The sequence below is a fragment of the Equus caballus genome, chromosome 23 (assembly GCF_041296265.1).
Source record: "Equus caballus isolate H_3958 breed thoroughbred chromosome 23, TB-T2T, whole genome shotgun sequence".
NCBI lineage: Eukaryota > Metazoa > Chordata > Mammalia > Perissodactyla > Equidae > Equus > Equus caballus.
Genome location: NC_091706.1, coordinates 34,071,953 through 34,179,752, shown reverse-complemented (window position 1 = coordinate 34,179,752; position 107,800 = coordinate 34,071,953). Strand labels below are relative to the sequence as shown.

At 36.8% G+C, this 107,800-nt stretch overlaps 1 protein-coding gene and 1 long non-coding RNA gene across 6 annotated transcripts; one reads left to right on the top strand and one right to left on the bottom strand.

The window, feature by feature from the left end:
- Positions 1-17,036: 17,036 nt before the first annotated feature.
- PTAR1 (protein prenyltransferase alpha subunit repeat containing 1) lies at positions 17,037-67,039 on the bottom strand. 2 transcript variants are annotated; one of them, XM_023627236.2, is made up of 7 exons: positions 66,825-67,039; positions 57,857-58,026; positions 48,046-48,112; positions 38,423-38,527; positions 36,359-36,572; positions 28,579-28,883; positions 17,037-26,223 (listed from the first exon to the last, which is right to left on the bottom strand). In XM_023627236.2, the coding sequence occupies exons 1-7, from the start codon at positions 66,908-66,910 to the stop codon at positions 25,881-25,883; spliced, it is 1,290 nt and encodes a 429-aa protein (XP_023483004.2). In that variant the 5' UTR covers positions 66,911-67,039; the 3' UTR covers positions 17,037-25,880. The 2 variants fall into 2 exon arrangements, with proteins under 2 accessions (XP_023483004.2, XP_070104742.1); XM_070248641.1 differs by lacking the exons at positions 17,037-26,223; positions 28,579-28,883 and adding an exon at positions 35,599-35,754.
- LOC106782493 (uncharacterized) lies at positions 67,030-86,925 on the top strand. Of its 4 annotated transcripts, none has more exons than XR_011431552.1 (4): positions 67,030-67,135; positions 68,002-68,168; positions 71,700-71,804; positions 86,827-86,925. It is a non-coding gene; the product is annotated as an uncharacterized lncRNA (long non-coding RNA). The 4 variants fall into 4 exon arrangements; XR_002803203.2 differs by having other exon boundaries at positions 67,042-67,195; XR_002803206.2 differs by having other exon boundaries at positions 67,058-67,348.
- The last annotated feature ends 20,875 nt before the right edge of the window (positions 86,926-107,800 follow it).

Genomic DNA, 107,800 nt, shown 5'->3' with positions numbered 1-107,800 from the left:
TTTCCCTATGGTCTAGAGATGTTCAATCCAGAACAGTAGTAGTTTGTTTTTCTACTAAGAAGATAATTACTGAAAAGTAAATCGCCACTTTCTGGCTCAGGAGCAAAGGTAAATGGATCCCAGAAAGGCATCAGGTATTTATGAGAATTTGGTGCGTCATAAATGTGGCATTTCAAATTAGTGAGGAAAAGACGGACTTTTTAGTAAGTGGCATCAGACCAACTGACTGGCCGTTTGTGACAAAATAAATTGGATCTTCATGTCACCTTTACGTCAAAGTAAATTCCAGGGGTTTCAAAAATAAAAATGTAAAATAACGGAAATGTAAAAATACTTGAAGAAAACACAAGTGAATATTATTTATAATCTTGGAATGGAGAAGGGCTTTCTAAGCATGACACAAACCCAGAATTAGAAAATACTGATAAATATAACTACATGAAACTTAAAGAATTTCTATACCAAAAAATTAAGAACAAAGAGTCAAGAAGAAACCCTAGAAAGTTATCCATATAATGTAATAAAGGGCTACATTGCCTGATATAAAAAGAGATCACAAATCAGCAAGAAAAGATAAGCAAATAGAAATACAGACAAAGGACAATAATGGCCAATTCCTAGAAGGAAAACAAATGACCAACAGATCTGTCAAAAGATGCTCAACCTCTCTGATGAGAAATACAAAGGAAAACAATGACAATATTTTGCACCTATTAGATTGGCCAAAACAAAAGAAAGCTTGATAATATACTACATTGTTGAAGATGTAAGAAAATAGGCATTTTCATTATACAGTAGTTGTAAGTATAAATAATTTTTGGAAAGGCCTGCTTAGCAATAATCTTTGACCTAGAAATTCCATTTCTAGGAATATATCATACAGAAATACTCAAGAGTGATGGGTGTTTATTGGAAAATAGTCAAGCATTCCAAACATTTTTGTGTTGCACAAGTACACAGAGACGTATATATATGCAGAGCAGCATTGTTGATAATAATGAGTTGGTAACCAAAATGACTATCAATAGGGAATTGGTTAAATAAATTATAGAATACCAAAAAGGAATATTATGAATCATTAAAACAAATGAGGGGGCCCATGTGTTATTAGAAAGGAAATTGTCTGCAATATACTATTAACTGAACATTCAAGTTACATACAGTATGTTTAGAATGATCCCATTATTATTTTTAAAATGCTAAATATTCATCCAAAAATTTTGGAGTAATATTTACCAAACTATAATAGTGATAGTTTACTCTCTCCATCGTAAATAGCTATAATACTTGACCTTTTATAACAAGCACTTGTTATTCTTGTACTCAGAAAAAGGTAGTTTAAAAAAAGAGCAAACAACAATTACCATTAAGAAATTTTAGTTGATTTGTATTTTTTCTAAAAATGCTTTTTCCTCCTCAGGCTCAACTAATCATTAGATATCTTATGGCACTGAAATGCCTAGCAAGAGAATTTGTGATTGGTCAACCTTTTCCCATATACCCGACCTCTGTATGGCTGCTAGTGCCAGATGGAATTGGAAATATTGTCACCATCAGCTTAAAAGTTCATATAGAATTCCTTTATTAAATTCAGAAACCTGGAATCTATGATGAGCACAAACCATGAGATTTCCCTGCTGCTCCAGACACATCAGTGATTGTTTATGAGTCATATTATATATTATAAAAATATAAACTACTATATTCTCCTTGTAGGAAATTTGGTAAATATAAAAGAGTTGAAAGAACAAAATTACTCATAGCTCCTCCACTCAAAGCAACTACGGTTAGCGTGTACTTTTAAAAATTCTTTTTTCCCTACTTCTTCATTTTTACAAATATGTGATCATATCGTATAAACAATTTTTCATCTTGCCTCTTCACTTAGCATATTGTATCACATTATTTAAAAAATTCCTCCGTAAACATCATTTTAATGGTGATATGATATTTTATAATTTACTGAATAATTACTGCATAGCTTGACATGTAAATTTTTTCCCAATTTTCATTGATGTAAATAATGCTCAGTGAACATCTTATGCATAAAGTCTTCTCTTTTTTTCAGGATTTTCCCTTTAGAGTGATTCCTGGGAGCGGGATTACTATATTGAAGAATGTCAAGACTCTTATACAAATGACTAAATTGCTTATTCTTATTTACACTCCCACCAGTAATGAGAGAGGGTGCCTATTTTACTATACTTTTGCAAATATTTTATATTATTATTAAAAACAAACAAAACCGAAAACAATTTGGTAGGTATCAATTGAAGTCTTATTTTAGTCCGCATTTCCTTGCTACAAAGACTGAATAGTTTTTCTGCTGGGTCTGTTAACCACCTTTTTTCCTTTTGTGAGTGTGTGTTTGTATGCTTGTGGGTGTGTGTGCTGTCTGTCTATATCCTTTACCTATTCATCTACCGGTGTCTTAGTGTCTTTCTTATCAAGTTGCAAGAATTCTTCATATATCAAGAGTATTTGTAAACATTTTTTATTTTGAAATAATCCTAAACTTGTAGAAAATTTACAAGTACAGTATAAAGAACAGCAACGTTCATTTTTTTATCGGTGCCATTCCTGCAAGTTTGCCTCCAGTTTGTCGTTTCCCTCTTCACTGTTAGAATTTAGTTTTAATTTTAGACTTAAAATTTGAGTTTACTGGGCATTTTTATCTGAATTGTTTACTCTTTTCTAAGATAATTTTCCCCATTTGAGATATTCAATATTTACTTCCATTTTTGTCAAATTCTTTTAAAATGGTTTGACTTATTTTACACTTATCCTTTTAGTCCATCCAAAAGTATGAGTATCTGAATTGATTTTTCTCAAAATGTTTAATGAGTGTTTCCCAAACAATTTATCAAATAATCTTTCTTTTGTTGTTGGTTTGCAAAGCCCCATTGATCACATATTAAATTTTTATACACAGTAGAGTGTGTTTGGTACATGTGTCTGCCTACTCCTATGTCTATGCTATATGGCTAAAATTATTATAGCTTTAGATAAGTTTGTTCCTCATTGATATAGTCACTTATTTATTTTTCAAACTTTATAATCATTTTGTAAAGAAGATTGTGACTTTAATTGGCATTGAGTTATATGTATAAAATATAATAAACAAATTTATAAAATTTGTTCTCTCCATCGAAGAATGTGACCTCTCTCCTTTTCTATCTTTCAGCAGTTTTGTGGTTTTCTTCACATAGGTCCTTTACATTTCTTAAGATATTAAAATACATTGTGAATAAAATCTTTTTCCATTTTATTTTATTAAGTTTTGTAACTGATTACTGCTGCTATATTAAGAACAAGCAAAAATGTACTCCTCTAATAACAAAGAGCCAATTGTACATTTATTTTATGTCTAGCACCTTATTGGGCTTTAATTCATTCTAGGAATTTCATTTTATTATCATGGCTTTTCTAGTATATAATATCATTCATAAGTAATGATAATTGTTTCCTCTTTTCCAAAATTTAGATCTCATTTCTGTGCCATGTATTATTTGCATTGGCCAGAATTCTAACTCAATGTTAAATAATAATGGTGAAAGTTACACACCTGATTTTGTTTCTAATTTTTTTCTTTTGAGGAAGATTAGCCCTGAGCTAACATCTGCCGCCAATCCTTTTCTTTTTGCTGAGGAAGCCTGGCCTGAGCTAACATCCATGCCCATCTTCCTCTACCTTTTTATATGTGGGATGCCTACCACAGCATGGCATGCCAAGCGGTGCCATGTCTGCACCCGGGATCCGAACCGGTGAACCCCAGGCCACTGAAGGAACGTGTGCACTTTACTGCTGCGCCACCAGGCCAGCCCATGTTTCCAACTTTAATGAATATGTTTCTGTGAAAAATTATGTGGCTATTGGTTTCAGATAGATTTTTTTATATTGAGAATATAGCCTTTTAATTCTAGGTTATTAAAAGGTTTTTTTTAAAAAATATCATGGATAGTCTTGATTTTATTTTATGCCTTTTCAGCAGCTGCTGAAAAGACCTAGGGATTTTTTTCCTTCTTCTTCCTTTGTTGGGCTACTGATGTGATATGTTAATATAATTGAAAATATTAAGCCATCTGTAAGTCCCTAAGATACATTAAACTTCCCTTCTATATTATAATGTATTATCAATTAAATTATCTCTTTGTTTACTTATCTGTAGAAATAATTTCCCCCACTTTATCTCAGTAGATTGACAGCTACTTATAAAGATACATAACATAGAATAGGATGGCAAAAATTCAAGATAGGAAATGATGCGTAGAGTACGCCAGGCGAGGTTAAGGGACTTGCCCAAGTTTACACAACTAGTTAAGTGATAAGGCCAAGTTCAAACTCAGAGCGTGAGCTCTTCACCACCACTCTTGCTCTAGGAGAACCGGCCGTTCTAGATCTTCTAGCTTGATGCTGGGGTAGAGTTCTATTTGAAGGAATGCATGTATCTTTCTATCCTTCTGACGTTCTCCATCAATACTGGGCTTCTCAGCTGAGATTTTATCAAAGTTGGGCAACAATGAGTTTGCATTCCATGATGAGTACCCAGAGTCCGGTTATTTTATATGGCCAGCTACACAGAAGTACATCTGCCTTAACAGACAATTCACCTGGGCGTATGGAAATGAAGGAGATGCAAAACGTCTGGTGCCCAAAATAAAATCCCCCTGTGACAGAAAGGAGAAAGGGAAGAGTCCTAGAGGGAGGGCCAATTTTTCCTACAAAGAGCTTTGGACCTCCTCTAACACAGGTATCAAAGCGTGACCTTTGGTGCCAGGTTTTGTTCCTTATATCACGGGTATAATATTTTTAGTCTGAAATTATTAAGGCAGTAAAACCAGATGCCTGCTCTAGTCATGAAAAAAACATAAAAAAATCATCGATCCTTTAAAATATGCAGAGAGAACACTTAGCTTTAAGCTGTATTAGTTCTGGGCGCACTATTCAAGGTCAAACGTGTATAAGATACCTCTAGGCAACTGAATGAGTTAACTTAGGCAGGATTATTATTTAAAATTTGTTAAGTGTTGGAAGGACGTCCATAATTATTACCTTTGTTCCAGAATAATTCATCTGTAGTACTTCTGTTGTGGTAGTAATCAGGGAGCAGGATCAGTTATCTTTCAAGTCAGTCTCCGATTGAGATAAAAATCAGAATCGTAGTGTCTACACATAGAAGAATGCTTGTCTTGCTTTTATCTGTTACATTCAGCTCATCCCAAAATGTCAGACTCATTAAAAATGAGTTAACAAGCAACTTTGTTTTTATCCTGTTGAAAAACTCAGCCATCTGCGAAGAGGCCATCTCTTCTGAGTGTGACTTTTGTACTTGTACAACACAGGGTAGATTCTCATTGGGCTTAAGCTCTATGAGCGTAGAACCAGTAGAACCATACAACCAATTCCCATCCGTGGAATCATAAGCCAGGGCGTGGGAATAAATGACATAGTCTAATATTGTCCCTGGAGGTTTATTCTCAATGTAGTAAAGAGCATAACAAATATTTAAGGTGGAATAGTTGTACCTAAAGCTATCTGGTTCCTAGAAGAACTATCATATACACCTGGAAAAGCCAGATTTATAGTTCTGAAAGGTGGCCAGTGGGAGAAAAAATAAAATTTTCATTTCTTCAAATATTTGCCAAAGTTACAATCTGTGCTGAATGAACTCTGTTAAGAAGTAAATTCACTGGAAAAATAATTAAGTATCAACCTCAATGAAAGAAATGTATTAACTCTTTGATCCTTTTGTCCTGTTAGATGAAACTTTACCAAATGTGTTAGCCAATTGAATTTTTAGAAATCTTAAAAACGTTCCAGGCAAATTTCAGAATTAAAATAGATATTCGTTTTGCCAGTTTTATAAGATTTTAAGGTTTTAAAAAATATTTTAAAATTTCTCGTTGATTGGTTTTCAAATTTTCCACATCTTCCCTTTGAGATCCAACATTTCTACTATTTATGCAGATTATATTATATGGACAAATTAGTGTGATGTAATGTTAGATGAAAAAAAAGTCAGATCCAACATTTTGTTGCTATTCTTATTTTTATATGTAAGATGTATTTTAGAACGATTGTTAGGATTGTGGCAACTCAAGTAATGTTTTTCTTTTCTGTTTTTCAAACTTACAAATGTCATGTTGCTTCTATAATTAAATACATGTGACGTTTACATATTACACCACTGATTTAATTTTAAAACTACCGTTCTAGATAAAATAATATTCTCATAATCTTCTACTGTACCTATACGTTCAACATAATTCAAATTAAGGCAATATGATTGAATAAGCCTTATGCAATATGATCAAAAAGCCACATTAAAATACTTTTGGTTTTATAGCATTGCCAATTATAACTTGTTCTGTTCAGCAAAGTTGACATACTCTAAATTTGACATGCAACAATTCCAGTTTACTACATAATCACAAGTACCATGTCTGTCAAATGTTTATTAAACTAATAAACCAAAGGATGTTGCCCTCTATTTTTAGCCTTTGGATGGTTTGCTTCCCAATGAAGCTACTACGCTCTTGAACAGGGGTTACAAATTGGTAGCGGTATGCTGTCTCTACGAGGCCAGGGAGGCAGTTGGCTGTTTTGCTATCTGTCCACAATGTTTTAAAAGACAGTGTAACTAAGTAAAAATACAAGGAGCTCAGCATGTAGTTTTACATCCAGCCAGCTTTACACGTTTACTCTACTTATAGTCATTTGAGATTATAACGTTGCTCAAGGTTAGGCTAATGCACAAGCCAGAAAAGTGGTTTTAGTACTTTGATTTAGAATTTTTCCCTCTGGTCCTTTATTTCAGTTTTGATACATATTTATACTCCTTTACTTTGGTACAGACTTAAAGAAACTCAATAAATCCCAAAGTGCCTTTATTCCTATTTAGTTACATTTTTAATGTGTAATATGCTTCCCCTGTCTGGCTGCAAGTCTCATCCTTCTCCCTCATGTCTGATTTGGATATATGATGGCTATTTGAATATCTTATTTGGAGAAATAACCCTATCCATGTGCTCTTCCAGTGGACATATAATCTCAGCTTTTGATTGGCATATTGCTGGGTTTTATTTTTTTAATCCATCAGCCACTCTGTGTCTTTTGATTGGTGAATTCAATCCATTTACCTTCAGAGTAATTATTGCTATATGAGGGCTTGATACTGCACTTTTATCTTTTGTTTTCTGCTTGTTCTATATTTCCACTGTTTCTTTTTCCTTGCATTTCTCTCTGCCATTTCAGTTTGGTGGTTTCCTGTGATGCGTTTCTCAGTTTTCCCTTTCTTTATGCTTTGTGACTCTGCTCTGATTTTTTTGTCTTGTGATAGATGAGATGGTCCTTTTTCTGATAGTGTCTTATCCCCATTAGTCCTTTTCCTCTTCCCCTTCTATTTTTTGTTGTCAGAAATTATTCTTTTTTGTCTTGTGAGTTTGTGACCAAACTGAAGTGTTTATAGTTATTTTTGATGCTTTGTTTCCCTTTAGCCTTTATATTATAGTCATCTACTAACCTACTCTGGTATAGATTTGCTGAATTCTCTGATTCTGTCTATTTATCACCCTGCTCAAAGCTGTGTAAACCTTTGCCTTTTTGTTTCAGGTAGGAGGGCTCCCTTCAACATTTCTTGTAGGGCAGGTCTAGTGACGGTGAACTCCCTCAGCTGTTTGTCTGGGAAAGCTTTTATTTCTCCTTCATATCTGAAGGGTAATTTTTCAGGATAGAGTATTCTTGGCTGATAGTTTTTGTCTTTCAGTATTTTGAATATATCCTTCCACTCTCTCCTAGCCTGTAGGGTTTCTGTTGAGAAATCCCCTGAGAGCCTGATGGGGGTTCCTTCTTAGGCTATTTTCTTCTCTCCACCTATCTTTAATGTTCTTTTTTTGTCATTGAGTTTTGACAGTTGTAATATTACGTGCCTTGGAGCAGGGCTTTTTGCATTGAGATAATTACATATTCTATTATTTTCATGCCTTATCTATCTAGATCCTTCCCCAGGTTTGGGAAGTTCTTAGCTATTATTGCTTTGAATAAGCTCTCTGCTCCTTTCTCCCTCTCTTCTCCTTCTGGGATACCTATTATCCTTATGTTACTTTTCCTAATTGAATTGGACATTTCTCTTATAATTTCTTCATTTAAAAAAAAAATCTTAGATCTCTTTCCTCCTTCACTTGAATCATTTCTATCTCCAGGCCCACTAATTCTTTCTTCCATGTGGTCTGCTCTATTTTTAATGCTTTCTACTTTATTTTTCATTTCATTGATTGTGATCTTCAGCTCCAGAATTTCTGTTTGGTTTTTTTTTAGAGTTTCAATCTCTTTGGTGAAGTACTCCTTCTGTTCATTAATTTTATTCCTGAGCTCATTGAACTGTCTTTCTGAGTTTTCTTGTAACTCATTGAGTTTCTTCATGACAGCTATTTTGAATTCTCTGTTAGGCTGTAATCTTCTGTGACTTCAAGTTTGGTTTCTGGAGAGTTGTCATTTTCTTTCTGTTCTGCTGTCTTGCTGCACTTCTTCATGGTACTTGATGAGTTGATCCTCTGCTGGCACATTTGTTCTTGTAACACCCTTCTTATTTGGGTAAGGCTTTGGTTACTTGATTCTGAGCTGCTTCTGTTTGTATTCGAGAATCTGCACTTTCCACCCTCCATTGCCTCTGCTAGAGGTGTCATCAGTGCTCTCCTTGTGCTGCTTGTGCCTCTGAGGTTTCTGGTGCCTTGCTGTTTACGATGTCTTCATAGTCTCAGGTTTCACCACCAGGGTCACCAGGCTGCAAGCACTTCTGCTGCTTCCAAGGTTGCCTGAGTCTCATGTTCCCCCACTGGCTTTCTGCAGGCTCTCCCTTGGCTTGGATGCTGCTGCTCTGTGCACCACCTGTGCTGCTGATCCCAGGTTGTCTGGGGGTGCTGGGTTCACAGGTGTTGCTGTTGCTGCCAGGGGCCTGGGGACCCAGGACTTGTATGCAGCCCCCACTGCTGGTAAAGCCAGTGTTGGGGGTGTTGCCAGTGGGGGCTGGGTCACCAGTTTGGCTGCGGTTCTTGAAGCCTGTGGTTGCAAGTTCCACTGCCACTGCTGGGGGCAAGGGGCAGGGGCTAAACAGGGAGAGATTGTCATGGCTGCTTGCTTGTGCAGCCTCTGGTCTCTGGTGCAAGCCAATGTGTTTTGAAAACTAAGGTCTGGGTGCCCCAGCCAAGACAATCTGAGTTTTGTATACTCTCCCCACTGTTGGAAAGACTGGGCTACTGCTGGGGGAAGGGGAGAGGACTGGGTCACTAGCTCTGCTGTGTGTCTTGAATTCTCAGGGCATGTGTACCACCCACTAGTGCTAGGGGGTGAGGGGGGGCAGATTAGGGACCAAGCTACACCTGCCATCTCTGTCCCTGTAGCCTGTATTCACAGGCATGCACACCAGTGTGAGAATCCATGCCTTGGATCATTGCAGGTGGGGAAAGGAGTGGGGGCTGCTCCCCTAGTTCCACTGCCTCCTAGAAGTACAGTCCACCCACCTTCAGATGTATGGATGCATGGATCCCTTAGGTATCCTGTTGTGCTGTGTAGGGAGTCCTTTGTTGGTCAATGGATGTCCTATTGGTTGTAACTTAGAGGGGAGAGACAGTGGGAATAACAGTCTGCCATGATGCTGACCCCCAACATCTGACATCTTCCTTTTTAAAATGTAGGCATTTACAACTATAAATTTCCCTCTGAGCACTGTTTTTGATGTATTCCCTAAGTTTTGATATGTTGTTTTTCTTTTCACTTGTCTCAAAGTTTTTCCTATATTCCCTTGTGATTTTGTCTTTGACCCACTGTTTATTTATGAGTGTGTTGTTTAATTTCCATGTATTTGTGAGTTTCCCAAATTTTCTCCTTTTGTTGATTTCTAAATTATCCCATGGTAGTCAGAGAACATATTTTGTGTGATTTGAACCTTTTAAATCTATTCAGATTTGTTTTATGGCTTACAACATGGTCCATTCTGGAAAACGTTCCGTGTGTACTTGAGAAGACTATGCATTTTGCTGTTGTTGAGTGAAGTCTTCTATAGATGTTTGTTAGGTCTCGTTGGTTGAGAGTGTTGCTAAAGACGTCCATTTCCTTGCTGATACCCTGTTGAGTTGTTCTGTCCAGTATTGAAAGTGGGGTATTTTGGTCTCCAACTATTACTGTTGAATTGTGTCTTTCCCTTCAATTCTGTCAGCTTTGTTTCATATATTTTGGGGCTGTTATTAGATGTATATGTGTTTATAATTGGTATATATTCTTGATGGATTGAACCTTTTATCATTAGAAACTATCCTTCTTTGTCTCTTAACAGATTTTGTCTTGAAGTCTGTGTTTTGTCTGATATTAGCATAACCACTGCAGCTCTCTTTTGATTACGGTTTACACGGTATATTTTCTTCTATCCTTTTACTTTCAACTTATTTATATCTGTGTTTGAATCTAAAGCATGTTTCTTGTAGACAGCATATAGTTGGACCATGTCTTTTTTGTTTTAACAGGAATACATAAATATTTATATGTCCAAATATAATTCAGAAATATCAATACACATTCTTGAAAATCACATTTAAAAATTAAGGAATGTTAAATATCACGAGACTTGTTTCCAAATTTTCATGCCTTCAATAAAAAATTCAAAATATTAAAGTTACATTGCCACTGAGACTTACCTTTTTTTAATAGACTTTATTTTTTAGAGCACTTTGAGGTTCACGGAAAAATTGAGTGGACAGTACAAAGATTTACCATATACTCCCTACTCTACACATACATAGCCTTCCTCATTATCAACATCAACCAACAGAATAGTATATTTCTCACAATTGAACCTACACTGATGCATCATTATCACCCAAAGTCCTTAGTTTATATTAAGGTTCACTCTTGGTGGTGTGCATTCTGTGGGTTTTGACAAATGCATAACAACATGTATCAATCACTATAGCATCATAAAGAATAGTTTCACTGTCCTAAAAATTCCTTGTGCTCTGCTTGTTCATCCCCTCCTCCTCCCTAACTCCTGGTAACCACTAATCTTTTTACTATCCCTGTAGTTTTGCCTTTTCCAGAAGGTCATATAGTTGAAAGGCTACAGTATGTTGCCTTTTCAGATAGGCTTCTTTCACTTAGTAGTGTGAATTTATGGTTCTTCCATGCTTTTTCATGGCTTGATAGCTCATTTCTTTTTGTCCAATATTCCATTGTCTGAATTTACCACAGTTTATTTATCCATTCACCTGCTGAAGGACATTTTGATTGCTTCCAAATTTTGGCAGTTATGAAGAGGGCTACTATAAAAATCTGTGTGCAGATTTTTGTGGGTACATAAGTTTTGGACTCCTTTGGGCAAATAGCAAGGAGCTTAATTGCTGGATTGTATGGTAAAAATATGCTTAGTTTTGTAAGAAACTGCGGAACTGTCTTCCAAAGTGGTTGTACCATCTTGCATTCCCATGAGCAATGAGTGAGAGTGCTTATTGCTCCACATTATTAGCAGTGTTTTGTGTTATCAGTATTCTGGATCTTGTTCTTTCTAATAGGTGTGTAGTGTTATCTTGTTTTAATTTGCATTTCCCTAATGACACATGATGTAGAGCATCTTTTTCATATGCTCATTTTCCATCTGCGTATCTTCTTTGTTGATGTATCTGTTAAGTCTTGGGCCAAGTTTTTAATCAGGTTGTTCATTTTCTTATTGAGTTTTAAGAGTTCTTCGTATATTTTGGATAAGTCCTTTTTCAGCTATGTCTTTTGTAAATATTATCTCCCAGTCTGTGACTTATCTTCTCATTCTCTTGAGACCATGTTTTTAAAAATCCATTCTTCCAATTTCTCCCTTTTAGTTTGAGAGTTTAATCTATTTATGTTTAATGTAAGTACTGATACGGTAGGATTTATGTCTGTCACTTTGTTATTTGTTTTCCCTTTTTTTGTCCTCAAGTATTCCACAGTTGCTTTCTTTTTTTGTTATATATTTTCTAGCGTATGATTTTAATTTCCTTGTTTCTTTTATACATATTTTGAGGTTTTTTTTAGTGGTTGCCCCAGGGAATACCATTAGCATCTTAATTTATATCAATCTAGTTTGGACCAATGCCAACTTAGTTTCAGTAGGATAAAAAACTTGTATACTATACAGCTCTATTCACCCTTTTTATGCTATTTTGTCACAGCCTACTTTTTTATACATTGTTGTCTCATTGACATACATTTATAATTATTGCAACATGCAGTTTTCTTTTAAATCAGACCAAGGGGAAAAGGAGCTAAAAAGAATGCATGTATACTACTTTTACTGGCTCTTTTAGTTTTTTCATGTGGAAAGGTCTAGTGTCCTTTCATTTCAGCCTTAAGGAGTCTCTTTAGTATTTCTTTCTAGGGCAGGTCTGCTAGTGACAAACTCTCAGTTTTTGTTTATCTGGGAATGTTTTAATTTCTCTTTTATTTTTGAAGGATAATTTTACCAGATATAAAATTCTTGGTTGACAGTTTTATCCTTTCAGGACTTTGAACATTCATGTCAATGCCTTCTGGCTTCCATGGTTTCTTTTTCTTTCTTTTTTTTTTTTTTTTTGGTGAGGAAGATTGGCCCTGAGCTAACATGTGTGCCAGTCCTCCGCCACTTTATACATAGGATGCTGCCACAGCATGGCTTGATGAGTGCCGTGTAGGTCCACACCCAAGATCTGAACCTGTGAACACCAGGCCACCAAAGCAGAGCACACGAACTTAACCACTATGCCACTCGGCTGGCCTCTCTATGGTTTCTAATGAGCAATCACATGTTAATCTTATTGAGGACCCCCTGTATGTGAAAGTCTCTCCTCTCTTGCTGCTTTCAAGATTTTCTATTTGTTCTTGGCTTTTGACAATTTGATTATAATGTGTCTTCATGTGGGTCTCTTTGAGTATATCCTACCTATAGTTCATTGATCTTTTCGGATTTGTAGATTCATGTGTCTCATCAAATTTGGATGTTTTTACCCATTATTTCTTCAAATATTCTTTCTATCCTTTTCTCTTTTCCTTCTGGGACACCCACAATGCATATGTTGGTCAGCTTGATGGTGTCCCACAGATCCCTTAGGCTCTGTGTATGTTTATTCTTTTTTCTCTCTGTTCCTCAGACTAGATATTGTCAATTGACCTGTCTTCAAGTTCATTGATCCTTTCATCTTCTTAGTCAAATCTGCTGGTGAATCTCTCTAGCTTTTTAGTACAATAACTGTAAAATTATTCAATACAACTTTTAAGAATTTCTATTTTGTTATTTTGAAGTATATCTTTCTTGATATTTGGTAAGGTATATTTCTCATTTTCCTTTAGTTATTTAAGTATAATTCTTTTAGCCCTTTCAACATATTAAAAATAGCTGATTTAGAGTCTTTGTCTAGTAAGTCTAATGTGTGTTCCTTCTCGTGGGCAGTTTCTATTGATTGCTTTTTTTCCCCTGAGTGTGAGCCATACTTTCTTGTTTCTTTCCATTTGTTATGACATTTTTGTTGAAAATTGAACATTTTGAATAATGTAATACATCAACTCTGGGACTCAGATCTTCTCTCATCTTCAGGGTTTACTCTTAATGCTTGTTGTTTAGTGACTTTTATGAACTAACTTTGTAAAGTCCATATTCTTTATGGTGTGTAGCCACTGATGTCTCTACTTAGTGGCCTAGTGGTGAGCTAATGATTGGACAGGGATTTCCTTGAATCAGATCTCCCAGTTATTGCTGAGACATGCTATCCACATTCATCCAGGCAGCTTATCACTGTCTTAGACTTCCCTTCCTGCTTGTGCAGTGAGAGGTGACAGCTTACAGCCTTCTCAGGTCTTTCCTCAGTATACACACCCCCCTACACATTTGTATGGCCTTCTAGATTCACATCTTTTACTGATCATGTCCTTATGATTAGGGCTTTTTTGTGTTCTGTCCAATAAAATCTGTCTACCTCAAGGTTGCAAAAATATTCTGTTTTCTAGTAGTTTTTTATGGGCTCTTCGTTTTATGTCCTCTTCTATGACCCATTTTTAATTAATTTTTGTATATTATGAGAGGTAAGGGTTGAGGCTCATTTTTTCCATATAGATATCTATATGTTTTCCATATAGATATCCATATCTGTATGTTACAGTTTATTAGATTTTCCCATTGAAATGACTTCAGTCGCTTGGCCAAAAGTCAATTGTCTGTAATTGAGTAGGTCTTTCTCTGGGCTCTATTCTGTTCCGTTGATTTGTCTATTCTTATGCCAAAACCACAGTCTTGATTATTATAGTTTTATAGTAAGCCATCTTTTCAAGATTGTTTTGGTTATTTTAAATACTTCTCATTTCCTTATAAATTTTAAAGTAGTTTATCAATTTCACTGAAAAACCCCAATGGAATTTTGATCGATTATTTTGAATCTATAGATCAATTTGGGAGGAATGTTTTATATGCTGTCTGGTCCATAAATATGGTACCTTAATTTAAAAATAAGTCTGTACTCTAATTTTAAAAATGTGTTTCTTCTTTTATTGTGAATATAACAATGAGAAAAGTGCATAAAATACGTAAGTAGCATATGTACCCCTTAGCACAGTTCAAGAAACAGAACATTGCCAGCATTCCAGAAGTTTCCCATCTGGATCCCATCCTTGATCATGATTCCATTCTTCCCCAACTAGATGCAACCACTATCTTCTGGACCTTTACAATAATAATCTTCCTCATAGATGTTACCATCTATTTTTGAAATTTTACATGAATGGAATCATATATATATATGATTTTATTATATACGTATATATGTATTTTACCCTCATTCCTCAAAGTTTTTTTTGTATGTAGAATTCTATAATGGCAGTTCCATAATTTCAGCATACTGAATTTATCATTCACACTGTCTTGACTTTGTTGCTGATGAGAAGTCATTTATTGGTTTAATGTCTTTTATCTTCAGTTACTTTAAACTTTCTTTTTCTATTGGTATTCTGCAGTTTCAGCATGATGTGGATTTCTTTTTATGTATCCTGGTTTGAAGAAAATTTTTAATATTTTTCCCAACATCTTTAGTTGTGTTTAGTAGGACTATTGGTCCTGCCATTATTGGAAATGAGAATTTTAATTTTAAAAATAAACTTAAAATCTTACTTTACATACTTTAACTTTTAAAAATTTTTATGAGATTTTTTTTCCCCATGTAATTATATATTCTATTTTTATGGGTGCATATTATACCATTGTACAAAAATATCAATTTACTCAATCTCCTATTGTGCATTCGAGTTGTTTATAATTTTTTACTATGATAAATGCTACACAAAATGCTTTAAAGTTTTCTTCACATGGAATAACTAACATTAAGACTCATGAGATCAATGTCACAAATCAGATGTGTCCCCACTTAGTTACAGACAAGAGAGAACTGGTGATATTTTTGCTCCGGGAGACCTTAGGAAATGGTAAGACTGCAAAATTTCCTTGAAAACAAAACAAATGGGGTGACTGATGCTGCATCAATACCATTTATTCACCCACCTTCCAGTATTCTCTCAACAATGTGTCTAGGGAGATCACTAGCAATTAAAGAAATATGACAACACAAAAATACTATCATGGCGGGGCATGTCAGCCCATGGTTAGCTCTCCTACATAGAAAGCAGAGCTTTCATCAATCATGCTGTAATTACTGTGAGAAGTATATGAGGAGTCTAATACAAGAGATTTATATATCTTCAGAGGATTCTGATACTAAAAGTATAAATTCAAAACTATTATCTTTCTTTTGTTCATATAATTAAGGAGTGGTAAGGGAATTCTTACTGGCACCCAGGATTAATCTAAGAATCTTTCGATGAAAGAAAAGATACTATAGAAATTATTGCTTCTATTTTCAACTTCTGCTGTAACAGAGGACATGTGATATTGTACTTCTGAAGAAAAGGGCATACTGTAACTTGTTATTTTAAATAAAGTTGATGCCCAATCTAGCCATTTAGGAGTGGACGGAGAAGACAGGAGCCATGCCATTAAAATTTTTTTTTTTTTTTAAATACCGCTTCTTCTCCTTTAAAAAAAGGGCAAATATTTGAGCTTCCAACATGAGGAAAGTGGTACTGCTCAAGACAGACAAATGATGAAAGGTTTAACATATTTAAAAATTATAATTGGCTAGTGTATCATCCTGCCTCTGTTAATACTGTTAATCTTTCATTTCAAGAAACATCCTATTAAGCAAACTAATTTCCCAGGGAAGGACTTTGATAATATTAATTGTCATCAAACTTTTCATATAATCTGCTTACTAATTCAAATCAAGACTGTCTTTAGTAAGCTATTTCCCTTCCCTAGCATATCAAAGCAAAACAATGCTGTGGTTTTAAACATTGTTTGTGGTACTTTGTACGATGCAAAGTAAATTCTATATCCTGTTTCCTACCAAAAATAGACATAGATAGATAACAGTAATGCATTATTTAAAATATAACCCTACTCATGGGACAAAGTAGTAAAGGCCTTTGCCACAAAACATCCTTTTGAAATATTTAAAATCTGAGAAAAAACAGTGTCCACTTCATCAAATACTTTTCAGAGTCTATTTATGTGTAACACTGTTTAAGTAACTCCAAATGTTCTATCTGGCTTATAACATATAGAAGTGAGACTCAAGATTAAGAAAACATGGGCTGTAACACTGAAATAACCACGTTTTTCCTTGCTCTATACCTTCATTTGAAATATAGGGGAATAGGCATTATCTAGTCACAATGACTTTCATAAGTCAGTTAGTCATTGTTAATGTCACTGAGATGACTGTGACAATTTCTCTATTTTTGACATTTTTTTAATGTCCTAGACACAAGTGACATTTCATATTCTTTCTACAAATGTAGGTAATCAAATCACTGGTTTCACACTTAGATAACAGCTCATAATTCCACCCCCCCACCACCATCAGAGCAGTTAACAAGACAGCTTGGCAGACTGCAGCTGAGTTTAAAACACCACAAGTAAAAATAAAATCACACAACACTCATTTTAGGAGATGAAAAGTTTACTTAGAAATTGCAAACATTTAGCCAAGATAAGACATAAACACTCTATTCCATATTCTACAGAAATACAATGATTTATAGCTGGGTTGGTACATGATCACATGATAAAAACAAAGCTAATGGAAGGAAGAATGGTTCATTCTACTTTTCTGCCACTTATCACAATTTACTAAGTGTAGCAGTAAGTACTGGAAGACAGCTGCGCAGGAAGACAAGAATCCCAGGGCTGTTTGTTAATACATATTATTGTATTATAAGAATAATATAAAAACAAAATAGGTACAGATACACAAGTAACATGCAATTTAAGCTATTATTTTGAAGAAACAGGACAGAATTTAGTGAACACATCGAAAAATGTGTTGTTAATAATGCATTGTTACAATTAGCATATTATGGTATTTTACATAGCAAGGAGTTTCTTCCTCCTTAAATAACAGTTGGCAAATTGGAACAGGTTGAGCCTACTTCTAGAGCAAATTTAAAATACAAAGGAAAATGAGTGGATAATCCTATTAGCTACTTTTCTTAAGTATACTAAGTAATTTTTAAAGTACCATAATTTCATGTCTACCTCACCATCTCCCAATTTAAAATAAAGTCATACTTTGTACCCTATGAAATCTGCACTAATATAGCCCTCCTTAGCCACACGTGGCTATTTGAGCACTTGAAAGGTAGCTAGTCAGAAGTGAGATGCACCGTGAGTGCAAAATACACTTTGAATTCTGAAGACAGTATGGGGAAAAAAAGAAGGTAAATCATCTCAATAATTTTGTATATTGACTACACACTGAAATGATACTATTTTTAATATATTGGGTTAACTAAATTATTAAAGTTAACTGCACCTGTTTCTTTTTTTAACGTGGCTACTAGAAAATTAAAAATTATCTACGTGGCTCACACTTACTTCTACCAGACAGTGCTGATACAGATACTCTATAGTCATTATTGTGGCCTTAGCATTCAGCATCACACTTGAAGCTCTCTGGAGCACTAATTCCCAGAACACCATAAACACACTCTGCACATCCCTTATTGCAAAATTTGTTTTTATTCCTCTGCAAAGTATACATCCTAAGTGTAAAAAGAATTCACTAATCCTTAAAAAATGTCAATTAGTATACGGTGAGAACTAAAGGAACTTCAATGTAGACTGATATATTGGGGGGAAAATTTTAAGGAAACAGCAGTGCAATCAGAATGAAGACAATTAGTATCTTTAGTAAAATAAGTCAGCCAAACTTATCTTTAATGCCCAAGATCTGAGCTTGTAACACAGATTATATTTGTAACTTGTCCATTTGACCATAACTTACAAGAAAATCTTAAAACAACATTGACTGCAACTTACTTAAATACTCCATTTTAGGGAAACTCTTCAAGCAATGCAAAATTAACACACACGGTGGATTCTAAGAGCAGAATACAGTATCTGAGAACAATCCCTCAAACTCCCTCAGTGTTAAAGTAAAAAACTCTAGTGTCTGAGACCCAAATTAAAAAACTTTTTTAGAAGCTATTAAAAAAACATTATTGACCTTTTATCATTTTCTTCCTTTTTTTAGTTTTTGTAGTGCTGAGTGTATAAATATTTGGCATATTTAATATACCTCATATTTTATTTTGTCCAACTCAAGAACAAGTTGATCTAGCACACATTCTGCTATTTCTCCTAGGAACCACACACACCAAAACACAATCCAGACAGCGGTCCCCTCAGTCAGAAGCCAGCATCACGGTCACGCACCAAGAACCCCATCACGAAGCAACGCCCAATGACACTTGTACCATACACTCTGCTCCTTACAGCTCAGGTTGGAATGTTTGTTTTTTAACTGTTTAAACGTGTGGACATTAGGTAAATTCTGTCAAAAATGCTCTAAGAGCCACAAATTAACAGATTCTGAAACTACTATATCATTCATAAAATTTTCTCCCTCATTTTAAAGATGTTCTGAGAAAACATGTAAGTAGAAGTTAATATAACTTCATGTTTAGCATTACTGCTTTTAAGACAATGGAAAGCAACCAAGATTTAGGGAGAAATAAACAGAACCTAAACCAGATGATACTGGCTATACCAACATAGAAACTGATTGCAGAAGACTACAGTAGTTCTCTCTAGAGGTCAGCAGTCTCTTAAGACATTTAATCACATTTATTAATGTGCCTTGCACAAAAAGATACTAAACTTTCTGCATCTCCTATCTTCAGACCATGTTCTACATAAACAATATTTTTATTGTTACTAACTCCAGCCTAAATAAGCCTAATATTCATGTCAAATGATATAATTTTTCAGTTTCAAACATATATTACTCTACAAATATACTCCTCAGTGAAGAGATGACAACAGCCTCCTTTCTGCAAGCTCACTGTTAGTGTGACGTTAGGTCAATAAGCGGCTAAGGTTTCTGGAGCACCTCCTGTGACTGCACTCAGTCTACACTCATTCTTCAACGGAAAGGAAAAATACCTGCTCCCGTGCAAGCTGACATTTCTGAGGGAGGATAACACAGGAGCATTTCTAATAGGAGGCTGTGTTGAATCAACTTCTGGACACGTGAGACTGTTCATCCCTATGACGTTTAAAAACCTCAAATTTATTACTGATCACTTTTATAAAGATAAACAAACACCTGAAGTATGCTGCATAGTACTTTGAGGGAAATGACTGCCATACACAAAATTAAGACTGATTTCTTTAAGGTATGGAAGACAAGCCAGAATGTCATGGTTCATAAGCCACCGAAGACTTAACATAAACAGTTTACACAAATGTCTGGTTAATTCAGGCAAATGGGCACTTGTGTTAAGGTTCCAAGTTTTCTTGAGGGAGTTGGTCTAATAAAGAAAACTGCCTTTAAATACGAGCACTTTAAGCAAATATGAAAATAAAAATCCTTTGGATAAAATTCTTTGTAAAACCGCTATATAAATTCAAGTTCCAAATCTCATTTAAATGTATATACATAACGTGTATACACAGACATGCACATATATATGCCTTAAAAGTATCTAAATTTCACTTACAATCTTTGCCTTGTATGTTTGAACCTGATTATGTATCTTATGCACAATACTGCATTTCTTCTGAAGCTAAGAATGTGGACAAGGAGAGTAAGACAGAGATAAGCTGGTTTTAACTTTCTGGCCTTTAACAATTCCGACCTGTTCAGTTCCTACAAGGTGCGAGGCATTCTGCAACGTATCAAACAGGTCCAGGGTCTGCACACAAAACATTCTTCCAGGGAAACTGAAGTTTTAAGCAGCAAAATAGTTGTCAGTTTGACAACCAACAGTAATCATTTTCCTCAATAGGATTTCCAAGAATTGAGAATGATGTCAACTAAAACACCCTCACCTCTGCCAAACATGGAAAATAACACAAAACAGAAATCCTTTCCATTGGAGACACACACAAGAGAACATTCATAATAGAGCCATAGGGACTGAAGCAGCAAGATGGACAATGAGGCAGTCACGGAGTGTCTATGAGCTACTGCACTGGTAGTGGTTTATAAAAAATACTATCTATACTACAATTCTAAGAGCTAATAATATATTTAGCATATTTTTTGCCTTTTTTGCCACTGGATATAAAATTTTGTCCTGAATTTAATAAATATTCTACACCCTGAGGAACATTGTAAGAGACTAATAAAAGAAATGCCAGGGTTAGCTTGTGGACTACTTTATTGTCCAGAAAGCACAGACTGTACGTAGCTCATATTCTTGGAAGCACAAGGTTTCATCAGCAGACAAAACTACTGCTCTTCTTTTTTAAGCAGAGTTTGGTTTTAAGTATTAACACTGTGTGGTGAGAATACAGGAATGAAGGTTGGGAGCCTGAGGTCCCTGCACCCTAGACCCACAACTGACACAATGGTTTTCTGTCTGAACTACGAACACGACATACTGCTGCCCTTGAGGAATATATTATTTGACAGTTCTCTGAAAAGCACTTTGGAATCTTTAACTATATATTTTTATGAAATTACAATTAAAAATTATTTGCTATCTTGAAATATGGAACTCCTATCCCTCCTCTCTGCATACTCAAATACATAAAATGCCACATTTTAAACTTCACCTCAGTATTTACTTTTTCTCCTCCAAAATTTGAAAGCATAAAGGCCTCATTTTTTTCTCCCCTTTCAACTATCTTACATAGGCCTGAATTTGGGAGGGAATTCTTAAAGTCCTTAAAGTGAGGCAAAGGATTAATTTAGGACCCATATGGCCTTTCTTTTAGGGTAGAGAGCCACTGCTTCCCTTTGAACCTGGGCTGTACAGGTTCCAGGCTGATTTTTAAGTATGCATGTGCCAGCCACTAAATGTGATACCTACAACTCCCTAAAAGTTAGTTGTCACAGAGAAAGAACTTATTCTTGGCAGGGTGCTTAAAAATGATAACTAATCAAACGCAAACCAAAGCATCCTATCTGCTCATCCCAGCATCTCCTTAAAGGATAAAAGACTCCATGGGACCATGCCTGACAAATGGAGTAAATAAAATAATGAGTCAGAATCAACTGTTTGATAAAACTTCCGTCCTCTGTTTTCCACCTAAAAATTAGACTTAAATATAATCTTGCTCCCCAAAAAAGTAAGAAAGGCACTCGAATTAACACAGTATGTATAGTTATTTTTTAAAAGACACTGTGTGATGGTTAAGCAGAATTCTCAGAGTTGACTTTTCCTGCTCACTGCCTTCGCGACACTGAATCTGCCTAAGCTTTGGAGCTCCACACACTTCTCCAACAGGAGCGTGTTACAGAGTAGACCAGGCATAGGGGGTGGCAGCACAGAAAGTGCTAGGGTTTGCACAGTTCTATTTGGGAAATTTATTCAGAAGACAAAAGGTTGTTACAATGCTGTTCAAATTTTCTAGCATCCTTTAAATATTTTAAAGTTTTAAAATATAATTTTCTAGTAACAAAGTAAGTTTACAAAAACTTTTTGAAAAAAAAAGTTTGTGTGTTACTTTCTTTGATAACTAAATCTTTAGCATTTTCTGTAATTCAGGGGAACTAAGGTAGAGATTAGACTGTATGGCAAGTGGTAGTTGCACAACTAAATTGTATTTAGCCCATGTCTGATATCATCTTGTGCTATATAAGAGAAAAATCACTAGACCAACAATTTATTGTCAACAATATTAAAAGTTCTCTTTATACACACACACGGAAGTGTGTGTCTTAGCAAGCATGAACAGACATGACCTGAATATATCTAAATGACACAAACTCTACCAACATATATGCTTTCTTACGAACTGCCACATAAAAACCCAAGAACTTCTGTTTCCACATCTTGTGTCACATAAGCCCTTATCTAAAGATTTAAGTGGCTTTTAGCAACAATCTGCATACCTTTAATCCTATTAATAATGAAGCCTTTAATTTAAACTAGAATTGTGCCATTAGGAATAAGAAATATGACTGAAATTCTGGGCCCAGAGTTTCCAAAGAGGTAATAAAATGCTAAAACCCAGAAAAGAAAAAGGAACAGGTATCAATCCTTAAATTTAAAAAATGACTCACACAGGTTTAAGAAGCTATCTAAAAGGTCCACAGTTTAAGTTGGGGAGGGGAAAAGGAGAAGCACAAAATGACTGTCCAAGCACAGGTACAGATCAACAAGTCTCTGAAATCAAAGAATTTCTTCGGGTGTCCCAAAGTGGCTCTGGCTGTGTGGGCAAGATCTATGCTCCAACATCATCAATGAACATTAAGTAGTGTTCTTAATGCAAATAGGCTTCATTAGTCCTATGAATTTGAATATATATTAAAGTACAGTTAATTGCTAATTATAGAGCTAGCTACATTTCTTGGCTGGGATCTACAAGTTTAAACAAGGTAGTTAAGTGAAGAAAAAAAATCTAAGTTAACTTATTCTACATGTAGTAGCTCCCCCAAAGTGTCATGAAGCTAGAATACATCATTTATTCACAATTCATTGCTCTAATCCATCAATTTCTCAATCATAACTTACCCTATCCATCACTCATGATCAATATTTCCCTTCTTCAGTTAATCATTCATTTATTTAATAAATATTTAATGAGTCCTCACAATGTGCAAGGCACACAGTAGAATCTTGGAACACCATATTACCAAAATAGGTACTAAAAAAAAGGTGGGGAGGGGGATGGTGGTGCAGATATTTACAGCTCTTATTGCTTTTGGCTTGTCAGTAGTATTCTTGATCCACAGGATGGTATGACAGACTACTATTATTCCAGTGAAAGTTTGATGAAATGCATGTCAATCAAAACCATCTTTTCCTTTTAGCAACGACATATTTATAGAAAAATAAGTGAAGAATAGCAAGTCCCTGAAAATAGACACATCCTTTCCACTGCATGAGCTCATTCAGTCAAAGAGATATTATCGTGCTACAGCTAGTGAGTTTAGAAGTCAACCATTTAGTGGAAAAAAATACAACCATATAGGGCAATACTAGGTTCTTCTGTGAATGAACACTTGAAAAATGCAAATTTTAGAACTAAGATCGCACACAAAAGTCACATATAAACAGTACCCTTTGGATATCTGTATTTTCACTCTCTATTTAAAACTTCATTAGGAAGACAAGAGACCAAGATATATTAAAGGATTGCATGGCTTCAGAAAGGGGTGGGTTAAGAGCCTTAAAACACAAGAAGACAGTTAACATCAAAGATGGTCAACATACTCTGTGGAAGGTATAAAAAAGCACGAAGCACTATAAAACTTAGCTGATGTTTCACCGAGAATTATCTATACTCACGTCTTGACACTCACATCAAAGCATAAGAAGCCCCATTACTTGGGATACTTAAAATGATGTTTGGAAAAAAGGTAATATTCAGTGGCCAGAATCTGGCAATGTATATTAGTGGAATGGGCTGAATCTCCCATGTCATCTCTGTAGTCCTCTCCCAAAGCCTGCAGGTGCTGAAAAATCACAAACTAATGGTTTCATTCCTAGAAGTCTAGCTAGATCTTGAGGTATTTTATTCAAAATATGTTTTGCACACAAAGGGCCATGGAATTATGTTCATAATGGCAATCATTTTCTCATTGAAATACTATAAAAGCTATAAAAGGATAATTTTACCCCAAGAGAGAAGAACAGCTTCTGTCAACAGGGGCAAGGTTGGACAATTTTTCTGGTGTTCTTAAGTCTCATTCCACAGTTTGCCACTCAACAAAATCATGATGCACAAGTAAAGGCCTATTCTTTTTCTTTAAGGCAATGCACCTCACTCAAGGTCAGGGTTTCCATAATAGTGAGTTCCAGAAGTCTGCCTTTCCCTACCTCTGTCTTCTCACCCTACAGGTGACCTAGCAAGTAAAAAGGACAAAGGCAAAGCATGGTGGTCACAATTGTTTCTGCCGCTATTCCTCACATTCTGCACACACACAGGACAACAGACAGCTTCCCTCATTAGAGGAATTTTTAGAGGGGCGGTTCATATTCATATTGTGTGTGTGTGTGTGTTTAATGGGGTATGGAATTCACTGGAAATAGGGAGAAGAATATTTTCAGTATAAATCCCTGAAATAAGACAGGTAAGGAAAAACAAAAACAAAGTGGAAGTGTCAAAAAATATGGAACAATTGGGAAAATAAAGAGAAAGGCATGAGGAAAAAGAAACACAAACCATTTACGAGGGGGGAAATACATTAAGAAAGTAGACATGACTTGGCCCTTTTCCCACCCTGCCTCACTGACCTGAAAAACCCAGCCCTTGTTATTGAAAAGCAGATACAGCTGTAAGGTGGATACTTTGGTACCGCATCCCTGATAAGTTTAGTATCAAAGTTTTTAAATTACTTTATATTTTAAAATAAAGGCTGAAGAACTAACCTTCAAAACTATTCTTTCCCCCGGCTTTTGCCAGGAAACTTTTAACAATCACTTCATAAAAATTTCGTAGTTTATATCTAATGTATCCTCAATAACATAAATTTTTAAAAAGGAAGATTTTTATGGATACATTTCTATGTGTTTTCTTCTATATATTTCTCTCATTTTTAGTGGTGAATTTGGAAGGAAAATAAGTAGTAATAACTACAAATGGCATTCCAGGTTTTTTAAAAAAAGTGATTTTTCTAAGGTCTGACTTGAGTGTTTTTGGCATATACCAAATTTGAGGTAAAAACAATCTATCAAAACTAGTAATAAAAATAATTTTCTAGTACTGCAATACATAAACTCTTAAAATTAATAGTTTTTTTTTAAATAACCATTTTAAAAATGGATTACACTGGAGGCATGTTTTTCATACAAATTCCAATACTTCTGACTTTGGTTATGTTGGTCTATAACTTGAGTAGAACATGCTAGACAAAGAGAAATAGTTTGTATTTTCACATATACATCCATCTGGCCATCTGACTCTCAAAACAACTAGATTGAGTAACTTTACGTTTGTATTGTTCCTAAACTGAACTACAACAGATTTTTAATTAAAAAAAAACATAGCCTATGCAGCAATTGCACTGAGTTGGGTGGAGGTGTGTGTGAACCAATTAGGAGAATCAAACGAGAAGAAGCCTCACATAGCAAATATAAAAGACAAGAAGTTAAAAAGAAAAAAATTAAGACTCACTGTTTAGTAGGAAGGAACTATACAATTATTTTACCCCCAAAGGAATGCCAGTTCTTACTAAAATAAATAAAATGAAAGATTTACTATGGACTTTCAACCTAAAGATGAACAACATATAGTTAGCCAATAACAGCAAACAGTTCATGCAACTATGTAAATAAGAAAGGAAAGCAATATTGCACTAAGTGGAGAACTCTGCAGGACTAATCCTCTTCTTTCATTGACTCAAAGTAACCAGCCATTTTCTGTATGCATTGGCAAACCTGGCCTGCTCTACATTCCGGCAGGTGGACAATACTTGATCGATGAACCTGTGCTCCATTTCCAGGCCCAGGGAGTCTGGAGCTGGTGTCCGCTTCAGGCGTTTCGTTTCCTGGGAATAGCCTTGCTTGCTACAGTCATTCAGTCCATCCACCTCCATTGCCTGAGACGTGTGGGGGCCTGGTGGCACGAGTTGCAAGTCACTCAAAGTCCCCCCAGGGCTGTCTGCAGGGGACAGCTGGGTCACACTGTGAGGAAATCTACCATTCAAGTGATGCTGAAGGTAGAAAATATGCCTCCTGTGAAAGAGGAGGGAGAGGAAGAGAACAGAGAAAAAATCACATCACAAACTCTAGCTTTTCAGGAAAAACAACAAAATAAGCTGACAAGTTCAAAACATACAGTACTCAGTTCATTGCCTCCTTCGTAACCCAGTTATGTGGGCAAAGGTGGAAGACAGTTATGATGAAGTCTCTGGGTATCTGCACAAAGCCTTACGAGCCCAGTTTACTAATCTGTGAGAAACAATACTACGCCAAAGGTTTTTCAACAGCACTGACTGAAATAATGGCAGTCACTTGGAGTTGTTACTGTTTGTAACTATAACACAAAATGGAAATAGCTCTTAGCTCAATCTCTGCTACAAATTAAAATACAAAACAAAACCAAAAATTACCCTCTTTGATATCCTAAAGACAAGTGATTCAGGAACAAGGGGATTAAACAGCTCCTCTAGAGGCTTAGTCCGTTGGCCTCTATCCAACACTTTCCTTAATAAGAACAGATCTGCTGCAGTTGGTCTTGTTATCTAGAAACCAACTGAACTTTCCCCTAAATCCATCACTGCAGTCTCATTAAACATCCACAGGCAGTAGGGACGTGCTGGGCTCTGGGCAAAGCATCTTAAAACACACACTTCTTGTTCTTCCTCTAAGGAGAGCTGTTCTCCTGCCCTTAGAATCATCTGGAGCTATTTGCTAAAATGAAGATCCCATATGCCTAATCTCCCTAAATTTTGACGCATTAGGGTGCACATGTACTGTACACAATAAAGTAAACTACATAGGTTCTATTTGTTATATTTCATCATTCATCTTAGCAACTCTAAGCCCTTAAAAGACAATTTTATCCATTTTCCCAGCATATTCCAGAGTAGCCAAGGAACATATAGTGTACCCATTTTAGAGGGTAAAACTTAAAAAATAAGCTCTTAAGGGCAATGCATCAGTAGTAGAAAACTGTCCTGTATAATATATAGGTAATCCCAACTGCGTCTTTTCCCCAATCCCCACCCCAAACTCCAATTAAACTTTATATGAACAAAGAAAGTTTCTGCTCTGTTAATCTAGTTCTCTCTCAAACACACACTATAACTTTAAATTCTCTGAGCCTTGCTATTAATATGCCTAAATATAAATTAGCAACAAAAATGTAACACCAAACCAACATGCAAGTTAAGATCTATCTTCTCTCTTGAAACTGTGGAAAAGTATGTCTAATTTTTAAGAGAAAAAGAAAATTCTACATTTATGAAGCTGCCAAAGAAGGGAGATTGTGGGGCTGGCCTGGTGGTGCAGTGGTTAAGTGCGAACGTTCCGCTTTGGCGGCCCGGGCTTCACCAGTTCGGATGCTGGGTGCGGACATGGCACCGCTTGGCAAAAAGCCATGCTGTGGTAGGCGTCCCACATATAAAGTAGAGGAAGATGGGCATGGATGTTAGCTCAGGGCCAGTCTTCCTCAAAAAAAAAAAGGAAATTGTGTTCTATCTTCTAAATATATTTAGCATGGAAACAGATCTCTTCAAAAACCCTAGAAGAAAGACTAGACTAGAGAAAGGGGGCAAATCTCAATAGCTTTAAAAATATACAAATATTTAAAAAGCCTATCTTCTGCTTAGCAAAGGCAAGTCTTTTGTCTATAAAGAGAATCCTATGGCCTGAAGTAGAATCTGTATTTATAAACATGGAGATGCCTTCAACCAGAAGATGATCCAAAATAAACCAATCAAAGGGTTCCATACCTGGACTTCATTCCAACATGAAAGTTACTTTACTGTCAAATGTACTCAGAACTCAAGTTATGAGATTGCTAAACCCTCTTTCACTCCTTCCCTAATAATCCTGCTCTGCTCCCAAAGTACACTTTATTTTAAAAAAACCAAAAGTATCAAGAGATTACTTAAGGTAAGTTAAGTTGCAGACCATCATGTTTGAAAAAACCATAAAGTTTCACTATTCTCAGCATCTAATCAAGAGTCTCAACACTGATTGTGCATCAAATTTACCTGTTAGGGCTTTTTCTTTGGTTTTTAAAAAAACAGAAGGTAGGGCTCCATCCCAGATATGCTAAATATCAGGGTCTCCAAGGAGGGAGTCCAGAAACTTATATTTTTAGTTTAGAAGTAACACAGATTGTTCTGTTGCACAGTCAAGGTTGAATACTACCATCCTAAGCCATAAGCAAAGATCTGCACGAGGAATCTCATATTGATGAGGAAGATATGGTAACAGAAACTCCTCTGAATTACTCAGGGAAAGCTCCACAATTAGATTACTGTATTTACCCAGGCAGGCGGGAGTCAGATGTAAGACCTTCTGAGCTCTCATAGGGACACACACAGTTTCATGCAGGAAATAGATTTTCCCTTGTCTTACCTATGACACCAAAGGGTTTCATGTCCCGGGTAGGTATCAATAAGATCAGTGCTGAATTCAACTTCTTCTTCTAGAAGATGGGGAAGATTTATCCTTGGTTCCTCTGTTGAGGCTGCTGCTTCCTCATCTTTTGGAAGAACTGAGGCTGGTTCACTTCGCAAAGGGTTTTGCTCCAATACAGAACCATCTATCACAGTTTGGCTAATCAAAGACTTTAACAAAAACTGGCGGTAGTGAAATCCACTGTGGTCTGAAACATGCATGGACGCCCAGTGTTTAGTAGAAGATAGTTCATCAAGAAGGATCTTGCAGGAAGGAAAAAGAGAAGTGAGAAGAGGAGTTGCCAAAGGTTTTTCTTTCTCCATTAAGGCCTTTGATATTTCTCTTTGATTCATTCCTTGTTTTTTTGACAACACCCTTCCCACCAATATCTTTCATACAATGTGCAACATGGTGCTGTCACTTAGTGGAAGCTCAGTAAATGCCAGTTTTTCCATTTCCTTATAAAGTATTTTTTTTTTTTTTTTTTACCACAGAAGTTAAGGACATATTTGTCTTTCTTTCCTTGGACCTTGATTGGTCACATTCTAATTGGCACAGAGAAAAGCCAAATTCTAAAATAATGATGAACATTAGGGAGTTCATTTACAAGTAATGCTGATGTCGAAGGGAAAACATAAATTGAGAGGTTACTTTGAAGTAAACTTTCTTTTACATTTAATGAATCTGCACTATATCTAACTTATTATTCGTTAAACAAAAGACTCCATGTAATTATTTGTTCTTCACTATAGGTGCCATGAGGGCAAAGACTGTCTGTTTTGTTCACTACTTCATTCAAAGGCCTCAGTACAAAAACAGGATGCATGAAAACAGGAATTTTCAAGAGCTCGTGACTTTCACTACTTGTCTCAAACTCACTTAACATCAATGATAAATGTTTTTTTAAGTAGATGAGATAAAATTCAGCAGTGAATTGTTTAAACCTGTATTATCAATCCCGCAAACTAAAGAATTTAAAATGGAATTTTTTCAAATGAAAGCAGTATTTATGGAAAAATACAATTATTTGGTAGTATCCTGGACGGGTAGCAAATGTAAATGGGTTTTGATCAGTGAAAAGTATATGGAGGGCTACCACATTCCATCAGACCAGCTACAGAAAAAAGACACATACTCGGCAACAGTGAACAACACAGACAGCACAATGCCAAAAGGCTCCTTTACCTGATTTTCAAGGGTCCCAGGCAAATGCCTTCTCCCGTACCAAGACCCCCTCTCCAGTCCCTTTTCTTCCTTAGAAGAAATCTTTCCCTCTTCTGAACCTCCACGGTTCGTGTGTGTTCCACCATTACAGAATTTTCTGTGCATCTTTTCACCCCCACTAAACTCTACGAGTTCTGTAGGATATTATTCCTTCCTAATTAATGTTTCCATCACCCTATACCCACTGGCATCAGAGTACACATATAAGTATTTTATGAATGAATGAACAATTTGATGAATGATGTGACTAGCACAGAGGAATAAGCTAGGATGGTCGAGTTCTATCAGTGAAATGTTTGAAAAGTCTCCTTTAAATTCTAACGAGTTTATTCACAGCCACACAAATTTATCCCAGAGGTTAGTCTCTGAGAAATGTAAAACAAGACTGTTTATTTGATTAAAAAGGTGAGCAACACAGTACCAGATAAACTTCTACCTGGAAAAAAAACCCCAACTAATCTTAAGATTACAGTTTAAAAAAATTAACCTGCAGGACACTACAACATAGCAGCTTTTTAATTTTGGTACGGGCTTCTTAATATGGATTGAAAAGTGTACAAAACTTGTTCAAAAGGAATTTATATAACAGAAAAAACCTTTAGATTATTTCTTGCTGCATATTTCTACATATAAAAATTGGAATTCATTGTAATTTTGAGGCAAAATATAGCACATACATGAAAGGTTTACAACAAAATCAATTTAATTCCTCTAAAAAATTTTCTCAAACTTTTAAAGAGAAAAACCCACTATACTCTTTTCTCTAAGACATAAGATGCATACTGAACTAGAGAAGAAACTTTAACAGGAATTTCAGGGCATTTCTTACTAGAATAAATAGGTATATAGATACAGGAAATGATTTTTTTAAAAAAGACAGCAATTACTTTTAAGTGCTCTTAAAGACACTACATAAAGATATGGCTTAAAGGTAAGGTACTGACAGAATGAATAACCTTTATATGATATTCCTTAAACGTCATTATTCTTTTCCAACATTCCATATAAAAAATGAGTACGTGAATAAATAAACTACAACAAAATTATAGAAGCCGGGCTATGACCCAGAAAGACAACGTTTAAAATGAAAGACGACTGAAAATGCTCTTCTAATATACATACGCCATCAGTCTTAAAATTTTTTAAATAACATTTGGTTTTTCCTCTGATTATAAAAGTGATACAAAATGATTATCACAGAAGGTTTTAAAAATACAGAATATAAAGCAGCAAAAAAAACCCATTATCCTATTGGCTAGAGATAACTCCTCTTAACATTCTCGCATATAACCAACCTTTCAGATTTCTTTCTATGCATGTATGTGTACATTTTATTTTTAACACAAACTTCGGATACACTTTTATACTCATTTTATTCCACTTAAATTATAAATACATTCCCATGTCATTAAATACCATTGTATAACCTAATTCTTAACTTTTGCATACTGTTTCATCCTAAAGATGATCACAATTTACCATTCTCTCATTTTGTTTCTACTCTTGTATAAGTAACAGTCTTATGAACACACATGTATAAATCTATGCGTATATCTTATTATTTATTTAGGAGAAATTTCTAGAAGTATACTTACTGTAACAGTGAGAAAAATTTTGTAAAGTCCTTGATATATACTGTCAAAGTGCCCTCCAGAAAGGCTGTACAATTTATATTACTGTTGGAAATGTTAATGTCTGCTTTCTAACTTCCTTACCTGTACTTTAATCTTCACTAATAAGTGGAGAATTATGTTTCATTTTAATTTGTGTTTCCTTAATTATCATTAAGGTTAAGTAGTCTTTCTTATTCACTTATTTTTCCTTTGTTTCTTCTTTTAAAAACTGCTTGTTTTGCCTAATTTTCTTTTTTATGAATTGCCTAATTATCTGTGATAGTCATTCTTTTTGTTACAGGTTTATAAGAGATCTTTATATATGAAAGATAGTCTTTGTGTTGCAAATATTTTTCTTAATATATTGCTGCAGCTGATTTTTTAAATTCCTTTTTTTCTTCAGATATGTTTTTTATTCCATTTAGAGTTCAGTTTGGTATATGAGATTAAAACCTAAAAATATTTTCTAAAAAGTCAATCTTATCAGCATCACAATTTGAACAAAGAATCCTTTCTCCAATTACGTGAAATGCCATATTTATCATCAATGAAATCTGTACATATTGTGTACTGGGATTTGTTTCAGGGCTTTATATTCTTTTCCATTACTGTCTATTTTTGAGGCCGTACAACAGTTTTAATTACTCTGTAAACATTTAAATATGCAGTGGTATATAGTGTTCCTTGTTTATTTTTCAACAATTTCTTAGCTATTCTTGAAGTTTTATTCTTTCTCATGAACTTAAGAATTTTTGTTTTGTTTTGTTTTGGTGAGGAAGATTCACCCTCAGCTAATATCTGTGCCAATCTTCCTCTACTTTATGTGGGATGCTGCCACAGTGTGGCTTGATGAGTGGTGCTGGGTCCATGCCCAGGACCCAAAACCATGGCTGCTGAAGCAGAGCCCATGAACTTAACCACTATGCCACTGGGCTGGCCCCTAGAACCAATTTTTGAAGCTGAAAAATAAATTGGTGGGTTCTAGTATATTCACAGAGTTGCACATGCCATCACTGCTAATTTCAGAACATTTTCACCACCTCCAAAACAACCCCTATTCCTATTAGGAGTCCCCTAACTCTCCATTCCCCCAGCCTTTGGCACCCACTAATCTGCTTTGCCTGTTCTGAATAGATCATATAAACAGAATCATAAGATATGTGGCCTTTTGCATCTGGCTACTTTCAATCAGCAGAATGTTTTCAAGGACTGTATCAGAACTTCATTCCTTATTTATGACCAAATAATATTCCACTGTATGGATTGACCACATTTTGTTTATCCATTCCTCAGATACTGGACATTTGGGTTGTTACTTTTTTTTGGCTTTTATGAATAATGCTGCTATGAACACACTCATACAAGTTTTGTTATGAACAAATATTTTCAATTCTTTTGGGTATATACCTAGGAGTGGAACTGCAGGGTCATATATGGTAATTCTATGTTTAATTTTTTGAGGAAATGCCAAACTGTTTTCAACAATAGCTCCACCATTTTCATTCCTACCAGCAATGTATGAGGGTTCCAATTTTTCCACATCCTTGTCAACACTTGTTAATGTCTTTTTTATTTTAGCCATCCTAGTTGGTGTGAAATAGTATGTCACTGTGGTTTTGATTCGCATTTCACTCATAGCTGATGATGTTGAATATTTTTTCACGTCTTTATTGGCCATTTGTATATCTTTTTTGGAGAAATGACCGTAGGTGATTTCTCAGGTGACAGACTATATCAATTTTTAATTTGCAAGTAGTAATAAATTCTGCTCAACTGTCTTTCCTCCCACCCACCCTCAAAAATAAAACTATTTTAAAATTTACTTAAATAAATGTTCACTTAAACACACAAACAGCATAGGGACATAAAATAAAAAAATTAAAATCTCTTATAATTTCTACCCCACAGCACTGTCAAACATTCTTTATTCTTTAACTTTTTTTCTGAGTAGAAAATTAACACATGCTTATTAGAGAAAATACAAGAAAATATATCCATAACAGCACTGTATCTGTGTGTGTAGAAATATCTGCTGAGAACTTACAATACGTGAGGCATTGTTCCAAACACTTTAAAATCTCACTCAATGCTAATAATATATATAACATTACATCAGGCCCATCCCATATTTAGTTTTATATCCTTAACCCATGTTGAATGTTTTTCTTTAAATAATCTTCCAAAATACAATTTTTAGTAGCAACAAAATATTCCAATTTGTGATGGACTATAATCTAATCCCTCGTTACTAGAGGGTTAGACTGTAGTTTTTCACTATTATAAATAATATTTTTGTATATCAAACTTCCATATTTAACAGCCAGTGTTTACTGAGCACTTAGTATGAGCACTTAGCCACTTTATGTGGCTTCTCCCATTTCATCACTCAATGAGGCAGGAATGATTGTTATCTCCATTTTACAGATGAAGAAACTCAAGGTAAGAGAGGCTAAGTAACTTGCTCAAGGCCACACAGCGAATTGGTGGTAGAGTCAGGATTCAGATTAGGTCCGTATGACCAGTGAGTGGAGCCTTTAATTACTACACCACACTGCATCTCCCATCATTTCTTTAGGATGAATTCGTAGAAGCAGAACTGCTAGATTAAAGTTAATACACATTTTTTTTGGTAAGGTCTGATAAATGCCACCATGTTGCCCTTCAGTAAGATTACCCCTGTTCTACAATGCTTGTTTTCATACCCTTACCAATGTTCGATACCAGCACTTTAAAAAATCATTTTCCATTTTCCACGTAAAAAAATGCCAGCTTGTTTTATATGTATTTTTAAGCTGTCCTAGACTCATTGGTACTTTTGTGATTACTTCCTCTAACAGACAGAGCATACTAGGACATGATCCAGCTGGGCCCGGGGCTTATGAGAACAGAAAGGGGGTTTTGCAGATTCAGCACCCTTCACTGAAAGTGAGAGACGCTGCAGTGACGATGGTGACAGAGGAACGCCAATTACCCTGCAAGGGCAGCCGAGGGAATGTGACCCCAAGAGTGGACCTAGGCAGCTGAGCCAACACACCTTTAACATCAGATGGTGTCAAGTAACCAAAAATTTCACCTTGGTCCCTTGTTCCTGATTTACGGGGCCACTTTAAAAGGTCCACGTCAAGGCAGGAGGGTTTCCGAAGACCTCTCAGCTCACCTGGACCCTGTCTTCCTCTTTATCCTCAACCCTCCCCACACCTCTCCCCACCCCCACACACGACCAAGTTGTGGAGCTGAGGTAACCGGCTCTTAATCACTCCATATCCCCCACAACCCACGAGACAACTTGTACTCATTCCTCCAGACTCCAGGCAATGTAGCATCCCTCCCAGCTTCTGGTGCTGTTCCCAGTGAGCCCAGCCTGGATGAGGAGCCACTTCTCTGTGCTCCCACTGTACCGAGTGTCCCTTGGTTCCGGTAAGTGTCACACTGCTTTGTAATTGTTGGTGTCCATTTCCTCAACTAGATTTTCAATTTGTTGAGTGCAAGCTCTTTGTCTTTATGCCACACCCAGTGTACAGGACAGTGGCTGGGAATGATAGGGTTTCAGTACTTTTTCATGAATAAATTGCACTGAGCTGACCAAGCAAACCGGTAGCCGGTTTCACCTAAACTTTTTATCTATGGGGAGCAGAGAAAGGAACTAAAATTTAGTGAGCCTCTATGAGGTGCCCGTACTTTACATACTTTAACTCAAGTAATTCTCACAATAATCCACTGAGGCAGGCAGTAGAGGCCCTATTTATAGATGAAAACATTACACTCCACACATAGCGAGCAGGGCCAGAATCTGAACCCAGGTCAATCTGATTCTGTCTTTGCTCTTTCCATGCCATTAGGCGGCCTCCCCTCCTGAAACACAAAGCCATATAAACTGGAGGGGAAGGGCTACTCTTCTAGAACTGTTGGCTTAAAGTCCTCCAGAAGTGAAAACCCTCCTATTTACCCTACAGGAATCTGCAGCTAGGAAACAGAGAGGGAGCGAGAATCTGGGAAGGGAGATGTAGGAAGAAGGAGGTATTGAGCAAGTATCAGAGAATGTTTTCCATTAATTTGAAAGCACCACCTGAGGCATTCTGACCCTTTAAATTGTCTTAAACCTAGGAGGCTTTTTAAAAGAAAACCCTAGATTCTTAAGGCACTGCAATACCAAAAGAAGTGAAGAAAAAAATAGAGTAAGTAAGGAGGAGCACAAGCATACCTGGGGCTCTCGTTCTGATGAATGATAAGTAGTGCAACTGTGGCTAAGTCTGAGTCATTGAAATTCTCTGGAAACTCCCATCTCCTCATTCCTAAACTGAAAGGATTAGGCTGTGACAGTTTCCGTCCTGGCTCTGCATGCAAATAACCCCCTGAGCCTATGACAAATACTGCTCTCTAAAGCCTACCCTCACTCTGACTTAGTAGGTTTGGGCTGGGACTTAGGAGTCCTCAGGTAATTTATAGACTCGGCTAAGTTTGGGAACAGCTGGGGGAGGTCTTCTGATCACTCCCCAGGAGAGGAGTGTGTGAAAAGGCACCAGCTGATTCAGCACATTAAGTCACATAATCAAAGCCTACCAAGAAAGAACAATTTCAACTCTCTAAGGTTTAATTATCCTTTCCTTCTTCAGGGCAAAATGAGTTATGCTCAGTCCTCCTTATTGCTTAAACCTGCCTTTGTTCTACCAATGCACTAGGCTGAGGAGGGCCAAAAACTGTGCTGGTAAGGAGTGCAAACTTGTTTCTTAATTGCCAGGGTTTCCCTAGAGGCATCAGCTGTCGGGATCCTCTCCAGGCTGCTGGGCCACTCATTCCTCTACTTTCTTCCTCCTTTAAGGCTCCTCTGAGGAGGAAGTGCTATCAGAAGATTTAAAGAGCAGTCACGGAGTCTGCCTAGGGAGACGGAGTAACAGCCCTACCTTGACGTCTAGCTTGGCCAGGTGTTGTAAAACCCAGATGCGATGGGACCAGGCATTATAGTTGCTTGGGTATCTCCCCGCCGCTTCACCACAGACCTCCATCTCTTCTCGTATTAGTCGCTGTGTCCTTTCTGCAGGAATTGTTCCCAAGTTTCCTTTGTTGACAAAGGAAGGCAGGGAGGTTTCCTGAATTAACTGCTGTAGCACCCATCGCCTGTTAAGGTAGCACATGGGAAAGAGAATAGGAGAGAACATAAACCAGAGAGGAAAACAACTGGAGCTTTGTTCTTAATTTAATTTCCATTCAGAGACAACGCAAAATATTACCTGTCTATAAGCCCAGGGTTTTTTTTTGGGGGGGGGGGTTGTTGTTTTGTTGTTTTTGTTTTTAAAGACATAAATAACTTTAGCAGTATGGATTGTGGGGGAGAACAAACAGAAAAGAAGAACTTTTCTAAAATGTTAAAAATTTGCCCCAAAGAGAATGCCATCACTTCCAAAATGACAACTCCGAAACTCCATTTGGCCAGGAAATGCAAAGGCAGTTGGGGGGGGGGGGGGAGGGTGGGTGGGTGTGTGTGTGTGTGTGTGTGCGTGTGTGTATGTGCGCGCGCGCGCGCGTGGTGGGAGAGGTAGCGGTGGTGAGGAGCAGATATTAATCAACGGCTGGTACATACTAGCAGAGGAGTCCTAGGCCACATCTTTTATTACATGGCATGCCTCACCCTGTGTGTATTTGGTTGCAAACAAGATGCATTATGACAACTTTCATTAGCAAAATTTCTAAATTATAGCATAGAATCTGGAATGAAACAAATATAATTAGTTAAACCATCAAGGAGGTTTCAAAATGTCTTTATTCAGATTTTCCCCTATTTAAGATTTTCATTAGCATACATTTAAATGAAAAGCACTAAAGAAGGTGTCCCTAACCACTTAATGTCTGTAATTTTCACAAATATTTTCTCATAAGAAAGCATTCTTTTAGACAAATAATTTCCAACCCAAAGGTATAGGAAACTGAGTAAGAAAACTCATTTTGCCATTTTCAAATAAAAGAAGTGTTTTACTAAACAAAACCTTGCTTTATCAAATCTTAGACAAGCCAATAAATTATTGGATACAAATTTAATCACCTCCTTTCCTTGTCACCAACACTTTCTAAACCTCTATACACACAGTCATATACCTGAAGTACGCTATCTCAATTTCTACTACAGAAGAAAATATAACTATGTGGTTTGGAAGTAGTTGATTTGCAATGCTAGCCAAAGGCAAGATTACAGCTAAGATACCTTGAACTGACATTAAGATCCTAAAAGTGCTCAGGATTTAAGAAAAGTTATAAGTGGCTTAATAAACTGAAAACAGACTTCTTCAGAGAATTTTCCCACTGACGCCGACCAGCAAGCCCACACCATCTCATTTTAGTCAAAACAGAGTAGTTACATGGAGTCCAAAAGAAAGATGCTTCTGGAGAACCAAGGTTTTGAAGAGTCCTTCTGTGCATTCTGGCTGTCTGCCTCAGGCCCTTAACCTAAAAATATTCTTTGCATTTATGGTCTTAGCAACCTTTAGCTCCGCCTACACACCACTCACCTCAGTTACCCTTATTTTCCTTATTTGATTAATTTTTATAACCACAACCATCACCACCACCATCTTAACCAGGAGCACGCTTGAATGCATTTTAAATCCCAAGTTGCTCATTATAGTTGAATATCTAAATGCAATCTCCACTTGCTCAGATGGATAACAATGGCCAAAATTTATTGAGTATTTAATACATGCCAGGCACTGTGGTAGTGTTTATATGCATTATCTCATGTAAACTCAACCATTAACTCTGAGCTGGGTCTAATTATTATTCCCATTTTACAAATAAAAAACTGAGGTTAAATAACTTCCGAGGGTTACACAAGTTGCATCTAGATTTAAACACAGGTAGCTTGACTTCAGAATTCATACTCTGAACAAATATGTGACCTTGCTTCACACTGTGTCTTTCTTCCTCCAGCCATTCTGAACCCTAAATAAGAATCATATGGCGTAGATTAAGCACACCTATGAATCCATGTTTCTGGACTCTTTGGAAACTTAGTTAAGGCCAGTTTTCCCAGATGTAAGTCCTTAATCGGATTTAAAGTGCCAGAGAGGATCAGCTCCTTTCTGTAAAAGAAAAATAAAAAGAACTATTAGTTTATCTTTCTATCCAAAAATACTGCATAGCTATTAATATAACCTCATTGTGAAGTGAATTTCCAAGAAGTAAAAAAAAAAAGAGAAAAAAGAAAATATAAAACTCTCATAAATGTAACACAGTAATCAAGAATGTATTTTCATAATCTTGAAATAATAAATTAATAAGCAGAAACAGAAGCTCTTAAATCCACAGTGGAACTTCAGTTACCTATTTGAGAGCGGGCCAAGGGATTTTCAGGCCTGTTGCATTTCCGAAACTTACAAGGCCTAACATTACTATCTGTAGGGCCGATCCAACACCAGTCAAGAATCGCTCTAGCTTCTAAGTAGGACTTGATATAGTCTAGTTCATTACCAGAAAACAGACATACAACAAACACAGCAGAACTGAGATGTAAGGAAAAAATCATTCACTCAATTATGACCCTAACAAAAATTACTATTTTTATTTTTGAATTTTCCCTTCTACCTTCCCTCATATGCATATATATTTTAACATATAATTTCATATCTGCTCGTTTTATCTTAAGAATTGCCCCATGGTTCTACATAATCTTTATAATGAACATTTTATTTTTCAGTTTTTCTTCTTCTTCTTCTCTCCAAAGCCCCCCAATGCGTAGTTGTATATCCTAGTTGCATGTCCTTCTGGTTGTGCTATGTGGGATGCTGCCACAGCATGGCTTGATGAGCAGTGTCATGTCTGTGCCCAGGATCCGAACCAGCAAAACCCTGGGCCGCTGAAGCAGAGCATGTGAACTTAACTACTCGGCCATGGGGCCGGCCCTATAATGAACATTTTAAATGGCTGAATAGTTTTCATTCAGTGGCTATGCTCTCATTTAATGACCTTTCTCCCTATTGTTAGACATCTAGATTGCTTCCAAGTTGCTATTCGAATAGAATTCTGAAAGAGCTTTGTGCTTATGACTTTTTTCATCTGTACTATTACTTAGGATAAGTTTCCTAAAGATATGCTACCTGGTGAAACACCCTTATGGCCCTTTAATTCTCTAGGTCATTCCTTTTTGAAATATAAACAGACTACCCATGTAAGGTTTCTGTTGTTTTAAAACTGTTCAAAGCTTCAATGCAATTACATTTGTGCATCACTTAACGATGGGGATACATTCTGAGAAATGCATCATTAGGCAATTTCGTCGTTGTGCGATCATACAGTGTACTTACACAAACCTAGATGGTACAGCCTACTACACAGCATAGGCTACATGGTACTGATCTTATGGGACCACCATCATATATGTGGTCCATTGTTGATTGAAACGTGGTTATGTGGTGTATGACTGTATAAAGAATGCCACACAAGAGCCCTCCATCTATTTCTCAGGTAAATATAATTTAGGTTTAGATTTAATTTCTCAGATAAGTTTTGATAATAAGCTCTGATATTACTGATTACATTCCCAATTAATTTGCAATGTACCTGTTATTTTATAATAAAATTAGGTCATTTGCTAGTAATTTTTTTTTTTTTTTTTGCTTTAGGAAGATTTGCCCTAAACTAACATCTGTGGCAAATCTTCCTCCATTTCGTATGTGGGCCACAGTGTGGCCAGCGACCAGTGGTGCAAGTTGGCACCTGGGAACCAAACCTGGGCTGCCAAAGTGGAGTGCACCAAACTTAACCACTGGGCCACCGGGGCTGGCCCACACTTGCTAGTATTTTTTAATCTTAAAATGTTCTTCCTGTGGTCGGGCTGATAATTCATTTATTTTAGAGAAGTTTAATCCCCACAATACCAGAGCCCAGCTCTTATATCTCACCTATTTAGATGGATTTATTTCCTAATAACACAATACATTTTCTTCCCAACAGCAATGCACTATTTCTAAATTTTTATTTGATAAGGAAAATAACTTCCTTTTTAATGAAAATACTAAATAGTGATAATAAATACTTGTCTTTTACAATCATTTTTACGTAACTTCACTATAAAATAATTTGAAGTGATACTGAGAAGGTTATGGCTGCTTTAACAAATGGATTTATTGACTATTTTCCTTTCAATAAACAGAAAATCTATCCATCATTAAAAGAATATTTAATGTAACAGCCAACTGTTTTTGCAGTCCTAGATCCTTTTTCTTCTGAAATCAGTAACGTTTTGTTCATACAATAAGTCAGGACACCTATAAAGTAAAAGGAGGCAAAATATTACTCTATGTAATTTTAACAGCTTTGTAGAGCAGTATTTCTCAAATTAGGTTCCTTAACTGCAACATCAGCATCATCTGGAACTTGTGAGAAATGCAGATCCTGAGGCCTCAGCCCAGATCCACTGAAGCAGAAACTGCAGTGGGACAAAGCAGCGTGTTTATCAAGCCCTCCAGGGGAAGCACACCAACGCTGAAACAGCACCACTGTAGAGAGCTGACTGGATTAGGCCTAATTTCCACTTACTAAACCCAAAGGCTCTCCCTCTTTACAACTGCCCACCTATATTCCCACATACGTCTCAATGTAAGTGGAAATAATCAAAATTTTCTTCAGAAAAGAGGAAGTCACCTTATAAGTGAATGTTTACAAAGTTTCTTAAATTAGGGGTGTTCTCAATTTCTTCATTTTGAACAACAAAGAAGTATTTGGGAAGACATCTAGCCCGAAAAAACCTCAAATCAACAGTACTAATGGATGCTTAGAAAAGATCACCTGATAGAATCAAAAAAAATGAAGCAAAATTTTAATATCAATTTAATGAACATTCCTGGGGGCAGGACTGAACATTGTAGGTGTTCGTTATAGTCATGAACAAGATTTTTAAAGATCCCTTGAAAAAGAAGTACGCTAAGTGGTTAAGTTATGGCTATCACATAACTAGAGATACAATAAGAAAATCAACTGCTCTAAAGTATTTAAGAAGGAATCTGGCTTGAGATAAAAGTTCCAGTCACACATGGATTCAAAAAGCTCTGCATCTCACTCAGATGTAAGTAAACGTGATGTGTTCTGGAAAACCATGCTAGATGACTTAAAAAAGTCACCGACGGTGATAAGCCAGGTGAGGAATTTGAATTAAAGTGCTTAATGAAATCTGAGTATGGAGCTGAAGAATTTATAAAGTATTTCACATAACGTTATTTTGAAGGTGTGTAACTAAATCGAAAAATTAAATATCATAAGAAGATATTTGCTTATTTCATGCACATACCTTAAAGTTTACATACTGATAACAGCCTAAAAACATACTTTTGGACTTTTTGAGGAAATGGAGTACTGCCTTAAATTTGATGTGGCTTTATTTTCAGGCATTTTGAACTAGCAGGCTTCAATCTTCATCCTACAAGCCTCAGGTGGTACGTTGCTAACAGGGAGAAGGAATGAAGCGACCGTCATCAAATAAATGTGGGGAAAACTGACTAGGAAAGGAGAAGGCACCGTGTTGTTTGGGGCAGAGTGAGCAGGGTGGAAGGAACAGTGCCATGTGGCCTGTGCAACCTGGTCTAGGATGAAATCATGTGAGGGCTGACTTGTTTAAAAGGTGGGAGAAGGGAGCAGACTAACGAAGTTTTAAGAAACAACAAAAAGTAGAATTATAAGACCAATGAGGTTTTCCATATTAGCAGATTGTTCAAACAATAAAAGTTACTCCTTTAAAATTTTTGCTACATATTTCACTTACCAATTAAACAGTATATGAAAAATCTCATCACTTTCCCTTGAAGACTACGGTTCATTGTCAGGAAAATCAGCTTTTGTGCTGGAGCTAAAAAACACCCACGGGAAGTTCCAGGGGTCACTAATATGAGGGGCGTGTTTTCTCTATAGGAGGTATTGTGCTTTTATGTTTCTGCAAAGTCTATTTTATATTTTTAAGTTTTCTGTCTTCTCTCCATCTTAAACTATTAGTTATGGCTTCTCTCTGCTGTCGCTCTATCCAAGATGTGTAGGAGCTCAGAGGCCATGTGTATCTGGCTGTGGGTAAATCTCCACTGGTTAGCTCCGTACTTGGCACACTGTAAATAATGAATAAAGAAATGCCACTTGGGGCCAGCCTGGTGGCGCAGCGGTTAAATTCGCACGTTCTGCTTCAGCGGCCCGGGGTTCACTTTTTTGGATCCTGGGTGTGAATCTATACACCGTTTAGCAAGCCATGCTGTGGCAGGTGTCCTACATGTAAAATGGAGGAAGATGGGCACATATGTTAGCTCAGGGCCAGTCTTCCTCAGCAAAATGAGGAGGATTGGGCAGCAGATGTTAGCTCAGGGGCTAATCTTCCTCAAAAAAAAAAAAAAGAAGAAGAAATGCCACCTTTTTTTTTCTTTCTCAATCTTTAGTTATTCTGCCTGAAATAACAATGATAATAATAAAAGTCATCCTCATAAAAACTACCATTTATTGAACACTTCTCCTGAGCCAGGTACTGCATTAAGTGATTTACATACATTATCTAACTTAATTCTACAATCCTGTAAGTATTATATTGAACCATATGGAACTGCCAATATTCAATTGTTAACTGTTTTTTAAAATAAACTTTATTTTAGAACTGTTTCTAATTTATAGAAAAGTTGTAAGGATAGTATAGAGAATTCCTGGATGCCCTGTACCCAGTTTTCTTTACGATTAACATCTTATGCCATTATGTGCAATTGTCACAAATGGTGAACCAATATTGACAGGTTACTACTGGAAGTCATGCTTTATTCAGAATTCCTTAGTTTTTACCAAATGTCCTTTTTCTATTCCAGGGTCTTGCCCCAGGGTAGCATATTACATTTGGTTGTTATGCCTCCTTAGGCTCCTCTCGGCCCCTCAGGGATACCTTGTTTTCGATGGCCTTGACAGTTTTGAGGAGTACTGATTAGGTATTCTATATGATGTTTTTCTCATGGTTAGACAAGAATTATGGGTTTTGAGGATGAAGAGACCACAGAGGTAAAATGCCATTTTCATCACATCATATCAGGAGCACATAGTATCAGCACAATTTGTCACTGCTGATGTTGACCTTGATTACCTGGATGAGGCAGTGTATGCCAGGTTTCTCCACTGTACTTTTTGGAAGGAAGTCACACTTGAGTAGGGAGTTATGCTCCATCTCCCTGAGGGAGGTTATCTAGATAAATTATTTGGAATTCTTCTATATGGGAGATTTATCTCTTGTCTCCTATTTATTTGTTTGTTTATCAATCATTTATTTATGTCAGTATGGACTTACGGATATTCATTTTATACTCTGGGGTATAATACAGTACTACATTAATTTCTTGCTCAAATGGTTCCAGCTTTGGCTACCAGAAGCCCTTTGACACAGCCCCATCATATTGTTTTTGAGCACTTCCTTACTTTTTGGCTCTATGTGATGCTCTAGGCTCATCCTGTATATTTCCTGCCCTGGTCCTAGAATCAGCCATTTCTCCAAGAAGCCCAGTTCCTTTTATTAGAGAATGGTGACAGAAACTAGATCTTACATGGTTGCATTTAATCATTTTTGATCTACAAAAACAAGTTTCATATGGTGCTGCCTAAAATTATCTTAATTTTACAGATGAGAAAACTGAAGTTGGGAGAGATCCAGTAACCTGCTCAAGGTCTCCAAGCTCAAAGTTTCAGAACCAAACATAAATGTGCATAAAATAAGGTTACCAATTTAAATCAACAGGCCATGAGTAAAGGACATGAATCACTGAGGCTGGGTGTCAACTATTCTAATTGCTCAAAGATGTTCTGCTTATTCTGTGTTCACAGACTGATGAAAAAATAGGACATTATTATGAAGTCCACCTCTTTCATCAAGTAATTCACCAATTTTCAAAGCAAATTCAAAACAAAAAAAGAAGTACCAGTCGTTTTTTCTATAATCAGCTGGATTTTAAAATTACATGCATCACTCACTGTAATCACAGGAGATCAGTTCAAAAACTTACTCTTGCCCCTATTTTTTTCCCTAAGCCTGCAACACCTATAAATTGAACTACCAATGCATTATACCATCTTTTAGCAGGTGATAAAATACAGTAAAAATCACTCAATGCTTCTCAGAATTACTGCAGAAGAAATACACTAACAATTAAACATAAAGAGTTAAGTACTTGATTTGTAATGGAACTTACAGGGTTACTTCCAAAGCTGGCTGTTTTTTGGTCAAAATATATTCATGATTCTCTATCTTCAAAAGTCAGTCAATCTTACTAACACAAATTAAAATTTACTAGAATGCATGCCCACAATGGATTTTTTAAAAATCAAGATTTCCTTTCTACTCATCTAGCACAAAACTTTACTAGTCATCTTACTGGAACAACTTTCAAGATCAACTGCTATTAACATCACTGAAGTTAGATTTATGGAGCAATTTCCCTTCATGAGACCAAACCACACATAATCAAAAAACAGTTTCAGAAGAATCATAAAAATATCACCTAGTTCAAATCTTTTATTGCACAGATATGTATACTAAAACTCTTGAGAAGTTAAAGGTTTTGTCCAAAGTCAACTTCTAGCTAACTGATGATAACAGTACTAAGAGCCATATGTTTTAAGACTAGGTTCTTTCTCCTATACTGAACTGCCTTACAGAATATACAATGAATAATACATATGTCTGTATGCATATACATTATGCTAGTGAGAATCTCTTTTTGTTGGAGGATTTTCAACTCTTCTTTAATGATGAGGAATATGAGAACATGAATAGAAATGGTACTCCCGCTTCTCTATTATTACCCTCATTTCTTTTTTACTGAATCTTTCAGTGCCCAGTCTGCAAACTGAGTATCTATCATGCGCCAGGCACTAGAGTGTGAGATGCTAGGGAAACAAAGGGAAATAAAACCGCACGTGGTCCCTGCCCTTAAGAAAGCTCTCGGCTGTAAGTCTGTGCTGCCGTCCTAAAGCCTCCAGTGCTGATTCTCCCTCACCTTGCAAACTCTAGAGCAGTGCTGTCCGATGGAAATACAATGTGAGTCACGAAGGGGAGCCACATGTAATTTAAAATTTTCTAACAGCTACATTCAAAACAAGTGTAAAGTAATACATTGATTTAACTCAATATATGCAAAATGTTATAATTTCAACATGTAATCAATATAAGAATTATTAAGATTTTTTTTTTTTGAGTAGTCTTTGGTATCTGACGCATAGCTTACATTTACAGCACATCTTAATTGAGAATGGTCACATTTCAAGCCATATGTGGCAAGTGGCTACTATACTGGATTGTGCAACTCTAGAAACCTGTAGTGTCCCAGTGCTCAGTCTTTGGACTGGTTCTCTTCCCTATTTATACCCATCCGTTGGGTATCTCAAACAATCTCATGGCTTTAAATACTATACATTTTCTAGTGATTCCCAAATCTATACCTGGCCCACAACTCTCATCTGAATTTTAGATTCATATACAACTACCTAGATACAAACCTAACATGTCCCAAACTGAATTCGTGACTTCCAGCCTGCACCCCTCCCACTGCCCCCGACCCCCACTCCCATCTGCTCCTCTTCCAGGCAGCCCCAATTCAGTTAATGCTAACTCCATCCTTTCAGAGGGTGTCAGCCTGGACCCTCTCTGTTCTCTCATATCCAATTCATCCTCTGTGTCTTTAAAATCAGTTTATTAAATATAGTCAAAGCTTGTATAGCTTATAAAATACAGTGAGAATCTTAATACTTCTCACCACTCCTACTGGTGAGCTCCACATCAAGTCACCACCATCTCTCCCCTGAATTACTGCAGTCCCTCCCTAACCACTGCCTGCACTCCTGCAGTCTACTTTGCACACAGGAGCCAGGGTTTTAAAACCTAAGGAAGACACTGTCCCTCCTCAGCTTGAAAACCTCAGTGACTCTCTGTCTCACCTAGAATGAAAGCTGAAGTTCCCAGAGCAGCTTACGAAGATCTAGAAAGCCCTATGAGACGTGGCCCATTGACTCTCTGGCCTCATCTCCTGTTACTGTCTCCCTTATTCATGCTACTCCAGTGACACTGGCTTCCTTGCTGTCCCAGAACACCCAGGAACATTTTAGGCATGACTGAGGGCTTTTCCACTTGCTGTTCCCTCCACTTAATGCTACTTTTACCCCAGAATCCACAAAGATTGATCCCCGACTTCATGCCAGTCTTTGCTCAGATGTTCCCCTATTTAAACTGCAGTACCACTCTTTCCATCCTCTTTCTGGCCTTCCCCACTTTTGCTCCATAGGATTTACCAACAGTTGATCTACTATTTATTTTACTTATTAATGTCCTTACTGCTTTTCTTCCTCTACTGGAATGAAAACTCCATAAGCACATGGATTTTTGTTTGTTCTGTTTATGGCTCTATTCCTGGTGCCTAGAACCCAGTACATAGTAGTTAATCAACAAACATTTGATGAATGAGTGAACAAATGTTGTCAAGTACTGTGTGGATTAAATGAGATAACATATAAAGTTGTAGTATGGTCCCAGGAATATAGTAGCCATTCATAAACATTAGTTTATTCCATAACCACTGTGGTGCTTTCCATAAAAGAAAATCACAATTCTAAAACTATGTAAATTTTTAAAGCCTTATACATCATTCAATACTTTTCTTACCCTGGACTCTAAATATCTGATCATTAATTATTCAAAAGACAATTTTAACAAGACATACAATAGGAGTTACCTAAATTTTTAAAAATCAGTTACAAATAGAAAATTCAGTAGGTATCATAAAACACTATCTCAGAATGTAGCCTTGCTTGAAATACACAGAAAATTAAATAAAGTATTGTTTAAGTCACTAAAGATAAAGAGCTATAATCTATGGCTCTTTCTCATAGGAAAACTTAAAACGCATTCACAATGTTCAACAAGACTTCACTTTTATTTATCCATAATTTGTATCCTGCTGTCCTCTAAGAGAATTTGTGTTAATCTAGGGGACTACCAATTTTTTAAAACCATACACATTGACTGAAAGAACTTCAATGAAAAAATAAACCTGGTCTGAATTTTAATATTTCTATAAAGTATTTTGTGTTGAAAGCTACAACAATCAGAATTAAAGAACTTAAGATATGAATAAAATATAATCCCTCTCCAATAAAATGAGCGTCAGAGACTTCAAGAGGTCACAGTGTTAGGGACTAAACTGAGACGAAACGCCCATAGCCTTGCCTCCTCCTCCACACTGTCCACTGCGCTGCCCTGCTTCTCAAATATACTAACGTCCTACAGTCCAACCAATTATGCTGACTGCCCCATCCCCCTAGAAAGGAAGGAAAATAAAAGCATGTCTCAAACGGCACACTGTAATTAAACTTGACAATCCGTATTTCGGGCAAAAGTTTACAGAGAACAGACACAAACATGCAAAGAGGGGCACAACGTATGTCAGAATTGTAATGGAGATATTATAAAGAATCAGGAGAAGAAATAAGTGTAAGATGCCATGGATATATGGTTTATTTTTCATTTTTCAAAACACTAAACTCATGGGGCTTATATGTCTTCAGAAACTTGGGCAATTTCATTTTATCACTGATGAGAATGACGTACCTCACGTTCCATGCAGTGGTAAAGTCTGGGTTTAGAAGCAGCAGGGTGCATGTGACATCTATCAATTCTAAAATAAAGAGAAGTCATATTAAAAACAAATAGTCCTACCCTTTAAAGTTCGGCTTCTCTTTCTTTTAAAGTCCCCTTTATTTTATATTTTTATTTATATATACACATACACACATACACATATGTATATCTCACATTTCACTAAAAATATTTCATGTTATAATGATTTTAATGACAGATACTTTGTTCTACACTGTCAGGAATAGGAACATTATCCTCAAGATTTTCTTCTACTTATAAGTGTAACTCTTTTAAAAGTTGACGCTGAAATAACTTTACCACAGAATATCCCTATAAAGAATAATCAAATTAACCTATCCATTCTTTTAGTTTTTGGTACTAATTAAATATTTAACAAGGAGAAAAAATGCAATTTCTATACCACTATTCATTTAATTCCACAAATATTTCAAGAACTATGTGCAAATTTTCAAAAGGGGGGAAAAAAATCGCTTGTAACCCAACTTACTTAACGCAATTCATTTACATTCCCCTGCAAAGATTATACTTTCTCACACAGATTTTCACATAGATATAGCAAAGATAAATGTACAATTTTGTTTTTTTATTCAATATTATTTTATATGCATTCTCCTATATTGCTACAGTATGCATTTTTAACAGCTGTAACAAACACTTAGTTTAATATACATCATTTATCTTATTCTTTAGGCTGCTTTCTGTTTGTTTTTTACTGTTATAGATAACATTGCTACAAACTTTTTTTTTTTTTTTTTTAGTGAGGAAGATTGGCCCTGAGCTAACATCTGTGCCAGTCGTCTTCTATTTTGTATGTGGGATGCTGCCACAGCATGGCTTGATGAATAGGTCCACATCCGGGATCCAAATCTGTGAATTCCAGGCCACCAAAGGGGAGCAGGGGAACTTCAGCGATACACCACCAGGCCAGCCCTACAAACATTTTTAAATATACTTTTTGTCTCATAGATTTTTTTCTTAGGATATATTTTCCGGAGCAGAACTACGTCAAACAATATAAATATCAGTATGGCTCCTACTAAGCATTTCCGAATTGTCCTCCAAATAGACTGTATCTATTTATATTGCCAAGAGTAACATGAGCATACTTAGGTTCCTGTAACTATGACCTATATAATTGTATGATCATGTGTTACTTAATGACAGGGATATGTTCTGAGAAATGCATCGTTAAGATGATTTCATGACTGTGCAAACATCACAGAGTGTACTTACACAACCTAGATGTTATATAGCCTACCACATGTCTAGGCTACACAGGACTAATCTTATGGGCTCACTGTCGTATATGCGGTCTGTCGTTGACCAAAACGTCATTATGTGGCACATGACTATTTAAAAAAATGAATGCAGCAGATAAAACACTGTATTTTGTTTCTGTTTTAATTTACATTTTTAGTTTGTAATTATTAATATAAACATTTTTTCATTTTTGTTTACTATTTTCTACTTTCATTTTATGAGCAGCCTATTCATATTCACTAGCTATTTATCTATTATAGTCTTGACAGAATTCCTAGTCACGTAAGTTCCATAACCCTATATTTAATAGAATAAAATCAATAATATTTAGACATATTACCTTCATTTTACTAAAACTGAAAAGAGAATTCCAGGATTAGGATAATCAACGTAGGGCATACCACTAAATTAAGATAATCTCTACCAAGCTCATGTTAAATGCTAAGTAAATAAAATAATAAAAGTAATTGTTATAATTATTTAGCATTGTTTATCGGGTTCAATAATAAATACTTTACTTACATTATTTCACTGAATTCTCACAACCACAGTCCAAGATATTCTCAGTTCATTTTACAAACAGGGAAACTGACATTTAGCGAGTTTAAGCAATTTGCCCATAGTCATCCAATTAGTATGTGGCAAAGTCAGCATCTGAATGCTTCTAATAACTCAATTATACTGCAATGAAATGTGTATCTACAACAAATAATTGGGACATTCTCAGTGTATAAGATAAACTTTTTAAAATCTAAGAATACACATAAATACATCCCTATAGTCATTTTAAAATAGCCACAATTTAAAATAGTGAAAAAGAAAATAAGTTATTCCATTCTTAACCATGAATTAACACTTATTGTGAGCCCATGATTTCATTACTACTGAGTATAACATTCAACAAATGAGCAAAAAAGGGTGGGATTAGCACATATTTATTTTTGACCTCTATCCTCCTCTTTGCAAGTCATTACATGCATAAACAATATATCTATAAAGAATAGTCTAATGGGAGCCTGCCCAGTTGCCCAGCGGTTAAGTATGCATGTCCCGCTTCGGCGGCCCAGGGTTTGCCAGTTCAGATCCCAGGTGCGGACATGGCACCGCTTGGCACACCATGCTGTGGTAGGCGTCCCACGGATAAAGGAGAGGAAGATGGGCACGATGTTAGCTCAGGGCCAGGCTTCCTCAGCAAAAAAGAGGAGGACTGGCAGTAGTTAGCTCAGGGCTAGTCTTCCTCAAAAAAAAAAAAAAAAAAAGCAGTCTAATGAACCTCTTCATTCGTTTAATCTTGGTAGTTTTGGCACTAATTTAATATTTGCCAGGGAAAATAAATACAATTTTCTATACCATTATTCATTTAATTCCACAGATATTCCAAGAATTGACTATCTGCAAAGATTAAACTGGGCCCTTAGGACTGAGAGAATAGACACAATGATAAATAAGACCTGATCTGGCCCTCTAGATGGTTAACCTTTAGTTAGAGAGAACATATAAACTACTAATTATATAAGATGAAATAATTGTGAAGTAAAAATATATACCACATTTTGGGGACCACCAAAGAAGCTGCAAATTAATTCTTACTGGAGCGCCAGGGAAGGCCATAAAAGAATAAGGCAGGAAAGGGCACTGCAGACCATGGGAAAAAAGTATCAGCAAAAGACACAGAGTTCACATACAGGGTGCTCTCCAAAAGGTTACTGGTACCAGAGGGTGACTAGAGCACAGGGTGCTGGAGAAAGGTACCAGGAGACTAGAGTCCAGTCCCAATCTCCTCCTCAGCCTGGCCTCCCACTACTTTCCCCTCACATGCTACACTCCACCTGAACCAAACCCCAGCATTCTCTAAACACACCCTTTACTTTCTCTCCTTTGGATATAAATCAGATTTACTTGATTGCTGCTCTCTCTGCCAGAAATGTCCTTCTGACTCTAAATATCAAAAAAAAAAAAAAAAAAGGAAGGCATCTTTCTTCATAAAGGCTTTCCTGACCTACCTAGCTGGAGGCAATCTTTCATCTCTACGCTCTGTGTATATCTTGCTTGGTTACTGATCTTGCATAAACATTATCCTCCTGATGAGACTATAATTTTTTGGAGGTAGGTCTTCTCTAATACATCAAAGATGAGAAAAATATGGCTCCTGCCCAAAAGACGTCCCACATCTACGCACACCATAGAGGAGTGGTAACTGCATAAGCCTATAGCCACAACACCTGGGTTCAAATCCCAGCTTCTCCACTTACTGCCTACACAACATAAACGAATTTCAGTTTCCTTATCTGTGAAATGAGGATGATAACATCAACCTCAGTGTTGTGAGCAACAAAATTCATTCCATTTCTCCATAGTTATTTGACACACATTGAGTGCTCTTAACTAAACACCATTGCTACTTACCAACCAACAAATTAGTATTTTCAACATCAATTAATCAAAGAAGTCAGAAATGAGGCAGTGCTTCCTATTGTGAAATTGTCCAAATTTCTAAACTTGTAAAATAAGCAACAATAACAAAAAACGACTTGACAGTTAAGTGGTTATAGGGAAATATTTGTGCACGATGGGAAGGTCTCTAGAATTTCTTTTGAAGCCTACAATTTTTCAACATCCATTACTCTACTTAGCTAAACTGGTATTTAGTCCCTTGGACTCTCCTTTTCTGCATTGAAAAAAAAAAAAACGTGTGTGACCAGTGGTAGCTGCAACTCTCCTCCCTGCCACATAAATGAAGATAAGTTCATCCTCTGAGAGACATAATGCTATACAGGAGCACAAGGCAAAACTAACAAATAAACACAGAAAATACCTACGTCCCCACTTTTCATTTGTGGCTGTGTGAAGAGAGAGGAAGGCTAATCAAACTAACACTTCCTTTACTGCAAGGTCCCCCCCGAAGAAGACGTTGAAAGGAGAAGCAGGAGAAATAACTAGGTCAGAAATATTGGACATACAGAATCCTTCCTGAATTACATGTATTTTTCTGCTCTTCCTCCCCACTGGCTCCAGCTAAACGGAAGGAAACTAGTGTTTCTTGAGAGCCTGCCACATGCCAAGCACCATGCTGGGTGCTTTACACACTAATTCATGGGATCCTCACAACAAGCCTCTGAGACCTAGTAGAATTCCCTTCTTTTGGTGTGGAAATAGGAAGAGGTTAAGTAATTTGCCTGAAGTCACTGCTACGTGACTTAAGTGTGCTGATGAACTGAATCTAAATCTGGTCTTAGGTGAATCTAAACCAGGTCTGGTCTCCTGCAAAGCAGATGCTCTTTCCAGTCCAGCACACTGTCTACGATTACTTTGCCCTCTTTGAGTGTGGACTGAACCAAAGATCTAAAGATAAACATGTGTAATCACCAGCTGACTATAATTATTTCACTATCCATGTTTCATCAACTATGTAACATTTCCTGCAGTTTTACCCAGAATATGGGAGCTACTGATACCCCTATAGTCTCTTGAAGTTAAACAGCTTTCTCCCCAAACACCAGAATATATATCAGCAAATAAATTTTCCTCTGCTACACACACTCCAAGATATGACTAACTCATCATCATATCACAAGGAGGAAATGATCAGGGCACATTATACACAGGAAAGTAGCTAAATTCCAGCTGTAACAAGGAGAAAATATAAGGATGGTACAGAAAAGTCAGAGAAAAATCAATATGCTTCCTTGCTGCATTAAATTCTGGAAATGGCTCAAAACCAGCAGTCACCTGGTAACAGTCACTGGGTTTGACAACTGTCTCTGACGCAGATGTGTTTTCATGCATCTAGAAATAAACACAAGGTCAACTTGTATTGGTTAATCTCTTCCTCTAAAAGAAATTCAGGTTACCACAAGAGAGGCTTGAGGTAAAGTTATGTGGTAAACACCAGAAAGGCCCTGTTTATTACAGAATATCGTTATTGAACTGATAACCAGACTAAGCTAAAAACTCTTGCTTACCAAACCCGTTACTTATTTGACAAACGTCTATTGAACACATAAAGGTGTGGAGTAAATAAAGACAAGCCATAAACCCTCTTCCTAACAAACTCACAATCTAGCTGGGAAAAACGTTTAAATAATCAACCTTGAAAAAGTATGGTAAGTGCTACTATGCAAGCAGTCTGAATAAAGGACTCCAAAGGAGTGCGGAGAAGTAACCACTGCTTCCTGGAGCAGAGGCCTCACAGGTGTGTGCGTGTGTGCTGGCAAACACAACGATGACAACATAAGACATGATCATGGCCTTAGGAAAGGCATGAAAGTAAGGCAGCAGTACAGAGCAAAGTCAAAGAATGGAACAGTGTATGTTGTGGTGGGAATGCATATCAAACGGCTGCAAATTCAAATGCTTCTAGGGTTCAAATGAAGCTCAAAAAAGTAGTAAAACAAATCTGTTGATAAGCAGCAACTGATACTCTGTCTCAGTGTCTAAAGGACATGAGGAGGTTATAGTAAACTGGGACAGCCTTGCCTAGTCAAGAAAAGCTGAGGCTATGAGCCTTAGCCAATCGTTGCCATGCAGAAGCTTATGCACCCAAAGCTTCTGATTTTTCAAGTGAAGACAAAAATCCAGATTTCCATCCTAATTTTAAAAGTTCATCCTGGGAGAGCCCAGCAGTACAGTGGTTAGTTTCATGCGCTATGCTTCAGCAACCCAGGGTTCGAAGGTTCAGATCCCAGGCACGGACCTACACATCACTCATCAAGCCATGCTGTGGCAGCATCCCACATACATGGTAGAGGGAGACTGGCACAGATGTTTGCTCAGGGACAATCTTCCTCAACAACAAAAAAAATAAGAAACAAGAAAAAAGTTCATCATGATTTTAAATTTTATCCAACTAATTATAACCAATTTTAAAAACATTATACAAGTCAAAACGAAATATTATCTGCCGGCTAGCTTCAGCCTGGGGGCTGAGAATCTACAACCCCTGATGCTGAATAGAAAGAAGAGGAAAAGGCTGGTAACATAGGCTGCAGACAGATCGTGAACAACCTTGAATACCATGCCAAGGAGTTTGAACTCCACCTTGACCCTGTAGGCATCAGGAAATAAGATGAACAGATATATATTTCAGAAAAGCATCCCTCAAACTGTTTCTAAGAAGTGTTGTTTGAAATGACTGGCTAGTGACATGATGGACAAGGATTACAGACGAAAGACTGAAAATGGGGTAGACCAGTCATGAGATGATAACATTTGTCCAGAGGAGATACAAGAAATGGAGAGCAGAAGATGGTTTTTAAAGAGCTAGCTCAGATATGGAGCAGAGCTTGTGAGAAAGAGGGAGGAACAGAAGAAGATGGCAGAAGGGCACACTGGGGGAGACAGCACGGGACAGAGCTCTGCCCAGTCAGGACTCCAATGCTGTGGACATCTCTCGTGATTTTTGTTTTTGTCAGATTTCTCAAAAGTCAAGACTACAGTAACATTCCTCTCCCATACTCAATATGGCTATTACTGGGGCAGACTTTTTAAAAAAATCAGTCTCTCTAAGTAATTAAACAGTGATGCTAAGATGGTCAGTTTTGGTTAAACTATGGGTAAACTTGACGAGCTATGGGGTGCCCAGATTAAACATTATTAAACATTTCTGAGTGTCTGTGAGGATGTTTCCAGATGAGATTAGCAGTTGAATCAGCAGACTCAGGAAAGCAGACAGCCCTCCCCAGCGTGGGTGGGCATCATCCGATCTGTTGAGGGTTTGAATAGAACAGGAGGAGGAAGGAGGAGGAATTCACCATCTTTTTTAACTTCCTGTCTGTCTGCTTGAGTTGGGATATCTCATCATATCTTCTCCAGCCTTCAGACTGGGATTTGAACCACTGGCTCCCCTGGTGCGCAGGCCCTCAGACTCAGATTAAATTACATCACCGGCTTTCCTGGCTCTTCAGCTTGCAGAGAGCAGATCATGGAACTTCTCAGCCTCCATCATCACGTGAGCCAATTTGTCACAATAAATCTTTTATATGCATTTATATAAAACCTTACAAATACATAAATTTTCTACTGGTTGTTCCTCTGGAGAATCCTGACTAATAGAGATGCTCTCCAAACATCTAAGGAATTCAGCACATTAATGAGAGCATGAATTCAGTTTGGTTAAAACAAAAAAAATCTATCCCCAAAATAAAGGTCACCTTCAGTTACAGAATACATTCTTCAGAGATGCCTAGGATTTTGGCATGATCAATCACACAGACACTGATTTCTGAAATTGTCCTTAAATTGCCAGCTTTCTTCACTTGGCTCTTTTTATACATATATTCTCTATAAAAACAGCTTTAAACATACAGCATTTTCATGAAGTAACTGCTTTTTCCTAATATTTTTTACTTTTTTTTTTTTTAGCAAGATTCACCTCTGTGTTCTAATTGCTTCAGTTCACAAATCTGGCAGAATACTCTTACGTTAGCATCTTCAGCTATCTTTTTCTGTCAAATCAGACATTCACTTCCATATTTTTACCAATAATACAATACACAACTTGAGTAGTACATGATACCACACTAAATCATGCTGTCCCCACCCACCAAAAAAGTGAAGCTGAAAACTGCTTCCAGGAGGAAAAGGTTAGAATAAAATCAAGCTACTTTTGTACACAGGCACAGCTGTGTTAGAATTCAACGTTCCGTTTGTGTGAGTGAGCTGAACCATTTGCTCTTCTGTCTGGGTCCTCCAGGGCCCATCAAGACTAAAACGACGTGATGAGGAGATTCAGCAAAGCCTGCAGACAGGGAAAAATGGAGAGAAGGACGTGGAAGGCTACAGGAAGAAGGCAGGTTAGGCTAGCCTACAAAAACGTGCAAAAAATAATGATCTGAAACAATAATAGCCTTTGATGTTTTAAAATTCACACAGTTTCTTCTCTACAAGGGAATCTTCTGTCTCCCGGCCCCGAGTTAGTTATGTATTGGTTCAATTATACATTTCTGTGTACCAGAACATACAGAATACAGTTTTGTTTGGCAAAAAAAAACGATGGATTCATATGGTGTTACTGTGCACCTTAATGTTACTGAAATCTACTACAGAGTTATGGAATGGACAACAAAAGAGGGCCTGACAACAGATAAATATCCTTACCTTTAAGTTTATGCCAAAAACTTAAGCTATGCTATAAACTCAGGCATAGCCTTATAATGAAGAAATATATGTCACAGGACTAATTGAGTGAAACACAGAAAATAGAAACTATTTCAAATTACATCTTCAAATCAGACTCCTTTTCTACTGGTTTAAACAAGGAAAAGTGCTATTAACCTATAATGCAGTATGTTAAGGACAATACTGAGAGAATACAAGGAAATCGGTATGTCATACCTTTGGCAACACTCCACAAAGCGATTGTTTTTCACTCAACTGTAAGCTTCTTGAGTAAAGGGAACATGTATTTTTCACCTTTTATCCCACACAGTATTTAGAACAGCTTCAGTTATGAGTAGGCCCTTGGTAATGGCTACTGAACTGGTAATTAAAATTCTCTAGGAAACAAATTTCTCAGTCCAAATTAGCCACCAAGCATACTGAGCACTTTTAAGGTACTGCTGTATGTGGGAAGGGACAGGAGCTTTACAAAAACAGTTCAGAACGCGATCTTGGATGACTCTCCAGAAAAGTGAGACCTCAAGTCTTACTTTTACCTAAAAAGTAAAGAGAATTTGTGCACATGGAGGCTTAATATCACATATAAGCGGAGAACTAAGAAAAGAGACCAGGTGGGACGAATTGTCTGACGCAGCAAAGAGCTATCTCAGAGGAGTGGAAGAAGCGAATGCTGGGGTGGTTTTCTTTTGCTCATATTAGCATAGGAACAGGACACAGAGGGCCAGAGCTAATCGAGATTCACCTTCATAAATCACTGAGCTGGTTCGCAGCATAACTACCACCATCACGCCTCCATTATCTCATTCGGACTGCTACCACAATGTGTTCTATTGCTCATAAAGTATGAAAGGATTAGAAATCTGAGCTTGTAGGCACCAGAGCCCTCTTCAGTGATTTTTCAAACACTTTTTAGCCATAGGATGTTTTCTTCAAATAAAATTTTATAAATGACCCCAATGCATAAAAAGATAAAGTTAGAATTGCTCTAATTTTATGGTGACAGATAGTTACTAGATTTATCATGGTGACCATTTCGTAATGTATATAAACGTCGAATCACTGTGCTGTACACCTAAAACTAACATACTATTGTATGTCAACTACAATAAAAAAAAGAAGAATTGCTCCAATTTCCTACTCAGGTTGCAGTAGGTGGCCTGGCACCCTGTTTGAAGCACCTTCCATACAATCACTTATGGATGCAAAATTTGAAAACTACCGATGAGTGTAAACTCCCCACTCGACAGAGAAGTGGGGAACCTGCCCGGGAGTGCATGAAAGAGCCAGAACTAGAATCCAGGAATGCCAACACTCAAGAGAGGGTTCTTCCCACTTTATTCCATGCTGCTTCTACAAACCAAAGGAGGACAGAGTTCATACTTACCATCTTTGTTCAGCCATTGCTTTCTTGTTCTGTACAAAAGGAGCTTGTTGTGGACATACGGTAAAAGGAACTTGACACACCAGCTCTCCACACCAAGTTTGTTTTCAACCAGGACTATAGGACTCCGGTTATACCTTGCTTCAGGACATGGGATCAGGCCAATTTCATCTCTTAATATATAAAACACGAAAAAGAATTAAAGTTAAGAATACTAGCCCTTTCAAAATTTTTCAAATCCTAGAGTATTTTTTTAAAAATTCACATATTTCCCTTTCTTAAAAATATTATTTAGCTCGCCTACTAGATTGGTAGAAACTAAAAAAAAAAAAAAAAAAAATACACACCAGTTTTTTAATACTGACAAGAGTAAGGGAAAATCAGTATGCTGTACTCCCTGTTAACAGGAAAGAAAATTGATCTAATCTTTGGATGGAAATCTGAAAATGACTTTCAAAATTTTAAATGTACATTCTCTTTGACCTGGCAATTCTACTGCTCAGAAATTACCCTACGCTGAGATATAGCAACAGGATGTTTACTGCAACACTGCAACAAAACTGGAAACAATCTAAATGTGTATGAATACAAAACTGGTAAAATAAATGTGGCTTCTCCGTGTAACAGAGTGTAAAAAATGAGGTAGATCTGCATATGCTGGTAGGGAATGGTGCCAAGACATATGAAACAAAAAAAGCAAAATGCCAAACACAATGTACAGCACAAAGCCTTCTGTATATATTTTTTAAGAGATACATATATGCATTAAAAAATTTCTTTCAAGGAGAGGAAGGATTTTATTTTTATACAGTTTAAATTTTCTAATCACTTGTATGTATTATTTCTATTTTTAAAAAATGTCAATAAATGTATTTATGCTTGGGGGCCAGCCCTGTGGCCGAGTGGTTAAAGTTCTGTGGACTCTGCTTCAGCAGCCTGGGGTTCATAGGTTCGGATCCTAGGCATGAACCTATTCCACTCACCAGCCATGCTGTGGAGGCATCCCACATCCAAAATAGAGGAAGACTAGCAAAGATGGCTAATCTTCCTCAAGCAAAAAAAAAAAAAAAAAAGGAGGAAGATTGGAAACGGATGTTAGCTCAGGGTGAATCTTCCTGACCACCCCCCCCCCAAAAAAAAGAGAGAAAGAAAGAAAAAAAAATGTATTTATGCTTGTCTGCTAATAAATGTACATGGAGCAGAAATAAATTATCAATAAAAGTTATCTTGTCAATGAGATTGTGGGCCATTTTTTCTTTTCTTCTTTATAATCCTTTTTACTTTTCTGAATTAAAAAGAAACTAATAAATGTTGTTAAAACACAAATACATTTCATAATTTGATCATTTTCATCTAAGGCAGTATCTACATCCCTCCATCCACCTCAGCTTAAGGTGAAAATTTACATTACAGGCCGAGATTTAATAAACAATATGTAGGGCAGTTGACTTGTTCAGTAAATGAACCAGCAAATACAAAAATGTTTTTGTAAAACCCACACACGTGCCTTTCAACTATAAAGAGGGTAAAATTCTTGCCTACATGAAGCATTCTTTCTCAAATGGTATGTCCTTCCTTTAATTAATGAATAACTAACAAGAACTTTTTAACAAAAGCAGCTGACATAAATAACGATATTTTTAGAGTGTCTAAATTGATTTTTTTTGAAGTTTTTTTTTTTTTAAAAATAAAGAAATGGTTTTTAGAGTGGGTTGAAAACTAGTGATGCTGTGTGTGACATCATCTATTACGTCCCTGGAATTCCTGTGCCAAGACAGTAGTTTGATAGACGCAAAGAGGGGAAACTTGTTTAATTACAGGTTATAAGAAAAGTCCTCTTTTTTTGCTAGGCTGCCGTCACGAATTGGTGGGAGGCTGTGGAACTAAAATGAAACCCCTCCTGGACACTCCACACTGGAGAGCTCAAGGGCAACCTACTTTCTATTGATCACTTCATTAGTGACACAGCGATATATCAATAAACAGCAGTACCCTAGGGGTTGCAAGTCACTAACCATTCTTTCAAGCTGATTTAACTCACAAGCAGAGTTTGAGACCTCAGGCTGTTTGTCCTGACAACTGGCTCAGTTGATTCAGAGGTGTTTTGATATGCCATGTCAATATTATCTAAACATTTTCTGAGTACTGCAATGTACTGGGTACAGTGTTAGGTTCTGAAAATGCAAAAATGAGTAAAACAAGGTGTCCTGACTTCACAGAGCTGATATTTTTGCTGGGGAGTTGTGTCAATATCCATAATAAAATGTTAACATTTGCCACTCCAGTAATATAAATAAAGTTCTGTCAGAAGAATGAGGCAATGCTAAGAGAGCATCTGAGGTCAACATCTAGGATTTCAAAATATATTTTTGCATTTGTATTTGGTGATATTAACCTCAGCTCTATCTAGTTCACTATTAGGACAACTAGCCACATCTAGATCTACACCTGACTAACGTATGTCTGAATCTCTGGTATTTCCTGGTGTTCAGGTTTTACTATATAAAATAGAACATTTAAAAAATAAACTAGAATTACAGAAAAAAATAAACTCACTGTAATTATTTCAAGAAAGTCTGTTCTCTGAGATCTAATCACTACTTACAGCACTTCAAAGAACTGCAAGTCAACAACATGAATGTTAGGGTACCAAGGAGAAAAGAATCTTACCTTCTGGGTATACTCTGTTTTGGGGGATGGAGGGATTTTTTACTTAAATTCACCATGTAAAAACATGCCTTGCTCACTATTTATACCAAAAATAAAATGCTCAACTAATAATTTGGTTCCTAAATCAAAGGACAGAGCCATCTGCACAAATAAAAAACTTTAGTTTGGTACCATCAGTCCAAGAAACAATTAAAAACTACAAGAATGCTTTGCTGTAGCAGGTGCTCAATACCTGCTCCTGAAAAGCTGATTACCACTGCGCTTCAGTGATACTATTCAAATAATAGTTTTCAAAGAATATTGCTTCTTGACTCTCCAAAAGAACATGACCTCTGACATCTTTCTAATGCAGTGAGTCCACTCCCAGCTCTGTCAGTATGTGACATATACCTATATATATCTCATGTCACGGCCTCTAATAGACCTCAATTTTGAATGAGAAACCACTCTCATCGAAGGAGAATGAAAACGGTCATACCAGGGAATATAAAGCACTAGGAAAAAAACATTAAAAGAAAGGTAGTAGGATGTAGAGACAAAAGCACTTGATCTTCAGAGGTCCATGGTTCTAGTTAGTCTCCATTCTACCACCCACAGTCAAAGTGAATCTGGCAAGTTACTTGCCACCAGCATCCTCATCTGAAATACAGGAATAATAATGCTGTCCTGTTCCTGCCTAGTATGAAAAGCAAATAATACAATGTAAAGAATATGGTAAGCTACACAGTGCCAGGCAAAGATAAAGTATATTATTATTAATTCAGTTAAGAGCCTGAGGTCAACCAGAAAAGTTCCTTGGTTAAGAGATAATGAGAAGCTGAGGCAAAGACAGTTAAGCCTTTGTCAAGTTATCTGACCGTAAGACACAGCGCTTTGCTGCTTCCTAAAAATATAACGTCTACTTTATAAAGATAGGTAGGTCAGTAAGCGTCCAAATAACAGTGTGTTTGACTTCAGACTTCTATGCCTAGTCCCCTAGGTCATAGTCCACTTTTTTTTCAGACAATTTAGAATAGCATTCCAGAATCATTTTAAAATTGGAAGGGACCTCATTCCTCCAGTCTCTCATTTTATCAGATGAGAAAACTGAGGTCCAGTGAGGTTAAGATGATTACCCAAGGTCACACAGCTGGCAGCTAGGTTAAAAATCTGACCTCCTAATACTTAGCCCAAAACCCTCTAGAGTGAAGATAAAGACATCCATGAAAGCAAGCAGGATTTAGATTAATTCCTTCTAGATTTCTGGCTATTTAAATTCTAATTTCATACTCAAGAAAAGTTGGAAAACTCAGGGAAAAAACAAAAAGTCTTTTGTCATCCCTCTACCACTACTTACGGTTGGGTACACACCCTTTTGTTCTAAGAATTTTACAAAAGTGGGATTATATTGGACATACTCTTCTATAATTCTTTTTTAAAATGGAATTCACATTAAATATTTTCCTACATAATTAATTTTTACATTTTTAATGGTTGCAACAAATATGCTATAAATATCAAATATATCTCCAGTTATTTCTTTAGTATAAGAAATTTCTAACGCTTTCACTACCACCAAATTTCACTTATTTGTATTTTTAGGTTTCTGGCAATTTAGATTCCTTGTACTTAACAAGGATACTCACGTAAATACCTGCATTACCAAGGTCATAGGGTTTCTAAAAACATGCAGGTTTGAAATAGTGATCAAATTCTAGCCTTCTCAAAGAGATACCATGACGCTCGTTGTTTAGGTTCCTTCGAAGGCTGCTCCAAAGGAACAGCAACATAGAATGAACCAACATATTTACTTAAAGACTGTACACAGCATGGCACATCTCTCTGAGTGCTTCACTTTACAATGTGGATTCACTGCCTTCCAGATGAAGTTCAAGGTTCATATAACACTGCTATTGACTTTGTTCTTCATGTTTAGACAGCTTCTCCTGTCTGCACTTTTCAGAAACATCATCAATTAGAGTAGGCCCACTTATTATTTACGAAAGTAATATCAACCAGCTTCCCTTTTGGGAGGAAAGGATGGTCCCCAAATACTAAAACTGAACCGTGTAATGTGGAGCGACCAAACAAAAAGCCCAAGGATTCAAGAAATGGTCCAAAACTTATTGATCTAATATTTATTTTGGGGTTTTTTTTCCCCTTCAAACTGGAATTCTTTCCAGAATGACCAAAAAGGAAATTTATCAAAATATCTAAAGGACTTGACCCTTGCATATTGATAAAACTTCACGGTGACTAAATTAAGATATTTCAGAGACCTTGTAGGCTTTCTCAATTCAAAATGCCACTAACTTTGTATATAACTGAAATTATATTACTGACCTTATTTAGCAAACAGCCACCAAAATTACTACTGTTATATTGAGTGTTTATTATATGTGATGCTCTGTGTTAGGTTTTACATACACTATTTCACTTATTCCACACAATTATCTTAAAAAGTAGGAATATTAAGTCCACTTTATAGATGAAGAAAGAGTCTTGTCTAAGTCTACCCAGCTAGTAAATGACAAGCCAAGGTTCAAATCCAGGACTGTCAGACTCTACATCCAAACTTTTACAATTATACTAGTGTTTAAATAAATAGATAAAAACCAAGTATAAGGAGACAATTAAGACTCTATGGTTATCTATTCTTCAGTTCAACTTGCAGACAATCTAAAACTGCCTTTCATTACTACTCCTTTACTCAAAATTTTTTATTGGGGCCTACCCACTGCCTAACAAGTGTATTTTCCCTAAGCCAACTCATCCATCCCTCATGTCTCAATTTAACTGCTATTTCCTAAGAACTATCTTGACCTTCTCATTTAATTAGGCCTGTCTCTGTTATTATTATTTCGAAGTATTTTTCTTATCCTTTTGGGTTCTTTTCATAATCTGTGTGTTGATTTGTCTAAAGTTTCATTAGGGCAGGGACCATGGGTGGTGTGTTCAGCAATCTACATACATTCTGCTCCTAGCCCTGTATGCACAGAGGCTAGCATTGTATCCCTGTAAAACAGAGGTGCTCTTTTGCTGAATGCATGCATGGAATGAAAGAAATTAAGCCAGACAGTCAAGGACTTCCAAAATCTGGCCCTACAGTATCTTTTCAATCACATTTTGCTACTTTGGATTAATTTACTGTCCCTGTGGTGATCTTTGGCTCCCTGAGACTGTAAATGCTACCTTGTTTTCAAAGTTCAGCTCAAAATCCACCTCCTCTAAGAGCCCTGGCCAAGACATACCTAGCCTCCCTTCTACTTTTACTAGACTCACACAGCACTTGCTCACCGTACTGCTAGCCCAGCCTCTACCATAAACTGCTTTGCGGATTAACTGACTACTCCTGCAGGTAGGTCTCTGGTCTCCAGCTAGACCGGCCCTGTGCAATAGTTGTCACTAGGCATATGTGGCTACTGTGTATAAATCAATTAAAATTAAATAAAATTTAAAATTCAGTTCCTCATTCAGTGGCCACATTTCAAGCACTTAACAGCTACATATGGCTAGTGGCTATCATGTTGAATAGGACAGATAGAGAACATTTTCATTATCACAGATATTTCTGTGCCTTACGTACAAGAACTGTATTTTATACTTCTTCCTATTCCATTCTGTGAAGATGGTACCTACAGCACTTCATAAACAGTGAGAGTTTAGTAAATATTTAACAGAGTAATAAAAAATAACTTGCTGGATAAGAGAACTTTGACATGGCCCTAATTGCACTGTAAACAGTTGTCTTCCACAACAGCAATTTAAGGTCCATACATTAAGCTAGTGCCCATCTCTGGGTTAAGCCTTCAGTTGTTTTTCCAATAGTAAACTCTAGCAATCAACAATACAAACAACATTTGTATGGTATTTTTCAGTCTTTAATGTACTTCACATTCATCATTTAGTTGGCCAGTATTTTCTGAGGAATACAGGGATTCAGGTTACATCTAACATTTACCTAGCAGCAACTAAGTGCCAGACACTGTATAAGATGATTTTCCTGTGTTCTCATCAGCCTGTATCAAGAGGAAATTGAGGCTGAGAGAGGGTAACAAAATCCACATCTCAACCACCACATCTTGACTCCTAAATATTTCTACAGAGACAAAGTCAATAACTTTAATGGAGTAGATGTTGGCTAATAAAATTACAATCTGCGTTTGGAGAAAAAGGAAAAAAAAAATAAAGGAGGAAAAATTTTATTTTGTAATACTGAAAGTGTAATTAGGTACTACTAACTTTCAACATAAATGATCTCTTTTTTTCCCTTTCAACCAGAATTATAGACTCTTTATTTTGCAGGAAAAAAGGGCTAGATTGGGGAAGAAATACGAGCAATTTTAAAAAGTCCAAATTATAAGACACTTTAAAAGATGTGTAGTAATATTATTGGCGATATCGTTACTGTAGGGAATATGTACTAAAATATAGCTCAAGATTAATATTAAAAATGAATTAGGCTATTTAAATGTTCAGATCTATATTATATATTATTTCAAATTATTTCAAATGCCCAACTTACTTCACACTTTTAAATCTTGAATGACCCAAATGCTTATTAGTAATTATAAATTATGCATATTAATGAGATTTCACCATTAAAATATGACTAAGGAGGGTTATTAAAGTCCTTTATGAATTTCAATAACTGTACTCCAGAAGCACTGGCATATGTCCCAAATTGCACTGTGTCAAGCTGTCAAGCCAAGGAACACTCAATCTCAGTTTCTCCAAACAGAAAATACTGGAAGCTTTTGTAGTCTACCTCAAAGATGAGAAACTAAGATGCTTACTGTACTTATTAGACTTCTTTCTAACCTCTGCTATAATTTCTTCAAGAAAAATAACAGCAATGATGAGAAAATAGGCCCTTCATTTGTCCAACTTTCTTTTTGTTCTTGAGGATGTCTCCGCACTAAAGTTCTCATTCTCAAAAAAGGATTAAAAGACCGACACACAACAAGGCATCAAAGCATTCTTTAGAAGGCCCAGGACCCACTATGGTTACTGCCAGGAAATCATTCCAAACAGTCATTTTGAAAAAGGCAGCAGTCACAAGGGGAAAGGAAGCGGGCGCTGGTAGAGGGGGCAGGTGTGTTTGGAGGCCAGCAGTGTTTTGTTTTTAATGAGGCACAGTTGCAGGTCTCCAAATGTGTGCCACAAGGGAACAAGACATATGAGGGCTTCTTAATTCTTTTATAAGCATCACCTTGAAGGAAAAGAGCATTTAGATGTAGGTTTGGCACTTCTTTTAGGTAGAAAGGCTTAAGGGGTTAGAATGCTTAAAAAGAATAATTCAAGTATTCCAGTTTAAAGAATAAAATATTAAAAATAAACCCCACAAACAATTAGATAAAGTGGGGGAAAAGTACAACTGGATGCCATGTTTCTTTCTTTTGGAGGGAGGAGGGATGGGAAAAGAGCTACATTCTTGCTTCTTCCTTACTCTTTTGTATAATGTTGCAGGTATCTCTCTCTTTTAATAGTTTCCTTTTCACTCGTTACATAAAAGCAGAAGTGTCAGAAAGAATAGTCTCTTCTGGTATCTTCCCGGAGTCCTCCAAGCAAAATGGAAAGGAAGGAGGGAAAAAATAACGTGTGTCAGTCCTGTGGTGTCCTACTGAAAGAGGGCAGCAGTGTTTGGACACAAAAAGCCTTAATATGCTCCCTGCAACTATGAATCAGCTAATGCTAAAAAGTGTCGAGGTTTCATCTGCTTTACACCAGACCCACAAGCTGCACTCTTGAGAATGCTCTGCTCACCTTCAAAATAAACTGTTTCATCCGAATCCCTCGACAATCTTGGGACCAGCAAGACAAAAGTCAAAAGCAGCCTCAAACTACCTTTGGCTACTCGAGAATAAGATGATTGAGAGTAAGATGATCGGTAACCCCCTCTTACCAACGATCAGGATGAACCTCAAAAGAGTTGTGTGTACAAATCATAGACCGACCCACATCGTGTGTGCGCCCCTGTACCTTTGGATGTAGGATGTGGACACACAGGTGAAGTCTTTCGAGTTTCGTGAACTCCTGGCAAAGGGGTGGGAGGGAGAGGGAAACAAAGTCGCTCCGTTGTGATTTTCCGAGGTCACTTCTGGGACTCGCCCGGGAGCGCGCTCCGGTAGCGGAAAGCGGGCCCCGCGGCGGCCGACAGAGGTCCGGCCGCGACCTCGCTCTGTCCCCTCCTGCGAGGGGCGCGCGGGCCGGGACCCGCCGCCCGAAGTCAGATCGAGGCTCGGCTCCGCCTCCCTCCGCCCGCCCGCCCGCCCCCGACGACCCCCGGAGGTGGCGGGGGCACCGCCCGCGCGCCACTCACATGTGCGGGTTCCTCCTGAAGGCGTTGGTGATGTCCTTCACCACCCGCTGCACCAGCACGGCCACCTCCTCGCTAGTCTCGGCCATGTTGGCGGCGGCCGCGGCAGCCCAAGCGCGCCTCCGGGAGAGCGCCGAACCGCCGGCGGGAGTTCCGCGGGGAGCGCGCGCGTGTGCGCCGGTGTGGCCGCGCCCCCGCCCCCGCCGCCGCGCCGGCCGCCGAGCACTTCCGGGTCAGCTCGCTGGCAACTGGGGCGTCGTGCCCGCTGAAGCTAGGGCGGTTTGGTTGGTCCCCGACTTCCACTGGGGGATATGGTAACCGAATTTCTTAGTGTCTGAGAAGATGCTGTGGGTTCAGTTGGAAAGTTGCCTCAGGTGGCTGTGTTAAACATTTTAATTTCTAGTCTAATTCTAGGAAGAAAGGGTCCTCAAGTCACTCCCCGAGAGTCAGAGACCGGCCTGAACCCCCTGGTGATGCGGGGTCGGTGAGCCGAGGAGTGGAAAGAAAGATCTTCTTGGACTCTCAAGGTCTAGCAGTAGTGCTCTTTTATTTAGAGAATAGTATGGAATAGCATGGAGACAGGACCCATGGGCAGTAAAGAGTTGCTGCATGGGGACAGGATCCACGGGCAGTAAAGAGCTGCTGCATGGGGACAGGACCCATGGGTGGTGAAGAGCTGCTGCCGCTGCTGCATGGGGACAGGACCCATGGGCAGTCAGAGCTCCTGCTGCTGCCCCAAGTTGAGGGTTAGGGCTAAATTTATAAGGCACAGGTACGTGACTTATTTTTACTGGAAAAAGAAAAGATGATGTAAAAAGTCATTAAATGATTTCAGTGCAGATGGGGTCTGGTCATTGTGCGGTCGTGTAACTTTAGATATGAATCTGGTCATGTAGATCAGCGTGTAGGTGAGGATGCCCTGGGCTTCTCTCCCTGGGGCAGCCCTAATTCATACCGTAAAAATCCACCAGGTCATATAGGTCGGCATGTAGGCCAGGTCACCTTGGGCTTCTCTACCTGGGACAGCCTTAATCCACATCACTGGCACCCCATGCTCAGCTGTTCAGGGAACCTGCCAGGTCCACGGGAGCTTCGGGAGGAAAGTCTCACTGAGAGTGCTGGTCTTCTTGAGTGGCTAGTGCCGTGGCGCTTTGAGAGCTGGTTCGCCTTATTTTTCTAGCTGGAGGGATAAGTTGGTCCAGAGATGCTGGTGGCGGAGTGAGTGCCCATTGGACCGTGTTGGTGACCTCCTTTTGGACCTGCCTGCCAATTTCGGCCTTTGAGCGGCCGTTTTCAAGAAATTAATTTTAAAAATGTAATTGATGCATTAAAGGAAGGAAAAAGAAGGTAAAGGAAAAGTTATTTGCCCCTCGGATATAAAGAGTAGAAGTAGAGAAATCTTTTTTAGATTTTCTACTTTGAGTCTACTTTGTACATCATTTGGTGTCCTTTGAACGTTGTGTGTCAGTTTTGGACTTAAAAAAGCAAGGCCCTGACGAGGTTTGCTCTGAATAGCGATTTACTTTGCTACAAATAATTTTGGTAAGAAAAACTTGCTTTCTAGTCCATTTGGATTTTGAAATACCATAATTCAGATTTTCATACATCAGATTTTCCTTCAACTTTCTGTGAGAGAAAAATCTGGATGCCTTTGGTTCAGTTCTTTTTACTTAACCCTTGAAATTTGTATCTTTTAAAAACTTTTATAAGCAAGCTCATAGTGTGAACATATGTGCAGCATCTGAATTAGGGTTGATGATTGTGAAAGTAAAAACCATCCATTGGATACCAAATTATAAAGCATTGAATGAGAAATATAAATTATGTCCAGTGGTCGATACTCTGTGGGTATGTTTATAGAGGCTAGACATGCTGTATGGACATTGGCTTTCTGGTTTTCAAAGAAACAAGCTGAAAGTTTCACAAAATTGTAGAAAAGCAAGATGGGACAGATTTGAATTAGTAAAATCAAACAAACCTTAACCTCTTAACAAGATGTCAGGTGAGGCAGTGAAGTGAGTGAAGGTGTGTTTCCATCCTAAGGCCAAGAACAACTTCAAATATCCTAGTTACTCTAAGAATGTGATACCAATTCTCAAATGATTTGAGTTAACCAAGTCTTCTTCCCACTTAATCAAAGCCTTACATCCTTTCCTAATAAAGTGGGAAATAAATCCTGACTTTAGGAGGCAGCGCTCAAAGCAGCACACTCAGAAGTACAAAATTTTTTTCAAAGATTCTATTTTTAGTCTGAAAAATTAGTGTGATTTTTGTATTTCACCCTATATATTTAACAGGAGAAAACCAAATTTTGTCCCTAAAGCCTGAAGTAAAATGGATATTCCAGAAAGATAATTCTATATGATTCTGTGTATGCCCTCCCCACATATACACACATACATACACACACCCTGTTTGTACTCATTTGAAGGGCATGGGTCTCATAGGTCCCATGTTTCTTCTAAAAATACACCAATTGTTTCACCCAATCATTAAGGATCTACTATGTTTAGAATTTGGATTTTTTGAATTGAAGCATATTAGAACTCTGATCCAACCCCTACTTTTGCAGATAAGGCAACTGGGGTTCAAAGAAGTTAGGGAATTGAAATTCATGAGACTTTAATAATAATATGTATATGAGAATAGGATATGATAAATTTAGCATGATTTTGCTGAAAGACTCAAAGATTTATGTTCAGGGATCTGCAAAATACATTTACTGATAATAATGAAATATTGTAAATAGCTTAAATGCCCAACGTTGGGGATTGATTAAATTACAGTAAATCTATGTGATGAAATACTATTTAGTCATTTAAAAGCACATTATAATTAGAATATATACCAAACTCCTAGAGAGAGGTATATTTATAGGAGAATTTTACTTTCTAAGTAACACAAAGAACAAAATACATTTTTTGTAATTTAAGAAAAGTTTTTAGGAGTATATGTTAATAAAGACATAGATATATTTGTTCACTAGCCAACTATCTCTTATGCATATTAATTTTCTTAGAGATGTACTGATTTTTAAGACCATGCCTCTAGTTATTGTTCACATGGCCATGAATGTATTTTGGCAATCCTCCTACACCCCCCAAAAATCATGCTTTTCATATTTTAGAAGATAATTTGATGGCAGGGGAAAAAGTAGATATGTAGTGACAAAAACAAGTACAAAAACAGCACACAAGACAGTCCTAATTTTGTATATACAAAATGAATTGTAAATAACATAATCATATATATAATAGGTTTGGAGGATATAAACTGAGATGTTAACAATAGTTATCTCTGTATGATAGAATTACTGGAGATAATTAAGATGTATAAATATACATTGTTTATACTCTTCTGTATGTTCCAAACTTTCTACAGTAAAAACCTGGTGTATGTGTTGAGGGCTCTGGTAGGAAGGAAGACACCAAGGTGGTTTTAATGAAAGGCTGAGTAATTACTGTTGTGAAGAATTGGAGATGACCTTATAATCTGTTTCTGTCTTTGCTCTGTATTATTCTACTTAAATCACTATGTGTTGTTTGTTTACTCTGTTTATTTGGATTTGAAGTCCATTTTCTCGTGACATTGTGCAAGATAGAGTGCAAATAGTACTAAACACGTTCCTACTGTGTGCTGAGGATTATTACAAAAAAACAAGCTTATTACCCCCATTAAAAAAGTAAACACTTGGCAGCTGGCCTGGTGGTGTAGTGTTTAAGTTTGCACCCTGCTTGGGCAGCCCTGGGGTTTACAGATTCAGATCCCCCTCATGGACTTACACACCCCTCATCAAGCCATGCTCTGGCAGCATCCCACATACAAAACAAAGGAAGATTGGCACAGATGTTAACTCAGTGACAATCTTCCTCAAGCAAAAAGAAGAAGATTGGCAACAGATGTTAGGTCAGGGCCAATCTTCCTCATCAAAAAAAAAAAAAAGGTATAAGTGCTCAATTTTAAATCCTTCATTATAATATTACCATTATGGCTAACTATCTACTTACAGTATGCCAAACCTCAACCTTATCACTATCCTAAAATTTAAAATCCAAGAACTTACTAACAAAGAAATAGAAGAAGGGAAATATAATACCATCAAGCCACAATATCAATATCTTCTTATGAATTCTTAAGAATAGTCAATAGGAGTGATGTCATCTTTAAAGTTTTTATTAAAGACCATTTTAAGAAAAGGAATAAAAATTAATACATGAATTTAAAAAGACAATTGTACATTAAACTTAAGAAAGTTTTGGTATGCCCTTTGCCTGAGTGTGTGGGTTTATTTTCCCAAATAGAAAACTTCATATATAATCAAGAACTATCTTCTTAAAGAGTCACAAGAACACCTATGAATGTGAATGCCATCTATTCTTATATTTAGTTGATATCTCTAGCACTTCATTATTCTAATTGTTGAGATAAAGATGAGAAAATGTGTGTGATAGCATCTTTAAACTGAAGCACTCTACAAATGATTATTTATTTCTATGAATAAAAAAAGCATCATTATGAGTAAATCATTATTAAAACACAATAGTAAACTAAGCTAAATACTAACTTTCAACATGAAACTCTATGGTTTAACATTTCTAAAGAGAATTATTATACAGCAATTACAATTAATCTCCTACATAAAACATGAACTTTTTTTAACCTGACAAGGTAGGCAAATGTTATGAAAATAATAATCATGAAGATAACTTTAAATGACCTGTTAATACTGATGTTAGAATCCATGAGGATACAAGAAAGAGGTACTCATTGCATAACATGGTTTTTGTTGCTGAGTATGTGATGCCTTCTTTTTCTTGACATTTGCTATTTTCAAAATGTCACTCGTCTCCTTTGCCCTCTTCTTTCTTCCTACCACAGAGGCCCAGGAGACTCATGGTGTAACGTTTAGAAAAGAACAGGAGAAAATGTCTGGAGAGAAAAAGAGCCAATCCTAGGCCTGTGTGGAAACAGCTAGAGAGATGGGTATGTCTCTATGATGCAATGAATGTTTCTCACGCACTGAAGATGTCGAATTGTTGTAGGAATTTTGTTAGTACTGTGCCTTTTAATGTATGACTAAATGAAAGAAGTACTCAAATATGAGTACATTCTTAGGCGTTTTTTTTCTGCTTTATGTTTTAATTATTCTTCAGTGTAAATATGACAATAATGAAAACCATAGATTTAGATTAAAAAAAATCATAACTGAAAATTTAGAAAGCTTGTAAAAGCCTCACTTTGACTACAGGAGGGGTTCGGTCTGAGAATTCTTCAGTAACTGCCTAAAAGTAAGACAGGGCAACACCTGCTCTTCTTTATCTCACTTCTTAAATTAATTTTTCAACTCAGAATCTTGTAATAAAAAGAAACCTTATTTCTCAGTTTCTTCCTGTTTCTGTGTTTTAAGCCACCTCTGAGAATCATTAGAATTATTAATATTAGGACAAAGTCACCCATAGAAAATGATGAACTTCGTTAAATGTTGAATTATGCTCTGATTTGCAGTGTAGTATTTATAGAGACAGATAGTCTGAGTTTTAGGAAGGAATGCCAAAGGGTAACTCCTAGTTAATGTCTTCTGACTTCAGGCACTTTAATTTCTCTGGTGAGCCTCCCAAGTCACCATCAGTGTGCAAAAAAGTGCCAAAGTTAGTGCATTGTGTTTATAGGAAGAGAAGGCTAAATAGCATGCCTGAGAGTATGAGACTCCAACCAATTGTACTTACTTATTCCACAAATTTTAATGAGTGTTACTGTGTATAAGACATTGGGCTAGCTGCTGGTGTACAATGGTGAGAAAAACAGACAGTGTTCTTGCCTTCCTGTGGGACTTACAGTCTGATGGAAGAGATACACAATATTCAAGTAAACAGACAAATCTATAATGAAAAATTGTAACACATGACACAAAAGTAAAAGCAAGATACGATGAAAGATGATAACAGTGTGGGAAGAAGGGCAAAATTTTAGACGGTGTGGTCAGGGAGGCCTGTTCCGGGTGGTGATATTTAAGATGAGGCTTGAAAGATGAGAAGGAACCAGCCCTGTGAAAAGCAGAAGAGCCTCACCTGTAGTGGAAACAGTATTTGTGAAGGCCTTAAGAAGAAAAGAGCTTACATAGCATGTCTCAGGAATTGAAAGAAGGCCAAACTAATAACTTCTACTGACCTGACGGTGTTTGTAAAGTGATTTCAGATTCAATACTGCTGTTGTCTGAATGTCTACTATGAGCGTGATTGCCTAGCTCCAATTTTTCTTCCTTTCTGTATCTTCTGTTTTTTGTAGTGCTACACTGAATGGCTCACCATGGACAGCTCATGTCACACGGTTGTGTGGTATCCCATGATCAGGTGTTTAGTCCTAAGAGCCCAGTAGCAAGCCTAGAACTGTTTTCCCAAAAGGATAATATTTATCAAAAGAGGAGGATGATAGTCTTTCTTTCAAAGCCCTAAGGTTATTGCTATTACATTTTTTTAAAATTTGCTACCCTTGGGTCTTCTGGGTCATGTGGCCCAAGATCAGCTTGCATGGAAGCTCTGGGATCCATTCAAAACTGAGTTGTTCAGTAAATTACTTAAACTAAAACATTCAAATAGAGTGTATGTTGCCTCCTGAATCCCGAGTGGCCTGAATGTCTCTTTCTCAGTGGTAGAGTGTACAAGATGAAGCAACTTGCCGTTCATCTTGGTAGAAATATTGTGACATGTCCCAGACTACTGGACTCTTAGAAGCTTCGCCATGCTCATAGACCCTTTAATATTTTAAGGGTTTATCTTCCATCCTCTGTCCTGTATGTGTTTTACCAAGACACGTAGAGTATTTGGTACTTACTACACATGAAGTCAAATACCTCCAAAGGAAAAAAGCAGTAAAACTCTTGTTATACACTTATAGACTCCGGTATTTTCTCTTTGTAGTATGTATCAAATGTAATTAAGAGTTATGCAACTAGTTCAACGTCTTTATCCTTCTATAGAATGTAAACTCCACAAGAGCTGGAACCCTATTCGTCATGTACAGTGCTGTGTCCCTGTACCTTCCTTGCATATAGTGGATTCGCAATTAATACTAAAATGGATAAATGGATGGAAGGAAAGGATGGGTGAAAATAGGAAAGAATAGAATAGCCAACATGTAATATAGATGTAATGAAGAAACAGTAGAGGAAGTCATGTAGGAATTTAGTCAGAGGCTTAATCATGAGGAAACTTGAGGCCATATTTTTGCAGTTGAAATTTTTCTAACACATTGCAGGGAGCCATTGAAGGAGTTTGTGCTTCTTTGTTGAAATCCATTATTCTGCAAGGGTGCTCTCATTACTTTATCCTTTGTTTAGTTATACATACATACGTAAATGAGCACACACATACACACTTTTGAGTTTTATTACATAACAGGAGAATCCATTTCATTTTTAGTTTTGTTTTCCCAGCATCTGGCATATTACCTGAATATAGTAAGCACTTCAACATTTGTCAAATGAGCAAATAAAGGCCCAATTAAAATGCTGCCTCAACCACGAAGTCTTTCGTGATCACCCTAGCTAGAAATGCTCTTCTATATTCTTGAACTCCACTGGACTCTGTGTAGTGTTTGCTTGGTACTTTTCATATATTGCCTTGTTTTACGGTTATTTATGTATATCTTTTACTAAGTTGGAAGGGGTTGTAACTTGACTTTTGTATCTCAACAACATAGTATCAGCTTCTTATATGAGGCAGACTTTAAGTTTATATTTATTGAATGGAAAAAAGAAAAAATATATTTACTCTTTTGTTGTTAATGTAATGGATAGCAAAGACTTATGCAATGAGAATCATAATTCTTAAAATCTATCATTCAGTTGTTATAATTTCCATACATGTATTTTATTCTATAATTTGATATTATTTTCACAAATTGAATGGGTGTGGACAGTACAGGAAAGCTTTTGTTGTGGAAAAAGTTATAAATCATGTAAGTCTTTTTTAAAACCACTTTTTAATTGAGATATTCCCATACCATAAAGTTTACCCTTTTAAAGTGTAAAATTTAGTGGTTTTTAGTATATTCACAAGGTTATGCAACCATCACCACTAATTAATTCCATGACATTTTCATCAACTGCTACTGAATCTGGTTCTAAGGATAGCTTTGTCATTTCAGACCTTTTTTTTTTTTTTTTTTTCTCCTTTTAGCATGGCTTGTAATCTTTTGTTGAAAAAGGGACATGGTATACGGGATAGTAGAAACCAAAGTAAATAGGCATATGGTAAGAGGTTTTATGTTAATCTTGTTAGGAGCTGGGCTGTGTTTGATGTTTACTGTAGCTGTAGGTGCCACAGGATTCATTTTCTGTACTTGTATTTTTTTCTCCCCTGTTGTCTTAGGTTTCTCTAAGAATTTCTTCTTAAATAGAATCTGTGTCTTGCCACTCTTTCAGTTGCAACCCACTGTTACTATACTGAGTCCTATTGGTGTGATAAAGTATTGCGGGAGAGGAATTGTTCTATAATTTTATGATTAACTCTCAGTCTTTTAATGGGCCTGAGTCCTTGGGCTTGGACCTTCAGCAGTGCTTCCTAGCTTTTTTCTTTTCTCTTAAGTGAGATAGGGAGGAAAGATGGAGGGGCTGGAGTTGGCTAATTGCCTTTCCCTTGGTCATATAAGGTTCTGGTAACATGACTTCACCTGGAGCGTTGGCCCTGATTACAGAGAATGCTTTGGGTGTATTTCAGAATATTACTTAACCCCTCCCTCTGACTAAAATGGGAGGGCATTTTTTGGGGGTCATCACCTTGAGAACCTGGTGGGATTCCTTGAGGTAAAACCCATAAAAGTGTTTGGGTTCCCCTAAGATTGGAACCCCAAAGAGTTTCTCAATCTTGAGCGAGTCCACACTTAACCTACAGCAGTTTGTCAGAATTATCACCTCAGTGTTCAAAGCAGATTAGGGCTCCAGCATCTTTTGCTCCAGTAAGCTGATCTCAGCTGTGATTCTCTGTATTTGCCTGGCTCTCGAATTTCTGGGTGACAGTTTGCTCTGTGATTTCTGAGTGATTTTAGTTCTGTGATGAGTCTAAGAAAATTCATTTATTTTCAGTTTGTTTACTTTTTGTCTTGTTGTAAGACTGGGAATGAAGACTTCCAAACTCTTTACATGTTGGAGCTGACACTACAAGTTTCCCAAACTTTATTTTAAAGGGTTAAATAGGACATATTTTAGACTTTGCAGGTTGCATGGTCTCTGTTCCAATTACTCAGCTCTGCTGTTGTAGCATGAAAGCAGCCATAGGCAATACATAAATTAATGAGAATCTCTATATTGTTTTTCTATTATTTCATTTATTTCTTCTCTAATCTTTACTATTTCCTTCCTTCTGCTTACTTTGGGTTTAGTTGTCTCTATTTTTTCTAGTTTCTTAAGGTGGAAGGTGTTAAAAAACAAAATTCGACTGAGTACATTCGAAGATCTAGTTGGCTTTATTAAATGATTCCTGACTCAGGCAGTATCTCATCTGACCAGCTGAGAGACAATCAGAGGGGTTACACCACATAGAATGCTTCTATAGTAAGGAGAGTGGGACAAGGAAAGGAAGTCATCAGCAAGGAAAAATGAAAGTTCATTGGAGGAAAGTAAAAGTTTAGGTGAGGACATCTTCTCATTGGCTGAGCTGCAGCATCTCTCATTGGCTAGGCTTGTTGCTGGACAAGAAGGAATTCTTCCTTCCTCCTGCTGGAGCAGTTAACTGGTTACACTTCCTGTTTGGGAGTGCAAAGTAGTCTCTTCCTATTAGGGTCTGTAACTGACTCTGTAATTAACTGACACTGTAGTTGACATCTTCCTCTTTGGGGTAGTTGACATCTTTCTGTTGGGGGTGATTGATAGCTCCCTTTTTTGGGGTAATTGACAACAAGTGGTAGGGTGTGAGAGTTCTGTCTACAGGCCTTCCTGACTCCAATTTTAGTTGAGGTTTCTTTATTAATTTTAACAAAGATTATGTTATTGATTCAAAATCTTTTTATATAGGTATTTAGAGCTATACATTTCCCTCTAAGCACTATTTTAGCTGAATCCCATAACTTTCGGTATGTTGTGTTTTTATTTTCAGTTATCTTGGTATTTTCTAATATCCCTTGTGATATTTTCTTTGACGTATTGGTTATTTAAGAATGTGGTGTTTAATTTCCACATATTTGTGAATTTCCCTAATTTATATGTTATGTCTAATTTCATTCTATTTCTTCAGAGAACATACTTTGTATGATTTCAATAGTTTTAACTTTATTGAGGCTTCTTTTATGGCTTAACGTATGGTCTATTCTGGAGAATGTTCCCTGTGCTCTTGAGAAGAATATGTATTCTGCTTTTCTTAGATAGAATGTTCTATAGACATCTATTAGTTCTAGTTAGTTTATAGTGTTGTGCAAGTCTTCTTTTTCCTTGTTGATCTTTTTTCTAGTTGTTCTTTTCATTTTTGAAAGTAAGACGTTGAATTCTCCAACTGTTATTGTTGAGTTGTCAATTTCTCTTTTAATTCTATCTATTTTTACCTCTTGTATTTGGGTCTTTGTTGATAGGTGCAGATATGTTTATAATTTTTATATCTTGATGAATCAATCCTTTTATCATTGTAAAATATCATTCTTTGTCTCTATCTCTAGTGACAAATTTTGTCTTAAAGTCTATTTTATGATATCAGTATAGTCACTCTAGTTCTCTTTTGGATACTGTTTGTGTGATGTATCTTTTCCCATTCTTTCCCTTTTAAGTTATTTATGTCTTTGAATCTATGTCTTGAATCTAAAATGTGTGTCTTGTAGACAGTAATAGTTGGATTACGTCTTTTTTTAAAGATAAAATCCATTCTTCTAATTGCTGCCTTTTAATTGGAGATATTGATCTATTTACATTTACTGTAATTACTGATAAGGAATGATTTAGATCTACATTTTGGTATTTGTTTTCTATATGTCTTATGTGTTTTTGTTCCTCTATTCCTCCATTACTGCCTTCTTTTTTAGTAAATGAATATCTTATAGTGTTCCATTTTAATTACCTTGTCATTTCTTTTATTGTATCTGTTTTTTGAGTTATTTTTTTTTGTTAGGTTTCCTAGGGATTACAATTAAAACCTTACCTTATAACAATATAGTTCAAAATAACAATTTAATTACAACAGTATATAAATACTGTATATAAATATATATATAGTATTTGCTCCTATATATTTCCATTTCCTCCTTCATCCTTTGTGCTGTTACTATCATGCATATTACATTTTTATATATTGTATGCCCATCAACACCAATTGTAATCATTCCTTTATATAGGTTTTTTGTTTTTAAGAACTTTATTTTTCCTTTTTTCTCCCCAAAGCCCCCTGGTACATAGTTGTGTATTTTTTAGTTGTGGGTCCTTCTAGTTGTGGCATGTGGGATGCTGCCTCAGCATGGCTTGATGAGCGGTGTCATGTCTGCACCTAGGATTCAAACTGGTGAAACCCTGGCCAAAGCAGAGCATGCGAACCTAACCACTCGGCCATGGGGTGGGCCCTCCTTTATATAGTTTTAAAAATCAGATAGGAGATATAAAAGAAGAATTCCAAACTAAAAAATACATTTATACTGCTTTTCATATTTACCTATTTAGTTACCCTGACTAGTGCTCTTTATTTCTTCATATAGATTTGAGTTACTGTCTAATGTCTTTTCATTTCAGCCTAAAGGACTCCCTTTGATATTTCTTTTTTTTTTTTTTTTAAGATTTTTCATTTTTACTTTTTCTCCCCAAAGCCCCCCGGTACATAGTTGTATTTTTTTTTTTAGATGTGAGACCTTCTAGTTATGGCATGTGAGATGCTGCCTCAGCATGGCTTGATGAGCGGTGCCATGTCTGTACCCAGGATTCAAACTGGCAAAACCCTGGGTCTCTGAAGTAGAGCTCGTGAACTCAACCACTCTGCCATGGGGCCAGCCCCTGATATTTCTTGTATGGCAGGCTGTTTGTGATACATTCTCTCAGTTCTGTATCTGGTAATGTTTTGCCTTAATTTTTGAAGGATAGTTTTGCTGGATATAGGATTCTTTGTTGATAATCTTTTTCTTCCTGCACTTCGAGTATGTCATCCCACTGCCTTCTGACCTCTAATGTTTCTTGATGAGAAATCAGCTGTTAATTTTATTAAGGATCCCTTGTATATGATGAGGTGCTTCTGTTTTGCTGCCTTCAAGCTTTTCTCTGTCTTTTGACAATTTGATTATGATGTGTCTAATTGTGGTTTTCTTTGAATTTATACCACTTGGAGTTTTGTTGAGTTTCTTGCATGTATTAATAAGTTTCATCAAATTTGAGAAGTTTTTCAATCAATATTTCTTCAAATATTCTGTCTGCCCCTTTCTCTGTCTCTTTTCTTTCTAAAACTCTCTAGCACTGTTAAATATGCTTATAATTTATTACATTTTTTATTTCTAGAAGTTCTTTTACAAATATGCTAGGTTTCTTTTTAGAGTTACCTGTTCCTCTGAGATACCTTCAGGGTTATCTTTTTATTTGTTTAAGTAGAATAGCCATAGTTATTTTATAATCTGTATATAATATTTCCAATGTCTGCAGTCTCTGCATATCTGTTTCTTTAAATTATTGTTTTGGTTATTTCCTTCATGATACTGTGTCATTGCGTGCTTCTTATTCCTGAAAAAATATTTTTGGGAGATTTTATAAAGCCTAGAGTGAAGATGCCTCCTCATGGAATGATTTACTTTTGCTTCTGCCTGGTGCCTGGTACACCACCAGTCTGTCACCATCTTAAAACCAGTTGACAGCTTAAGTTTCCTGAATACGAACCTTTTAAAAATCCCATGGCCTCAAGTTCTCAGGATATTTTTCCTTTACTCTCTCAGCCTCCCACGTTCCACAGTGTGCTACAAGTGGGAGTGAGAGGTGGGGGTGTGTTTATGTCTGGTTTATCCATACTCTAATTGGTGTGTCCCTTTAAGATCCTATTTGATTCCTCATCTTGAGTTGGCCCTTGGCCTTGACATCTGTTCCTGTTGCAGGTGAGACTGCCAAAACCAAAGGACGTTTCCCTGGATCAGTAAATGTCTTCAGGACAAACATGGTTGAGGAGTTCAGGTGTTCATGTACCTATCTGGGTTTTTCTTTCCCTTAGATTTATGACCTTTTGCTTTCCAGTCTTTTGACAGCTCTTCAATGCTCTGAGGAGATGTTTAACTAGCATTTAACTAGCATATCCGTGGTTTTCAACTGGATGATTAGATTGAACAATCTAGCCCACCATTACTAGAAATAGAAGTCTGCAAAGTTTCTTTAATGATAAATCTATAAAAATACTACCTGAAATCTTCTCTTATTATATATCATAAGAGACAAAGATTGGAATAGGAGGTTAGAAAGACATTTTTTATTTTTTTATTTTTTAATTTTTATTTTCTATTTTATTTTTTAAAGATTTTATTTTTTTCCTTTTTCTCCCCAAAGCCCCCCGGTACATAGTTGTATATTCTTCGTTGTGGGTCCTTCTAGTTGTGGCATGTGGGACGCTGCCTCAGCGTGGTTTGATGAGCAGTGCCATGTCCGCGCCCAGGATTCGAACCAACGAAACACTGGACCACCTGCAGCGGAGCGCGCGAACTTAACCACTCAGCCGCGGGGCCAGCCCCTAGAAAGACATTTTTTAGATTTTTGAATTAATCACAAAAAGTCTTTCATTTATAAATGTTTGATGAATTACTTGCTGTTTTGTAGAAGGCTGTGTGCTGGAAGGATACAAAATTTTAAACAGCACGAATATGTTCATTAGGCATCTTTTTTTTCTAGTAATTTTGAAATTTTAGTGTCACTTTTAACTAAATTACCTTTTAGGATTAACTCGTTTACAGGAACAATTATGCCGTCTCACCCTCTTAAAATCTCAATGTGCTGTGGGCCTACTGTTAGGATTGCATAGTTACACTTATTTAAATAGGTTATTTTATTAGACAGGTTATATTACTTAAACAGGAAGTTATTAAATGGAATTATTAAGCAGTATTTTACTTAAACAATAAATTTATTTATTTTACTTTAAATGGCTATAAACCAAGTTTCTTTTTTTCACACTTTAGTTTTGTATCATATAAAGAAAGCATTAATTTTTTACATTTTCTTCAGGGACCCTATATTTTATAGACAAGATTAATGGTTTGGTTTTGTTTATGGTATTTACTCTCTTATATATCTGCCAAGTTTATGAAGTCCTGTTGTCTTTCAATACAATGGTTCATTTGAAGTATATGTGAAAAGGAAACTTGGTATAAAGCCACAAATCACTGATTGATGGATTTTTAACTTTAAAAAAGAACGTAAGGTGTTTAAGAAAGCTCAACATGCACTACATTAATACAGCAAAGATTTCTATTCAGAATTTGTACAACAGCCCTATTGAGGTGTTTTTGGATTCATTAGATGTAATTCACTAACCACGAATTAAACATAAGTTGATTTTTGTGTGTGTGTTATGACAAATTATTTTGTTTGCAGAGAAGGTATTTTGTTCTTAACAACATATGGGATCATGAAAAAACTTGGGCAGTAAGTTAATAGAGATGTTTCTTTGCTGTATAATTTAATAAATACCAGCAATGATTTAGCAACTATAGCATTTTTAATCCAAGTAACCATTTATTAGCTATTAACGAGGTATAAGAAGGAATGCTAATTGATTTATATTCTTAAAATATCTTGAAATATTTCATTAAAGGTGTAATGAATCACTGTAAAGAAAACTAATGTAAAAATTCTGAGATTCTTTTTTCCTTATTCCATTTTAGGTTGAGTGATGAAAATCGCCATCAATACGTGCAATGTTGCTCAGATGTTTTAATTACATTTTGTCTTCTTAATTCACTTAAATTCATTTATTTTATAGGAAGCTAATTCATATGAAATTTATTGTGAGATAGACTTTAAGGACATTCTTGACATTCTATTTTCTGTTTTATAAAAGCCTAAATTTTCACCATGCTAAATTGTGTTATGCAGTTGTGGTTTCTTAGTGTTATAAAGACTGTAGGGAGGCTTAGCTGTCACATGGTACATGGTGGAAGTGGCAGCATGGAAATGGTGTCAACCTGGTTCTCAGATGCATGAAAGAGAAGAGAAACAGACAGGAAACTTCTCGTAAGAGTATAGAATTTGTGCGTGTGTGTGTGTGTGTGTATGTGAGGAAGATCGGCCCTGAGCTAACATCTGTGCCAGTCTTCCTCTATTTTATGTGGGATGCCGCCGTACCATGGCTTGATGAACAGTACTAGGTCTGCGACTGGGATCCAGACCTGCGAACCCTGGGGTGCCGAAGCGGAGCGCGTGAACTTAACCACTACACCCCTGGGCCGGCCCCAGTATAGAATATTTTTTGATAACCCATTTACTATAAAAAATCTATAGTTTCTATAGTTTAGTTATAATGAATGGGAATTATGAATATTAAATACAGTGTGACTTTTCAAAAATTTCCTTCCATTTCTTTTGCCACTTGACAGCAAAGACATGAAAATTGAACTAAACACATAAGCTATTGTGTTCATATGTATCTTATATTTTTAATATAAGGTGGGAAGCTGGCTTACAGCCACTTTTTTAATGCACAAGAATTATCTTAATGAATCCTAACGAAATCATACAGTCTTATGAATATTATTTGCTTGAAAATCTTCCTGTATTTTATAAACTCTAGTTAAAATGACTTTGTTACTTGAGTTTACTCCTGTGCTATTGAATCTGTTCTTTATATGAAAGTTCATATAAAATATTAAAAATGCTTTTCAGTTGGGGCTGGCCCCGTGGCCGAGTGGTTAAGTTCATGCACTCCGCTGCAGGTGGCCCAGTGTTTCGTTGGTTCGAATCCTGGGCGTGGACATGGCACTGCTCATCAAACCACGCTGAGGCAGCGTCCCACATACCACAACTAGAAGGACCCACAACGAAGAATATACAACTATGTACTAGGGGGCTTTGGGGAGAATAAGGAAAAAATTTTTAAAAAAATCTTTAAAAAAAAATGTTCTTTATTAAAAAAAAAATGCTTTTCAGTTAAAATGGTTTTATATATTCTCTCAAATTTTTGGATGAGATTTCATTTTGACCAAGAGTAGTTCTGACCACATTACACTTCAGGGTCCTCTAGTAGCCCACATTCATTTATATCTGTGTCAGAGTGAGTTAGGTTTCTCGCTGCCATTCATAACATACATTTGAGCCACAGACCATACCCCAATAATGGAACCAATTAATATAAGCTATCTTTTAATCATTAAAATCCTTACATAAGTCCAAGAAACAGGCCAACGCACTACCAACATCAAGAAGGGATTGGCTCTTTATTTCTGACTCGAACAGAGTTGATAACTCTCTTCCATTTCAACAAGAAAAGCGTTATTTCATAAATGTTTTTACTTTCACGAAAAATGAGTGAAGCCATTTTAGAAATTAATTTTATACTCTCTTTAAAACTTAAAAAAAAATTAGTTATCTGGGGAGAGTCAGTCTGACTAGTGATAAACCTGAATTGTAGAATTAATTTTAGTGTGATCTTATGTCTTTCAAGTACTCTATATTCAATAGCTGGAACTATTAAGTAAATATTTTAGCTTGATGCAATAAAAAGATGAGGTTCATTTCTGTTTAGCAGCGTCTGTCTTCACATCAACAGTCTATTTAATGAAGCATTTCAATGGAGCAAACATTTGTTGGGTATCTGCTATGTGCATGGCGTGTCCCTAGAGGTGACAAAGATGACCAAAACGTAGACACTGCTCCCAAGAAACTTGTTTTCTCAAGCAAATTAACCCTATTCACCTGCTGTCTTATTTAGATGCAAATCTAATTTGCATATTGCATAAGACTTGCATTTGAAATAGACTTTGCATTTGCATAAGACTTTCTTTTGAAATAGACCAAACAAAAACTTTTGTTTATCCACTCATTGAAAGATCAAAAACTTTCCATCAGTACCATCCTAATAAAGGAGATGTAACTTGTTTAAACAAAATATGTCTCAGGCTTTTATTTCAGAAATTATATTTGGAAAAATCTAAACTGCTCCCTGAAACCTTTTTGACTATGTAAATAAGACTTTTTCCTTTTAAATTGTAAACCAAAATTGGAACTCAATGCCATGCAATTTAATTCCTTTGCTTTTAAGAAGGAGTTAATTTTATATTATTAGCAGCCAAATGTAGATTTTAAAATTAAGGTGGCTTTAAGAAAATCTAAATTTGTCTTTTTTAAATTGTAGCACAGGGTTTTACAAGAAGTTCTCAGTCCATTCCTGTATATTGACTTTAAGACAAGAACTTATGTTTTTAGAATAAGTAATCTTCTAGCCTAGGATATTTAAAGCTTTCAAGAACTGATAGAGGAAAAAATTTCAAAAACAATTTACTTTATTCTGGATAGCTATTTGCTGGTAGATATGACACTGGAAACTCATGAATTATCTGGATGGGGAAACTGGTTTTCTTAATTGCTAGATTCTTCCCTTTTCTATCAGCATTTAGATTGAGTCTACTGCAAGAAAAAAACTGGAACTAACGAGCTCTGTGTGGTATTTTGAGAGATCATTTTGTGTGTGTGTGTGTGTGTGTGTGTGTGTCTATTTTTAAATCATATATATAGGAGAAAAGTCTATTTCATGCTACTGGCCTTCAGTCTTCCACACTTGAATATGGAGAGAGAATGGAAAAGGAGGTTAGAGTTGAAAGTGTTTCTTTCTACATCCTATTTCTTTAATTTCCCTTTTTGTTTCTAAAGGTTCCATATAAGGCAGGCTAAACTCTGAATAAAGCTAACACTAAACTCTGAAGAAAACCCAAAGTGAAGGCACAGAAATATTTAATGGGCTGTTTTGAAGAATAACCTTTGTTTATTTTTTCAAGTAGATGACTGATTTGGTGGTGGTTGTTGGATCATCATACACATTAGGTTCCTGACGGTCAGATTTTCAAATTTGTGTATTAATTCAAGAAATATTTGTTGAGCACCTGTTACATTCCAGCCACCATTCTAGGCACTGGGGACAGAGTTCTTGTGGAGCACACAGTCTTGTAAGTTTTCTCACCTAGGAGTTTCTTCACTACTCTGTTAGATGTTATTTACCTCCCCCCCTTGTTTCAGTTCACTTGCATCCATTTTCCCATATTAGGATCCAACATGATTTTGTAGACAACATATAGTTGGGTCTTGTCTTTTTATCCACCCTGACACCCTCTCTCTTTTAATTGACATATTTAGACTATTGACCTTTAAAGAGATTATTAATATAGTTAGATTGATATCTACCATGTTTGTTATTGTTTGCAATTCATTGTTCTTTGCTTCTTTTTTTTGGTCTTTCTTTTTCTGCCTCTATGGTTTTAATGAGACATTTTATGTAACTCCATTTCTTCTCCTTCCTTAACATATTGTATTATTTTCCTAGGGCTTCCATAAAAAATAAATGCCACAGACTGGGTTGCTTAAACAACAGAAATTAATTTTTTCATGGTTCTGGAGGCTAGGAGTCCAAGATCAAGGTGTTGGCAGGTTTGGTTTCTTCTGAGGCCTCTCTCCTTGGCTTGCAGATGGCTGCCTTCTTGCTGTGTCCTCACATGGCCTTTCCTCTGTACATGAACATCCCTGGTGTCTCTTTGTATGTGCAGATTTCCTCTTGTTATAAGGACACCAGTCAGACTGGATTAGGGCCCACCATAATGGACTCATTTTAACTTAATCACCTCTTTAAAGACCTTACCTCCAAATATAGTCATATGGGGGTGAGGACTTCAGCATATGAATTTGTGGGGGACAGAGTTCAGCCCATAACATGTATCAATTTTACTTCTTTTTTTAACTTTTTTTGATGATGTCCTAGAGTTTGCAGTATATATTTACAACTAATCCAAGTCCACTTTCAAAGAACACTATACTGCTTCAAGGGTAGTGCAAGTACCTCGTAACAGTGTATTCCCAATTCCTCCTCCTGTCTCTTACAACATTGCTCTTATTCATTTCATTTATCCATAAGCAATGATCACCTACTATACTGTTGCTATTATTTTAAACAAACAATGTTATTGTTAGATCAATTGAGTAAGAAAAATAAAAAATTTTAGTTTGCTCTCATATTCCTTCTCTGAGGTTCTTCTCTTCTTTATGTAGATCTGAGTTTGTGACATAATTTTTCTTCTTTCTGAAGAACTTCTTTTAACTTGGCGATAACTCCCTCAATATGTGTTTATCTGAGAAAGTCTTTATTTCTCCTTCACTTTTGAAGGATAATTTCGCTAGATATAGAATTCTAGGTTGGTGTATTTTTCTTTTAAAACTGAATATTTCATTCTACTCTCTTCTTGCTTGCATGGTTTCGGAAGAATAGTCTAATAAATTCTTATCCTTGTTCCTCTATTGATAAGGTGGGTTTTTCTCTTCTGGCTTCTTTCACGATTTTCTCTTTGTTTTTGATTTTCTGCAGTTTGAAAATGATATGCCAATGTGTAAATTTTTTGTGTGTTTTATCCTGCTTAGTGTTTTCTGAGCTTCCTGAATCTGTGATTTGATGTTTGTCATTAATTTAAAAAAATTCTCAGCCATCATTACTTCAAACCTTTTTTCTCTTCCTTTTCCTCTTTCTTCTCTTTCTGATATTCCTATTATGTATATGTTATTCCTTTTGTAATTGTCTCATAGATCCAACATAACATTCCAACATTTTGAGATGTCAAAAAAATACTTTCTCTCAAGAATAAAGGAAAATAAAAAATTGAACTTAGGAACCTTGATTCAACTTCATTTGTTTATTCATTTATTCATTCATTCAACATATATTTTTACTGAATGCCTACTTTGAATCAGTTCTCTAAGTGCCTTTATTTAATAACATGGCTTTATATGCATTATATCCCTTAAGTATTTCCCAGCAGTGACAACTTCATCACTTTGGTGATGAATAAGGAATTAATAATTCATTCTTTTGTTGTTCATTTCCAGGATTTAACAGAAACCATTAGAAGAAAAACAAACATATAAAAGCCTGTGATGACATTTTCAGCTTTTCTATGGGAAGAAATAAATATAAAATTGATGGTATTACTATTTATTATTATTGCATTTTGCTTGTGAAGGAGAAGTGACTGTATGGTTATCAAAATCCATCAGAAAGTAAAAAATAAAAATGGGTATGCACCCTGTGCAGGTTACACACAATTTTGTTTATGATGAAGACATCCAATGAAGGTGAAATAAGTTTATGTACTTATAATTTTTTTTTTTTAAAGATTGGCACCTGAGCTAACAACTGTTGCCAATCTTTTTTTTTTTTTCTGCTTTTTCTCCCCAAATCCCTCCAGTACATAGTTGTATATTTTAGTTGTGGGTCCTTCTAGTTGTGGCATGTGGGATGCTGCCTCAGCGTGGCCTGATGAGTGGTGCCATGTCTGTGCCCAGGATCTGACTGGTGAAACTCTGGGCTGCCGAAGCGGAGCATGCAGACTTAACCACTCGGCCACGGGGCCGGCCCCAGTTTGTGTATTTTAATGATTTACCATTAAAAGGACCAGTTTACAAGAAGAAAATTAACACCACCACAGATGGCTTAATTTTACCCCTTAAATAGGGTTCTTTTTGCCGTATGGAGAATCATGCACAAACAGCATCTTATTCTTCAGTCTGTAATAGTTCTACCAAAAGGGAAGTCTTAACAGGAACAATGTGTATTAATAAAGAACACAAACACAGAATTACTAAATATTTTGATTTACATTCTTGGCTCCACATTGCTGCATTGGGAGAGCATTTATTATCTGAGACTATCCCTTTGTTCTGAGGGAGTAAGAAATAGTATACCTAAGGATGGCTCTCTTTGTAGCCAGGAAAAGGTAGATTACCATTCTAGTGTTGTACTTTGCAAAAGAATAGCTGTACAAATTCAGGGGTATCTTGTGTTATGTAGTAGAATATCTCTGAAAAGACAGGTTGCATATAACTCAGCCTTTATATATTGAAAAACATCCTAAATGTACTGTGGAAGAGCTGAAAACAACCTGTAAGGAGTCCTTTTGCAGTCTATGGAATCACTAATAATTTCTCTCCCTGTGGGCTTTGAGTTTTAAAATTATTAATGCTACATGCAAAGCATTGTGTTCTATTCAAGGATAAGTTACTCTACATAACTGGAGTTATTTTATATGAGTGAGGTTTACATTTTTCAGTTCTAATATTGTTAAACACTGTTAAGGCATCTATATCACTGCTCTGAAGAATTCAGGCTCTGCAGACTGAATGCTCGATTTTAAAATCCAGGACCCACAACTTACTAACTCTGCAATTTCTTCTATAAAATACCTCAGTTTCTTCTTCTGTAAAATGAGTGCAATACTTCAAAGATTTATTGTGCATATTAACTAAGACAATGCATAGAGTACTTAGCACAATACAGTACCTGGTTTAATACACATTAATTACTCTCATTTGCCACATAGTTTGAAGTGAAAAATACAGATTGTAGAAAGTATTATCACATTGATATCTAACAATATGCATAAAATATATTTTTCTACTTTTAATTTTTTAGATTATAAAAGCAACAACTGCCTATGGTACATACAAAATCAAATAATCTAGTACAGAGAAGTTTAAATTAAAAGTAAAATCTCATGCTACAACATGAATGAATCTTGAAAACATTTTGCTAAGAGAAAGAAGCCAGCTACAAAGGACCACATGTAGTGTGATTTCATTTGGAGGATTGGAGGGTGACAGCTAAGGGGTCCAGGAGTTCTTTTTAGAGTGATGAAAATGTTCTAAAATTGTGGTTTTGGTCATACAACTCTGTGAATATGCTGTAAGTCATTGATTTATACACTTTAAAAGGGTGAACTGTATGGCATGTGAATTATATCTCAATAAAGGAAAATTTTTTTAAAAAAATTTCTATACACTAACAATGAATTATCAGAAAAGAAATAAAGAAAACAATCCCATATCCAATAACATCAAAAAGAATAAAATGCTTAGAAATAAATTTAACCAAGGAGGTGAAAGGTCTGTATACCAAAAACGATGCCACTGATGAAGTAAATTGAAGAAGGTGCAAATAAATAGAAAGCTATCCTGTGCTGATGGATTGGAAGAATTAATACTGTTAAAATGTCCACACCACCCAAAGTAATCTATAGATTCAATGCAATCTCTATCAAGATTCCAATGGCATTTTTTACAGAAATAGAAAAAACATCCTAAAATGTGTATGAAACCACAAAACACACTGAATAGCCAAAGCAATCCTGAGAAAGAACAGCAAAGACAGAGGCATCACATCTCCTTATTTCAAACTATATTACAAAGCTATAGTAATCAAAACAGTACAATACTAGGTAAAAACAGACACACAGACCAATGGAACGCAATCAAGATCCCAGAGATCATGCATTTACAATCAGCTAATTTTTGATAAGGCATTTAAGAATCCTCAATGGAGAAAAGATAGTCTCTTCAATAAGTGGTTCTGGGAAAACTGGATATTCACATGCAAAAGAATGAAACTGGACCCCTGTCTTACAACTCACAGAAATTAACTCAAAATGGATTAAAGACTTAAATGTAAGTTCTGAAATGATTAAACTCCTAGAAGAAAACATAGGGAAAAAGCTCCTTGACATTGGTCTTGGCAATGATTTTCTGGATATGACACCCAAAGTACAAGCAACGGAAGTAAAAAACAAGTGGGACTGCATCAGCAAAAGAAAGTATCAATAAAATGAAAAGGCAACCTATGGAATGGGAGAAAATATTTCTAAACCACATATCTGATAAAGGGTTACTATCCAAAATATATGGAACTCATACAATTCAACGGCAAAAAAACAAACATTCCAGTTTAAAAAGGGGCAAAGGACTTGAATAGACATTTTTCCAAAAGAAGATACTCAACAAATACTTGAAAAGGTGCATAACATTACAAATCACCAGGGAAATGCAAATCAAAATCACAATGAGATATCATCTCTCACCTGTTACACTGGCTATTATAAAAAAAAAAAAAACAAGATAAGTACTGAAGAGGATATGGAGTAAATGGAACCCTTGTACACTGTTAGTGGGAATGTAAATTGGTGCAGTCACTATGGAAAACAGTATGGAGGTTCTTCAAAATATTAAAAATAGAACTACCATATGATCCAGTAATTCCACATCTAGGTATATTTGAAATCACTGTCTTGAAGAGATATCTGCACCCCTATGTTCATTGCAGCATTATTTACAATAGCCAAGACATGGAAACAACCTAAGTGTCCATCAACGGATGAACGAATAAAAAATATATATATATTCACATACATATATTTATATGTATACATATACTGTGTTTACCTTGTGCCCAGCTCTGTGCTAGATATTTTACATATATTTTTGCATTTAATCCTCAGCAACCCTATGACCTAGCTGCTTTATTTTTCTCCATTGTCTTCATGAGGAAAGTGGGGCTTAGATAAGCAGCTTAGCCCAAAGTCACACAATGAGTTAGTGACCTAAGTGGGACTTGAACCCAGGTCAGCTTTGTGCAAGAGCCCATGTTTTTCTCTTAAGCTTTACAACCTAGTGCATGCCTCCCTCTAAGAGAATGGTTAGAAGTTTGGGTTTTTTCTTTTTAAAATCTAGGATAACTATTTCAAGGATTTTGGGTGTCACACAGCAGCTTTTTACAGAGTCCCTTCTCTTGTCTCTTTGGGTCAAAGCCATACTGATTAAATGGAAGGGTATAATGACAACTTGTTCCTTCTGTGATTCTCCTCATCTCCTCAACCTTATGTTCTTGGTGCTCTAATTTTAACAAGCCATTGAAATTGTTTAAAATCAGTTTATTATTTAACTTTAGTATAAATCCTAGAAAACAAGAATTTTATAGTGTTAAAAAAGAGACAACAGATCCAAAATGGAGCCACTTGTGCTAACCCTGTCACCAAACCGAGACTTAATACCTAACTTAATTGCAGTTTCAGCCTTCCCCAGGAATGGAATCTTAAACCAGTCAATCCAGAATTAACCTGGTCAGCACTAGGGAGGTAATCTCTTTGGTAGACCCCTATCAGCCCCCAAAGAAAGATGACCTTACCACAAACAATCAGCTCCTTTGCCAGTATAACTTCCGTGTCCCACCCCCTTCTGCCTATAACAGTCTTTCATTTTGTACAGCTCTTCAGAGCTCCTTTCTATTTGCTAGATGGGAAGCTGACCAATTCATGACTCATTGAATAAAGCCAGTCAGATCTTTAAAATCTACTCATTTGATTTTGTTTTTTTTTTAAAGATTGGCACCTGAACTAACATCTGTTACCAATCTTCTTTTTTTCTTCTTCTTCTCCCCAAAGCCCCCCAGTACATGGTTGTATATTCTAGTTATGAATGCCTCTAGTTGTGCTATGTGGAATGCTGCCTCAACATCGTTTGATGAGTGGGGCCATGTCTGCACCCAGGATCCAAACTGGTGAAACCCTGGGCGCTGGAAGCAGAGCGCATGAACTTAACCCTCGGCCACAGGGCCAGCACCTGAATTTTTGTTAACAATAGTGAAAGGAGCAGTAGAGTAGAAACAACACCAAAAGTAGAATCTGAAAACCTGATTTCTAGTCCTAATTCTTCCCCTTTGTTGCTATATGTTCTTGGTCAAGCCTTTTCAACTGTTTTTTTCTTTCTGAGGAAGATTCACCCTGAGCTAACATCTGTTGCCAATTTTCCTCTTTTTGCTTGAGGAAGGTTCACCCTGAACTATCCATGCCAATCTTCCTCTATTTTGTATGTGGGTCTCCACCACAGTATGGCTGCAGACAAGTCATGTAGGCCTGTGCCCAGGAACCAAACCCGGGCTGCCAAAGAGGACCACGCTGAACTTAACCTCTAGCTGTGGGGCTGGCCCCCTTTTAAACTTTTTTAAGGTGTCTATTATCTTTAAATTGTCAGTAACAGTTTCCCCCATGCCTCCCCTCATAGAACATGTGGAAGGTTAAACCAATCAGCTTAGTCAGTAATTCAGTAAAACCAAAACAAAACAACACCAAACACCCGTATCCTGAATTCTCTCACTTTTAAGTCAGTTTCTAGGAACACCCTCAGATCACCATGTAAGAATATTTTAAGAATTTCATTGTGGGGCTGGCCCAGGGGCACAGCAGTTAAGTGTGCACATTCTGCTTCAGTGGCCCAGGGTTCACTGGTTCGGATCCTGGGTGCGGACATGGCACCACTTGGCAAGCCATGCTGTGGTAGGTGTCCCACATATAAAGTAGAGGAAGATGGGCATGGATGTTAGCTCAGGGCCAGTCTTCCTTGGCAAAAGAGGAGGATTGGTGGCAGATGTTAGCTCAGGGCTAATCTTCCTCAAAAAAAAAAAAAAAAAAAAGAATTTCATTGATTTATCTCTGGAAAATTAAGCCCAACTGATCTCTCTCTTTTTGGTTTGCAGGTTTTGATTTTTGGATAAAGATGGTTTTTCTTTAAATAACAGCAAGTGTAACAATCTCTTTTTGTAAAAAGTAGATGTTTAAGACATATTCAGAGGGCAATGACTCTTGAATACCTTTCCCTCCCTTTCAGTTCATGAATTACAATAATGACAGTTAAGTAGGTGTATGTTCATTAGTTGTTATGAAAGCTGATTTTCCCACCACCACACATTTTGAGAAGAAGCAATGAATAATATTTTCCTTCCTCAGTCCTCCCCACATTTCTTTATTTTCTGGTTCTAAATAGTATCCATGTTTCTTGCAGCAGCAGATTATAGGTGGAATCACTTTGACCTTGGCCAGAGCAAACTGAAGATTAGTGAAATAGAGCTGACCCCCAGCTTCTGGATGCCAAAGCCAGCACACCACTCACAACATTCACCTTTCCCCTTTGGGCCTTTTGCCCCTGGGTCTCAATTCTTTCCTCCTGATTTTGACTTTCTCCTACTTCTGATGGGCTGGAGAATTCCTTTGTATCTTGGCCTGGAAATCGGGATTTGGTGGAGATTGGTGTGGATGCAGTAGCTATGAGTGATTACGTCATCCACGGAGAGCCACTAAACATAAAAGAGAAGAATGCCCTCAATAGGACAATGCCCTACACAAAAGCTCTCATTTATCATGTCTACTTTAATGTCTTGCCTCAAATAATTTTCTTGTTGGTATTTGAAAGGTTTTCATTGGCTAAATATATAATTATACACGTAAATAAAGTCTGGCATTTACCATAAAATCAAAAGGCTTAAGGTCCTTGAAAAGAATGAGAGGATATATCTGATCTCAGAGTGGAAGGTCTTCTTAAACATGTCACCGAAGGGAGAAAACATAAAGAAAAAACATATATATCATAAATATATATTTTTATATATTACATTATATATTAAATATATATTTATATGTAATATATATTATTTATATATTATTTATATATATAAATATATACTTTTTGAAAGACAAAAAACAAAATAAGGAAAAAAAAGACGGTAATCCATATGACATATAATCAATATTCTTAATACAGAAGTAGACTATATACCAATAAGCAAATGTAAATAATCCAATAATTGTCCAAGGAACATGTTGAGTATTATGGTTCCAAAGGAAATTTTTTTAAAAGAAGAGAATGTATTATTATTTAGCTATTATAATTAAAATGTAATTAGTAACTAAAATGGAATTTTTGGAGGAAAACAGGTAAAGATAAGGAGGAGAGAGAGACTGCAGACTATTTCTTGTTGGATTTCAAATTAATGGAGCTGATGGTCCAACTAGACTAAACTGTGTGGATTCCACTCTCAGTGGCCTTAATTACTCCTCAAGTTAATGCTATTATAATAGAAAATCCACAAGCAAACAAGTCAAAGTGAACTGGAGCTGAAGCAATGTGTAATCTGACTTATACCCTAAGGAAAATCTGGGGACGAGTTTGGGAGAGATCTGGGACATAGATTATAATATGAAATTACAAGGGAATGGTCTTGGATTGTCAGCAAAACCTAAGAAATTTCTTGGGAGCTGCAGTCCTATTAATTCTCCTGCTAATGGAGATGTGGTTAGTGCATTTAATGAATGCTTTGTGAATTCATATTGCCTCACCTGTTATAATGAACAGTCAGTGTGCTTGGATGGACTCAAGGACTTGGCAGCTATTGAGGGAATTCTGAAATGGTGGCTCTTATAAACTAGCTTAAGATTTTAGCAACAATATCAGCCTGAAACTTGGATTCATTTTCCTGTATTTTTCTTTTCTTTTTTACTGCCACCAAGAAGTGTTGAGCCCTCCCAAAGGAGTTAATAAAAGATAGAATAGAGATTTAGCAGAACGTATGAAAAGATATTAATGCAAACTAGTAGTAAAGAAATGCAATTTTAAATAATAGTTCTTCAGCAAACAAATTGTCAAAGATATATTTTTTTTCTGCTTTATCTCCCCAAACCGCCCCCTATACACGGTTGTCTATCTTAGTTGCAGGTCCTTCTAGTTGTGGGATGTGGGACGCCGCCTCAACGTGGCCTGATGAGGGTGCCATGTCCGCTCCCAGGATCCAAACCCTGGGCCGCCGCAGCGGAGCGCGAACTTAAGCACACGGAGCCTGCCCCCAAAGATATTTTTTAATGATACTATTAGTTGCCTACCAAGATCTATCCCACCTCAACTTCTTGCTTACTGGCAGAATCCCAGAATTTACTCTAGGGTAAAATCAAGATTGGTTTAAGGCTTAGCTATATACTCTTCCTGGTAGTCTCATTCTCCTTATCGGTGGCTGGTTTAAGAGAGGACATATCACTCATTTCCAGCCAATGGGACCTGAGGGATGTCTGCTATTGGGCTTCTGGGAAGGATTTCCTCATCCTATGAAGGAGACACCAGAAGATATGATCCATTTTTTATGGTCTTGCTGAGAGGTTCAGCCAAGAAGTGCTGCAGCTATCTTGTAATCCTGAGGGGAGTCAGCCTGAGGGCAAAGTATGGAGAAGAAGAATGACATTACTAAGCCATTGAGTCAAGCAGTCTTGAAAACTGCTCTATCATTGGTCTTTTGTTAAATGAGATATTTTTCCTTATTAACCAGTCTCCATTGGGGTTTCTGTTCCTTTTAACTAATGCTATCTGATGCACCATATGTATGTGAGAACTTTATTTCACTGCTGATGGAAAATCAATTGGCTTATATTTTCAGACAGAAATTTGATGAAACATATAAAAAGATTTTGATCTAGCAAAGCCACTTTAGTAAGTAATTTTTATAATTATATTAGCTTCAAGTTTATGTATTGTAATAGTGCTTATAATAATGAAAAATGGTAAAAACTAAATTTCCAATAATAAGAGACAAGGATTAAATTGTTTTAGAATGTTCGAATAATGCCATACTCCTTTTCGCCAAATTAAAAATTATTTAAAAATCAAGTAACTCTTTGGTTATGCCTATGACTGTATGTGCATGTAAGAAAATCTATTACCATGTAGAAAACATGGTTTTAGTTGATCATGAATATTCTTTCCGTTTATTTATTCATCAAACAACTTTTGAGTATCAACAATGTGCTAGGCATTCTACTAGATGCTGGAGATACAGTGGGTGAATGAAAACTAAGTCACTGGATTCATAGAGATTACATTCTAGAGAGGAAGACAATAACCAATTAGACAAAGAAATAAAGAAAGTGGTTTTGGTTTCCTAACAAAGGAAAAAGATAGGGTTGTGTGATGGAGAGTAAATGGGTTCATGGTTGAGGGTGACCTTAGATAGGATTGTCAAGATGGGACATGATGAATGAGAAGAGCTGCCCATACAAAAAGTGAGGAGAATAGTGATCAAGGAGGTGGAATAGCAAAAACAAAAATCGTAACGTGGAAAAGATCTCAGCTTGATATACAAGCAGAAATGATGCCTGTGTGGTTGATGTAGAGTGATGGAAGAGGAGAGTAATACCAAATTGAGTTGGAGAGGTAAACGGGATCCCATTCATGTGCAAAAACTTATAAAGCACATAGGAGTTGTGATTTTATTCCAAGAGCCATAGGAAGCCATTGAATTTTTTTAAACAGAGAGGACATGATGCTACTATTCCTTCCTTCCTTCTTCCCTTTCTCTCTCTCCTCCTTCCTTTCTCCCTTTCTTTTTCCTTTGTTCCCTTTCTTTCTTATTTTCTAGAATGCACATAAGATTTTTAAAAAATCTTGAGAAAAAAACTGCTGCTACTTGAATGATATATTGCAAATTGACAGAATTGGGAGCTCTATTACAGATGATGACATGAATATTAGTAAACCGTGATTAATACCAAATAGGGAATTGGCAATGCAAAGAGAGAAGTAGACATTCATATTTGGCAAGTAATTTCTTAATGTTCCCTCTGAAAATATTTGTTGACATATTTAGGTCTCAGATGATTGAAAATGGACATCTGGACTGTGTCAAGTTTCCACTTAGAGTCAAATGTGATTGTGGTCCTTGTGCAGTGGGAATGAAGGAGAACAACATCCAGATGAGGATGTCTTGGGAGCTCAGTGGAGTCTGTATGGGTGTTGCTTATCCTTTTAATGCAAGAGAACCCAGAAATAAGTGGTCTGAAAAAGGATCCCCTCAGGGCAGGTGTAGTTGCTTCAGGGTCTTTCCTTCCACTAATCATCTGATTGTAGAAGATGGAAATCTGCATTTGAAATTAGATGTAAACCGTATGCATATTTTGGAGGCCTGTGAGATGCTCAGCATTGCTCTATCCATTCCTACCTTGTCACCTTTCTTATGCTGCTCTTTCTGCCTATATTACCCTTTCTCCCCTAAATTGTACCTAGTCCCAGGTTAAGAAGTACTACTGTAAGCAGTCATCTGTTTACAAATTCTAGTCTTGGACCAAAGACAAAAATCTTTATATTCGTCTCCAAAATATATAACCCTGCCCACCCAGACTGAGAACTGGGACATGCATGACCACTATATTGCCAATGTCAGTTGTAAACTCGGGATGGAAAGACCAGACACGTGCTCCTCAGGTAGATCAAATGGGGTTTAATTATCTAAAGGAAATCATAGTCATGATACACATCACAGAGGTCAGCAACATTATTCAGGACAGATGGAGGTTCTGGCTTCTGAAATCCTCACCACTGGGTGCATAGTTACAGGTGATAACATCTGAGTAAGGGTCGAATCAGACCTTCTGGCAACTTAATGGTCTTTCTTTTTACATCTAGACTTAAATACACAAGACTGGGTCAGTTCTCTAAGTAGACTAGCCTGGATATGTGCTGGGGACCATTCTTCAGAGCTAGGAGCACCTCCTTAAACTCAGCTTTATACTGTAGAAATAAATCAAGACAAACCAAATGAGAACAAGCAAATGTTATTTATTCAGAGCTTGCTATAGGAAAGAAGTCAACCATCATCACCTGAGTTATGGCAGAGACTCAAAGGCAGGCAGACGAGTGGAAAAAAGAGCAGGCTTCAGGTAAGCCCTGATTGGAGCCTTTTGGCATGGGGAAGCGGTGGGCAGCTTGGGGACAAAAATTAGGAAAGCTGTCAGTTATTAATCAAGTCCTGCCCATTTGAGGTTGATTGTTGTAAGTGTTATTGTTTGGCTTCCTGGAACATCACTAGAGATAGCAGTCTCAATTCCTGCAAGTCGGACTTATAGCAGACCAGTTTCCTGGGCTGGTTGATTTCCTGGGCAGGATGTCGTGGGTTGTAGGTCAGACTTCTATTTTTATATATGGTCTGGTCATTGTTATTTGTATATTCAGTCTCTCAATACAACACACAATATGGTTATAGGAGGCAGTACAGTACAGTAAACTTAAGCATGAATAGTCCCCATTCATCACTCTTGGTCTCTCCAGACTACTGCATCCTGATCCAAGTATACTCTTAAACAGCACTGCAGAGCCAGAATAGGGCTTACTTTCCCAGAAGCCTCTGGGAGTCATGCTAACAAACACTTAGATCAGCTATAAAGCATATCCTGCAATTGGAAGAGTAACATGGGCAAGAAATAGAAGGCAAAGAGAAGTGGTGACTGATTTTTCTCCCAAACCAGCTTCATGGCCATCATGTCTTATCCATAAACCTTAATGCAACTACTGTGTGGGTCTTTGAAACTGCTTTCCACTACTCTTTGTTGGATTTAGGCATTAGGACTGTGTCATCCAGACAAAGCTATTTATGGAGTTGTAGTGGTAAGTTGGGCAACTTGTTGAGGGACTTGATGATGATATATCCTGACAGTCAAATTGCCCATGGACAGCATGGCACACACAGGTGCTCAGAGACTCATTCTGGGAATTGTGGAGGTCCTGTTATACTCCTGGCGTGGGAGGTTAGACTAGAAGGATGCAAACGACACTAAAAAGTAAATGAAACAATCTTTCTTCCTCGGGTTTTGTTTGCATAGGAAGAGAGATTGATTGTCAACTACTGAACTGATTCTTATACATACATTTTAAAATGTAGCGCTTGGATGGCTCACAACAAAGAGCAGTAAGTAACAATAATGAAACTTTGGCAGTGCTTTCTAAGCATTCATTGGAAACATTTCTGCTTGCATTACCAGAGGCCTACTGCTTAAACCCCCCAAGCCCCCCCACCCCGCCGACTCCGAGCTGTCTGAGATGTGTGAATCCCATGTCTCAAATAATTTCAAATGAGATTGAAGAACGAACTAATTTCAACTCAGTCCAATCAAATAAGCATTTGTTGATGGCATACATTGTTCTTAGCACTGTCATTTTACATAACGTCAAAAGGTGACATTTCATTCCTAATCTTGAAAAATGGGGAAGTACAGGTTAATGAATATGTTGGAAAAGATTTATAGGAACCACTAGTACAATTAAAAATAGAATTAACTTTTTTAAATCAATGGAAAATATAATAGCAAACAAAGCATAGTCCACAGAGTAGACAGAAATAGAAGAAAAGCAAGAACATTGAACATTGAAACATTGAAAAGAAAGAAAAAAGATAAGGTAACTAGATAAAAAATAAGTTATGACAACCAAAGAAAATGGTTTAAATTCCCTTTTGAAAAGCAAAGATTGACTACATTCTGTCTATAAATGAACCCATCCTAAATAATGCCAGATGGCTAAAAATAAAAAGATAAGCGAAGGTGCACCAGGAGAACACAAATAACCAAAGAGTGGCTATTGCAATATTAATATCAAACAAGTACAATTCAAAGTCAAAAGGAGTAAAATGGAACAAAGGACAGTTTTACACAGATGAAAAGAGCAATCAAAACGTCCTCTTTTAGCGAAGATTATCAGAACTAGGTTCGTTGGAGAGTATCAACTAGCAGACTCTTTTCCAGCCCTTCTCTTCTACTTATGTCAGTCATAAGAGGCCACCTGACACCCTTCACCTCTTCTTCCCAATCCATTTGCTGCTCATTAGGGATACTTTTTGTTCCTCAAGATGTGCTTTGTCATCTTTAGGAATTTTTAAAGAAATAGTACTTCCTGAAATATCACTTATTTTAGTTTTCTATTGCTACATAACAAATTACCACAAATTTAATGGCTTAAAACCACACTCATTTATTAGTTCACCGTTGTGTAGGTCAGAAGTCTGGGCAGGCTTCACTGGGTTCTCTGATTAGGGTCTCACAAGGCCACGATCAAGGTGTTAGCTGGACTAGGCTCTTATCTGGAGTCTCTGGGGAAAAAATCACTTCCAAGCTCATTCTGGTTGTTGGTAGAATTCATTTCCTTGCAATTGTAGGACGGAGGTCTCCATTTTCCTGCTAGCTCTCAGCTGTAGATCACTCTTACAGCTCCTACAGGCCACTCTCCCACCCCTCACATGGTCTCTCTATCTGCAAAGCTAGCAATGATACCCCAAATCCTTGTGTTTCAGATCTCTCTGACTTTCACTTCTGCCACCATCCAGAGAAAACCTTCTGCTTTCAAAGGGCTCATGTGATTAGATTAGGTCTACCCAGATAATCTGCCTTTTGATTAACTCAAAGTCAACTGATTAGTACTCTTACTTTCATCTGCAAAATCCCATTTGTCATGTAACATAACATAATCACAGATGTGATATTGCATTCATCATAGTCACACTCCCTCTGATTAGGGCAGGAAATCTTGGTGAGGGGCATGGATTTTAGGTTTCTGCCTACCACATCACTCTTCAGCTTCTCTCAACTTGCTGCCATGTGCATCCTGAAGGCTCAGCAGCCTTTACAAGTATTTTGGAGTCTCTCTCAATTTTACCAAAATTTGAATTTTTGTTTTCCACATTTCTTTTAGCTTTCAGAAGTTTTTCATGATGAGAGGGGGAAACTGCTGATTAATGCATCCATGTTCACATTGAAAGTTTCTCTGACCATTTTTTATAGTGATTTATCCCTTGATCAGATTGTTTTATAATTCCAGGCCTGTTTCTTTAGAATTTCCATTCAGAGTTGTCTCACATGCTGCATCTAATAATTCAAACATGTGAGTTGGGGAGCGACAGGGGACCTACATCTGTTCTTTGTTGTTTTTGCTCATCCTAGCTTATTTCCTTCTATATTTGCCAATAGTTTTTGTGAGCTCACGTTTGTTGAATTTAACCTGGGGAAATCCTGAGTGTCTAAACTGGGGATATTTTGCTTCAGAGAGGATTTGTATTTTCACAGACCCCTTCAATGTTTGCTTCAAAGGCCCCTGGCTTAATGGAGGAGACTTGATGTTAGCTCCCCAACCTTGCCAGCAGTCCAAAGCTTAGTCTCCAGGTGGTAGTTCTGATCCTAGTACTAGCCTCGAGGCATACATATATTTCAAATTGTTTATTTCTCCCTGATCCGGTTTCAGTTCACCTGTTTTCCGTTTCTCCCTTCCGCCTTCCCTCTCTACCTTTCTTCCTTCCTTTCCCCTTTCCTTTCTTGCTTACTTCCTCCTCTGTTTAGGCTGTGCTAATAAAAGCACAGAACCAAATATATGGAACACAGTAGCCCCACTGTACTCTGCATTGATCAGAGTGAAACACTGTGTACTTTTCCAAGAAGCCTTTTTTAAGGGGATCATGATCAAAGTGATGCACATCCAGAGGTGTCAGCCATAAAAAAAAGATGAAGAACAGTTAGGTTTGTTTACTTCGTTTAGCTGTGAAAAGAGAAGGCATATTAACTCTTTCAAATATCTGAAAGGATCTCATGAGAGAAATAAGACATCTTTTATTTTCCAGAAGCAGAACCAACAGGTGCATCTAGCAAGAAAGTTCATGTTAGCTCAACATAAGATGGAACTTATGATTATACTTGTACAAAATTGGAATGGGCTGCCTTTGTGAAGTGTGAGCGCCTTCCTCTGAGCTCACGTGGAGGTAGGATGAGTATTCTCAGCAGTAGTTTAGACGCCAGGAGTACATTTCTACTTTGGCTAAGATGCTGTACGAAATAACCTTTACTATCCCTTCCAGTGAACTCTGATTCTAGGGTTGTTTATTCCATTATTCTTATAAGTTTAGACAGAAAATAAGAAATTATAGCCATCTGGGAAAAAACATTTAGCCCATATTCTGACTATAATGGATGGAAATTTTACATCACAGTATTGAAGAAATCTTTCAAATTGGTGAATCAGAGTAATCATTGATATATTTTACTTCCAAAATAGTCCTCCTTCTAATAGGTCAAGAAAAAAAAAAGCAATTAATTTTTACACAAAATATTCTCCTCATGCATACCTACACTGGGAGAAAATATGATGCGTTTTTCAATAATAATAAGACACAGTCAGAAATAGAAATTTAGTTCATCTTAAATGAAATAGAATAGACACTGGTAAATGAGAAGAGATGATACAGCATGAGCTATATAATTAAATTTAAAATGCATCTCAGGGTAGTTTCCTTTACTATTAAAATTGTAATTCTTGACAGAACTGGATACAGGCCTTTTGAGTATTTTTATACAGGGTATTGAGATCTTGATTTTTTTTTCTTAGAATTTTATATGAAAATAAAATCATACTTGTTCTAAAATCATGGCTTTGGAAAACAGAGCATTGAACCTTCCAGTATGGAAGAAAAGCTATGATGAAGTGTTTTAGAAATCCAGATACCCTTTTCCATCTCTGGATGCTAGAGTGACATGTGAACTCTGAGGAAGAAAGACTCAAGTCCTCTCGTCCTATCAGGGACAATGGACACACCACAGGGGGATGAGGTTACTCAGAGAAAGGAAAATCAGTCCAGATGGGTAGAGGATGAGAGCAAAAGAAGGCAAAATGTAAGCCAGATGTTCTTCAGGACAAAAATGAAATTTGATCCCAAATGACAAGGAAAGGGAAAAGAGACCCATACTATTTGACTATATTTTATGAAAGCTTTGGGGTACTGAATTGTGTAAGCTCAGAGGAAATTAACAAGAGAGGAATTTCAGAAACATACTGATAACCTAACATACAGCTACCTAATAACTTTTACCTAGGTGGAAAAGTCATAACATATCCAGAGGAGACAAAAGTTACAGAGGTAAAGGCTAAGCTGAGGAAGTAGTCCTGTAGTCCTAGAGACCAGACTCCTGCAAACAGACAATTATATACATACAGTGTCTGTAGTAGCATGAGAATGAGAACATTCCTTAGAGTCTAAAGATAAGAATATAAGATTGGCTTTGTCTCTTACTAGATGTGTGATTCAGTTTACTCATCTTAGAAATAGAAATGACAATACATAACCCACATAGTTTTTGTAAGGGCCAAGTAAGAGAGTATAAGTAAAAATATTTTACAAAGTGATATATGGATGGGATGTCTTATTGTCATCTACAGAGAGTACTGTTGTTTTTACCTATCAGGCACGCTTTCCCCGTATTTTGGAAATAGCAACCTATTTTTCCCTGTAGTTCAATCCCATACTTTCAGTCTAGATTGCTCAGAAGGGGCAGATCTCATCCCTTGTGGGGAGCCCATGACACAGACCAAACGGAGGAGAGTACCACATTACCCCTGGGCCTGCCTAGTGATTTTTTCAAAATAATCACATGTGTCAAGTCAGGCCAGTTGGTGTCTAGGACTTATGTTTGGAACTAGAGGAAAGAGGAACACTTTATGTGTGAGAGAGTGGGGGAACAATGTAAGTTGGTGGCCTTTTGGGGAGGGCTTGCCTGAGAATAAGCTAACCCAAGAAGAAAAGCAGAACGAAGAAATAGAGAAACGGCATCCCAAAGACATCCTCCAGTCCTGGGATTCAGATATGCCTGAAGCCAGAGTGCCCCTGGAATTCCTGGTTACATGAGGCTAAAAACCCCTCTTTTTGTGTAACTAGTTAGATTTGGCTTTCTGTCATTTGTTATCCACGGTGTACTGGCTAAGTCATACGAGCAGAGGAGCTTTAACTGGAAAGCATCAGTGCTCCCTGGAAAATCTCTAGACCCAATTTATATTAAAGCAGTTATATGACTACTTCTAAACCAAGCCTAAAAGCTGGGAAATTTTCATTTCCTTCTGTTCTTTTTTCTTTCTCAGACTATGTCTTCCAGTGTTGGCATAATAGAAAGATCTTGAGGACATAGAAAAGTTTCCTTTTGGTCAAATTCTTTCCAAATAGTTTGAATATCATAATTTCAGCCTATCTTTGATCAATACTAATCTTTCATAATGTTTTTGGTTGATGATGCAAAATTCTTCATAATTTTTAAAATTATTATTTATTTACTTTTTCATTCATCAAAAATATATTCAAACTGCTCTAAGCAAGGTCTAGATCTTTATCACTTTTTCTCTTGGGAGGAAAAAATGTAGATTCAGGACAAATAGCAGACTTTTTTAAAAACTAAAAAGTAACTGAGAATTTAGCTAATATTTAATAAATTATGTATATGTTAAACTCAAAACCAGAGATTCTTAACTTGTTTGGTGTGTGTGAAATTGAACTTTTGAGCATCTGGTAAATTCTTTTCTGAATAATGCTTTTAAAATGCATAAAATAATACATAGGATTACAAAGGGAACTGATCATAGTAACTTATCCAAATGCTAAAAGAGTACACAAATTTATGATATACTATTATATTATACTATTGTATGTGATATAGTATTATATAGTATATATTATATTGTATTTTTTATTAATGCGTTAATTAACAAGATCCAGTATGGATTAGTAACTACCAGAATTTCAAAGTAGTATGAGTATAAATGCTATTTTGGGATATTTGCAACAGCAACAACGTAACAAGAAGATATCTGTGATTTCTATTTGTGACAGAGTCACAGGTATTGCTAATGCTGTTATGGTCTGTTGCCTACATTCATAGTTGAAGGAAATGAGGATTTCAATTAGAGCTTAGCAAAAATCAAGCTGTAATTTTTTTTGTCTGAGTTACAACTTCCAGATTAAGGATACCTGTTCTAAATATTTTCATATAAATGATACATGTTAAATAAAATATTCAAAGTAAATTTGGAATAAAATGTACAGTCAAATGATATTTTTTTTTTTAATTTTTTTTGGTGAGGAAGATTGGCCCTGAGCTAACACCTGTTTCCAATCTTCCTCTTCTTGCTTGAGAAAGATTGTCCCTGAGCTAACATCTGTACCAGTCTTCCTCTATTGTTTGTATGTGGGATGCTGCCACAGAATGGCTTGATGAGCCGTGTGTAGGTCCACATCAGGGATCCAAATCCACTGAACCCTGGGCCTCTGAAGCAGAGGGCATGAACTCAACCACTGCACCAGTGGGCCAACCCCTCAAATGATATTTTAATTAGAAGAAATTTTGAAATTAATTTTGAATTGATTTTTAAAAATTAATTTCTAATTATTTGGAAAATAAGTTACAATTTTCACTATAACTAATTAGTGTTCTATGACATTGAGGGGCAATATTATGTAAAGACTGGGTTGGGAGTCCAACCGACTGTATTCAAATCTTATCTTTACTATTTAGTGGCTGCATGATTTTGGAAAGTCACTTGAATTAAATAAGCCCTATTTTTTTCCCCATCTTTAAAATAGATCTAAAATAGTTCCAACTTCATAAGGCTCCTGTGATGATTAAATGAGATAATATAAATGTTGGAGTGCCTGGTATAGTCATGGCAACTAGAAAGTGTTCAGTGAATGTTGACTTTGCTTTTTCCAGGTTCCAGGCATTGTGTTACACACTGAGGATGCCAAAGTGATGGTGTTCTCAAATCACTCTAGCAGGGAAGACAGACCTAAAAATAATTAACTTTTCTACAGTGTGATGGGTGCCATCATAAAACATATTCACGATGCTGCAGGAGCCGAGAGGAGGGCGTGATCACTTCTAGCTGGAGAATGTGGGGTGGGCAGTGGAGAGGGGGAGGCGCTCTTCCATAGAGTACTTGACACTGTGCTGAGTGTTGAAATGAGGTGCCAAACCAGTTTGATTGGTTTTGCTAAGGGTCCACCATCACCCACCCTCAGTTTATATATATGTGAAGGTCAGACTGATGAAGGGGAGGGAGAGCAGTAGTGAGGATTTCCTTGGAGAGAGTTGGCATAATGCTGTGGTTTCCTCTTCTCTTCTCCCCTCTTCACTCAAGGCAAGTGAGAAGGATTTTAAAATTCTCTCTGAGAGCTTGACATGTGTCCCAGGTTTTGGAGCACCTGGTGAGTGGAGCTTATTTCTAGCCTAGAAATGTCTAAAGGTCAGAGACATCCTGGAGGTGTGTATGATGGCAGAGCATGGAGAGGAGCAGCCTGTGTTCCAGGGTTTGGAGGGCACCAAAAGTGCCAAGTGTTACCCTTGGCCAAGAATGGATACTGGAGAGATTACGTGGGCATGAACTGATTTCGAAGGACTCTGCCCAAGAAGTCTGCCTGCTCAGAGGAGGCGACCTCAACAATCAGGAGGATGCAGTGCTCTCAGAAGGCCCTAGAGGAACCCACAAAAGCTACCCATGAGTCACATTTGCACATCGTCACCCAGAGGGCCTTGACACCAGATGCCAAGGTCAGCAGTCAAATGAGACCTTCTTCCCCTTACTTCTCCTCCTTTCTTCAATCCTAGCAGGGCCTGAAGCTGCAGGGTGAGCTGAGGAGGAAGACACAGGTAGTCAAGGTGGAGGAATAATGAAACAGCTGATGCTGCTTCCAATTCCCCTAGACAGCTGGGCTCCACGGTGGACTCTCACCTTTATAGTCCCCTCCGCACAGCACCTCAAAAACACTCCTTTTCTGGCAAACACTATTTGTTAAGTGGTACCTCCAGCTTCCTATGAAAAGAAACATTTCAACTCTTTTTTCCCCAACTTGAACCATGCTCAAAATTGTAAGGAATATGCTAATTAGTCATAGAATGGTTGATAAGAAACTAAATGAGCTCTTGGTCTTGAAAATCCTTCTTCTAAGTCTCAGTTTCCTTTATTGTTATTACTTTCAATGTTATCATGTTTGCTTTTAGTCCCCTCCTGCCTCTTTAGAAAATGATCCTTCTCTTGGAACTGCCCAAGCCTCCCTACTTTAAAGTAACCTAAACATGATGCTATAGAAAGAGATTTAGTGACAGAGGAAACAACAACACAAGTCTGACATATGCCAACTGAACACCAGAAACTCAAAATCATGCAAAGCTCAAGGAGTCTCTCAAGGTTCAGGAAGATTTCCAGCTTCTTGCCTAAGCTCCCCACCCTATCCTTGACTGGTGACTGGGGGCATCCTCAGCTGTGTGTTTGGCTTACTCAACAACCAGAAACCATCTACATACACCTGACCCTCCGGGAGAAGCATTTCAGTCAGTTCCTTATCAGCCTGCTCACCATGCAGCTGGGTGTGGGTCTTGTAGGGGGATATGGGAAAATGTCCACTACTGCCAGGAGCAGAAAGGAAACCAAATCCAGCATCTGAGCTTCTTCTCTGGGAGAAAAGGTTCCATTATCCAGATTAGAGACCATGAGAAACAAAGAAAGCCATAGCAATGCTGAGCTTAATTTCAAGCACAAACTCCTTTCATAAGAACTGTTAACTGGTAGCTAAATCGTCTCGCTCTTGCTGCTACTAAACAATGAAAGCGCCAAAAAACCAAAGCAGCTCAGAGGAGAAAAGGAAGAAACCAAGGACTTAGATCATTTGTGGAAATGGATATTCAGTCTGAATAATTAAGGACATCCAATTTGCAGGATATTAAAGAAATCCCTAATCTACATTTATGCTAGAGCATGTCATTACTTATCCAGGACATTAAAGTTTTATTGTAATAGTTATGGACAATTCTGCCAAAGAATTTCACTTATTGGCTGTATTAGATATCAAAATTAGGGAAATGCTGAATTATAGAATACTATACATTGAATAATTTAAGAAATTAATCCCCCATGCTGATAGTAGGCGTTCAGAAATAATGCCTATTTCATGACAGCACTTAATCAATACTGGTTAATAATAATGGATTGGGAGCAAGTTGATGCCTAATGGGTTCACAGTCCAAATTAGAAGCACAAAGGCATCATACTCAAGGTTAAAATATTCTAAAAACCACCATTGGTGGTTATGAATAGTTAAAGGAAAGAAAAGATTGAAGGTTTCGTCGGAGTTGACTCTTGAGAATACCTGGGACATTAAGCATGAGCTTATTCACATAAATTTTGGCCCTGGTTTCTAGGTCTTATTATTTTTCTTTCATATTTTTCGTATAACTTTGAATTATACCAGATTCTCTTGGGTGTTCAGCAATGGATTCTGACTCTAAAATCCATACCTCTTCTCAAAGGAGGAAGCGGAGGACAAGAAAACGGAGAGAAGGAAGGAGGAAGAGAGAAAGAAGAGAAGAAGAGAAGGAGTAGAGCCTGGAAGAGGAAGGGGTAACCAGACAATTCCCCTCCGTTTTGACATAGCAGGTGGACTCCAACTTTTTTATATAAAATATTCAAAAGTGAACCCCTAGATGTATATATGGTGAGTAACGAGAGGCTTTTATTCCTGGAGAACTAAAAAAGTACTATGCAACCCTTGATTAGGACATAAATACTTAGTTTTTAACTTTTGGGTGTTATACAAGTTAAA

Coding starts and splice junctions, on each gene's coding strand:
- PTAR1 (XM_023627236.2), bottom strand. CDS start 66,910: ATGGCCGAGACTAGCGAGGAGGTGGCCGTGCTGGTGCAGCGGGTGGTG. Junction 58,027..66,824: donor TTCAGGAGGAACCCGCACAT/GTGAGTGGCGCG, acceptor TTATATATTAAG/AGATGAAATTGGCCTGATCC. Junction 36,573..38,422: donor CCAGAAACATGGATTCATAG/GTGTGCTTAATC, acceptor CTACCTTAACAG/GCGATGGGTGCTACAGCAGT.